We start from the raw sequence: 121896 nt of genomic DNA, 5'->3' as shown, positions 1-121896 counted from the left end.
ACACTATCAGTATGTGCTTAAAATTGTTTGGTAAATATTTCTAAATCATAAAGAAATTAATATTTAGAGACGATATCTGGTCTAAGCATTTTATCTCCAATCCAAACTTCACATTCTAAAGCACCCCTACTTATTTTGACTATACCACTGCGATCCCAGTAAGTCTAAAGGAAGGGCATCTAATCAAATTAGTACTGCTATCAGTTTCTCATATTAACATATTCACAAAAAAATTGTTGGATGTGTTTCAATTTATGGGAAACCAGTCTTCAAAATTAAGGAAAAAATCTGGCAGATGACAGAATTTCAGCATGCAACAAGAACAGCCAACTGGAATGCAGACCAGAAATACAATCACAGATGTATAAGAGTAAGAAGAAATAAGTTTGGAGCTATTTTTCTTCTATCAAGATAAATAAAATATTGCAAGTATTTTGTACCACATTACTCAGTACTACCACTGGAATGGTAATGAATGAATAAAACCAGAAAAGAGGTTTATAGAATCCCAATTAAAATCCAATATTAATCAAAAATAGTGGAAATAAAAAGCTGTCATGTAGAACATCTACATGCAAGGGCCACTCCGCTTGCCCAGGCAGGAGGTAATATCAGTGTAGGTGAGGATAGCCACCTACCATGCATGCCATCATAACTCAAGCAAGTTGATTTCATGGCTAAGAGAAATAACTTAAAACTACTGCATCAAGGGAAAATCTGCAATTTTGTTAAGACCCTTTGACATAACCAGTGTATGCTTTGCAACTCCAACAGACACTTCCCTCTACACATTTGGTCTGCACCAAATAGGGAAGATGAGATAATATTCTGAATCCAGCAATGCATATGCAACCCACAAACAACTGAACCGAGTAGTAAAAAGCAGGTGACTGGAAAACATGGAACCAAGGCTTACAGTGTATCAAGAAATGTCCTTACACTTAGAAAATTATAATGCACTCCAAAATCCATTTGTTCAGGCAATCCATGTACAACAGAAGGCACTGTTATCCATAAGAATCTATCAATTCTGCACAGCAAAAACCTGAGAAGTGCAATTCAATCAGATGCAGCCTGGCTCCTCCCAGTCATTCGGTTTCCTTGAGGACAAATGTTTCCTTTCCATCCATCAAATTATAAAAACACCACAAGAATTTGTACATTACAGTAGCTGGTTAGAAAGAGCATTCTGGTGGGGGAAGCACACTGCTATTTTCCAGGAAACCTTCAGCAGCATTAAATTACCCTCCCCTATCACTCAGAAGTCACCATGATTTCAAGAAAATGTAATGATGAGACCCTTCCCATTGACCTTTGCAGCTGATCCTTCAGTTGCCACCGGTAGTACTTCCAGCAAAGTTAAATGCTGTGATCAGTCCTTTGTTGTCAAATGTGTAGCCACTTTGTTGTTCTATTGTCTTAGCCTCTAGAATTGAAAGAAGGGAAAGGATGTGAAAAATAGCCTATTGAAAATGCTTTTGTCAGAGACAATACAGCTCAGCTAGGAATACACAGTTGTAGAAAAAACTCTCAATTGAGTCAAAATATCATTCCCTAAATGCAGTGACACTAACAAATTACACTCAGATTTTCTTCAAATGCATACATGCACACACCACTACAAACGAGAAATAAGCTTAAAAATTAATCCTCTATAGAATCAGTTCATGTGATACTATTCTGCATGTTTTTTGATTAAATATGAATTTATTTTCCATGATGCAAGCTTTCTAAGCATCTAAAACCTTACACTGACTGTGACGGTAATGTAAGCAGTTAAAAAGTCACAAAACTGTTAAACACATAATAATCTATAGAAATTTTCATCAATTGCCTGGCTGACAGCTAGATATTGCCTTAATTTCCTCTTCATTTCAAATGTCAGATTGTGTAAAGCTAGTTCATACCCCGTTCAAATAGCAGCACATGGCAGAGAAGGCAATTAATTAGAAGCAAAAGTATTCTGAGTAACACATACTTCCAGGCAAGGAATAATGTAAGTGTGATATCCCACCCATGCTTCTCAGGAAGTTTTACTTGGCACATTTACAACAACAGAGATTTCTTCTCTCTGTTGTTACAGATTAGATGCAGTTCCAGCATCTCTGCAACATAAAATGGCCCCAGAAAAGTGCCTCACCTGCAGCATTTCGCCGGTGTTCTGCTAATGTATAAATTTCCTGCAGCTGTTTCTTCTGATCCTCACTCAATGGTGCTGTCAGTGAATGGTACCAGGCTGCATCTCGGCTCTGCACAGCTGTTAGAACAGGAACGAAGGAAAAGTGATTATCAGGTTAAATAGCAAGTTAATTTCAGAAAAACAAAATGAAACACATGGAATCCCTGGTTGGTTTTAAAACAGAATTTGCACTGCAAAATGGGTTCAGTATTCCTGTCAGTTTTCTTAGCACAGAATACCCACTGTAATAAAAGCAATCCATTTTGGGGAACTTAATTATATCACTCTGTTTTCTAAAACAAAAAGTTAACCATGTATCCATTATTTATGGACAATGATGAAGTAAATCTTTAAATTTAAAACTCATACCAAAACTAAAAGCAACAGGATTAGTCAAACAGGAAAGGCAGAAAATAATTTATCCATTATGATTTTAACATCTAGATCGTGACAAGTATTTCTATATTTAGGAGTCCCTCTAGTGACCAAGTCCCATTTATTTAGGCTGTGATTGAAATGTTCTGAAAGAGAACATGAAGAGAATTAATCTCTGGCTGTATTTGCTGCCGTTTGTTTTCGTGGCACTTGTAAGCAAAAAAATCTTAGGACTAACATTAGAAAGTAAAATAACATTTTCCAGTTTCACTAATCTGAACTATTACTCCTAAAAAAAAAAGGATGATCATAAGCATCTCCAAATTATTTCATCATGTTATGTCATTCTGCCAACTAGCAAACACATACTTAAAAGTGCTTGTGTAAAAAACTGGTATTCATCAACTCCATTTTCAAGGTCAAGAGGTGTGCTGAATCCTTCAAGAGCAGTCTCTTCCAATGCATCTTCATCCCAGTCGTCATCATCATCATCTTCATCCTCTTCCTCTCCTCCTCCACCACCTCCTCCTCCACCACCATGGTTCTCTTGCATTGCCTGGCTCACTTCATTTGCTTCATCCTCATCACTTGGTATCTCTTCTGCAAAAGCATTGATGTATTTTGTCAAGCGAAGTTAAAAAAGTATGAGGAAACAATAACTGAGTGAAGAACAATTAGGTTTTGGCTGGAAAAGGGATCCTTTGTTATCACCCTTCCCCCAAAGTCTTGAAGAATTGGAAAAATGAAGCTGTTAATGTTTCCTACATTCAAGGTCAGTTAAACTTTCGTTTCTAAGCACACCTGGTGAATGTGAAACTGCCATATTCTTCTTCTTTCATTTATGTAGTCATAGTGCAATTACAGGATCCAAAAATTTTTATGAAATGTGTCTTTATCAAAGTGTTTCATCACTGTGCTTTTTAAATTATCACAGAATCATAGAACGGTTTGGGTTGGAAACTACCTTATGATAATCTAGTTCCAATCCCCCTGCCATGGGCAAGGACACAATGCTGCTCAAGGTCCCATCCAGCATGGCCTTGAACACTGCCAAGGATGGAGCATACACCACTTCTTTGGACAACCTGTTCTAGTGCCTCACCACTCTCACAGTAAAGAGCTTCTTCCTTATATCTAACCTCAACTTCCCCTGTTTAAGTTTAAACCCATCACCTCTCGTCCTATCGCTACAGTTCCTGATGAAGAGTCCCTCTCCAGCATCCTTGTAGGCCACCTTCAGATACTGGAAGGCTGCTATGAGGTCTTCACGCAGCCTTCTCTTCTCCAGGCTGAACAACCCCAAATTTCTCAGCTTTTTTTTTTCATATGGGAGGTGCTCCAGCCCCCTGATCATCCCTGCGGTCCTCCTCTGGACTTGCTCTAAAAGAGCTCAATGTCCTTACATTTGAGGACCCCAGAACTGTACACAGTACTCTAAGTGGGGTCTCATGAGAGCAAAGTAGAGGGGCAAATGAACAAATAGAGACTTGCACAGACTTCACAAATTGACACAAAACAAAGATAAAACCAGAAGCAGGCCAAATTCCTGCTCACTGTTCTTCAGAGTGTTCTCTTATTTGAACAAACTTAAAATTGCATCTTTTGCTTAGCTTTACCTTCAGATCCATTTATGAAACAACTATTACATCCTGAATTAAATGCAACCCCAACATGCAATTCTAAACACTGCTATTTCTTACCCAAGGTAAACTATTCTGGATTTATAATCCAGACAAAAAAAAATCCCCCTCCAATTCTAAACCTTCAGGTCTTCTTGTATTAACAGTTTAGAAAGAAAAAAGATGAGCATCTGCAACAAGCAGGAACAGAATCACAGGGATTTGAAAATTACTGCGCTGTTTCCATGCCATATTCCTATGCATTGAGAACTCAGTAATTCCATTACAGAGCAATTGTGTGAAATTTGAGTGGATTACATAATCTGCTTACATCCAGTCTAATTTTTAGACCTCAAACCATCTATCTCATGTTCCAAATCAAATACAGCCACACATATCTGCCTGCAATGCTGTGTAAAATTCACTCCTCACAATTCCCTCCACAAGGTATTCTTTGATGTTTTTTTTTTTTTCTGGCAGACACAGCAGCAAAAGTCTACTCCAGGAACCCCAGCTGTCTCAAACCCTACTTTACAAATCACTTTCCATTTGGACAAAGACGACTTGCTGGGATTTCCTTTGAAGTGCAACCAAATGGGTCTTTCAACTAGTTGGGTACTAGGAACAGCTTCTTTCCAAGACGCAAGAATATAACCAGTGCAGTTCAGGCAAACTCCTGCTGCCTATGTGAGAAGACAGAGCGCATTCACAACCTAGAAGAGTGGACTTGCAGGTTTCACTGTTACTCTTCAATAAATACTACCCTTTCATTCAGTGTTAGCTGTTACACACTGAAACCTTTTTGGGAGGAAAAATCAATTCCTAAGATGACCCTTCAAGAACCCAGTAAACTGAGCTATTTTCAGCAGACTAGTAAGTCTTAAAAATGAACTCCAATTCCTTACCCCCTTTAAATTAAATCCAGACAAAATCCACAATGTGAAAAGGGGAGATTTTACCATTATCTTCTGCAACGTGTTTTTCATCTTTAGCATGATCCTCATGTTCAGTGAGTTCTCGTGAGGCGCAAACTTGTTTTAAGCCCAGGAAGAGGAGGAGGATTGAAGGGACAATCTGGGCAGCCACAGCATCCACTGCAGGTGGTCGGTTCTGCAATTCCATTAGGATGCTCAGTCCTATTATGCACATCTTTCTGTCATGGAGTCTGAAACAACATACACTTGTTACATAACAGATTTTCACTGCAAGGATACATACAGAACATTAAAGGCCTGGTGTTTGGCATGGCAGAAGACAACGTCACAGACACTATGTTACACATACATGTATGTGTCCAAAGCTCCTAAATACATTATTTCTTTGCTCTATTTCCAAGTTGCCCACTGGAAAATACTTGTCCAATAGCAACTAAATACCTTTGAAGCACCAGTCAAATTCCTGGAACAACTGCTTCTGATTGCCAAATGTAAAGTTTGCAATGCTAAATAAATACTGTTTAATAATTATGTAGAATACCTTCTCTTTAATATAGCATTTGATACAGATTATCATCATTAAATAGGATGGAAAATTAATTTGCTTTGGCTTCAATAGCAGTACTGTTGCAAGGACTGAAATTAGCAAAAGGATTATTAATGAAGAGTAATGATAAGCAAGAATCTACTGAATTGCAGGGTTCATTTATGGAGAGCTGTATTTAAATGTATTTATTAACAGTCCACCAGAATGGCTGTATTATACATCCAGTTTCCACACTAACTTGAGACATATTGCTAACTCCACTGAAAGTAAGGAAATAATTCCACTGTATCAAGAATACAGTACACTCAAAAAGGGAACTTGACAATGAATAGACCTTCAGTAAGAAAAGTAAACTATAGATAACTGAAGGGAAAGAAAATCATGACATTAGTAGCAGAAAGATCTTTATGTGACCACAGCCAGGAAACTAGGCAAGAACCTATATGCTACTAGAAATAAGAATTGATTTTCACTTCCAGAAATACAAGTTATTTCAAACAAGACAGGGAAAAATTCTCTAACTGCCTCTGCAGGTACTCTTTGGTTCTCTTTTACTGGAAACACCAGTAGTATTCGATTCTTCTCTAACATTATGGTATTTTGCTATTGAGGGCTTGAGAGAAACTTGGTTTGTTTGAACTATTCAATTTGATGCTGAAAGCTTCTGTGCACGCCTTCTGCGAGACACATAGTTCCAGCAAAAAGTTTTAGCAAGAAGTGTCAGCAAGACCTACAGAAACCAAGCAAACCTCCAGAGCTGGCAGAAAACGGCTATCCTCCAGACTCTGGGTAGATACTTCTATTAATGAATCAGTTTTACTTTGGGCCAAAGAGAATACAACAAGTTGAGAGAGATGAAACTAAGAACATGTGCACCAGAGGCTGTAACAAAGCTTACAGTGGAATAGCCAGGTTAAAAATTCAATCCACCATTTCAAAAATTGCTATAGAAATACAATTTATAAAGTGCTTACAATTTCATTACCAAAGATCCCATACAACATGCTACTGAACTATAATATTCTCCAAGTAATACAAGTGATCATGTATTACAGCTTTCTGAACTTTACATGTGCTTAAACAAGGCTGGGGATCTGAAAGGGATTTCATTACATCTCCCACATTGTTCATCCTGTTAGGGCTTAGTGAAGTAACTCCATTCTCAGAGTAGTTGACAACAACAATGAATTACATATGACCACGTGTAACATTATGATCACAGATGACCTTCCAAGAAAAACAAAGTCAACTAGCATATCACATGACACACTTTGTCATGTTGGGTTTGGTTGCTCCATTACACGTGTTGAAAAATGTACATAAGTAGGTGAAGAGCGTCCTTACATCACTGCTAACTGCAATACTTTCTTTACAGAAGGAATGGGGCTCAAAAGAGGGCATACAAATCAACCAAGGAAACAGAGTCAGGAGAACAGAGTCTGCTTACTCCTGTCAGTTTATTTATGTCGAAAACAAGCTCATCACCATTTGCTCTCATGCCAACACTGTGAAGACCAAAATCCAAGCTAAAGATTATGCCACCTGTGAATGAAGCATAGCTTTTTTGGGACAGTTGTCCTTCAAGTACAAAAAGGAAGAACTTTCTCTACCTCCTCTCTCTGCCAGCACCTTTATCCAAGTTTGACAAAAACTCTGTAATCTATGCACAAGACTTCCATCCCGCATCTTGACACTGGGAAGCCATGAAATTTCTTCAAGCCCCAAATGTGTAACGAAGCAATTTCTGTGTACATGCACCAGAGTAGTTAATGACACTTGGCACTACCTTTCATAATACATTTGAAAAAGCTATCATTACACAATGCCAACTGCAAAATGCAACACAGTAAAATGGAAAAAACAAAAACAAAAACAAACAAAAAACAAAAACAAAAACAAAACAAAAACCAACCAACCAAACAAAAAACCAACCAAAAAAAAAAAAAAAACCAAAAAAAACCCCAAACAAACAAAAAAACAACAAACAAAACAACCCAAATAAATCTTAGTAATTAGTGGCTTAGCTACGTACTAAATTGTCTCTTCTGGACAGCAAACAAAAGTTTTGCAAGAATTAAGCACTGCTGTTTAAAAGAGAGTCATCATTAGGAAGCAGCCCGAATGGCTGAAAAATACAGCCTATTTGTCATGCTCCATTTTCAAGCTTCTAAACAGGAAAGTCATAAGAATGAACAGATCTTCAGTATATACATGTTATTAGATGGCCCAGAAGTACAGCAGAAATCCAGGCATCAAGCCACCTTTAGTGAACCTGAGACAGAAAGAGACTTTATTTCTTCCACCTGCCAGCAGAGACAAACAGCAGGATAAGCATCTGCCCTGCCTTAAGTTCAACATTCTACTTCACCCCAGTTGTATCAAGTACTCACAGGACTGAGCAAGCAAAACAGTTTTATGTATTTACATATTTTTGTAATGGCAAAGGACGGTTTCAGGACCATTCCTTTGCTATCAAATGGCTTATTATTTCAGCACCCTTCCTTCTACACAAGGGAGCCTAGATACGATTTCCCTCAGTGCTTTGTCCTTCAAGATTTATACTTACTTGCACAGCAGCACATAAAAGTCCTCCCTAACAATCACAAACTCTGCTTGCTCCCTCAATGGTGTATCAAGCCTGGAGTGCTAAACATGCAACATATGGCAGTGCAATGTCCGACTCCTAGGATTTTCAACAAGCTGTGTGTGGTCTTCACATTCTGCAGGACCTTTTCTTGCTAATACACTTCTTTCCAAGACAGGACAAAAAGGTCTAAGAATCTTTTGTATTTTAAACCACACTGAAAGTATTTCAAAGTGAAAATACTAAGCCTTTTTTTTTACTGGTTTGCTGTGCTCCTTTATGCAAGGATCAATTTGCTTTCTATTACAGCAACCCAGCTCCTGGACAAACTGCAAATAATTGGCCATTTCTTTCTTGCTGCAAAGTTGGAACCAAACCTGTTTTCCTATGTAAGAATGGGATTTTATATACAGCTGAGAAAACCAGGATTTCTAACTATTTAAATTCCTATCAAATAAATGCCCCTATTCACCTTCTAAAAAAAATAAAAATGCTACTGAGGGTTTTTTGAAGCAAGTTAGATTTTCTTTTCACCCTGGATTTCACAGAAGAATTTTTAGTATGAGAGTAAATATAAGTCATGCAGAAGTCTCACCCAAATTTCAGCTGTTAAGGAAAGGGTGAAAGGCAGTAAGGAACAAATGTTTCTATAAAAGGCTTTTCAGTTTAAAGTTTTTGTAGAAAACATTTGAAAATAAATAAATATAACATGCTCTGGCACATGGGCATTATGGGCACACATTCATAGATCTATGATATCTACAATGACATACTGGATTTATGCACAGTCTTACAATGAGTTCTCAGCTCTCCTTGCCAGGATCATAATATTCCAAATTTCTATTCAGTTCTAAATAGTTTCCTTATTTTCAATAACATGGAAGAACAGTTACTTATCCTACCACAGCTGCTTCCCTCCCCAAGATGTATTATTTCCATGGATTCTATCTCATGCCTTCACAAGCACAGTGCAAGAAATACTGCATTCTTTTGGCAAACACTGTTGGCTCCAGTCTGAGAGCATGCAGACACGGACAACCCTACTGCTGGCACGGCAAGATCTATGGGTACTAAGACTTCATAGGAGCAGAAGGAGAGCAGAGGAGTGTGAGATATGTGGACAAAGCATCCTGAAGAGCCACTGTTACCAGTAAGCTACAGCTTTCCTGCATGGCTGACAAAGAAATGGCAGTAAGATTCACTGGCCCTTCACAGCTGGAAGGTAGATCTATTTCAATCTTCTGCAATTTCTCTAGGCTCTGTGAGTCTTACAACTGATTTGAAAACCCCTGGCACTGCAGGGAAATAAAATTCTTGTTATTCAGCTCAGGGTGAGCGCAGGGAATGGAATGGAACAGTCTTGTTACTCAGCTCAGAGTGAGAGCAGGGAATGGAATGTAATGGGGAGGCATGGAGTGGAGTGGAATGAGGTGGGATGGAGTAGAATGGAATGGACTACACTAGACTAGAATAGAAATGGAATACATTATGCTGTGGGATCCCTACATCTCTGCATGACAAGTGATGTCACAGGTCTAAGGTGTCCACCCAGGAGAGTAGCTCTCTGCAGTGCAGGTCCCAGATTCATCCAGGAGACGGGACAGGCACAGCTACAACATGGCTCAGGCAGGGACTGATGGCCCCAGGCTGAACTGAGACACCCCCTGGGCCCTTGGCAGGAGACAGAGGGGTAGGGAACACCCTCTTGGTAATGTTTCCTCATCTCAAGTCTACCATGTCATCAATACATGTCATACATTGGGAAATACCCAGTGATACTACACACCTCCTCTTCTGTTCTGGGGCCTCCAGAGATTCAGACATTGGGAAGAAATTCTTCACTACGAGGGTGGTGAGGCTCTGGCACAGGCTGCCCAGAGAAGCTGTGGCTGCCCCATCCCTGGCAATGTTCAAGGCCAGGTTGGATGGGGCCTTGAGCAACCTGGTCTAGAGGAAGGTGTCCTTGCCCACACCAGGGGGTTGGATCTCGATGAGCTTTAAGGTCCCTTCCAAACTGTTCCATGATTCTATGATTTATTTCACTGCTGGTAACAACAGATCAAAGAGACATCAGTTTGATGGGTGGACCACTCGGTGGATAAAGAACTGGCTGGATGGCCGCACGCAAAGAGTTGTGGTCAATGGCTCGATGTCCACCTGGAGACCGGTAACAAGTGGTGTCCCTCAGGGATCGGTGTTGGGACTGGTCTTGTTCAACATCTTTGTCAGCGACATGGACAGTGGGATTGAGTGCGCCCTCAGCAAGTTTGCTGGTGACACCAAGCTGTGTGGTTTGGTTGATATGCCGGAGGGAAGGGATGCCATCCAGAGGGACCTCGACACGCTTGTGAGGTGGGCTGATGCCAACCTTATGAAGTTTAACCATGCCAAGTGCAAGGTCCTACACCTGGGTCGGAGCAATCCCAGGCACAGCTACAGGTTGGACAGAGAAGAGATTCAGAGCAGCCCTGCAGAGAAGGACTTGGGGGTGTTGGTCAATGAGAAAATGAACATGAGCTGGCAGTGTGCGCTCGCAGCCCAGAAAGCCAACTGTATCCTGGGCTGCATCAAAAGGAGCGTGACCAGCAGGTCGAAGGAGGGGATCCTGCCCCTCTACTCTGCTCTCGTGAGACCTCACTTGCAGTATTGTGTGCAGTTCTGGTGTCCTCAACATAAAAAGGACATGGAACTGTTGGAACAAGTCCAGAGGAGGGCCACGAGGATGATCAGGGGACTGGAGCACCTCCCATATGGAGACAGGCTGAGAAAGTTGGGGCTGTTCAGCCTGGAGAAGAGAAGGCTGCGTGGAGACCTCATAGCGGCCTTCCAGTGTCTGAAGGGGGCCTACAAGGATGCTGGGGAGGGACTCTTCATCAGGGACTGTAGTGACAGGACAAGGGGTAACGGGTTCAAACTTAAACAGGGGAAGTTTAGATTGGATAGAAGGAAGAAATTCTTTACTGAGAGGGTGCTGAGGCACTGGAATGGGTTGCCCAGGGAGGTTGTGAATGCTCCATCCTTGGTGGTGTTCAAGGCCAGGTTGGATGACGCCTTGGGTGACATGGTTTAGTGTGGGGTGTCCCTGCCCATGGCAGGGGGGTTGGAACTAGATGATCTCAAGGTCCTTTCCAACCCTAACTATTCTATGATTCTATGAGTCTATGCATCTTAATCTTCTGCTGCCATTCAAGTGCAGAGTATGAGCAGAATCTAGCATCATGATCTCCATATTTCATTTTCATTGGCTTTGTCAACTTTTGTCTCAGCTCTGAAGAAGACTTTAGTTGAACAGTAGTTGCCGTAGCTGATTCTTTTTGAAAAGCAACAGAAAAGAACTGAAAGTTATGCTGTAGCTCATAGGAGTAATTGAGGTTAGAGCCTAGTCAGATCTGCAGCATTCTTCCCCTCTGAATTTGACTAATTTCTCACTGAATGCTCCAGGATGAACTGTTTAAGGCTATTAATCTCTTTCACTTTTTATTTCTTTTTTAAAAGGTATGACAAGTTTACCATCTGTAGAGAACATCTTCTTTCCTACTGTCTCTGTATGAGTTCAGCATGTAGTAGAAAAAAAATGACAGAACAAAGAGCTGAATCTCAAGAACTTCACTTCAGCCATAAAAAACAAAACAAAATCAGTTCATGGAAATCCTTTTCTGAAGTGGGTAGATATAAAAATAATTCAGTAATTAACAATAACATTACCATGAGATGTGGGAGAGAGAAACCTAAAGGTGCCATTTTTCAGCCATTGGCACTCCAAAAAGAAATGGGCCCTTTATGCCTTCTTTGTCACCAATTCAAGTAACCCCTCTAAGTGATAAGATGTGTATTTATGTTAAGAGACAGGATGTACTGTAGACATGTTGTACACACAGCAGGTAGAAGTCGTCACAATGCTTGTGATAATATGAACCATCTGGTTTGTTTTTTTCCCCAGACTGCTACGGTAATACCTTCAAACACAGACACAAATGGGGAAGCTGCACAAAACCTGTATACCACAAATTTCTCTTGTATCTCCAAGTGGTTTTCATTCCAGTAAAACAGAATTAACATGCAGACCCGAAATATGCTGCAATTCTACAAATTACTGAGCTTCCATCCTCATCCCACTAAATTGTACTTAGGACAGAGGAGGGATGAAAACAATTTTTACTGTGTACGTGGTATGTGTTTCCAAAATATTGCAAAGGACACGCTGAAAGCAAGCCTGGATATACCAGTTAGTCACTGATTGATTTGGAATCACCATTTTATTACAGTTATGAAAAAGGTGATGCAGTGCTCTAATGCACCATACAGCTCTAAATTCAAGACAGACACTGAGGCAATAGCGCAGCTGTATCAAGATGGCATATAATTCTGTTCAGGGAAGATTAACTTGCATAAGAATTGGTATTTTGGGAGAAAAAGCTATATTGGGAGAAAAGCTACTTGGATGACTGAGGAGTGGAGAAACCCTCTTAGAAGAAGCTCTCTAGGGACTTGTTTAGAATTGAAAAGACAAAACCGTACCCATAAAAAACAGGTAGGAAAAGACTGACAATCTAAAATAAGGTACGCATCTATGGGTAAGAAGCTGCCTGTCTCGGGCCATTCTCATTCACAGCATGATTGCTAACATGCTGACACTTCACTTAGTCTGTTGGCATAGACTGTGCACAGAGAAGACTCATGCTAAGCCTATCCGTACACCTGCAGTCAGATGTCAGCCTCCATTGAGAAAATGTAACTCATAGCAGGAAGATGAGAGGTAGCTGTTAACTACATCTGACTGCCTGCTTTGCCCTTAAGTGGATTTGAATCTCACAGTTAGACACCACATCTCAGCTGAGAGGCAAGCACTAACTTTCAAGCACTGGACTTCACATCCACAAAGCATCAAATGCATGCTTAGCTATGTGATGACAGGCTTTGTCCACCTTCATTTACTTGACAAATGTTCAGCTCCTGTCCAAGTGCACACTCATGCAGTGTACACAAATGTTTGAGGAAGGCTGGAATGAAGTCTTAAGTTCAGGAGCATGCTAAACAGTTAGTACATCAGCAGCATAATGATAAATATGCAAGTTTATCATGAACAACTCGCAGGGATTAAAATAAGGATGTGGGATTCATTGGACAGAATGATGTTTTTTAACATTAAGTGGAGCAGTTGAAAATACTTTATAAAATATAGAACAGAAAATATGTATACAGTGTTTCAGGAAAAAAAGCATCTCACTGAAATCCTGCTGGTCAGCTCCGAATATTACTCTCAATGCATGCTGGTCCACCCCTTGGAGCAGCAGATAGTTTGTGACTAAGGAACTTAAAAGAATTCTGAAATATTCTAGGTATTGTACCCTTGTATCCTCACAACACGGAAAATTCAGCATGTGGCTCAACAGACCTGGAAAAGCTACATGGACATAGGTCACCTTCACCGGCATCACAGCAGTCAGATCTGGGGTGGATTACTTAGACTAGCCAGTGAATGAAAACTCTTTCATCAACACAACTAGGGACATATACAGAAGCAAACAAAAAAATTCAAACCCATAGACTTTTAAAAGAAGACAACACAGTACTTGCCCAAGAAAACAGTCTGTGTCATTCATCCACTGGTTTATGAACTGTGCAGTGATGGGCTCAGGATTGTGTGGAAATCTGATGTTCTCTAAGGTGTGCAGAAGTAGGTCAGGATTGTAGTAGAGAGCAGCTATGGCAACCTGAAGACACATGGTACGAAGCTCACTTGTTTTAACTCCTCTAGTTAATCGATCCAGAACAGCCTCCACAAAGAGTGGAATACACTGGGCATAGAAATATAAAGAAGAAAAGAAAAATAAAACAGGCATTGCACATGTTGCCAGATTATAAAAAAGTTTAAGATACTTTTATCTGAATTGATCTCCAGAGTTTGCTGAAGTGCAGATGTAACCTACCTCCTTTCCAACCTACCTACCTACCTGCCTCCTTTCCAACCCTAACTATTCTATGATTCTACGATTTTCAGGTCATGCCCACTAATCTGTAACGTAAAAACCATTCTATTCACTTCCTAGTATAAAAGCATTTTAAGCCTCTGATTACATCCTTATACATCTTCCCCAAAACAGCTATTCTCTGAGCTAAAAATTGCCAGTGTTATTCTCAGCACAGAAAATAATATTTGGGGCCATTTGGTGTAATTTTTTCTAGTGTGCATAAAAGGTTTAGAAAAGAACTCAAAAGATATTCTCATCTTTCAATAAAGATATCCAACAATTTCAAAACTAACAGGCATAAAAATATTACCTAAACCTGCAAGAAAAGAAGTTTTTCCTAAGAAAAGTGATGTTACATTTCTTACAGAAATTTGAAATGAGTTCATTCAGATAAAAGCAAGTATGCACAAATTTCTACACAATGAAATGAATATCTATATTTCAATGTGCAAGTTTATGCTTTATAATAACTTGGGAAGCATTATGAATGTTTTAGTTTATGAGTTTCAGTTCAGTGTGCAACCATTTTAATTCACAGAGTTGTGGAGTTCAATTAATCCTTCTACCACATACTTATTTCAATGCAAATGCTTACAGTTCACTTTAATCCCTTCCAGATTTCCTTTAAAAATAAAATCTTTCAGGGAACATTTTTATCTTCAGTGACTTCAGATTTAAATTAGTGAAGTTATATTGGCTTCAGTGAAATTAACTGAAAATTTATTACCGAAGTCCACAGATTCCACTGTGGCAACATCAAATAACGTATGTTAAAGAAATTGAGGCTGGAGTATTATGTAAAACATGAGACCAGAATTTAGCCCTTAATAGGAAAAAGACTGCATACTAAAAGTGAGCTAAGAAACTCTGAACAACTTACTATGTTTTGTGATTATGTTTTTCCCAGCAATTACAATCCAGCCACACAAAAAATTCATTTCCAAATGCACTGAGAAATTCAAAATATTAAAAAGGAACAAGTTCAAATTGCTTGGAGAAACAATTTCAGTAGTTGGATATGTATAGTTAACCTCACAGCCACAATTATTTAACAATGTGTGTTTTGAATCAAAAAGGAAATCCTATTAGGAAAAAGCAAAAAAAGATCATCCTGCACATCATACTCTACCCTTATCATTCAGTCTGTATTCATATGCTCCATCCCTGGTGGTGCTCAAGGCCAGGATGGACAGAGTCTGGGGTGACATGGTTTAGTGCGAGGTATCCCTGCCCATGGCAGGGTGGTTGGAACTAGATGATCTTAAGGTCCTTTCCAACCCTAACTATTCTATGATTTTCAGGTCATGTCCACTAATCTGTAATGTAAAAAAAATCCCAAACGAACAAATAAAACAACCAACCTTACAAACTCCCCTGAGTTAATTTAATTCTTTCTGCATTTCTCCCCATTTCTACACTTCACATTTACCTCAAACTCTCCCAATTCCAAGTGCTTTTTCAGGAATTATACACACATCATTGGAAACTAGTAAAAGAGAAAAACTGTTCAATATGTATCACCTGGTCAATACCCCGTCCTTTGCATTGAAGAACAATTACTTCTAGGAGTTTGGCTGCATGGCACTCTGCATCTTCTCCTGCATCTCCTGTTAATACCTAACAACCAGGATAACAATTTATTTTATCCACATGAATCACTGATAACTTTGAAATCAAGTGTGCTCCTGTACCTGTACGCATCAAAACCCCTCTACATAGCATATACATATCTATTCATGTTATATTTTGTGAAGGAATTAAGACACATAAAAAATCATCTCTATAGGACATAAATAAGGTTAAGTGGCTAAAGACGAATTTAAAAAATTCGAAGAAACTGCTATAGTTCTTTATGAATGTTAGTAATTTTTTATATATCATAGCTCTCCATTTTTTAAAGGAAATGCTACTGGTAAGAAACATTTATGTTTTCCACATTCTGCTTCCATTTTTTTACTTCAGTTCTAATAGATACTGGCAGATTAGCATGCTGGCAAAGTGAAGTCCTATCTCTAGGCTAGTTTCTGATTAAAAAGAAGACATATTCAATCACTGTATGTGTATGCACATACATGTGAAACTGACTGCTTCTTTTCAGTACATTCCAACCCTATGGTCAGTGTTAATCAAGCCTGACAAAGAAGAAGAATTCTGAAACACACTGAATTTCCCTAAGTTTCTTAAAAGTAAGATGGTAGCTATATGCCTAACACTCTATAATGCCTAAAATCAGAGAAAGCCTGCAGTGTGATCTCCTACTTTCAGATGAGAGAATCAGCATAGAAGAGAAACATAAATGTAAGAGGAACTTCAAATGAGTTCACACCTTAGCTGACAACTAGAGAAATCCAATTGCAGATACACAACCCAAGGAAATCAGGCTTCATTAATTCCTCTACTTACCAAAATAGCTGTTCATAAAAGAGAGTCAAGACGAACAGCAACTTTCTCCCACACAGATTTGTACATGTAATTTATTTAAAAGCATGTCACTTAACAAGTGTGAAAGTGCTATGTGTACTCGGAACTGAGCCGAGACCAAATTTCATTTTGTTCTGAAATTACTGCCAACCACCTGACAGTTCAGGTCACTCTGCTAATCTGATCATTAAGCACCAATGATAAGCTCCATACCAAGAATGAGAAGCCTTACCTTTTTGCACATAGCATAAATGATTTCTAAATGCTTTGGGTTAGACAGTAAAGTATTAGTGTCAATGGTCACATAATTATGCAAGAGAGGCATCATATCTGCAAAACAGGGAGAGCAAAAGAGAAAAACATTATAAGCTAATCCATCCAATTGCAAACCAGTGAGGCTGCAGTCCTGTAATGGAATTCATTAGCTCAGATTCTGGGATATGGGTGGAAATTTGAAATTCAAACTCTGCAAAAGTCTCTTTTGAAGCATTCTTCATAAACTGCACCATGCCTTGTCAGAAAAGGAAACAGAATTTTAATTAATTAATTTGTAGTTTCACATTAACTTTGTGTATTTCAGCTTGCTTTGAGTTCAGGACCTCCTATAATAACTGATCACACTAACAGATTTGAACACTTTTCTCCTACTTAAATATGCTCCTGTTATACTCCCACACTAAACAGACGGTCAGGTCATGACTCAAATACATGATCATTTTAAACCAAAACACTAAAAGGAAAAGACCCTTACTAAGGTGGGTTTCAGAAAGTAATTCCCAAGCAGTAGAAACATCCACAGAAGTGATCATACCTGCAAAGTACTCAAAGCAATCCTGCTGGAAAACTTCATATAGGACACCCAAAAGCTGCCACATTTGAGGTGAAATCATCTGGCATGTCAAGCTGTAGGCCAAGGAGAGAATTTCTTCATAAAACTCTGGAAAGGAAAAACAATTTGAAGTAGGGTGCTTTGAAAAAACAAAATTAGCTTGCTAATACCTTGAAAACTGAAACCACGCCCTGAGTCATATAACAACTAGAAGACAGCAATTAGTAACTAAATCAATATGTAGAAAAATAATACAAACTGGAAAAGACTCACTTAGATGAGCCTTATGCTGGCTATAGTTACAATGATATGCATAGTTTTGCATTACAAATACACACCAGAAAAATACCAGCACAAAGACATTGCTTCTAAACAATTTACTGAAAAATATTTTCTTCCTTCAACTTTTGTTTTTTCTTAAAAGGCCTTATCCCCAAACTGTGTAACTCTTTAGTCAAGGGTACTGATAAAGCAGTAATTTAATTGCAGCCCATGTCCATAAAATACAAATGTAATTGCAGATATTGCCCTTTAACACAGCTAGCCAGAACTATAATCAGAACTGCATCTTTTACTTTTAAGTCTGACCTTCAAAACACAATAACTAGCCTGACTAATGTATCAGGAGAAACAAATCATAACTGAAAATTAACAACCTTTTTTCTTTAAAGAAGCACACATACAAACGATGTTTCAGGAAGACAGTACTGTTTGTAGTAATAAATTTAAGATTTTTTTAATGTAAAAATAAGTAATGTTTTTCCTAAAAATTATCTCTAAAACATACCTATAACGTGTTTCTGCAAAACAAGGCCAATAATCTGTAAACAAATGCTCTCGAGCTGTTGAGTTATCTGAAATAAGAACATAAAGAAGTTTATTTAAAAACTTAGAAATACAGGCATTTAATCAATGCATTTGACTAGTTCAGTTTGACAAGTTCTTCAAAGCAAAAAGCTTTTATCATTTAAATGCTGCGTTAATGATTGGAATATGAAATAAGGTCTCACTGATGTAAGTAATCATTTTCAATAAACAGTATTGCTTTAAAACTTGTCACAGGATTTTTCTTTTTATTAAAAAAAAAATAAAAATCTTATTTTATGGTTGTTCCACAGATCCTATCAAAAACTGTATCTGTTGTCCTGTCTGGATATGAAGTTAACACTGTACTCAAAGTGTTTGAGATAAATCCTCTGTCCAAAAAATTTGAAGTAGAACAGGAAGAAAGGAAGAGATGCTTTCGCCTAATGTCTATGGACAGAGTAGGCTCAGTATGAGGAGGCACATAGAACCATAGAATAGTTAGGGCTGGAAAGGACCTTAAGATCATCTAGTTCCAACCCCCCTGCCATGGGCAGGGACACCCCACACTAAACCATGTCACCCAAGGCTCTGTCCAACCTGGCCTTGAACACCACCAAGGATGGAGCATTCACAGCCTCCCTGGGAAACTCATTCTAGTGCCTCACCACCCTCTCAGTAAAGAACTTCTCCCTTATATCCAATTTAAACTTCCCCTGTTTAAGTTTGAACTCGTTACCCCTTGTCCTGTCACTACAGTCCCTGATGAATAGTCCCTCCCCAGCATCCTTGTAGGCTCCCTTCAGATACTGGAAGGCTGCTATGAGGTCTCCACGCAGCCTTCTCTTCTCCAAGCTGAACAGCCCCAACTTCCTCAGCCTATCTTCATACGGGAGGTGTTCCAGTCCTTCATGCAGAAATCCAGAGCATACAACTGTGTAGAAGTCAGGATTCAGCCTTGCCATGTTAGACAGAGAGACTACATTTATGAATTAAACTAAATTAGAAATATATGGCTACACTATAAATCTAATTAAAGCCAGCAAATACAGACATTTCATGCTATTACCACAGGTAATTACAGACATAATCTTGCAGGGAAAAATTAAGGGATTAAGTGTGTGACCACAGATTCATCCTCTTACCTTCAAGTCACCTTTGAGTGACTGGAGTTTTCATCCTCTAAACCCTCTCCATACATAGGAGAGAGTTTTCAGCCTCATATGTCATTTCTATATAATTTATATCACTTTTAAAATTATTTAAGATGCTAAGATGAAGAGCACTCTGCACAGTATTTTAGTCTGTGCTTCACACAACAGAAAAAAGCTTCCAAGTTTATACCAAAACTACCCCAACCCTAAAGCTCTTCCTAGGCTAAAGCCTGAAGATCCACTTCAGACTATCATTCCTAATGCTCAGCTTAGCTACCAGATTTCACTTTAAAAAGATGCAAGGGGTTCTTGTAAAGAAATGAAAGATATTTTGAAATCCAATGGAACATAATGGTCTTATAAGAAAATAATTAGTATTTTAATGAATCTATTTTCAAAATAAGCTTCATAAAAAGATTTCACCCTTGCAATGAAGCATTTTCATCGTAAAACAAGGAAGCAAAACAAACTAGGACAAAGAACTTTGATGCTAACTGAGTTACTGACTGACTTTGCCTCCTTGATCAGTCACTGAACTCATTCCTATCTCAGTCAGCTCAGGTGGTATGAGCAGAAAGAATCTTTCTTCCCTGAATATGTGAAACACAGACTTACATTGCACTACAATTGGGAGACCAATTCCTAGAAATTCTATCCAAGAAATTGCTGAGTAAACAACAAAATATGCGTCACCATTGTAAAAAATTAGCCTTGTGCAAGATATTTCTTCCTAAAAATCTATTTCAACAGTCTGTAATACAAATATCCAATTAAGTATTACCAAAATAAGAGCTAAGGATTTTACCCTCAGGATAAAAATTCCCATCAAAGTTGAGAGTTCAACAATTAAAAAAATCATAAAAGTAAACTGGGCTTTAAATTCAAATTTGTCAGAGTTCACTTGGTACTAATTCACCATGCTGCTACAGAAAAATGCACATTCATATCAACTCAAGAGATGCAACATACATAGAAGCACTTGTTAAAATGAATGAAAGGCATAAGGGAACAGCAGGAGAAAAAACACATAAAAAAATCTCACCTCCTTGTGATCTTCCACAACTGTCAGGATTGTGTCAATTGTGTGCAAGATGCCCATGGCCATAACTGTTTTGTCCTCTACTTCTTCATATTCCTCACTCTGAAGGACTTTACCAAATATTTCAGCCTGTGAAAAAAAACAACTAACTCAACCAACTTGATATTCAAGAGCAAGCTCACATTTCTAATTTGTCATGCAAAACTAAGACAGCTAATGCAACAGCAGCAATGCCTTATCTGTAAGAGCTGTCAGCACTGAAAAATACATCCCTTACTTTTGAAAGGAAAATGCAGAAAATTAAAATCTCCTCCTTTTTGAGAGGTCTGGCTATGATGTATCATTTGAAACATCAAATAGGTAAAAGACTAGCTCATTAAAACCAGTGCTAAAATTGGTATCTTTAAAAACCTACAGGTTGTAAAGATACTTCATACTGAAATGAATACAGTGAATACTAAAGGTGGATCTTTATAAAGATTACTTTAAACAGTGTGCAATTCATACAAAGTTCATTACATGTTTACTAAACTAGGCATGTTCTTCTGACTGGACTATTATTTTACCATTGCCTCTTACCAGGTGCTGAGTCATGTCAACGGCGATAGTAGCTACTTCCTGACTGTATTCACAGATCATCTTCTGGATTACATTAGTAAGATCGTCATTTTCTGTCTCTCTAACAATGTGCAAGAGCTCTTGCATAACTGGCCTTACGTAAGGCTTCACATATTCCTTGGCTAAAAAAATCAAAAAAAACCCCAGGTGAAATCAACTGTCCATAAACAAACACCCAGTATCTCAAAACTATTATGGAACTGACTACTCTTGAACAACATAAGTTAATTCACTAAAAAAAACCCCAAAGCCAAAAAAATTACTCAAGGCACGTTTGCGGCCCATAACTAGCAAACCAACAAAGTAAATAAACTGTATATTTACCACATTCAATACTAAAACACCATCTACAACTAAAATCCACTGTTTTGGGGGAACACATGCCACCCTTCTTTCTTAAAGATACAAGTTATTTCTTTTCACTAAAGAAAAACAAAGACAGATGCTATTTACTTTATTCAAAGAAATTTGTTGATTCCAACTTTTTTTGTGTAGAGATCCCCCGTAAAAACTTGAAGTCAGAATTCTGGGATGTATACAGTAACTAATGGGCAAGTGAAGCAGTCTAAACATGATGAAATGTTCTGAAATCTACATCTTTCAAGTGGCAGAAATGTCTAGATAAATCCACACCAACCTCCTCATCAGTGTATGCAATTAATGAATCACTCTGGCATACCTTGCTCTTGGTTGCTTATTAAAGTCTGAAGAGCTATGGCTGCTTCTACTTTGACAGGCATTTCCTTATCTTCAATCAGGCTCTTCTTTGCCAACTCTACTGCATTCCTCAAGTTTAGCTCATTGTGAAATTCCAAAGCACTGAATGAATGAAGTACCCAACAGGACTGCATGATGGGGAAAAAAAAAGCAAGTTTAGGGACTACTACAATTTTTAGCATTTTTTAACTGATACAAAACCAATGCTAATTATCTCAACTTGCACATATTGCTTTTTTTTTTAATTAATTATAATGTATTCCTACAGTAAATATAACAGTTTTTGCACTCAAGCAGTTCATAGAATCATAGAATGGTTTGGGTTAGAAGGGGCCTTAAAGTTCATCCAGTTCCAACCCCTCTGCCATGGGCAGGAACACCTTCCACTAAACCAGGTTGCTCAAAGTCCCTGCAAGTCCAACCTGGCCTTGTACACTTACAATCCTTTATCTTCCTTTCTCAAATCCTATAAATACACTATGGGTGTAACTGGCATTCCTAATTCTGGTCCTTCTGGGAAAAAAACCCAACAAACAAAACAGAACAGGAATTAAAGAAAATTAAATGTTTGTTTATGACTGATAGGACCAATTGGGGATTTTCTTCAAGCTACACTCAAAAACTGACATTACCTACTCTGTGGAAGTCCAACCTATTCTTCACAGTCATCCAACCGATCTAGTTTTTGAGATCTACTAAAGAAAAATAGTCACAAAAGGGCCACAATCAAAGAAGTAAACAATAATATGAGAAATTTTCCATCAATTAATTTAACTGACAAACCATTTTTAAATCAAAATGCTGAAAAACTACTGCACAAGGCTTTACTTGAAATTTTAGTATGTATTTGCTTTATTCCTTTCATTAACATTCAGAATGAAGTCAAACTGCAAAGGAAAGAATCATGACAAATACTGAAATAGCGATGAAACTTGTGAACTTACTCTAGCTCTGAGGTACCCCAGGTTGGACATGAAGAGTGGAAATACATGATTCTGTAACATCAGCTCCATTTGATCCTTGAAGACACTCTTCTGTTGATGTAAATAAAAATTAATTTTGGAGACCATTCATTTTACATACTTCATTCTAGCCAATATTCCATTTCAACTACCAATTATGGGAAATACAATGACTTGTCTATGTAGTAAAGGTATTCTCTCACAAAAAGATTTGGATCTTGTACCTTGAACTGAACAAACCTCATAAGCATAGCAAGTTCAAAGCCAGATAAGTGAACTGTACATACAATATTCAACTCTACATAACTCATTACAATACTGTAAACTGGAGTTTCCATTTTCTTTAAGGCAATTGATTCCAGCTGATTTTTCTTAAAAATTAATAAGGATCAATGACCTAGTACTTCCATTCTTTCTACAAAGGAGTACATACATACCTGAAGAAAAATATAAGCTTAGTATGAAAGAGATCTGAGTTTCAAATTACCTACTATCAGCATCAAAACTAATTATTTTTACAAACTACAACAATAATTCACATCTTTTTTTGTTTATTAATGGACTAAAATAAGTCCTTTGTGATAGAAAGCTGGAGGATAATCAATGAAAATAATCTTTTATTACTCAAACCTTGGCAAATCCCAAGATATTCACAGGAAGCCAGGAACACCAGCATGGAGACCTGGGACTTTCTTAGCACCTCTAGCCCCAGGATACTAGAAAGTATGTATGCTGGGGACTGTGTAACCATCTAAAGGAATGATTCAGTGGCTGAGATAGGAAAAAAGGGTGAAAAGGGACATTTAACATGCAAAATTTATCTTGGATGATCACACTTTTACTTCACCAATGCATAAATCATTTTTTCACACACTAATTTCCCATCCTTCAGAGCGGTGGATGAAGAACTGGACAGAGAAAAAAAACACGGAAAAGGGAAAAGAGATTTCCTTTGTGCACACAGGTCAGATTTTCATACATTAAACCGGAGCCACTACAAGGAACCACGTGGCTAAGGCAGAGTCCTTGTGTTTTACGGAGCTCCTTACAATCTTATCTCACCAGCTAGAAAGCACTTATAAATCAAGTCTTTTATGAAGAAACGAATAATGGGATTTTTCAATCAGCCAAATCCCAAACACAAGAAATTCAGAGCTGAAAAACATCTGCAACGTTTGGGGTTTTTATAAAGTATATATAAAATATATACTCTCTTATAAAGTATAACTTCATGTTTCAAGACTGAAAATTTCAAGTAAGAGCAGTATACTGGAATAAATTCCTTTTTTTTTTTGCCTTCAGGACAGAGATAAATGGGTTTAGAAACCCCTAACCAATATGAAAGGCTCCTCATAACACAAACAATGTCCTCCTATAATAATGTCCACTGTTATACTCCAGCCTGAAGGAGGGCATTTACAATCCAATGTAATCTACAAAATATCTGCAAAAGTTACTGATGTTTCTGGATTTCAGATCAGATTGTAGATAGGTACGTTGGTAACAAATAGATGGCAAATGTTGCTTGTAACATGAAAGCACATCCTGCACAGACGGACAACTCACATAAAATATAATAAAATACTTTTAAAAGGACGTCTCCAGCACAAGGCTGCCATTCTCATGATAAAAGGGATAACTTTTTGACAGTTATCATGGAGATAGAGCATACTTTAGACTCCACCTTCTACAAAAGCATAACGGAAACTGTAATCAATATTACATCAGAGAACAACAGTGTAGATTAGATGTATATTCAAATACCAGACAAATACTCAAAATTCTGAAGATACTGTATAAAAATTAGAGGAAGGTGAGAAACTCTGTGCTCTGTCCTGTTACTTTCAAAACTCCCAAATGGCAGACAAAATAAGAGTTAAAGCCACATACTGTAGGGTAAGAAAGCTGGCAAGCTAGACGAAACATTCCTGCAACATGTTAAATAAACGTTTTTCTAGAACCAGAAGCCCACAATAGTGCAGGCTGTTGGGCAGTTTGCTAAAGAATCATAGAAAATGTTATTAATGGAATGCACGTTTGCATTTTTAACGCCCTTTCATTTTACTTGTAAAGTAGGGGAGTAAACAAGCAGTGCTTTGGAGAAACTTGAGAAGAAAAGTATGCCTATAAAATGGGAATATAAAAACCAGGAATGATAATATTTATAAAGAAACAAACCCTCAGATTCTTACCACACAGTGCAATCTCTCTACAGACCTTATAAACATGGCTAAGGGCTAGCCACACTTTTTAAGCTAAGACTTTTTTATTGGAAAAGGCAGTTAAAAATAAGAATTAAGAGCCTTTTTCACTTCTTTACCCACATACCTTCAATAAAATATCTGCTAGGGATCCTATAACATGCAAAGCTCCATCTTTTTTCCTTGGATCAATGTTTGGCTCTGTCAGAATCTGGTAGCAATATGCCATCATTTTTGGTAGTACCTATGCAACACAGAGAACATACAATCTTGTTTTGTCAATTTTAATAGCATTGTTTAAGTTAAAAAATTCAAGTAGAAATTTCACCTTGGCCAAAGCAACTGTGAGGTACTATGTGTAGCATCTTTCCACAGCTAAAATTTAGCAGGTTCCTTTTTCAACTTTTCAGCCCAGCTTGTCAGAACTATATTAATCTCCTTGAAATTTCACATTAGCAACATTACATAGGTATTTTTGTTGTTGTCTTGTGGTAAATCAAGAAAGGTGATGAAAAGGCAAGTACCACACCCATTTTATTGTCTCACACAGATACATATATATATATACACATATACATGTGTGTACATATATGTATGAATATATACATATTCAAGAACAGCCTGCACTCAAACCTCGTAAACTTATTTTAAATCTATTGATTTTGGCAGTAATTTCTGAATTTGACTAGACATTGAAAGGCTTCTTGGCAAAACAAATTGTTTAACGTCATTTCCACACCCATTATATGCCTTTCAGATACTATCACATTTTGACAGTCTCAGTGCAAATTATGAAAATGAGAAGATCAGTGGGCAAGGACTGTTTTGACAATAAAGAAGAAGAAAGATCATAGGCTATTCTACCTGACAAAAAACTATGCTCTTCTCTAAAAATCTACTTGGAAAAAGAGCTCCATGTTTACTGGATGTTAAAACGGTATCCAGAGAAAAGTTTACAGTTTTAGTAAACTGGAATATGCTTTCCAGGGCTTGGCAATCTTCTGCACAGATTAATGTAAGTATAGAAAGATCTACAGGAAAGTTATATCCTCATTTAAAGAGTAACTATGAAACTGCTTTAATTCTTGATAATTTCATTGTTGTCAACAGGGTTTAAAATAACATCAGTGAAAACTAACAAGGATCAAGTTCACTTTCCCCCTGCTACAGTTTGGGAAGCTCAGAACATCCATGACAGAGGCTGCTTGTAAACTTGGGAAAATACCAGTACATCTATTCCAACTCAGTTCGTATCTGGCTGCAAGAGGAATCCACTTATTTATAAATACACACATATTTTAATTCACCCAATATTGATAGCACTCAGCCAGGAAAACATTTGACTATGTATGAGCAAGTAGATTTTTCAAGACTAGCTTCCTGGAGCATCTTCAGCTTTAAGGGAAAATTACATCATTAAGGAAACTTCAAATAAATAAAAAGCACTAATTCCATACCTCTTTTCTCTTCTTCGCAGCAGTATAAAGGAGATTCTGTGCTGCTGTTGTAGTAGATGCATAATCCTCAAATACATCTAGAAAATTTAAAAAAAAAAATCCATTTCTGAATGACAGAATAAAACTTTTATACACCATCTTGTCTGTGGGATATCACAAAATCAAGGTGAATATGTAACTTTAAAACTATTGACAGAGTTGTATTCACAGTTAAAGAGTCAGATCCAAGCTTATGTCACATAGCTTATGAAAGCATTTACTTCTTGCCTTCCTGATCTTCTGACCACTCATCATTCCCTTTATTAAGGATGTGTTATTTATTGATTAATTCTTTGAGACAATGTATTTAAGGGATGAAAAGTCCTGGGGTTTTTTTTGTATTAAAACTTCTATAGGAAAACCAACACTACATTTCAGTACCATCTGCATACCATACGTACACATTTTTGGCTTGATTTTATTAAAAACTCATGGGAAACTTTTTGTTTGTAAAAACTACTTGGCTATGGGGTAGTTCTAAATGTACTGAGAGTTTAAGCTTTTTAGCTTTATTCATAACACGTAAACCTCCTTTAATCATATTGAAAATATCACTTGTATCTTGAAAAAAAGTAGTCTGTGCTGCCAAACATGTTCTAATGCAAACATCCCTACACAAACTGAATTAAAGAAAAAGATCTAAAAAACCATAATCTTAAATTGTGGCTAAAATTACACACTAACGTTTCCTGACAGCCTGAAGATAAAACATGATTAAGAAATACGACCAAACTACAAATTCTGTTCCAAACCCAAATGTGTATCACTATACTTCAACTCAATGTAATTTCATGCTTATTTCTTTTCTTTATCCTTCACCATATTTAACTGTCTCACTACATATAAAAATAGGATTCACTACTTACACAGCATGAACCTAATTCACATACTAAAAATGAGCAATGTATTTGTACCCCAGTGATCAACACTATATTGTGATTAATTTTTTGCATGACAACTCTCCAAGGGTTTTTCTTATTATTCTATGAACATTTAAATTCTGTTTTCACATGTATTAATCCCAAATCAACTAATTAAAAATTCCCAAATGCTACATATCTCTGTAGTGCCTGGCGTAAGGAATTTTTCCAGCCACAGCTGCTATATTTTTAATATACCTTTCTCTTTCTCAATGACATGAGTCTTTTAATAAAAGTAGTTATTCATAATATGGTCTTATGTGATATTACTTGTACTGTGTCTTTTGGAAGAATATGTATTTATAATCATCTTACAATTTAGCAATAATAATTGGGAAAAACTCTGAAGATATTAACAATTTTCAGTAAGGAAGAGCAAGTCAGGCCTCTTCTGGTCAAAGCAAGAGCTGCAAGAGATTTTGAAACTGGCATTAAAAAGAGAGCAAGCTAGTCTACTGGGCTGCACTGAGCACATGTGAAGTAGGAAGAATTGTTAAAACAATCATTTAAAGCTACCAGCCAAATGGCCAAAACTCACTTGATCTGCTGTTTTCTCTTAACTCAGATTAACTGAGATTTAAGAAACTAAATTTTCTTCCTCCAGTTCAGGACACTTGTGAAGACAGAGACATTACAGTGGCCATGCTGTTAACTGGGACTACAGTGCACAGTTACAATGAAAGCAAAAAAATAAACACAAACATTTACCGAATTTCATGCGGATATATTCATATGGATCCTCTTGCCAGAGCTCTTCGTCCTCATCTTTGTAGCACATTAGAGAGAATATCACTTCTTCTGTTATACTCTAATATTAGAGAAGTCAAATACACATAAGTACACACAAAATCAAATTCCAGTACAGGTTCCCTCCACTATGCACTGATTTATTAGACTTACTTTCCTGAAGAGTCAAATTCTTTTAACCAGTGTTAATTTTGGCCAACAGAATTAAGCTTACAATATACTTTTCTTTTGCAACAGTCCCAGACAGCAGTAATTATATAATCTACTTTATAAAGTGACTCACACAAAATATACTTCAGGACACAGTCTATGAACAGCAGAACACGGCATTCGGCAGAAGGATCTCACCAATGCAACACTTGATATGAGAATGGACTTCAAAGTCCTTCTTTGTAAGAGTCATTGGATTAACTAACTAGAACAGAGGAACTTACGATTTGAAAAAAATAAAAGCGTAACGATAACATTTCACTTGGTTTTAGTTCACGTATAAAACAAAGAGTTAAGTTTCTCACAGTTCATGTTCTCTTTGCCCACTATCTCTTCACTACAATCACAGAATCACAGAATGGTTTGGGTTGGATGGAGCATCCTGTTTCAACCCCCCTGCTGTGGGCAGAGACATCTTCCACTAGCCCTGGTTGCTCAAAGTCCCATCCAACCGGGCCTTGAACATTTCCAAGGACAGGGCACCCACAGCTTCTCTGTGCTGTGTCTCACCATCCCCATAGTGAAGAATTTCTCCCTATATCTAATCAATTGTGACTTTCCAAATTTGTAGACAATTCAAAACACTAGTAAGTAATAAAAGACAGAACATTATGACTGTCTGGAAAACTTCCAAAATAAAAATACGGAACAGAATCTTTAGCTGAGTTAACAATATCTGAAATAAAATGTAGTCATAATACTGAAAAAAACCAACCACATTCATACAGAAATGTTATTTTTTGCCCAGATCATTTGCTGTATGAACCCTTCTCTAAAACTGCAAAACTGCTGGTGATGTTCTGCTGTTTTTATAATCTGTAATGACATGCAGTGTTTATGACTGGGTTTTATACACTGACCTGTATGTGTGGCTTCATTTGCTTCCATGTTACAGAGTGAATAACCCCTTGGTTCAGGTAATTTAATGTTTGCTGAAGAACACGTGGCGCAACATAGTCTTTTTGCCTGTATTGGTCTAAGATTCTTAAGAGAACCTAAAGAAATGACAAATTAATATTTCTAAATGAAGTTTCTTTCTCACACAGAGACATGCAGTGAACCTCTTTAGTAAATGCACATGGACAGATTAATTAGTTTTATAGCAGAGGCTCTATGGTTAGTTATCACTGTAATGCCCTGATCCAAAAATCAGAAAACATTTAAATATGTTTATACATATATTATATATAATATATATTAAAGTATATATATTATCTATATTAGATCCTGTAACATTACGAATATTGCAGGATCTAATCCTGCAAGCATTTACGTACATGTCTACCTTTACTACTACCCCCACCATGTGATCACTTGTCATAGTAAACCAAAGATATACTTCAATATTCACAGGCTCTCAATTTACGCAGGCCTCAGCAAAACTTGGAATAGGTTAGGAAAAGGTACAGTGAGATTTTCAAACTGGTTGGCTGCTAAATTTGTTAGCAGTGTCTGTGTTCATTTTTTAAGGACAAGCCCCTAAAGAAGACAAATTACTTTGGAAGAACAGAGGTAAGAATAGAAATATTAACTAGAAAAATAGGTTAGTGCCTAAATCTGTGAATCAGAAGAGATGCAAAACCCTTCAACTCCCTTTTGTAATCATCATCTAGTACCACCCAGCATGCTATCCTAAATTCTGTCACAGAAAGCTCCCTTAGTATACAGGCTTGCTCTACTAAGAAAAATCTACAGAACAAAGCCACTAACCTGCATTAATGGCAAACGAACCACGCTAATAAGTGTAAAGAACTGACATGTACACAAATAACAATAAAAATCAAGGGCAATGTATAACAAAATATCAAGTTGTATTTTCAGAAAAACAATTCTGCTTCATAATTCTTCACAACATTATAATAGATCTTATTTTGGATACAACTCCTTCATTATGAGTACCAAGTCTGATCTTAAGTCTTTTATACGATACGCTCCTTGGGCAAGAATTATCTATAGCTCATATAGATTCTAGCATGATGCCAGCACTTTACAACTGATAAATAAGTAATGAAGGCTTAGTAATGTAATATTCACAATAGAATTCTTATTAACTCTGCAAGAAAACATGACAAATCAGCATTTAAGAGCCAGAAATAGAAGAAACATGCAGATGGTCCAGTCCATTTATCTTGAAAGCCAAACTGCTCCCTCTGCTACATAGTGTGATCTCTTAACAGACAAACCTTAAGTATTTCAAATGACAACTGCTCATGGGATCTTATATTTTCACTTAGAAGTTAAACACTGAAAGGAGTTTAGAATAGACGTTAAACTATATAATTTAATGCTTACAGACCTACCACAACCATTCCTCTCCCTGGTTCTTAATATTTATATATTTACACAGAATTAATACACTGGTGGATAAACTATCCTATTGTCAAACTGGATGGAGAAAAGTAATTTTGTTTTGCAGACAATTCTCGTATTTTGAAATTTAGTTTAAATCTGACTTGAAGTTATAACAATCGCCTGGCACCCCACATCGAATTTAAATCATAAGAAGCCTAAAGACACCCTGTCAGGGATTTTTAAACTGACAGCATGCTAAGCAGCCACCTATTCTGGAAATATACATTATCCAAACACTTGTCACTTGAAAAATTCTGTTCCCAGGTGTTTTTCAAGATTTACAGGTCAAAGGGAGGCAAGAGCACAGATCACAAGAAGGAGAGTGTACTGCAGTCTCCTGACTTCTTAGAAGCCTGTTTGGAATATGTAATCCAAAAGCCTGAACACTCAAGAGTTTTAGCTGAGAACTATGCTTGTAGTCATATAGTATATGGTAGGCTGCATAAGAAACAGGAGGAGCTGTGCCAAAAACATCCAAGCTTAGGAGCCAGCAGCCAGGGCTTTCAGGCACCAAATTACTACATCCGTTCCACCAAACCAGGGAGATGCTGAAAGCTCACAGCTGGAGGGGTACACAGCTGAGCTGACAGAAAACCACAGAAAATTCTGACACGAATTGCCTCTCTTCTATGCAACTCTATCAGAACTGAGCTGTCTCCACAACACCATGCTACTCACAAATAATTAGCATTCCTCAACAAAAATTTCCTTGCAAAGTGTGAGTTTATGCTGTATCTTCATAAAATATGTTTGCCAAGTATAAAACCACTTTCATTGCTGTTCTCCAGATACCTTCTAATCTGCTTCATCTTCCTGAAAGAAAACAGTATCATTGGATTACTGTGCCTAAGTTGTTCACAGCAAAAGCACTTCCTAAAGACTGGCCTGAAAATGTACCCTTCTATGATATGAGGGCTCTGCATCAATAGTTTTGCCTCTCAGCTGTATCTAGAATGTTCATACATGATAATACCGTTTCACCAGCACTCACCTTTCCTGAGAATTTTCCTGCAAGGTTGTTTGAATTGCTGAAAACTTGCATTATGTACCTCAGCTGTATGGCACTGAGTTCTAAAGAACCTCTCAATAACTAAAAGGAAGACCTGCCTGACTCAGTTCATTTTTGTTTCATGAATGAACTTCGATACGAGCACACTGTTGAAAAGCAATACATTTCTTCAGTGAAAATTATTTAATTCAGGAACAGATGAACTGTACTTACCTGTTGTATGCCCACAGCGTAGGTTTTTAAAAAAAACTCTGAGAATTCAAAGTATTCTTTGGTCACATTCCCAGGACTTCCATACCTTTAAAAAGAGGATGCAGATATTTACATTTTGAGAATTCTATTGTGTCAGGAAAACACAGTAATTTCTAAAACAAGGGGACCCTGCATAGTCTTCCATCCCCAAAGGAATCCTCTCATTCAGATTCCTTCTAAGCCATTATTTCCCATATAATTCCCCGCTTCCCTTTTCTTAAGATTACGATAATGTACGATACTGTAGTCAAGTAAATATAGCCACCTTTTTGTCACAAGCTCTGTAACTTTCATATTTATGGATTCCTTTTCAAATCTTCCCCTGCCTTTATGTTTGAGAATATAAGCACTTGTAGCTGAATGCAGTAAAAAAAAAAAATCAGTAAATTTTAAAAGATGTACTTCTTCCATAGGGCTAGTTTCTTGCCATCTTAAAGTTAATTCATTTCACTAAGAGCTCAGACCAGTGGCTATGCCAGTACAAGCCAGAAGACAGCAGCAGGAATACGTCTTCCATGACCATGAGCTGTTAAATCAAATCAACTGTCCTGTTTAATTGCACCTCAAGTAACATTACATATTGGTAACCCAAATTTAGTTTCTAATCAGTTTGTTAGTTTGTTACCTTTCAAAAAGACGAGCTACAATATGCAATGCCCACTTCTTGCATTTCCACCACACCAGCTCCGGTCTATCATCTTCATCAATTTGCAAAGTCTCCTATAAATAAACACATTTTAAATTACCTGTGTGTATTGTTGAGATCAATGATGCTTTAAATGTTCCTTGTTGAGTAAACTACTACAAATGCACAGCCCCAACGGAAAACTTTGGTTCTATTAACAGTTATGTGACATTCAGAAACTTTCAAATATCTTTATTAGTCAATATAACTGTGCAATATCAACATAATATGTGCAATACCTGCACAATCCCTGTACTTTGATTTTCATAATTAGATGATCTTAAGGTCCTTTCCAACCCTAACTATTCTACAATTCTAAGATAAATACTCATATTTACAACCAGAAACTCTTAGATATACTTGAATACTACACAGTGGCAAGCATGATACTAACTCTTTAAAATATATACACCCTAACCATATTCTAACGCAAAAGTTATTAAAAGAATGTTACGGTTGTGAAAGAAATACATAAAATACTGAGGAAATGCCAGTTAATGTTGTACATACACAAACGAGAATTTAATTGCTACTTTTGTTCTTCAAGAAATGTGAAGGATGGGTGAAAGAAAAAGAGGAACAGAGACAAATGACGGGTTTGCGATGAACTTTCGTTTCTTGTTAGAGAGAGACTGGCTAAAATATTTGGAAACTTGCAGACGTCCCAGACTGGAGTTTCCATGGTGTCACTACCTTGGAGAATGAAATTCGGACAGCTTACATGATCTTCCTGGCTTTCTGCCAGAAAGACCATTTATTCCAAGGATAAGAATCTTAAACAGATGACCTTTTAAAAAAAGAACACTCAAAAAATCTTCACACTGACTGTTCCACAAACGGCAATGCACAATTATTGTCTTTGCAAAACTAAAACTTACCGGAGGTACATTTCTATCAATGATAGTACGGAAGATCTCCATCCACTGAGTCATAGTCTGGTTATTCACCAACTGAAGCGGCAATGCATACTGAAATAAGAATAAAAACCACAGTCATCAAATACTGATTTTACCTCAAAAAGGTAGATGTTTCTACAGTAGTTACAATCTGAGGAAAATGAGGCTTTAAGCAAAATTAAAACTAATTAGGTTAGATATTAATACTACTCTAACTGCATCCCTCTTGGTACAATTTACACAGGAGTTTCTGAGCAGACACTATTTGAGGAAAGTTCCTTAGTCTGAGAACTTGCTGACTCTTTGGTTTTTCCTCTTCTTCACAATTCCCCAGCTAACTTTCAGGGACCACAGCAGTGTTGGTATTACAGAGTTTGGGTAAACCAGTAGCATTTCAGGAAGTAAAATATATTCTTAATTACTCCAAAGCTACTATCTAGTAAATCTTACTTCTCTATAAAATCTAAAGCGAAGTGACAGTATTCAAGCAAGCTATTGAAAAGTAAAATAGGATTTGGGGATCTTTTTAATCCTCCCCCCATCTAATAACAAACTATTTTAGCTTTTTAACCTCTAGTAAGAATTCTTCTGCTGCCCCTTATGTAAAATCTTGTTTTGTTTCTCATTCTCTAAAAGTGCTTCCTGAACAAATACATCCCTGTAAAAGCCAAACTCATCTATGTAAAATGTATGTGCTTCAGTAAATAATTTCTGCAAGATCAGAAGATAATGAGAAACGCCACCTACTGAAGCACACTATTTGACAATTATAGTACAATACCCATTACTGACACTTTCAGAGCCCAACAAGCACAGTCTAGACACCCATACAGTTTATATCAGGTTATGTGTGACTGTACAGAACACGAACATTTATCCAGTAAGCTTACAAATAGGATGTGCAAAAGTACTAGATTCATTCAAAATTTAATCTGGGGGATCATGTGACCTGTTTTTAAGCAGAAAGAATCTATGAAGAACATATTTTTATAAAAGCTGTTTATTGTACGTGACTTTTCCCAGTGAAATCGATATTCTTATTCAATCACACCCATGAGTGTACTGAAAGGGGTCGTTGTGCCCAGCAAAGTAAAAGTTTCAGTTTTCCTCTACACAGATGCCAACCTGAACAAGAGCATAGAAGATTTTCAAGATTTGTTTCTGAAGCAGTACAGAGTAATGGGAGTTATCAGGTAAAAGCTGGATCATCTGCTGCTGAATCCGAGGCAAAAATATTTGCATTGCTGCTATGAGAGGATCTCGCTCCTCTGCTTTTTTGTATCTGCAAAGGAAACAAAAATGTTGGTCCAGGATCTAGACACTGGAGATTCTAATGCCTATTCCTCACCAGCAATTTAACTCCTGTACCCTAAAACCCCAAAATTAAATAAATAATATCCAAGCACTCATTCTCCCCTCTTCTAACCCCCATCTCAACAACTTGTGCAAATTCACTAACCTATAAATAGAGAAATTAAAACCAACAAATGTTACCTTATATAGAATGTAGCTATAGGAAGGGAGACCTAACATTGTTTACTATTGATTTGTCAGCTCACAGGAGCAAGGACTTGAAAGTCTCTGACATTCATACCAGTGACAAACCCCAGCTGGGCGCTGAACAAACAGAAATGAACAGCCATTGAAAGGGAAAGACAATTCCTTTGTCTGGAAAAGAGTCTCTCTTTCTCCATTTACATTTCTTTTGTGCAGTTTATACATATATTTCTAACAATGGACTTATTTTTTTTTTTAAATTAGTGAGAATGCTCACTACATTTGTCCTAATCTATGCTCTGTGGATTTAGACTATCAGGAGGATGCTATAGGTAACAAAATGCAGTAAGAGTATATGACGATGACAGCACTGTATTCATGACATAAAAGTAGAAAATAATTTGCATTCATATATCCAGCATTTGGGGAATCGTCAAACAAAAGAAGTTAAGAAATTTTTCACAGATGAGTTAAATCAGATCAAAAGTAAAAAGCCTCAAGACAACAGTCAGTAAATTCATACAGATTACTGCTGGCGTCTCTGCTTTCAATTCACTGGTGATATAAAGGTGACAAATAGTTTTCATTTATTTTCAGGAAAGAAAGCATAGCACAATTATTAATTCCTATTTTCTATCTGAATTCCTTGTAGAACTGCCAGCATTCTCAAGAATGCCATTCTCATCAATCACCTGAGACTGAAAGTGCTGCCACCTCATCTCCTGATGGACATCAACTTACTCGTAAGTCTTCACCAGCTGATACAGGCACAGGAGGCTCCCAAGCCAACTCCCACTGTTTTGAGACTGCAAGTAGTAGCCTATCTTGTCTACCACAGCTGTCCAGTGGCCAGGAAAGTCATGTTTAATGATAGCACGGAGGCACATTGTCAGCTGGGCTCTATGGCAGGAGGGAACAAGAAATGTAAGTAAATAAGATCACAGCACAGTGTTTAATATTAAAGAACAGATCCCAAATCTTGGTTTATTGGCCACAATATGCGTATTACATCATAAGCATCATATGCATTTTAACAGCACTGAAAGTGTTCTGAGAAGTGGCAGAGGAAAAGAAAGGGGGAAAAAAAAATCCCAGGGGATTCAACTTCAAGGAAGAAACTAATTTTAGGACATTTCAGCTACTTTTCTCCCTTTTCCACACTCATCAGGCAATATCTGAAAACAATTAATTGCTCATGAGACCAGCTAGCTTTGTACTTTGAAAATGAATGTTTACACTTCTACACACTTAAGAGGCTGAAACTAACCACAAAATCATAAATTTGTACATTTTTATTAAACAGTATTGGCCTGTGTTATGACCCAAACCAGAGGTTCCTCACAAAATTACAGTCTTCCTGGGATCTACTAGAAACAGCACTTTCTCCACTTCCAAAGCATATGGCAGAGCCCAATTAGGTAAAAATATCTCACCATTCCTCTCCTTCCATGCACTTTTAGTCGCCACTCACAATGGTGATGCAAGATGGGATTGCTAATTGACTAAAGTGAGGTGTGATTCAAAAAGCTGAGCAGCACTGAACTAGAAACTGTAAATAAATACTCTTGGCTCTGCTAAAGTATTAAAAAAAGGTCTGCAGAAAATATTGGTTCTTCTATATTTAGTTTTCCTTCGGTATCCTCTTGCAGTTCATTACATAAGGAGCCACTATTAAAAAGTAGTTCAATAAGGGGTCCTCCACCTACCGATCTTTTTAGCTTTGTACTAACTTATTTTCCCCCCTCAAGTCTTTGGAATTTGTGCTTGTTGCTGGTTTGGTTCCTCCCCCCCTTATTCTCACAAGCAAACAATGAAAAATAACAGGATTAGAACTTCAGACCAGTTCCAGTAAAGTTTCTTTGACTTTCTGAACCTCTGACAAATCTACAAATTTAGCCAGTATTTAGAAACCCTGCACTTCATTACAGATGATTGTTCCAGTGTTTTCAACAATCCTTTTAGGTGCAGATTGCCACTGCAACATCAGAGCATTCTGAATATCAGGTTATGAAACTATGGCTGAACTAGTTTGCAAAAAACTCTTCAAACTTCCATTATTTTGTGTTCTTTTGTATGAACCTAGCCTTGGTATTTATGACATGATAGCAGGAGAAACTACATACCTTTATTACCCTATCACAAAACAACACAAGCTTCCCCATCTCATAGCACAACCTTGGCAAGGAGCACCTATCTCTTTCAGTGGAGATACTAACAATCTGCGTCACAGTGTATCACAGTATCACAGTATGTTAGAGATTGGAAGGGACCTCAAAGGATCATCTAGTCCAATCCCCCTGCCGGAGCAGGAACACCTAGATAAGGTTACACAGGAATGTGTCCAGGTGGGTTTTGAATGTCTCCCGAGAAGGAGACTCCACAACCCCCCTGGGCAGCCTGTTCCAGTGTTCCGTCACCCTCACTGAGAAGAAGTTTCTTCTCAAGTTTAAGTGGAACCTCTTGTGTCCCAGTTTGTACCCATTACCCCTTGTCCTATCATTGTTTGCCACTGAGAAGAGCCTGGCTCCATCCTCGTGACACTCCCCCTTTATATATTTATATACACTAATAAGGTCACCCCTCAGTCTCCTCTTCTCCAAACTATAGAGACCCAGCTCCCTCAGCCTTTCCTCATAAGGGAGATGCTCCACTCCCTTGTGTTGGGAAAGATTAACTGGAAATTATGATTTAGTTCATTTTCTTGTCTCAGTATAGGACCATTTATGTCCTAAGCATTCCTGGCAGGTGTTAGTCTAATTTATTCATAAAGACCTCTAGTGACAGCAACGCTATAGCAGTCTAATGTACTCTAGCTCTTCGTTATTTTTTAAAAGTGCTTTCTCTAATCCCAATTTCAATCTGTAGTGAATCACCCCTTCTGGATATGACCACTGACAAAAAAATGAGTCTGGTGGGGAGCAGGAGGAGAGAAGAGGAAGATTTTCTTCTGTTTTTTGAAGACGAACATCTATACAGTACAGCCTAATCCCATCCTGTCAGCCTCACTGTAGAGTGGTGAACAAGTACCGGTTGTAGTATGTCTATGAATCTTAACTATTCTTCCATTAAAAAGAGAACAGCATTTCTTTGTTCTTCGAATATCTTAAGCCCAAGAATGCTAATTCATATGTAAATACCAAGACTACATATACAAATAGCAAAAGTAATAGAGAAAAGGGCTACTAGAAAAAAACAGATCTTGGGCAGTATTTCTCTGAATGGTTAATTCTATATTGCAGATAGCCCTTTCTGCCCTCATCAGCCAAACAGACAGGCTGTCACTACAGTAAGTGTTACATGACACTTCAAACACCACCATAAGAGGACAAATCACATCACAAGGCTCTTAGCCGGGTTACTCCATTTCTGAAAAACAAGTGCACATAAATAAGTTAAAATTTATTATTACATTTTCAAAACAAGTACTTGATTCATCTCCAAAGAAATTGAGATTCTCACATGAACTACATGTGGAACGGTAGGTCTGAAAACCTGAGCTACTGAAATACTTCCACACAATGTAAGGTACCTCACTAAGTCAGGAGAGCGAATTATTCCTTCTACAATGTTATCACGAATCTGCTGACGATCATTTTCATGAATGTTGAATGGGAATACTGCTTCTCCAGGAGGTGGTTCACGGTCTGGCCAATACTGTGTCACCATGTTCTTCAGGTAAATGGCAGCTAAGTATAAACATTGTGGAAATAAAAGTTTAATTGTAACACATCTCCACATTCCTCTGTGCTCAACTTTACTACAAGTTGAAAGTAGAACAAAGAGTTGAAAAGACATCTGAAAACCATTGCATGAGTGGTTAACAATTCTAGGCACTAAGCACAGCTGAAGCAGAACACCATTTTCTTTATAATTCCATACAAGATCAGGCTCAAGTGCCTGGTTCTAAGCAGAACAGGACAGTATTCAGTCAGCTTCTATCAGGATACATTCTCTATTACAGCAATCTTCTATTGCATCATTCCAAATAAGCAAACAAAAATCTACTTTTCTGCATTTTTAGTCATCCCTAATTCAAGCTCAGTAAGTGAAGTTTAGGAAGCTCAGGTAAACAAACCATTGTGCATGCAGAAGGGACATTCGCTTGGGGGAATGCTCAGTATGAAACTGGCATGTGGCCTACCTTCTATTCAGACCAAAATGTTTGTTGTGAATTCCCTAAGCTTTATCTCACTACTAGGATTTCCCATAATCCCTTAGAATTGTTCCCTTCTGTCTCACATGAACAACCATGAAAAATAAAGTTAATCTTCAACAGAAAATAAAGCAGCATTTATGCTTCAGTACTAAAATGCCTGTAGGCATTCTTTATGAAAACGTAGTAAATATGGTGTAAGACATTAAATGAATGTTTTTTAATAAACTCTCATACCTGCACTAGTTGGGCTGATTACTAGCTGGGGTTTTAAAGTCTATATAGGGTATCCTTGGGTACAATCATTTTTCTTGGTGATGACAAATTACTAAGTATGAAAACATGTAGTTCGTAAAACATTTTATAGGAATAAGAGGAAAAACAGTTCTTTGTTGACGACGTGACAGAATTTTCAAACGAGAAATAGGTCCAGAAAGACCAGCCCAATTTTAATTTACTTTAACCATAGATCCTGTTGCTATATAAATTCTTGGCTTTCAAAAAATTCCCAGGGAAATCTGTTAGCTTACAAACGTAATTTAAACATGTTTTCCTATTTTTTACCCCTACTCTGTAAGAAATGAAAAATAAACCAAAAATTTAGAAATGATGTTCTACCTACTTGGTGGGTTTTTCTGAATGATACTGAAATGAGAGCTTAATTTACACGAATTACCTTATGGAGTCTAGATTAAGCATCAAACTTTACTAGAGAATGGTTTAACAATGCCATTCAAAGTTGGATTATCTTTGAAAAAATAAATGCCAGCATGACAAACAGCACATGTCAGCATGCCCCAATGCACTGAGGGGATTAATAGGATCTGTTAAAAAAAACCCAGCAGTGCTTCTATGGGAAATGCTGTTCCATAGGATAAAAACAGCTGTGAGCAAAACAGTGTTCATCAATTTCTGAAAAAACTGAGTATTTTCTGTATCTGTCAAAAATATTGTATAGGATTAGTTAAAATAGATTATGAGAACTTAGAATCTGATCTTACTCAGATGTATACCCTGAAGTTAACTGCATCACCATACCTGGACTTACACACACTGCTGGGCAATCTTTCTAGGCATGCTCAGGCTATAAATTTATAACTCAGCAGCGATGTGACCTTCCTTCAAATCTACTTTTGTGAGCAGGCACCATAGATACTGACTAAGCATACAGGGCTACCCCTGACCTAGAGAACTATGGGATGGGGATTTTTTATTATTAGAAGCTTTCCTTATTCCAGGAAAATGGATACACGTATAAAAATGAGATCCACTTTTTTTTTTTTTTTAAATTCCTACTTGTCTTGGCATCACTACTTCTATACCACCAGGAAAATAAAGACCTAAGGCTCCCTTGGGTACTTAGTTTTGAGCAGAAATCATTCTCCTATCAAGTATCACAGCAATCCAGCAGGGATCACTACAAACACAGGGATGCCAAACCAGGGCTATACGATATGCCCCTGGTTTTAACTGACCCTCATGTTAGATCCTTTTCATTTCCACATTTATGACAAATGTGAACTTACTTGCATTGCAACAGTGGGGTACATTGTTGAAATAACATACAGACTGACTGTCTACTGAAAGAAAAGGAAACAAGGAATTCATCTCACCTGCCTGACGCACTGGAAATTCGACTTGATCTGATACTATGATTTGCAGTAGACTTGGAGCAAAATTGATGATCTTGTAGGACTGAAATACATAAAAAACAGCTAGCAAATCACTATGTTTGAAGAAGACTGTATTATCAAAAGCTAAATAACAAATACATTTTGCAGGTTTTTTTGACTCTCCTCATGAAGTACGAAAGGTTTTAGCACTTGGATTTACCCGGATCTGCAGCAAATCAAATAATTACTTGTGAAAGCTGAGTGTATAACGGCCCATGGGTAGAATACATAATGTGACAAGGCTCTCCATTACAGATTAGTGGTAATTAATATTTAAATAGTGGTACTCAATATTTAAATAATTCTGAATATGCATAATGAGAAGCGCTACAGATCTGTCTTTGAATTATTTACCTTAGCCTCATAAATCAAATGGATATTGACATGCTTCATCAATACATACCATTTATTTGCAAAACGGATTGTGGTGTAATAGAGATGCTGAATTTTGAAGAGATTAAGAAAACCATTTAAAATTATATTCAACTGTAAAGAGCATCAACATTAACCAGATATTATACACTCACTAATGAACTAGAAGTATAGTGCATCTTAACAGAAAAAAAAGAACTGGGAAAATACAGTGGAATAACCATTTTTAATTAAAACCAAGTGCACACAGATAACATTTCAAACCCCACAGCCTTCCTGGGAACTTTTCAAACGCTCCATCAGCCATGCAGCTGAGGAATGTCAAAGAGAAAATAATGCTCACTGAACTTCTGAGCAAGGCATGCCAGATTGAAAAGATGTGAAAATCTGATAGCATTATTCTGCTGTCATTCAACAGGGGTCCTCCAACGTGAAGAATCATTGACTCAGCATGGTGCAGTAACTACTAAGCCTTGGCAACATCAGTAGTTACTAGTAGGTCAGATCTTTCATCACTTAGATGTATGTGCTTTATGTCCAAAGAGAGATGTTCCTTCGGGCTAGATAGCACAAGTTCGCTTTATTTTACCTTTTATAGTATTTCTTTCCAACTGCTTTGCCTGGCAGTTCTGTGGTTGTTTCCAGAGCTGTGCTTTAAGTACAAATATACTACATCCTCCCGTAAACTTTGCCTCGTTCAAAAGCTGTGAAATAAAGAGGAGCGTTCTGCTCTTCATGTACCCAGTTCCTTGAGCTAGCATTTCCATAATGAGGTAGAATTACATTGCTTTCATGATGCCTAAGTGCAACAGCTGCATCACAACACTATCATTCAATAATTTTACCAAATCAGTTAACTTTCTGGCCCTCATTTTACTCATTATAATGATAGTGTAATTCTAACCTACTCTGTGCTCAGAGACTCATTTGGTGTTTATAGAGTAATCTGAGATCTCACATAAAAGCAGTAACGGCAAATCAAAAGCATACTCTCCTATAATTCCCTTCTCTATAAACTTTCATTATCCATAAGAAATGCTCCAAACAAAGTAAAAGCTGTAAGAGACAACACAGGAACACCATTTATCTACAAACATGCAGAAATACCAGCTGTCAACGTCAACTGGTTGAAGCGTACTCAATTCCAAAGATCACCCTTTAATCAAGTGTCCTGGAGTGCAAAGTTTGTCCTTCAGTCACTACTGGACAGATATCTACAATGTTGGTGGGTTCTGATGGGGGTTGCAGTAGGCTGCAGCATCCTCCAGCACTCAACACCCAACTCCAGGGAGATAGGGGAGCCACAAGGAATCCCAGCAGCACAGAAAACCAAAAACCTGCATGAACTGAAATCATTCTTTTCATTCTGAACAGTGCCAATACGTTTTTCTCAAACCCAATCTACTACTATGAACACATTAAGAATGCAACATTTTGTGAAGTTGTTTTGCTATTGTTGTTTTCCTGCAGTAGTCCTACCAGCATGACATTTAGAGTGGACACGGTGATAAAGGTAAAAATTGTTTCCCTTTCTCTGCACAAACAGCTTTTACTAAATCCACATTAAAGTCAGTGCTACTCCAGGAAGGTTTACTGGTACCACTTGTGCTGGCATACAACTGCTATCCCTGAAGTTTTGCCAGGATATATACAAACACGGCTATTTGGCCCATGCAGCAAATCTTTTCAGCAAGTGCCTGGAGTGACAAAAGACATGTTATGTAGAAGGTACGCGCAGCGTCTCAGAGGGGGCCCCAGCTCTACCAGCACACTGCTATGAGGTTCCTTTACACTTTACATGCCAACATTCCTAAAGGGCCGACAGACACAGAGTATCAAGCTCCCATTAAATCCTCCTACTCCATACTATTGTCATTACCATAATTCACATTTGTACATAGCTTCATTTTCTGACTGTTACCAGAAACACAAACACTGTAGAGATCAACAGAGACTCTGTGCCCCCGATTTGGTTGTATTTGTGAAGCTCACTTGCGCAACAACAAACCCGCTCAGGAAAACTACATGCTGCTTGCAATTTTTAGAACAGAGGACTTTTTAAAAAGCTGTATGCAGCAACATTTTTTGTATACCAGCACATTCTCGGTTTAACTGTCTCACAATGCTAACTGTGATCTTGGGATGTATTCTTTCCCTGCCTTGTGTGGGAAACCATGTAACAGGCTCCTGGGAACCAGTAAGTAAAGCTGTACTTATCACACAAGCAGGTGCAGAGCAATTGTCAGGTGTGCACTGTGTAAGTGGGAAGAGACAAGGAAGAGATCTTGGTGCTGGATGAGTTCAGCAAGACAGCTATTTACATCATAAGAGCTGCACCTGAACTTTTACAAAAGGAGAGCAGGACTACTGCCAGTCCCATGGAAGGGATGGAAAGCTATCTGCTGACTTTGAAGAGCCATGCCCACGAGCCACAGGGAGGCACCAGATGGCTGAAAAAGACCTTCAGCACAACTCCCAGAATACATCACACTGCTTTGTGCACCTTGAGAAAAATTACATTTGCCTCATATTCACACCGTTGTGGAAGGTGCTGACCCACAGTGGCATATGTTTATTTTGAAGGAGAAAGTAAAAGTTTTTAACTATAAACTTTCACTGAGTATTTACAAAGAGCGATCATTTTAAAGCTGTGTAAAATACATACTGAATCACACGTCAGAGCGTTTATACTAAAAAAAACCCCAAACTCACTCATTTAATTTCCACTGGGATTAAGAGGATGGGATACAGTAACATGCAAAGCTAGTAGCTAAACTGGGAGAGGCACACAGCACTGGTAAGATGCAGTTTGGTAAATTTACAGCAACGGAGAAGAGATGCATATGTCCCCATGCATCTTGTGCCATCTGTGTCTGCTGTCTCAGGATCTGTGCATTGCAGCTGTACAGGTTTTTGCACTCTGTCCACACACCTTTGGCCTAACATATACTTTCTTGCCTCAGCACCACAGCTCCAGTCTTTGAAACATCAGACAGCACATCATGTTTTGCCTATTTCCTCTTCTATTTGATTAGGTATAGAAAAGATGACACCCAAAGAAAGCCTCATATGGGCCACGGAAAAACAGCAGGATGAACACCATCACATGAAAAGGACTAGAATACAACAAGAGAGAAGCAAGAAAAATATACAAAAATTCCCCCCAAAAGATCTTACTGAAGCAAATACTCTTCACACCTAACATTCAGATTTGGATCCCAGGTTATCCTGTATTATATACTACTAAACTCATTTCAGGAAGTATTATTTCCATCTTGCTTGCCGCCACATTTAAATCCCACAGCAAGCAGCTGCTCCATAATCTTATTTGTCTGTAACCTTCTCACTGCACTGATGACAACCACAGTGGCTGAGTGCAGAACAGCACTGGATGGTGCTCTTTCCCCTGCAGAACAATGGGACAATCTAGGACAATGCAGACAGAAAACTGAAGCCTTCCCTCAGGTTCTGCAAGTGAAGACCAGACCATCCTTCTACATCAGCAGTAAACACCTCTTCTTCTCTGTACCTCCTAACCCAAGCATGGCATGTAAAAATTGCTGAAAAATCAAGGCACTACATTTTTGCTTGCAAAGACAGACAAAAGAAATTTGTGCCTTGAATATATATGCCTGGTTGGATGAGGCCTTGGGTGGCATGGTTTAGTGTGAGGTGTCCCTGCCCATGGCAGGGGGGTTGGAACTAGGTGATCTTAAGCTCCTTTCCAGCCCTAACTATTCTATGATTCTATGCAATTAACTATTTACTAAGATTATTTTAAGGTTTACACACATTTGATCTGAATGCTCAACTACCTGCTTTAGTAAGTTTTATTTTCTGTTTGCTGTGCACTGGAAATGTGTTACTTACAAATTCCATCAGTATTTCACACTCGGGAATATTTTTGCAGTTGTTAAGAGTATTTTCTCTCTTGTTTTTCACACTGTCAGTCACAGACAGTTGTTAAAACAAACTACAACTTCAAAAGACACTTTCTTCTTTCCCTGCCTACACAAAGGCATTTTGTGGAGGGAAAAGCAAAATGGGGAGGAGAAAACACATAGTGTTTTCATACACGGTGAAAATAAGCATATGAAAGAACCTACCTGAGCTTCTTTCCTTTGTGGGCTCTGCTGCCAAATTCACCCAGTCTCAAATAAACTCCTTTCCACAGAGCTTCTAATCATGTAAGTCGACTTCCTCATCAAACTTGTCTTCAGTACAAATACCCAAACACCTAAGATTCCTTCCTCTAGGTTATGAATGAGGTGCTCACTGTCACCTTCAGAGTGGTCTTAAGATCCCCATCCACTACGGCAGCCAGCTCAACAAAGATGTGGTAGATACGGAAGCCCCTATCTTTATTCTGGACTCCTTTGCTTTTAGGCAACCTCCTCATACTTTTTTCTCTTCTTCCAGAACTGTTACCCTGCTCCTGACAAAGCCAAATTCTGCAACTTCTCAATATTCACACAAACAGCTGGAATCATCATATTTCCCCCTTTGTTACAAGCCAAAGAAACGTACTATAGCAGGCTGAGCCACTGAAGATCAATGCATTAAAATTGTGGGGGGAGCACGAGAGAGAGGAGTATGGAAAGATGTGTACACTTAGAAAATCAACAGGCTAAAAGGGAAATGACACAGCAGTTATATGATAGATTACTGACCTGGCAGGAAATTACTGCTCTAGTTTATCAAGAATCACATTTCAGGCAATCCCCACACATCCACCTGTGTTCAGGTCACAGAGACTGAAGGTTGTTGACGACTCATAAGTAGAATGCATCATCCAAGGAGAAAGATCAGAAAAATCCTACAAAGAACTGAGTGATCCTTAGAACTGCACCATCAAAAATGGAATGGGGTAAGGAGACAAAGAATACAGTCATGCACTCGAAGATAACAGGAACTTCTCCTAAAAGCTTGAGGCTTCTTCGTGACAAATAACCATACAATAAAAGGAGACCTCAGTATATTAAATTATGAGAAATATGTAGATGCTGGATACAAATAAGATAATAGTCGTTTTAGAAGGTATCAAATGAGGTATTAGTGACACTGAACATGAAACTTTCTGGAATGCCACAAACAGATGACCAGATTGCACAAGAAAGATTAATTCAAATGGAAACAAACACAAAGAAAAGCTGTGCCCTCCTATTATTAGATTTCATAAATTCAGTTGTAGTATAAGGCAAAGGAAATACAGCCTGTTGAGGCAAGGAAAACAGGCCAGTAGAGATCAGCCTTTGACAAATATGTCAGAGAGAGCATCAAGAAATCTATACTAGTTAAGAAGTAAGATTGGCACAAATGGATATAAATGGACCATAAATTAATTTTGTCTGGAAACCAGAGCTTGCTTCTAGCTGCAGGAAGAATTAAATTCACAAACATCTTTCCAATAGATATAATAATGGAAGAAAAAAATGAATCCTGACTCCATCTCTGAATGCAGTTATATGATAATCCAGAAGGTAGACAACAGCTTGATTGATTTAGCTCTATCTTTACACATGTGCAAAAGAGAAAGAAGCATACAGAAGAGAAAGAGGCATTTTCAACATGCTGGGACTTTTTACAGGTAGGGAAGCTTTCCTTCATTTTAACACTATTCCCCACACTCTATGCTGTAAGCAAATTACAGAGTCAGGATCATTACAATATTGTTCTAAAGGACTCTGTTTTGGTACAGGCAATGAGGTGCCTACAGAGAGGTGCTGTATTGGTGGGCTAGTCAGATTTACACTCTCTGGGAAGCTCCTGTCACCACCTGGATTCAAACTTGAAAGCAAATGTACACTGCAGACAGGCAAACACAAGAGAAGTTTTACCTCAATACCCATTAGCATGTGTGTATCAGGAGCAGCATCAGTTTAACTATAGCACAGAATAAAGGTGACCCCTGTTTTGTTTGGCCAAGTGTTATATTACCATTTCAACTACTTATTGTTGGAGGGTTTTCTGGTTGGTTGGTGGATTGGCTTCTTTGCTAGAACAAGATAAATGCCAAAAAAGCATCTGGATTCCAGTACTTGCAGGAGCACAGTGATATGTCAACACTATCATTAGATACATGAGAGCCTGACATGTCGCTTTGAAGTCTTGCTTCAAAAGTACTGAAAGGCTTCAAGATGTCAAAGGCCCACGTTAAGCAACATTCCTCAGGAGCACTTTTGTTCCTCATCTGAAGAGTTATGTCAAACCCAGCACTGCATCAGTACATTGTATTAGATACATCATGCTTCATTTAGTAACAGAAAGCCTACACAATAAAAGGTATGTCTTAGTTTCAAGACTCATTCCTTACAGTAGTTAGAGAAGAGAAAATGTGCCAGCTATTTCAAATAACAATCTGTATCTCAACCTGATCTCAATAAATGTACTTGTGTACTTGTCCTCTGGAATCTAAAACCTGCATCTTTTATGAGAACTGCATTACCCATCACTTGAGCCTAAAACACTTAACAGATCTCAATCTTGCTTTCAAAACTTTTCCCGAGCTTCTTACTGAAGACAGAACAACAGTGTAAGGAGCAGGACCCAGGAATCCAGACAGCTGCCTCTTTGTTCTCAGCCTGCCAAACACGCAGCAGTTTATTATTGTAGTTCCGACTCCTGTGCAACAGGCTGCTGACAAATATTTATAATTTCCCTCTCAGTCCTTCATAGTAGGAATAAAAATAGATACTGATGAGATTTTTTAAGTAACTGTGCCAAATAAATAAATAAAAAGTTTGTATTTTTATCTAACTATCCCCTAGAGCCTTCTCAATGTCCAACATTTAATCCACTGATTTACTAACGGAATTTGCCAACTGCTAAAGCAAGGATTAGCTCTGCCTAATTCAGAATGACTTTTAAACTACCTAAATAGAAAATTAAGCCAGAAGAGCAATTCTGAAATAGCAGTAATACCTGATAGCCAATTCTGATTGACCATTTTTCTAAGACGCCAACAGAGTCAAAAAATCCAAGTCCTCCAACGGAACTGATCTATGCCACTAAAGCATAGATGCAAAGGATTTAGCACTGTGCAAGGGAACTTTCTCCTTTTTCAAATGTCCAAATTCATAGAAGCAAAGAATGTTTTGGCTTAGAAGGGACCTTAAAGCTTATTTGGCTCCAACCCCCTGCCATGGGCAGGGACACCTTCCACTGGACCAGGTTGCTCCAAGCCCCATCCAACCTGGCCTTGAACACTGCCAGGGATGGGACAGCACATCTTCTCTGGGCAACCTGTGCCAGCGCCTCACCACCCTCATAGTTACGAGTTTCTGTCTAATGCCTAATCTAAATCTCCCTTCTGTCAGTTTAAAAACATTCCCCCTTGTCCTGTCACTACATGCCCTTGCAAAGAGTCCCTCTCCAGACTTTTTGCAGGCCCCGTTTAGGTACTGGAAGGCTGTTAAAGAATTGACAATGTGCTCATAGTTTTGATTCAGTGCTTACTGCTTGTACAAACAGCGGGATGCTGTGACAAAGACTGCCAATAGAATCCCAACGTGCCTATCTCAAAGTTTTACTCCGCGCGCGGCTGAACGGGACAAAATCCCCGGGAGCCACCGCTCTCAACTATCTGGAAAAGCAGGACCGAGATTCGAGGAGCACGCCGCCCCGGCACCATGCCTCCCAGAACCGAGCACCGCAATCAGCGCCCAGGCCAGCCGAGGGTTACACTGCCGCACTCCATCCGGTACACCGTGCTCCCAGGGTCACGAAACTACGGACACAACGGAGCGAGGGCACCGCACAGCCTCCGGGCTCCCAGGACCGGGGCTCCCGGAGCCGGCAGATCCCACCCCGGGGGTCCCGCGCTGCCTCCCGCCGCCAGGCCCGAGCGCCCGGGGCAGCCGCTGACAGCCGGCGGGGAAGTGCCCGCTCCGGCGGGTGATGCCCCCCCCGCCGCTGAGCCCTGCGCAGCGGACGGTCCCGCCGGGGAGGAGGGGGCGCAATCCGCCCCTGCCGGCGGGGCCGGGCGACCCCGTGCTCTGCGGCGGCCCCATGCCGCGGCGGGGCGGGGGCGGGGCAGGCCGGCGGCTGGTAGTGGCCGGGGCGTCCGCCCCCCTCACCTGATTGAGCTCGTTCTCGGCGGCGATGCGCAGCTTCGGGTCTATGGTGCCCTTCAGAGCCTGGATGATCCTGTTGGGATCCATCTTCCCGCTCCGTCGCTGCCAAGCAGCGCGTCCCCAGGGGCAAGAGGCGGAGGAGGGAGATGAGCCGCCGCTAGCGCTGCCGCCCCCCCGTGCCACAATCACAGGCTCGTGTCCCCCACCCCCCCCCGGTCCCTCTCCGGAGCCATTCACCGGTTTGCGACAGCTGGGTATCGGGAAACGGGCACTGCTTTACGGCCGCAGCGCCTCCTTCTAGCTTCGTGCGGAGGTCGGCGAGAGGCGGCTTCCATGTTGTTGTACGGATGAAAGTCACCCGGAATGGCACGTTGGAGGCGGGGTTAGGGAGCGATAGCCATGCCGTGGCTATCTGGGGGCGGCCATGTCGGCGTACGGAATGCAGGCTAAGGAGCAGGCCCGGGCAGCCGCGGCAAGACGGGGCGGCTCGGCCAACCCCAGTACTGTTCCCATGGCACGGCTGCCGCTGCTGCAGTGGTGTTGCGGAGCCTTCATCGCTGCTTGGTGGCCTCTCCATACCTTGCAGCGAGTGGCAGCACTGACTGAGGTACACCAGCCCCACGGTTTGGGCTGCTCAGCCCACGGGATGCTTCCAGACCCTTTGCACTAATCCATCTTTGCCAGCACATACTTGCACTGCACTTAAAGTAAAATCCTCGTTTTCCTTAACAGTTTACTCCTTTTTTCTAGTAGGTTTCCAGCTTGAATACCAGGCTCAAATGTGTATTTGCTACCTGGAGAGTTGTTTGCATGAGGATTAAAGTGAGAACACAAAGACTGAATGGAGGTGAGGTCAATTCCATTACTCACACAATTATCGAGAATGGTTTGGGTTGAAAAGGATCTTAAGATCATCTAGTTCCAGCCCCCTGCCATGGGCAGAGGTGCCTCACACCAGACCGTGTTGCCCAAGGCTTTGTCCAACCTGACCTTAAACCCTGCCAGCGATGGAGCATTCTTAGCTTCCTTGGGCAACCCATTCCAATGCCTCACCACCCTTACAGTAAAAGATTTCCTCCTTATATCTAACCTGAACTTCCCCTGTTTTAATTTGAACTTCTTGGGTAATCAGGAATACACAAACACTACTTCCAACTGTAAACATTTGCCCTACTGTGATTCTCCACCCCTGTTCTCCTGTTTTCACCCTTAAGCCATAGAACATGCAGCTGATCCAAAGGAAGTATTAAATATCCGTGCAGGTGTAAGATAACTGTCAGAAGTGCAGTTCACAGACCAAAAGCATGCCAGAAAAACCTCATGACTAGTACAATCTTAGGGAGCTAAATCGTTTGGTTACTTCTGCAAGTAATGTTTTACATTACATTTACAAACAAGAAACATGTTATTAACTGGTAGAAAGAACAGAAAGACTATTTGCTGTGTTTTGGAAGAGTCAAACACAAGAGCAATTACAAGATCATCCCATTATAGAGATGCCTTAGAAATACTATTAGTATGTCATTTGTTCATTGTGATTACAGTGTAAAATGTCATTTGTCATTACTGCTCAATTAAGAAAGCAGCAGGACTTCCCTCAACTTATGTATTTCTTACCTATGCTGAAGAATACTTTTCTGAACAATGCTGAATGCACAGCATTTACGTATCATTTATAGTAGGGATACCCTTCTCTACCCAAGGGAACTATATAGCAACATTTGCCACATCTTTACTGCCAGTAAATAAGTTCCTAGATAAAGGGGGCCTACAGGAATTCTGGAGAGGCACTTTTTACAAGAGCATGCGGTGACAGGACAAGGGGAAATGGCTTTAAACTGACAGAGGGGACATTTAGATTAGACATTAGGAAGAAATTCTTCACCATGAGGGTGGTGAGGCCCTGGCACAGGTTGCCCAGAGGAGCTGTGGCTGCCCCATCCCTGGCAGTGTTCAAGGCCAGGTTGGACGGGGCTTGGAGCAACCTGGTCTAGTGGAAGGTGTCCCTGCCCATGGCGGGGGTTGGATCTGCATGGTCTTTAAGATCCCTTTCAACCCAAACCATTCTATGAAGTTATTTACAAGGAAAATGTTAAAAGCAGCTAATACTATTAAAAAAAAAAAAAATCTCCCTTAATAATTTTGTTTATAATTTAAAAAATAATCTGGCTGTCAAAATGAATTACATTTACCTGGCCTTTGGAGACTGTGTACTTTCTTGTGGTTTTCATCACTTTGAAGTGGTGCAGAACACCTGATCATTATCATTCAGGAAATTCCATTCTCCAGTAATGCAGCTCTACAGCATTTAGCAGGAAATTGGAAGTATTTTCATCCATCTTTTCATTTCTTCTCAGAAGCAGGTGAGAGTACGTTCAGTAATCATAAAACATAAACAGAAAACAGTGTGAGTGGGAAAAGTATATGTTGTTAACTGTGATAATTCTTTGTCATTTTCCCATTTTGGTTAAGATAGAAAATAAACCAGACCAGTGAAAACTGGCCATTTTAAAGATCTTGGAGCACATATCATACGAAACCCATATTACTTCAAGGATTTGTAGTGTTGTATCTCCACTTACTTTTCCCAAATTAACATGCTGTGGGCAGTTTAAAAGCAGCTCTGGTTTATTCTGTTTCTGTGTATTCATCTCTGGTAGGTGAACTGAAATGTTATTAAATGTATTTGTTAAAGGACTTCAGTCTTGTGGGGCTGGTGATGTAAAACATCGCAATGAAGAACCAAATATGCTTAAAGGCTATTTTAACATCTCCCTAAAATGTTTTTAATAGTTTTATTGCACTTACCATTTGTATTTAAAACAGCACTTTTAAGACACAAGTCACTACAAAAAAAAAGATTTTACACCAAAGAGCTAGCAAGGATGATCTGCAGCAGATAAATGTATAGCAGGCCTCCAGGTACAAGACTTCATAGCTAAAAAAGGACATGGAACTGTTGGAACAAGTCCAGAGGAGGGCCACGAGGATGATCAGGGAACTGGAGCACCTCCCATATGAAGACAGGCTGAGAAAGTTGGGGCTGTTCAGCCTGGAGAAGAGGAGGCTGCGTGGAGATCTCAGAGCAGCCTTCCAGTATCTGAAGGGGGCTTGTAAGCTTGCTGGGCAAGGGACTCTTCATTAGGGACTGTAGTGATAGGACAAGGGGTAATGGTTTAAAACTTAAACAGCAAAAGTTTAGATTGGATATAAGGAAGAAATTCTTTACTGTAAGGGTGGTGAGGCACTGGAATGGGTTGCCCAGGAAAGTTGTGAATGCTCCATCCCTGGCGGTGTTCAAGGCCAGGTTGGATGAGGCCTTGGGTGACATGGTTTAGTGTGGGGTGTCCCTGCCCATGGCAGGGGGGTTGGAAATAGATGATCTCAAGGTCCTTTCCAACCCTAACTATTCTATGATTCTATGATTCTAAAATTCCAAAGCTGTCTCCCCTACTGACTGTTTTGTTGGAGCAGCTATAGATAACTTGGAGCAGTCAGGAAGGAAACATTATGTAAACTGATCCAGAAAAAGAGACCAGTGATATTGTCTGCACCACCACTGCAGCCTGCAGGATGGAGGCTTCCTTAGCTGCAGGAAGTCAGCCATGACAATTCTGGTGCATTCATGGTCTCTTCTCACTTCCCATAACCTGAAAGAAACACAAAAGTAAATTCCATTAGTATTTTGAAAGCTTTAAGAAGCCCTTTCTTGAACCCTTGAGTAGGCAGCTAAGACCCATAGAGCCACTCACTCCCCCCACAGTAGTGAATCAGAAGAGTAAGGGTGAGAGAACTCATATGATGAGATAAAGACAGTTTAATAGGTAAAGCAAAAGCTATGCACTAAAGCAAAGCAAGGAAGCAGGCAGGTATTCATCCATCCACAGCTAAGTAGGGCTCCATCAGACTTGACAGCTACTTGGCGTATCAGATGCCATAGCCTGAACGTCCCCTTTCCCTTCTTCACCCAGCTTGTATTGCTGAGTACTAAGTTATATCGTCACTATGGTTAGCTGTCCCCTCCCAACAACTTGTGCAACCCCAGCCTGCTTGCTAGAAAGGCCATGTAAGAGGCAGAAAAGGCCTTGACTCTGGGTAAGCACTGCTCAGCAGTAACTAAAACATCCTTGTGTTATAAAAACTGTTCTGCTAACAAAACCAAAACACAGCCCCATACCTACTAGTCTGATGAAAATTAACTCTTATTGCAGTCAAAACCAGCACACCCTCCCATTTCAGGGTAGTTCCAGCATTTCACTGAACTCAAGAAGAAAATGTGGAAACCCACTCCAAATCAAAATGCAGGGTTAGTTAGATGAGCTTTACAGCTCATCTTCAGCAGGCTGCACAAGGTAATTGAACTGGAACTTACGTGGTATCTGATGTGCATAGCTAAGACAGCAACAGGATGTTAGAAGAGCTATGATGCCTCTTCATATATTTTAATTAGATTTGATTATCATCCTTAAAGCACATTAGCTAGTGCAACAATTCAAGCAACTTCATGTAATGACTACTAAGGAAAAAAGTATTGGCAGACAATACTTACATGAAGTCTATAGCAGTGGTACATCAAGTATTTTCAAATTGTGAAATGGTTTGCCCAGAAATAGAATAGGGATCTAGATCTTTCATCTAAACATACTGCGGTAGGGTGAAACTGCGTCAGTAAATAATGCACTAGAATACTTTGAAGTACTTTGAGAAGCATTCAAAATCAAGTATTAATCTGAAGCATGAAGAATGAAGTATGAGGGATCAATAGGCTAGTACTTATCACTATCTGAATTCACAGGAAATGATGTTTTTAGGTATTTTGAAGATCAGAACAGCAATTTTCAACTAGTGGATTTTGGCCAGCTCCTAGTGTGGAAGAAAAAAAAAAAGGTGCTTTGCTTGGTCTTTTGCAGTATTTTGTAAACATAGCCTTTGCATTTAAAAAGTTCAGTACTAGTCATTTGAGTCACATCTAGTCTGAAAACTTTTTTGTGACAGTACCTCTTTAATAGTACTTACATTTGGTTTTGTGACAAAAGTTAGCTAGAGTTGTGTTCATGGCTCTGACCAGAAACACAGTAAAAGTTCTAGCTAAGAAGGTAATGTGAGAAATGTATAGGATAACATTGAACATATTTTTAGCTACTCTAGAAGAAAATTATCCAAGTTGTATATATTTTTAATAACAAGTATCAGGAAAAAGACGTTTTAAGTAGCTGTACTATAGAGATAATTGCAATTCAGACTGGTAAAGCCTATAAACTATGAAGTTTTTTAAAGCTATCCATTACATGATTTATGATCAAGTTTACTAATAAGGAATGATATAATGGTAAGACTTCACATCTGTGGCAGCATGTACTCCTTTAATTAAGCATTAAAAAAATCCATCTTGTACAGATGAAATCAAGATGTTTAGCTCAGATATCTTAAATATATGCAAGCTAAGGTACATAAAAACTTTGCTAGACCTATCAGTAAGAAATACGATTAGTCCCAAACAAATGGTAACATGGATCCACTAAGCAGTTGCCGTGGTTTAAGCCCAGACAGTAACTCAGAACCGCTCAGCCCTTCCCCTTCTCTCTGGGTGGGATGAGGAGAAGAATCAAAGGAATGTAAATCCCACTGGCTGAGATAAGAACAGTCCAATAACTAAAGCATAATGTAAAACTACTACTAATAATAAGGGAAATACAGTGAGAAAAATATAAAACTAAAAGGGGAAAAGGAAAACAAACACAAGAGATGCTCAATACAATTGCTCACCACCTGCTGACTGATAACCAGCCTAACCCAAGCAGCAATCTGGACCTTCGGGGTAACTCCCCCCAGTTTAAATACTGGTCATGACATGCTGTGGTATGGAATACCCCTTTGGCTAGTTTGGGTCAGGTGTCCTGGTCTCTGCTTCCTCCCAGCTTCACCTCATCCCTGGCAGAGCATAAGACTGAAAAAGGCCTTGATCAGGATGAGCACTGCTCAGGAGTAACTAAAACATCAGTGTGTTATCAGCATTGTTCTTAGACTAAAGTCAAAATGCAGCATTGCACCAGATACAAAGAGAAAGTTAACTACTATAGCTGAACCCAGGACAGCAGCTTTCCAGATCTGATTGAACCAGAGCATTAGAAAGCAGCATGCATATTATGTATTCACAGTAATCACATCTGAGGTTGCTGAAGGCTGAGCTTATTAGCAGCATTTGTAAGTACCAGTAACTTGTTCTTAAAACATATGAAATCTATCACTTACATATGAAGCAAGTAAGGATAAGCTGCATGCTAAACGAAGCAGCCTGCACTAAGGCCATCTAAGTGCTATATGCACAACAGAGTTCATGTATTTACTAGTCTCTATATAGACTGGGAGAGGTGTGACTGGGGCAGTGCTCTACAAATAAAACAATATAGGAGTTGTAGGTCTGTTAGAAGAGCAATAAACTTTTTGTCCACAGCTACAAAGCTACTGAAGGCTTAGTTATCCTAGCACTCAGGCCTATCTACCATATGAATATACCAAGGATAGTTAACACTGTAAGAAAAGAGTGCTAGTGAAACTCCTGCCACTTATCCCCTACTGGGATTGTTCTTGAAATAAGCCTCTGCATAGGCTGAAGAATTACCATGTTTAAAAGCATCAAAATACAGCCTTAGTATTCAATAGTTAAGGCTCGACATTTTTGTCTGTAGTGGGAAAAAACAAGGTTCCCTGAAGCTTAAGCTTCTCAGAACTTGACAAAGTAATTAAATCAAGACAAAGTATGATTACCCTCCAAGTCGATAAGAGAAAGAAATCTAAGCTTGGAATAAACCCAAGATCTTTATGCCAGTAACTTTATTAAGTCATGCCAGACAACATGTTTTGTGGCATCTGCAGGGGAGAACCATTTAAATTTGGAAGTTGCAAAACCAGTTACCATGAAACAGAAGCTTTATATCAGGTCTGAAGTCTACCCCATGCAGGTTTTTGCTTTTATCTCAATAAGCAGATAGCTGAACTGTTTTTACATTGCATAGTTCTGTTTCATCTTCAGATATGCCAGTCACACTTTTGCACTCATTACAGCACTCAGATGAAGTGCTTCCTAGTGTTAAAACAAACTAGGAAGCTTTTAGAAGTAAAAAGAGCCAGTGACCTACCTATCCAATGAACTTTTTACTAGTTTATCTTGCATTTTAAACATTGAAATGCTTTGCACTAGTTGACATGACAAGGACATATCATGGCTTGAGAGTTTACTAGGCCAAAGAAATTGCTGAAGTTTGGTCACAGAGCCTGTTAGCTGTAAGAAAGGAATTTCATAAATGCTTCCTAGCATTTGTATTAAGGTTTGATTTGAAACGTAAGCAGCACACTTCAACTACAAATACCAAGTTCCTCAGCAGTTCTCCAAAAGAACTACATTACAATCCAAGTGTCATGAGGGAGGGAAACAATACACCTGTGTACTTCACAAGGATCAATTTTAACTTTAAAATATATTGCATCTAAGCATGAGCCAGCCCTTCAGTGACTGTTTCAAGGTTTAATAGTTTTAACTAATCGCTGCTGAAAGACAGGTGATGTGACAAAGCTAGATTTTGACAGGATATGCGCTTAAAATAAGTAGTCCTAATGAAAGATGTAGAATTTCACTAGCTTCTTGAACTTTCAGTTAAAAGCAAGCAGGTATGGAACAATCTTGAACTCACTTTGATCAAGGACACACTTTTAAGAATGTCATCAAGCAAGAACTAAACAAACAAGTAATCCCACTTAAACTACACAGTTTATCCTGAATTATTGATAGCCTGAAGACCAGCTCTATGTAATATGCACGTATGCAGCACATCAGGAATAAGCTCAGTTTGATATATTTAATAAAGACCACTGGCAATATTAATACTAAAATGCATATTAACTTGTTTTATTGAGGCACAACAAGGCATTGTGAATAGCCCATACTTGAGGCAATCAATAGTGTAGTAAGCTGGACATTAATACAGTTTAGGGTAAGTGCAAACAATATACATTCACAGCTTTACTAGCAAGGCTACATCACAACTGATAAAGTGCCAAATTAGTGCTGATTCAGTACCCCAACTTCATGATTTCACCTTGCACAACAGGACCATCATTTCCCCCCAGTAATGGAACCACATATCTTCTATAAAGTCAGAAGTGCAAAGCTAGTCCCACCCCCCTCCACCAAGGTGTTTGGAGCAGCTCTTTTGTAAACATCACACTGGATTTTAGTCCTGATAAAGGAGGTATCCTGAAAAGGTGGAATATTTCCAGCTACTTCCATAGATGGCTCCCCGATGCAGACGCAACCAGATTTGGTCTCCTTGGAAAAGCTGCAGGACTGCATGATTACTAGCTGTTTCATGATCAGGAGCCCCATCATTTGCATATGCGGACACTAGGACCTCTTCATTCTTCATGAGATTCACATACAGGGGAACATTTACAGCCAGTTTCAGCATGTGGAAGATGAAGACATATGTACCATTCACAGGACAGTTGAACCTACCAAGCTGGATATCAAAAGTTTCTCCAAGGTTGTTCAGCAACAGATCAAACACAATTGGCTGGTCTAGAGTTCCAGGAGCTAGGTTAGATGTTCTAGCGGCGGAGAAAGCAACTCTCATCTGCTGCGGGAGAGGATAGACATGCACTGGTAGTATGGTGGCAGCTTGGCTTGTCACTGGCATGTCAACAGGGGTGATGCTGCGGGAGTCTCCCTGCCCAGAGTCCCCACTGTTAAAGGTTTCATTGTCTCGTTCTGGACTGCTCACCTGAGAGGAATCACTCCACCCTGCTGTTAAAAAACATCATCAGCAATGACAAGTAAGTATTGTAACAGAAGGATATCCTGAAACCTGCAGGTATAGTCCTAAGCAGCAAATGTATGGGCTTTGCAACAGATTTTCTTTCAGCTACAGCAAGTTGTCCAAGGACCCCAGTGAGAACAAAACTTTGAAGCTGGTTTACATTCACCACACTTACATGCAGCAAGATGGGCCATAATTTAACTATGAACAGTTATTTTTCATACTTTTAAGTAGAGAGGGCAGTAGCTTGCAATAGTTTTATCTTCAGTATTTCCACATACATATATCAGCATAAAAAAAGTGTACGCTAACTTCTGAGAGGAGATGAAATGTAATTTCTGAAAAGCCTTACAAATTACCAAGAGCCAAGCAGTCATTTAGTCACCTTCAAGACCTGAATTTGCACTTCAGGTTACCTCAGTACTGCTGTTCCGGAACTGCATCCTAGGTCCTATCAACTTATGATGCTAGGATATTTTAAGTCTGAAGAACTAGAATTGCTTTTAAGTTTTCTGCACCCCAACTCCCCCAAAAAAGCTGTTTATCTTTTTCAAATATCCAAGTTAAAAAGGGTCTAAAATGAAAAGATTAATAGATCTGAGAAATGTTAAGCAAGCACACTCAAGCTGCAGATCATTGTTATTTCCACCAGCAAGGAACACCATAAGATACCAAATAAAGCCAAACTTGCTATACCCTAACAATAACAAGTATGGCTGTCAACTGTTAACTCACCACAGTCTCACATTTCTGTTAATTTTCTTCTGAAGTTTATTCTGCAAGTCCTCCTTCAGACTGAGTTGACCTGCTTTATCCTAAAATTTCCCCTGATATGCCAGAATTCCATTTATTCTTCAAAGTAGTAATCTACAACTACTATTCATCTCATTTTTCACCTATAGCATCCTAAGTCCCAGCTTTTTCCAGCACACACAGTAGGATTACATCATCTTGCTCACAGCTTTTTCAAGATACATGCTATTCATGCTTGAGCCCTTGAGTCCTATGTGTTTCTTTAGGCTTTGTACTCTAGCATGGAAATACAGAGTAAAGCTCTGTTCCCAAACAAATCATTTTTCATAGAAAAAGTTATCTTACAAGGTTTCTGTGATCTGATAGCTTCCTCAGAAGCAGGGGAGACCGTGCAATTAATGGAAGAAGCCATATGCAACATTGGAACCACCCTCTGCATTTTCCTCATCAGTTTGTGAAGAAAGTTCAGAAAGGTACCATTATATTAGAACTTTGACATATAAAGGCACCCAAGTTGAGAATAGTAGCATTAAATTTGCTGCTATGCAGTGCTGTTTCAGAACAGTACTTAAGCTTCCATGTAGCTTGGTTAATTTACACACACCTTAATCTGTTTTATCAGTGATAGTACACCATTTTCCTCACTATTCACAATAACACTCCATCTGCTATGCCCAAGCATATACATGTGCCACTGGGAACCCGATGTTAGCCTTACCTCTTGAATTTGCACGAGGACCACTAGTTATCCCACCTCGTTTATAGCACTGCTGGTAATTAACATCCTAAAAGGGAACAGAAATATTAGGAAGATGGCTATAAGCAAACCTGAAAACAAGTGGTGTTAACAAATACAGTATTTTTTCGTTTACACGATTAATTCAAGCTCTAGAACAGACAATCATGGAGGTCAGAATTAAGATGTAGATAAACAGCTTTACTTAAGGAAAATTTAAATTTCATACAAGCTGTTGTAAAGAGCTATTTCAATGCCCTTTCCAGCAAGTTAGCTTCTGAACTATACACAGTTCAGTTCAAGCAGTATGTTAAGTCTCAGGTCTGTTAGAAGTCCATGAGTCAGTACAGAAGAATGTATTTCGTTTCAAAGCTGAAGGCTCTCCTTTCACCAGAACCCTTTGCATCCTTATACATATATTGTTTCTTTGGAATTTTTGCCCAACCATATTCTCATACCATTATTTTATATTACAGAAGCACTCAGCACCAACTTTAAAGTCCACAGTAAAGTGACTCACATCACATCTTATTTGCTATATGTTTTCATTTCAGAGACTCCCTCCAGACTAAAATCAACATGTGATAGAGATGAAATCTGTCTGAACTGACTTATTTCAACTGCTGTCTACTGTTTCAAAAAGTTTTGTCCAGGAAACAAAACTAACCTTTATCTTGTAAAGAACAGTTCACCTGTGAAGATAATGAAAACCTACAGTAGAAGACTCAGCTCCTGTACAGTGCTCAAAAGGCTAGTAGAAACAAAGTCATTACTTACCCTCTGAGAATAGGGCATTCCAGCATAGTCTCTACCAGGAAACTGCAGCTGGCCATAGTTGCCATTAGTTATTGAAGGTGAGCCTCTGTAAGCATCAAAACCTGTTCAAATAAAGTTGATTATCTGATATTCCTCATTTGGTTTACAGTACAAGTCCAAAATACAACTAGAGCTCCCTTTTGGGAATAACTGTGTATTAAGATATGCAACTACACCTATTCCTATTCAGAATTAAAGAAAGCATTTCATTAGCTACTCAGGACTATCGTATAAAAATTGCATGCTTAGAAGTATTAACATCAGACCATAACAACTGCTTGTTTGATACTAATGGGACTTCAAGGAATAGCTGAAAAACTCACTAGATCCAGAAACAGGATTTAACACAGAATTAAGAAATATTTTCTTTTGCTATTACAGATGCTTACCTATTATGGTTATACATTTAGGTGCTACTATTTAACCTCTTTAGCTATCAGACTAACTAGCAAAGAGGAGCTGCAAGCCATTTAGTACCAGACACTATAAAACCCTCAACTGCTGTCAAGTTAGAACTGTATAACTCATTGCCTGGTACATGTTGTTACCAGGTATTGAGCAGTCTCAGCCAAGTAACTGAAACAGCTATGACAGACTAAGTGCCCTTCCAAAGTGGAACAGGCCACAGCTACCAACAGTCTTAAGTTAGTATCTGCTTAAAGTCAGCTGAAACTTTCTGGAGTACTTCAGCTAGCAGCAAGATAGCAACTGACTTGCAGAGACAAAAAAAACCTCTGAAATCTCTTCAGTTTGTTACTAATCCAGAAAGGGTCTCCACTAGTGGGAGCCTCACCTGCATCCCAGTTTCTGCTGGTAACATTAAAGCCAGCAGTGCTAAGCAAGGAGTACCTTGTTTTGGGCAAATACTACAAGTGCTATCTGAGAGAATATATGCCCACAATGTTAGCAAGACATGCCAAGAGAAAGAATAAAAGGGGGAAAAAAGTTCAGAATAGTAAATGAAATAGCAAGCAAAATCTATATAGTTAAATAATTTTAAAACCTGTTAGTGAAAGTTTCTACTTTCATAACTCAAAAGGCTATGAAATTGCTCTGTCATGTCATGTTAGATCATGTTCTAGTGTTACTACATTAGAGTTTTAAGGTGGTAGCAAATACAGACATACCTTTGTACCCACCAGGGGAACGATATGAACTAGCCAGTGACCTTCCACCTCTAGCAGATCCTCTGACAGACCCGCGACTGTTAAGGTAAGGCTGAGGCGGTCTGGGAATAACATTAGTCTGTGCTGGATAAAAGGCAAGGCTACCATTGCTAACAGGAACTGCTCCATCAGGTTGATAATTCGCTGCTTAAAACAGAAGGCACAAAAGAATTCAAAGCTTTTGTAACTCTTAGAAGTTACCACACCTGGAGGCAACAGCAGCCTTAGGAGGTTCAGAGACCCGTTAAGCTGCTCAGAATATCCTGTTTTCCTCCCCCTGCATTACTTCAAGTAAGAGGGCATCCTCCCATTTTCTTCTGTGGAGTACAAAGCTTGTTGAAGTATACTGTAAAACAGCCCAGGCTGTCCGTGTAAGCCTCTAATGCATTCAAGATTCAGTTGCATAGGTCAGAACAAGCTTGCTGGCAGCATCAAGAAAATAACCAAGCCACAATAAAAATCAAGTAACACCCAGTTAAGAGCTTTCACATAGAACCAACACTGTTCTACAAGTGATGAGTTTTAGAAATCCAGACCCCTATTTGTCAACTTTCTTTCATCCTGGAAAATATTTGAGACTTAGGATCTTGTTTAATTTCAAATTTAGTGTCAGCGGTATAAGTTCTCCTGTTACAGGATCTCACTGTCAAGCAGGTCTGTTTTGTATTGAATAAGGCAGCAGAAGACCCCACCTATCAGAAATTTAGTCTTCCTTAGGTCAAACTGAAAACCTGCCCCAACTTCATTTAGCATTCAGCAACACCAGCACTGTCTATCACCAGAGACCAAATTAATGGTTCCAAATAAGAGTATTTCATCACTGCTTCAATTCCTAGCTAACAATGGTGTGACTGGCAAGTATCAACACATCCTTGAATTTCCAACCTATCGGGAAATTCAGGCATGTAAGTGACATTGTCCATACAGCTACTACAGAAACTAGTTTGAAGCAGCCTTTCATCCTGCTAGCAGTTTTGAAATTAAGTTTACACACCATACCATCAACTAAATTAGGCTGATGTAACCCTAATGTTAACAGGTGCTATAAAAGTGTTAAAGAATTTCACCCAGTTATAACTCACAGCACATGTTAATGAGTTAAAATACTAGAACTTAAATGCCTTTTAAAGCTACTTGAAATAGATACACATACAGTTCTCACCTGAAGACAGAGATTCTTGTGAAAGAGAGGTTTGTTCTGCAACATGAGAAGATTGCAACTGGCATTGAGGAGGAGTCTGTGTACTTGCTGTAGAGAAACTCTGGTTATATCCTGCTGAATATGAAGAATCCTCCTTAATTTCCTGGTCTTTACGTGGAGGCAGTGGTGCATTCACTTTAAATACCTACAACATATTTCAAGGAAAATACTTAACACTACCAGCTAAAGTCTTTGCCTAGCACCACCACCCTGTTATGCTGTACCTAAAATTCATACCCCCAGGTCAGTTTCTAGAACACCTGTTTCTTAGAAATAAATCAAGGAGACTACTTCAACCCATCCTTTTCCCCTCTCAGTGAACTTCTGAAGGTTACTCCTGTTCATGTAGCTACTACCCAAGAAACAGCTTGACTGAGCATAGCTATCATATTTGAACAGAAGAGCTACCATACAGTAAGCTACTTTCTATGAGAAATCCACTATTAAATTCACTGGCTATCCATCCTACAGCCTTTGAAATGAAGCTGGGATAGCCTATATCAAGATAGATGTTCACATTTGGGAAAAATTTGTCTTTATATATGTCTTGGAACCCGATATAACACTACTATCCACTCTATTAGACAGCCTTCACCCCTTTGGTAAAATGAGCCTCAACTTTCCTCTTGTTTTAAGTTCTCTCTGAGTAAACATGTAACCTAATTTTTGTAATTCAAATTTCAATGTTATAGACTGGGCAGAAGGGTGGCACAAGGATGCTGTTAGTTAAATCTAATCAACCAGAGTTCACTCACTCCAGTGCCTCTACTGCTTTGTAGCCAATAACCCAAAGTTACCAGAATTGACATTGTCAAAAGCAACTAGTACCAAGATCAAGTAGGAAAGAAGTCTGTTTCAAGTAAAAGCATCTAAATTTTACATAAAGAGTTGTCACCAGTACTGATACTGAAGCCTAGAGGTGCATCTGACCATTTCCCAAGACTATATCTGTAGACAGACCAGGGCAAAAGTATAGGTAGATGCAAGGAACAGCTTCACAGCTTGACAATTCTTGTCATTTGCAGAAGCCTCTAAAATTAAAATGGAAATGAACACTTCTTACAAGGTCAAGAAACCAAGTACTGCCTCTAAGAGGAAGACAGCACAGAAATCCCTCATGATACTCAAGTGTTAAGTTTTGAACCATAACAAATTGATTTTTTTTAATTTACCAGATGAAGTGATCAAAGTGAACAGAAGCAATCCTGTTTTGAGAAGAGGATACTGTGCAGCAAGGCTGTCAACTCCCACATCCTGAAGTATTTGTAGCAAGTGGTCTACTTTTCCCTACAGTGAGGGTTACAGGTGGAATTCTAGTAACAGACTAGGGCTACAAGTAAGATCTGCCTTTAGGCTTCCATAAGCACAATAGAAGCAATAGGATGTTCAGACACCTGATGACATGTAATCAGATGCTTCCATTACTGTCACTGTACTACCATTATTGGCAAGGAACCACCTACCTCCTGGCTATCTACTGAAATCCAATGGCTGTGGTTTCCTGTCAGTTGTGAGAATCTAAGCAACACAGGGAAGAAGAAAGTACTGCACAGTTAAAGACTACTATGACTAGAACAGGAATTAACATCCTGGCAGTTAGTGACAGATGTTCACCAGTTTGACCCAAAAATCCCAAGAGAAACATTCAATATCTGACAACTCTAAAAAATCCACAGCATTAATTCAAGTATACTTTCAGTGGTACCATTAAGATCAAAAGCACTCCAAACACAGACACTAGGTAGAGATATAATCTGAATGACTGAGACCTACTCCATACTTACATCATGACAGATGCTTATCTTACAAACTGGGTCCCCAGAAAGACTCTGGATTCCTTGATCACAGAAAGCTGCTATTTCTCCACTTTCATGAAAAATCACCACCTAGCAACTTAGCATAATTTAAATAGAACTGCCTTGGAAAAAAAACACCTTTCTACCATCACTTCCCTTATTTATGTGTATCTGATTCTGTACCTTTAAGGAAGGTTCTACTTGAATCTCTTACACAAATGCCAAAAACCAAGGAGAAAGTCATGGTATGATTTTCTACAGACCACACCAGAGTGTCACATATTTTAGTTAGATCTTGTGCTTTAAAAGACTATTAGCTATCTTCTTCCACCAAATCCTACTATGTATGTCAGTACTGCCAGATGCAGATCATCCAGCAAGTTGTGGAACTGCACTGTAACATTTGTTGAAATAGAGGATGCCTTTGGAGACTTACTTGTTTTTAAACTTGCTTTGGGCAAGAACATTAAATAAAGGTCTCTAGCATCTTGAGAAGGTACCAGAGTAACAAAGACCAAGTACAGGGAAGGGAACATTAACAACTAAACAGAGACCTTTCCTGTGAGTCCCTCTAAGCTTGCACTGCAGATTACCAGGCACTAGCAACATTAGTGATGTTCAACATTAGTAATGATGTATGGCCTGAAAAAAACCCCAGTATCTGTTTGCAAAAAACACTACATACAGTCTGTGTGGACTATTCCCCAGACATCTATATTGACTCCTTGTTAACAAGATAGGATAATGAGTTACAGTGTATCAAGGACATATTCTGCATGAGTTGAGTGGTCCAAGTTTTATCGCACTGAAGCAAACAGTTTAAAATGCAGCAAGACAGGTTCAGGCTTCAGAAACCTCTTCATCCTAACAGCTATACTTGAAGATTTCCTCTTTCCTCTGCAGTCTATTATTTAAAAATCTGTGCTTAAAAACAGTTTAAGTACAGTCAACTTTACTTTGGGGCATAGCTATAAATCCATTGATTTCAGGTCTGACTTCTCCCTCTTAGCTCCTTGAGGCTACTAATATATCCTGCTATTTGATATGGGGACTATACAGAGCAAAACCAGGATGTGCCCTTGTATCAAAATGATCTATGAAGTTCCATACTCTATCAATAGGATCCAGTTCCCCAGTATCGGGACTAAGTTACCAGCATTACTGTAAATCATTCTGCACACTTACAGTCTGCATAGCCTGAAAGGGAGCTGCTGTTATTGTGACAGAACTGCTGCTTGCTGGAGGAGGCTGAAAGCTTTGCGCTGGTGGTACTGGTGTCATGGAAGTGCTTGAAGTAGGCAATGGTGACTGTGGCTCACTTGGGAGGGGAACAGTGGCCTGAGGGAAGAATAAATGTAATGAAAGGTCACTTGATAGTTATCAGGCAGTATCAGAGCATTTAATTTGTTCTAAAGCCTAGACTGACAGAAGTCAGCAGTTTCTACAGGATGACATTTGGACATAGTAAAGCTACAAAATAGTTTTTGCTTACAATTCCAAATCTTGCTGTGCATCCTCAGCAAACAGTACTTCTATTGCAGTCTCTGCTGATTAAGTGAAATGTGCCTATGAGCTGCTATACATACCATTCAGTGTAATAATTTCACAAAAGAGATATTAGGGTTTTTTTCCTCACCACTAAGGAAACAGAATGCCTTCTGTTCCATTCATTGGAAGATGATTTTCTGGCTGACATTAAAAGTGACTCCTCTGTTCCAAAGGAACTCACGAAGTTTAGGGGGTTTCATTATTTTCCCCTCTCAGTGTTTCAGATTACAACAATGCTGAGTTGTCCAGATCAAGTATTAACCAGCATTAAGCCTCATCTGTGCAGACAGCAAAGTGAAGTGTTAATTTAGAATACCAGTATTTATAGGAATCAGAAGCCAAAGAAATGCAAGGCTCCAGACATTTCAGCAACCAATATATTTACCTTACCCCCTGTATTTGTGATAGCTTACCTGGGCAATTTCAATCTTTTTGGGTATAAGGGGCTCAGAAATACATGAACTTGTCTGATACAGTGGCTGGGAAGTATATTTCTCAGTCTCTTGAGAAAGCGATGCTGATGCCTAGAAGAAGCCATACATGCACCCGCTATTACAAAAAGTACTGCAGAAAGCACAAACTTCTGTTAGAGCTATAAAATACCAGTGCCTAAGTTGAAACAAGTGGATTTTGAAAGACCATGACAAAAATTAGGTCCAAAGTAGATCTACTAAATAGTCATCTTAACCAAAACCTTCAAGTAATTAGCATTAGAGACTCAGATTGATTACCCTTCTTACAGAAGAGGTTGTACAACTAGCCCAACAAAAAACAGGTAATTTTAAGAACTGTAGATTGCTTCAACCAGTTATTACACTGAAGTCTGATACACATCTGTCTCCTTGAATTAAACAAAGACATATCTAATGTTAAGCTTCTGGTAAGCTCTGCTGAACAAGGCTTCAGAGCCAAACTTTGTCTGCTTTTGCAAAACCTGCATGTTCTAGTTAGTCCACACTATAATTCTAAGTTTAAGAGTTGCTTACACTTAGATGCACAGCTGAGGGCTAAAGACTACCAGCTCCATTCTCACTATGCATACCATCACAGGTGCATCAGAACTGGTATGCACTCACATGCCAGAAGAGTGCACCATCACCATGAAGTGTATTCCCTGGTTAAGCTTTGTTTGGTCTCAGCGAATCTACTGCTTTCTATGAGAAGGACTGGAAAAGACACCACACTCTAAGCCCAAGGGACTAGAGGTGCTGGGCACAAGCAACCTTAATTCCAAACAATACATTTGCAGATAAACTAGGAGCATTCTACTAAATCAGATGCTCTGCATTATAGCACAGCACAAGTCTTCTGGATGCATATTAAACAGTAAAATTACTTAATCCTTGTCAGCACAAGAAGTCTTCTGACACTGTCTAAATGAGAGAAGGTGTCAAGAACCAGGCCTAAATTCAAGGGGCAACAAGACTAATAGTCACATCAAGACTGTTATATTTGCCTATATAGTATTATTAAGGAATAGAGTAAATGCTACATGCACAGCATACTGATGACATGCACATCAGCAAAAATATTTTAGAAGCATTAAGATTCCCCCATTATAATCTACACACACTGTATTAGAGATTTCTAACAGGAAAAGCCAGCTGTGTTTCTGAAGACAGCATCACACTAAGCAAGAGGTCTTTAAGACAGTGATCTGCATAAACTAAAACATTATTTGTGCCTCTAACAATATCTGAATGCTAGTTGAAGACTTAACTGCACATACAGTTAATGCAAAATCTAAGGTCTTGGCTGAACATTAGCAAGTCAGTGTTTTTTCAGTTACTGCTCAAAAGAACATATCTCAGCCTTACGCAGACGTCTGCTATTTCATGACAATACCCCAACTTATGCATCCTCTGTCTTATTAGAGTATTCTACACTGTAACCAAAGCCAATATTCATGCTGCTCGTATGTTCCCACAAAAATATGCATCACTCTAGCCTGCATTTCTTCATCTCACACCCTTCCCATTTCAAGAGGCAGACTGTTCACTTTGCATTCATGTGGATTAGGAAAACTTTCCCAACCATCTTTAGGTATTCCAGAAAGTAGGCTATACTGTTGCTGTTACTTCCATTCCGTCCCTCCATGTTGTTCCAGGAGAGGTGCCACCACAGCTTTTGTTAGGGCTAGCTATCACAGATTTTTGAATGCCAGTGAAGCCCAGGGTGTACTACCTGTGGTGTCTGTGGTGTCACCAAGTCTTCTGTTTCAGAGCCAGAAAGAGTCTGATCAGCAGATGCTAGGGAAGTATTTGAACCATGCAGTGCAATGGATGAAGCAGCAGCCTTGCAAGAAAAGAAAAGAGATGAAGTTTTAAAATATTGTCTTAAACATCTGGTTTCACTGAAACTCACACTCTGGGCATTTTCAAGTAAGCCTCAGAATGAGGCAGGAGCTGAAGTGCTTTGAACAGCAATCTAAGTTTCTCAGGAATTCTTGTTCATGGCAAGGAAACCTATTTAAAAGCCGAAGTAGCAATGCATTCAAGTACTTTAAGTGATTTTAAGGTTCACATAACCATGGCTGCCAAAGCTTGACACACTATCTTTGGCATAAGCGGAGACCTCAAAGATGAATACATGTACTACATAACAAAGCAGCAGCATGTTCTTTGGCACACAACTATCAGCTACAACTTGAATCTATAGGTTAAATATTCAAACTATTTCAGCATGTCCTCAACACACTTTTTACTTCAAGAAATTTCAAACATTTGTTGCTGCTTTTCAAGCAGAAGAGCAGCCAACTCTGTCAGCATTTGAGTGATCCTAGATTTGTAAGCTACTAAGTTCCCTGAAATTTGCTACAAAACTACTGACAACAAGAAAAGCTACTGAAGTACTAAGTCTGTTCTAGTGCATAACCTCTGTCATCCCATGGCTACAGTTTTGCCTCTTCAGGACAGTCCTTACTTCAACTTACTTGAAGGGGCTGTTGAAGAAAGTCACTCTGACTTGGCAGTTTCTGGTCTTTTGAAGCTGTAAAAAAAGAATGCATTAAGCAACACTTGCTTTTAAATTCAAACACTACATAGAGTTTCAGTGCACAGTTCTACATTTTGAAAGCATTTGGTGTATGAAAATGCACACTATTTCAAGTGTGTGCACTGCAAATATTTAGAATTAGCATTAGTAAATTACACCCCATTGAAAACCTTCTTTTTTGTAAAAGGGAAAAGAGTATTCAACGATAAAATTTCTTCTACCACAAAATAGATACCCACTTACTATATTAGAAAGGTGTAATAAACTGGCTAATTTGGTTTCACAGCCAAAGAGCCACCCAAACAGTTTCTTAACAAGTTCCCATTTTCCAAGTGTAGCCAGAAAACTGCTCTTTGTCCTGAACTCATTCACAGCTTGTGTTTATATACACCACATCTAGACAAGTTGTCAGCATGTCAATTCTGCTGGTAGGTTCAGATGCACATGCCAATCAGTGATTATACAAACATTCCATTTCCAGGCAGATACACCAACTTAAGCCACCTCCAGCAACTAATAAGCAGGTAAGTGGTATGAGCTGCCTCTTTTTTCTAAAATCAGACATTAGTATTGTTTTATAACTAGACAAGCTGTCTTCACCAGGCCTACTGATCTAGAGCCCAACCAAATCCTGTTAGTGTTTGCAGGAATCTCACATACAATTCACACTTAAAGTATTGCCTACCTGCGGGACTACTTGCTGGAGTAACTGAAGGTGGTTGGGATGAACCAATGGCACTTGGTGAAGCTTTATCAAAATCCAGAATGGACTCCTTTTGCGAAAAGATCATCAGTTGAGAGAAAAAAAAAGATTAAACCCTAGATATAAATGAAACATTCTCATTTGACAAGTTGCTGTTAGCTAATTAGAGCTACATTCAATTCAGTGCAAACACACATTGGCAGCACTGTTTTCCCTAACCCAGTAGGAATTGGAGCTGTGTGCTACAACAGCAGAGAGAAAAAAAAAAACAAAAACAAAAACAAAAAAAACCAAAAACCCACATACTTGCATGAAGTTGTAAGTCCCTTGTATCTGAGTCATCAGATCCTGAAGTTTTTCCCTTCTCAACACTGGATCTTTTGGAAGAGTTGAAGTAGAGCAAAATTCTGCAGCTGGCTGATGTACAGGTTTAGGCACCTAATAAAAAGAGAATACATTAAATCTAATACTGGAAGCGAGACAAGGTATCTTATCCAATATACTTCCAGAGCAATCTGTAAGTGTCAGAAAACATGCGCCAAGGAATTCTGTGCTGTCATTGATATTCCCTGAATCAAGTTTTCACTTCATTAAATAACAGCAGCTTACAGTTGCCACAACATTAATTCACCTCATTCAGCTTCACACAGTCAAGCGTACAAGATGACAATAAGTTGCCTACATTTAGTGCATCATTAGGAAACCCACATATCCAGGTTGAAGGCCAGAACAAGCTTAAAAATCAAAGCTGCATCACTCAAGGTTAAAACATACTCCCCCTCCCAGGAAAACCCACACCAATAAGTGCAGATCTTTAGGATGGCATTTCCAGACATTCTGAAGAAAGTGCACCCAACAGATACATTGCAAGCAGGTTACTCAGAATTAGACCAAGGTGCTTCCACTAACAAGCTAGATACTCTTAATGCACCAGCTCCTACAGGAAGTATTATGTTAAACTTTTCAAAGTCTAGCATGAAAAGTACACCTGTACTCCCACATGAGAGTCTGATTTTGTGGCTAAATATTTACTTCTGCAGGAACTTAATACTCTTTGATTGTTTCAGATGGTCCCTTAACAGTTCATCACAACTTGTTCTCACTTCATATTAAGAAGAGAGAAGTGTTTTGTCAGAGAATAAGCAAGTTTAAGGTATCAGAAAAATCATGACAGTAAGCTCTTTACATAGCAGAAGCCTTCTTATTTTCAGGGTGACAATAATAACAGACTGTCTAGATAGCCTAACATGTCTTTCGAAGTGGTAGGCTTGTTACAAGTATTTTAAACCCATTATTTTTAGTGATTCTCTAAAGCTTTGCTTCTCTTACATTTGTCTCTGCAGCTAGAGGGAGGCAATTCTGAAGACATTAAACAGCTGCATTATTTCAGCTGGCCAAAATGTTGAGACACACAGGAACATATGAAATCCTTTACTTTCCTAGAAATAAAAGTCTGTCTTTCCAATAGGAGATGACAATATATACTATATAGCAGTTGAGTATTTGTATGAATTCACTAGAAGACTGCCATTATATGACAGAAGGGTATGTGTCGTGACATTCATCACAAACCCAACGCAAACTGACAGAGTACTCTTCGTCCAATTTTAGGACAACAAACCCCAAACTACTCTTTCATGTCTTCAGCAGTTATCTGGAACTAACCCCTAGCATTTGCAGAATTTCCAGTAACATGGACATGGAAGAAGCATGTCTATGTTTAGTGAGCTTCACAAAGCATAATCCATGTGCATGCAGCACATTAACTGTGGAGGACTCCATTTCTAATACTTGTGGCCCACACAATAGCCACTTGTTAAGCTGTGGGAAGTTTTACTTTTTCCTAGAGCTAAGAGCGCATCTTTGTACTGCTGTCTTAGACTTGCTGATGCACATGCATTATGACATATAGTTTTCATTAATGAAGAAACACTAAAGCCATTAAGGATCTAACTGCAGGACAAGAGATACAGTTGAATAAAGTTAAATCTCAGCAAGTTATAGATTAAGTTACTAGGAATCAATCTTCCTGTACATCACTTTATTAGCCCTCATTTACAAGCAGACTTAATCTTAAAACACTTGCTGTCATGGTAAATTCATTATGGGTTTAAATGTTCTACTACTTTTTTCCTCTTCACTGCAGTTTACTAAGACCCAAGTACACTCACAAGCTGGTTCTGTAGTTTTGCAAACTGATAAGTTTTTCACTGTTAAGTCACCTAACCAGGTCAAGTCTGGCAGTGTCTACAGTCATTATGATTGTCCGCTAGTTAGGTAAATTAGACTTGTACATTAAGCACAATTAAAAACAGCCTTAACAGGATGGAAGCAGCAGAAATTGCGGTTTCACTTGTGATTGCAAATATGATACAGTCTTCTGTATGCTTTTACAATTTGTTAAGAGTCTTCACCTCCTTCCCCATCTCATATGCTTGTACATTATCCTGGTGGCATTCTTCCAACTCAAAGAGCAAGCATACAAGGTTACATGTATGATATTAGGGCTTTAAGCCGAGATTAAAACACTGAGACTGTCTAGTCTGTAGAAGTTACCTTTCAGTTTCTGCATATATTAAATACACCAGCCCAAAGTAGCTATACTGAAGTTACCTCAATTTGCTATTTTGCTTTTACTTAGGTGTTTGAAGCTAGAGTAATCAAGTGCAATACAAGAACATGCACAAAAAGTATCAGGAAGTTAAAGTATTTCAGATTTTATGCCTTTGTACTAGATGCTTTGAGAAAGAGCAGGTACTTGGTATCCTTAAGGCAGTTTTAAGCTAAGTTTTCTTTCTAGCCTACAGTTAGATGTTTCTGGGAGTCAATACAAGATGGTGGCAGATTCTGAGTGTAGTAACCTGTTATAGTCCAGCTCACATCAACCTTACATCCTGAGATCACTTAACATCAGCAGTTCAAGCAACATTCAAGTCAGTTTCACACAGCACTGGAAAGTTTAGGGTCTAATTTGTCATAACAATATGTTTCTGAATCATAGAATAGTTAGGGTTGGAAAGGACCTTGAGATCATCTAGTTCCAACCCCCCTGCCATGCCTAACTTCACTTCTTATACATTCAGCAACAACTGTTTCTGTCTAGAGAACTGACTAAAAATGGAGTTGAAATACTGAGAATTTGTTTTAGGACCTGGTAAGTCATTTGCAAACCAATATAAAGACACAGTGACCACTCTGGAATTTCACCAGTCAGACTGCCAATATACTAAGCACTCCCGTTAAAGCTTGAATTTTTAGAGACTGAAGGTCTACTTCTGCGCAACACCAACATACATTTCAAGTGCCCAACATGCCAGTAAAGCTTAACTCTGATACCACAATTCTTTCTCAAGTTTGTTAGCTGTGGAGTACCAAGAGAGTTGGGATGGTGATACCAAACTGTAATTTCAACAGTGAGCACTAGCTTTACCATGTAGATACACAATCAACATTTGCTTCCTACTTGGAGTAGCATTCACATTAAATACAATTTCAATGGCACTGGATAACAGCACAAGCCAAACTTTCACTTTCACATAGCAAGACACAAATTCAGCTCTAATCAAGTTCAATGGTCCACACATTGCACAAACATTTAAATAATGTAACAGCTTAACAGGCCTGCACATTAGCTCAACTTCCTAATGTAACTTAAGTACTGCACTTCATGGTAACTAAGCATATTTCAAGATCTCAAAACCTAGTAGTTTATTAAAAAACCTCATGGCTCTAAGTTATTTCAGGGGGTAAGGAAAGGTTAATTTCAGCTCCAGAGGCCAGCAGCAATGACACAGGCCTTTTATCTACCACATCTAGATCCCTGCACAAGGTCATTTATAGCTTGTCCTTGGGAGCAAAATGGATCCAGCTATAGCACTGCATTGCCTCTTCTTTCTTCATATAAGCAAAGGCAAGAGAAATTTCCTTATTCAAATTTCAGTATTATTGTTAATTGTGCTTTATATGTACCTGAGAAGCCAAAGACATATTAATTTTTTAAAAATTGGATATGGAACCTAGCTAGGTTGACAGTACCTAGGTTGCTTTCTCTTCAGTCAATATACTTTTGATACTGGATTTGTCAGTAACTACTAAGCAAAAACAAAGCCAGCTGGTATTTCACTAAGGTCTATGTAAATCAAAGTTTGAATGCTTAAAATATGCTTTGTTTACTTAATTCAGCAACTCATCTTAAGCAATCTCACATTCCAACATTTCATTTAGTTTAGTTTGGCTGACATGCACACCTGCACATTACAAAGATTCTTAGGCAGTTCACAAGTTTCTCCAGCTGACTGGAGAAACTCCTTTTTTCTTACTGCATCAAAGTGTTGTTTACCACTTAAGCCATCCATCTGCCCATCCTATATAAAAACTACGAGTTCACGCAAGCAACTTGCATTTAAGCTTTAAGGTTATCTGACACCAGAAAATCCAAGGCATCTTAAAGTGCTTGAAATTATTCCAATACTTCAGATTGTTTCAGTAATACTATGCATAGTTGGGTGCACACCACCTCCTTGTGCTCAGATTTACTCAGTGAGGCCACCAGGTTTTATACCTGTACCACCAGTGAACAGATTCTACTCAGCTCAAGTGTAAAGACGAATCAAACACCTTAATCCCATTTTGTTACCCAGTGCTGCATGTTACATACTCTCTTAATCTCGGGTTCAACCTTCAGTTTGTGGTCCCGCTTCTAGGCACAAGAACATCCATTTTCCAGTTATGTCAAGTTTACTGACAAGATATAAACTTAATCATTTGCTATGAGTAATATGGAATGAACAGATTTCTGCTTTATTGTAGAAACAAGACAGTAGTGGCGACAACACTGTACACAAGATTGCTTTTCTTCCTGAAGTCTTACTCTAGCTTGAACAGTGCTCTTAATGATAGAACATGGAAAACAGAGTTCAGTTATTTGTTTTTAGAGTTAAAATTGTTACTACCTGAGCACAGGTGAAAAAGAAGATAACATAAGCAGATGCTAGCAGCCTGCTCAGCTGTAAGCACTGCAGCAGCTTTCATTTTACATTTCTGAAACTATAGCTATTGTTAGACACCCCAGGACAGCAGTATGGTTTATGCATTCATCTGGAAATACATACATAAGCCCCTACACAGTCGCTATTCCTTGATCTAGATCTGTCTTGAATCAGCAGCTATTTTAATCAAAAGCCTAAAAAGAATTACTGAAGTGCTATTTGCATGCAGCCACACACAATTTGATTCCTGGCTGAGTCATACTTGCTTTGTACTGGTAAGGGTGAACAGAGCCAGTAACTAGGGATGAACTAAGTTACGTCTTTCATCTTATGCATAAAGCAGTTATTCAAGGCTCAAACACAGCAATACTGTGTTGATGTAAGAAGTAAAGCAAACCATCTTGTATTCAAATACAAGCTTTAACTGCCAGAATTGTTTTCCTCAAGAATTTAACAGGAGTAAATAAAGGCCTATAAAATGCACCTTGTAAAGCCTCTGCTAACAGGTAGCTTTAGTCCAATACACTAGTGTCAAAAGCTTATGACAGGTAATACTACATATGCCAACTCACTTCTTTGGGTTCCATATCAAACTTCTTTGGCCCCATCTGCTCCTTTGGCCCAATACTTGCAGCTCCCCAGGACTTCAGAGGGTTCTGTAACTGCTGTGACGGCACTTGCTGCTGCCTGTCAGCTTTTTCCCAAGCCTCTGGAGTCTCCTGCTTCTTTTGTTCTGGCTCCTCCCTAACATGTGCAGCCCAAGCCTTCACAGGCTCCTGCTTCTTTTGCTCTGGCTCTTGCCTAGCAGGCATTTCCCATGATTTCACAGGTTCTGGCTTCTTTTGTTCTGGTTGCTCCCTAGTTTGGGTTACCCAAGGTTTTAGAGATTCCTGCTTTTGTTCTGGTTCTTCCTTAACTTTGGTTACCCAAGATTTTAGGGACTCCTGCTTTTTCTGTTCCTGCTCTTCCCTAGCTTTTACTACCCACAGCTTAGGTGATTCCTGTTTCTTCTGGTCCTGCTCTTCCCTAGCCTTTGCTACCCAAGGCCTGGGGGACTCCTGCTCCTCTCGGACACGTGCTACCCAGACTTTTGGAGCTTCCTGCTTCTTCTGTTCTTCCTCCTCAACACGGGTCTCCCAGGGCTTTGCAGACTCACGCTTCTGTCCCTCTTCTTTCACACGAATTTCCCAAGGCTTTGGAGAATCTGGTCTTTTTGGTTCTTGCTGCCTAACACGAGCTTCCCAAGGCTTTAAGGTCTCTTGTTTCTGCTTCTGCTCCTGCTCTTCAGTATCAACAAGCATTTCCCAGGACTTCGGAGGTTCTTGCTTTCTAGCATACCCAGCTTCCCAAGATTTTGGCTCTTCTGGCTTCTTCTTGACAGAGTATTCTGCTTCAGGCAAATAACGCCTGTTGAGAAACTATATAGACCAGAGAAACTTAATGGCTCCCAAGAAAACATTTTGCTACTACAGTTCAGGTAAGTTAGGTCACCCAGCTAACTGAAAACTTCTGACTAAAAGCAGAGCCCACACAGTTTAAGTATCAGCTGTAGAAACTACAAGGCCAGCCACGCCTTCATCCTACAGCACTGCAGACTAGCTTTGTTTGGCAGGCAAGAGAAGCATGAAAGAGTCCTGGGCAGCACAAGTGATACATACTTGAGCTGAGTAAATCTATTATCCTCAATGCTAACTGGTGTTCCTAGGCAGTGACAATATCAGGTTCAATTGTGATTTTTATGAACATAGCATTTTAGATGCTTAAGAGGAGAGCTGTGTTATTAGCAGACATTCTGCTAAGAACAGCAGCACCATCTCCCACACAGTCTTTGACCCAAGTAACTAAGTATAAGCCTTATAAGTATAGTACCTCTGGACTTCTACAATTGGACAGGCTACATTTGCTATCAGTAATTCTTAGTTCAGTGAAGGCATCCTGAAGTTTTCCCTAGTTACCACTTTGTCATAAACAGGAAGTAAATATATGAAGAATGTACACGGCTCACTGGCTGAGACTTCCTGACAAGTCACCAGAATAAGCCTTTAGAGTCAGGTAACAAGTGTTACCAGGTCATAAAAACTTGTTCAGGGGTGCACCCTCTAATGGGATACATGTGAAATAATGATCCAGCATTTCAAGAACCAGTATTCCCTGTTACAAAAGTACACCCCACATTTTGAAGTTTAATGGGTTTTGTGCTATTCCCAGTTGAAGTTTGAGTACTAAACTTCAACTTACCTGTTGAAACATGTCTATATATGTTCAACATGCATAGACAGATGTGTTTCGATGACTTAATGGTTGTTGAAACACATCTACACACCCCTGTGCACACAAGTCTGTTAAGACCCTTACTTTTCTGAGAAATCAGAACAAGATCTGTATCATTTCCAACCCCACCCGTACCAAGCTTACTACAATAAGCTTAGCTTTTTGAGACAGCTTTAGTATGTGTGCATTTTTTCTATCCTGTAGCACACTAAGTATCAGTTTGTTTCCACTCTAAAGGCTGATACTTTGGTTTATTCAGGAAAGCAGAGTATTAAAGTACTATACTACTTCATGTAATCCTGGCCCATTTATCCCAGAATACCCCACAGAAACCATAAATTTGGGTTTAGAAATAGAAATGCAACCAAACCAATGCTTCCTACGTAAAGCAATACCCAAGTTACTGTTCAGACACCCTTAAGTTTAAAAAACAAGCTGCAGAAATGCTGTTATATTTCTGATAAATCATATACTAAAGGAAAGCAATTAGCAGTGGAATATCTTACCTCCTGTGGCTGTATTTCAGACTTCATAAGCTCCACAATGGATTCTAGAGAAAGGATGTTAATTTGTTTCAACTTATCAAATACAGAAAGGCAGAACAAGCAGTAGCAAGTCTATAATTCTACTCAAGTAGTAGTGGCAATTGCTAAAGCTCAGCTTGTCATTCAACATGGTATTTTTAGACAAGCTTTTATTTTCTGTTTTAAATTTGTGGAGTTAAGAAACATTTTGTAGTATTTGTAATTTGGTTACTGTAATATGTAGCATTTTCTAAACTAGACAATTCTCACACCTTGAACATGAAGACTTGCTCAGATGACAAAAACACCTTATTACTATGAATTAATTGTTTTTCCCCTACAATATTTGTCAGAATAGGGCTGAAAGCCTTGCAGGTTCTATTTTATCTGTTACATTGCAAGTAAGCCACTGCACAGGATTAGATGTAGTCTCAAGCCATGCAAAGTCAGTGCTCAGTTCAAGCTTATCCCAACACAATGACACAGAAATTGAACCCTGTAATATTCCACCTGGTTCTTTGACAGGCTCTCCTTTTGACATGTGTCTTGTTCTCTCAGATTTTCTATTTACTTCTTCCATTTCTTTTACTGGCACAGTGGTGCGAGGCGTCGGAATACTTTCAAAGTAGCGAGAGTCCAGAAGTTTGGACAGCAGGTCCTTCATGTGTTTATCTGAAGAGTGAAAATTCATGCAGTTAAGATATTAGAATTTGAAATTAAGGAATATTCAGGTCAGAACTCTTTACTCCCTCCCTTTACGTAAATTGCAACTTTTCCAAGTTCACACATCTTACTGAGTTATTGCAATGAAGTGTTCTAGTAAAGGAAAGTATTTATTAAACTACTTTATATATTACAGCTGAAAGCATTTTCGTAAGTCAGAGGAAAGACCGCAACTTGCGTTTAAATGCACACAAGGTCAACACTGAGCTAACCTAGTCTCCCACATGCTTAGAAAGGGATTTATTTACCCTTTGTTTACCCTGTAGGTTAGCCAGCACTGATACTAAAAGCATGCTGTTCAGACTGCAGCAAAGGTAAAGCTAAACAAACTCACTATGCAACTGCCGTACAACACCCTCTTCCCAGTGATAAGATGTGAAGTCTCAGACTGAAAAGTTAAGAACTGCAGAAACAAGGAGGGGGTGGGAAGCAAGAGACTGTTCCAGACTGAACTTAACCCTCTGAAGTTTTGGAGTATGCAGTTAAGTTTTTCTGTTCCAAGAACTGTCTAGTTTTCCCCTTTAGCAAAAAAGACAGCAACATAGAAAGTAAGGCCCTAGAAGTCATACTAGAAATTCTTTCAGAGGAGACAGAGACACAGCAGGAAAAACAGGAAAAATATTCAGTGAGAGATCACTCCTACCAGCAACAACCACATGAACAAGAATTGTAGCTTGAATTTAATGTGGATATAGTAAATTGTCTTCCAAGGCAGTGGATGCTAGTAAGAAGTCATAATTGCTTTATCTCAAGTTTAGGTTGTGCAAGATTGACACTAAAGGGGCAGAGATACTGATGAAAAGTCACAAAAGTTTAGGTTATAGCCAAAAAGCTACAAAAGTTTGGAGTTCAAAATAACTGGGCTATCAATTTATGTTAACAGACACAAAGTTAAAGTTACCAGCCTGTAACAATACAAGGCTAGCTTGCAGTTTGTCCAGAACTACATGAAAAGAGTTAACACAATCTTCAGCTCAGCTATCTGCATGTAGAAATTAGATAGGGTACACTAGTGCTCTGGTCCAACAGCTTCAACGACACTGTCACTTACAAATAAAAGATACTGCCATACAGCCATTACAAGATTGGAGTAGATGGGACAAGCAAGGTCTGTTTGCAATAGGAAAGACTTTCTTCACATTTCTTTTGCATGTTCTAAATAGGAACATAAAATGTATATGCTGGTTTACAACCATGGTTGTTGAAACTAAGCCACAGATGGAATAAAACATGTAGAGTCCCACAGATTGTTGTGCTTAAAAAATGAGGACACTCGCAGCAGGTCAAAGTAAGACTTCACTGTACATGGTTAGCTAACACAGCAAGTTCCACTAATGACTATCCTTCCTCAGTGTGGTATCCTGCACTGTAGTCAAACAACATGTATGAGCCTGGAATTCCTATAAGATAACCTTCAGTGCTATGGGACCTTCTGCCTGGGGCCAATGAAGCTCTGTAAAACACATCAGTTTACTCAGTTAAGCATTTCACAGCTGGGAACAGTGTTCCAATCTTAAGCCATTTGCACATAACTATCCAAAAATGTTCCCACTGCTGGTTCTGTAAGGTATTCATGCATCAGCTTTTGAATTACTACCATCATTATTCCACAAGAAGGTGCTAGTACGTTGGAGGAAGAGTAAGCCTTTACCTGGAAAAAAAAAGCATGCTGTATTGTTGTTGAGCTGTACTTAAACAGAACTTGAAGCAACCAGTTTACCCTTGGACAACCAAGTGAACACATAGCAGTTGGAAGTGCTTAATTTAGTAGCCTTCCATGTTTCAAGATGTTTTAATTAGCATGCTCATTTCAGGTTTCTAGGTTACTTCTCTAGATGAGACACTCACATGTTGTTCCAACCACAGGTTTCTCACTTCCTTCTAGAAGGTCCCAGAAGTAGAGTGATGATTGTTCCATCTGGTCTTCAACACTAAAACAAATGACAGTTCTACTAGGCAGAATCACAGCCAAGATCAAGTGTTGCAGTATTCCAGCACCCCTCCTTCAAGGACACTGACTAATGTTTAGCCTTCCCACTGAAGGGAACCCTAAATCCATTATCCATTACTGATTTATCTCTACCTGTACATGATTTAACCTAGCAAATGTAAGTAGTGAATAAAGACACATTAAAGAGCCTAGCACTATCCCACAAGACCATAAAGCTGACATTCATTCCAAGTCAGGACTCCTAGACATGGAAGCAATTGCTTTTTAACCAGCTGATCACCTTGTTCATTGGATACACATGTGCAGGGGTAGTCAACAGCTCCTGCCCTCTGCTAGTTACTGAGGGGCTTTGACATAGGTCCATGATTCACCCCACCCCCTCCAGACAATAGATTTGGAAATCTACCATGATGAAATTTAGAATCCCAAAGGAAAGGATCATGCTTCTTGTGGAAATGTAATACAGAGAAAGCTAGATATAAAGTTTTTTCATCAGGATAAGAGACTCCTATTGTGTAGCTTTTTATAAGCAGCTGTTCTTTAGAAGTTACCTTAAGAGCAAAGATTTAGACAGTTTAGTATATGGCAAGTGATTTTTAGGAAGTCATGTTTGAATATGGAAGTACTCTTATCCATTGAATGTTTCAACCTGCCACCTAATAACTACTTTTCCATATTTAAGTACATTTCTTACTACACTATCTTCAAAACAGATAGGCTAAGCATAAGCCATTGTAATACAAACATGGTATCAAATTAGTACTGACATTACACCTGTTGACAGCTTGTTACCTCAAAATGTATGACATTTATTGTAGAGGTATCAAAAATCTGTTAAATTTTTAAAACTTCAATGATTGGAAGGTAATAGCAAGACAGCCCTCAGGAGTACCACCTTTCCTTGGAATAAAGCAGCACATCTGGATCACCATGTGAATGGAACATAGTTCTGCATTTACTGCACTTTCAGTCCATGAACAGTGAGACCTCAAGAAAGCAGCACACCACCAGCCTCCCTGCTTACGAGGGTATTGGACTATCCCCCCCTCAACCCCACAACAAGATGTGAGATGGCAGCACTTGTATGCAGCTTGCACAACTGAGGCTGTAATTCCTGCAGCTTTCCTCTAATGCTCAGTGAGGTCAATCTGCTACATTTTTAGTCTCAGACTAAAGCAAGTGTACTGAACAGAATTTTAATGTCCCAAAACATAGTATTTCAAGACAGTGTCAAACAGAGGACATTTACTGTAACGAATGAAGCATACCAATTAGACAAAAATCTCAACCTTACCTCAAGTTTTCATTTCTTTCTGGACATGTCAGTTTTGCAAATCTTATGAGGTAGTCTAGTTCTTTAGAAGGCAAGTATATTGCACCATTCACACCACCTTTGAAATCTTTCTGAACATGCTCTTGAGTGAAGTTTTGCAGCACATACTGGACTTGAAGTATTGTACGCAGTTTCTTCTTCTCAGCTTCAAGCTTCAATAGACTCTCTCTTCGCTGAGCCTTCCTCTGGGCTTTCAGCAGCTATTTCAGTACATGAATTCAACAGTTAAACACAATTAAGTAACAGGATTCTAGGCTGAAACACAGTAAGCTCTAGTATTGATCATCTTACATTGATCAAACTATTAATTTTGGTTAGATAACAGAAGCTCCTAACTTCTCTTCAGATACCCAAGGGTTCAAGCTCCTCCCCTGGAAAAGCTCCCCATTTATTTACTAATTCCCTACAAATGTAGTTTTTAGTCAAACTGGATACTGGTAGCTTCACTTGTAATACGCCTTTCTGATATTTAGATCTTGATTAGAGCTGCTAGTTACTTTATTGTAAAAGCTTTCACAACCAAATATGAGGAATTGATACCAACACAAATCCAAGCCTAATTGACCACATGAATTTAGTAATGCAGAAGTTCCCAAATTTCTTCTATGAGACAACTGCCTCTTCACTTTTGAACACTCCAATTTAAATGATGCAGCAGCATCCTACAGTAGCTCTTATTTCTGATGACAGAGGACAGAAGCACTCAGGAAATAAGCAACAAGTCACAGAACATACACAACCCTCATGCATTTGAGAAGTTTATCATGTACTAACAGAATTACACAGCAGAAGCTGAGTAACTGAAAGATTTAAAATACCTCATTAAAGGGTATCTTAAGTTTCTTTGCAAGATGTGTGAAAACTTAGTTTTTCTAGAATGCAGTGTAAAATCTGTAAGGATGTTGTTGCCAGAATGTTCACTAGTGTTCCAGTAATGGGTACTGCCTGTAGAATCCATACAGGCAGAAGTAAAGCCAAAGCAAAAAAAAAAAAAATAGGTTGGTCTTTAAACATACCTTAAGTGCAAGGACAAACATGACCTGGATTACTAAAAACACCTACAGAAAGATACACTTGGTAACAATCCTTAATTTCTAATATTTTATGGGCAGCTTCACAGAGAAAAGCAGTAAGAAGCAATCCAAGTTTCTACATTCAACACAGTAGTTTGTGTTCAACATAAAATGTCTGAGTGAACCCAAAGCAGCAACACTGCTGGAAAGGCTCTTAAATCTCTGCTCACATAATGCTTTAAGAGACTTACAGCGCTACCTGGGATTACTACATACACAAGAAAAGCCTCTTAAGCAAAACTTTTTTTGTCTCTCTAAACACCAAAACGTTTACCATTTTACCAGTCCTTCAGCATCCTGTAAAAGGCAAAGAAATAATGCCAGAGCAGTGACTAATTATGTTCAGAGTCCATAAAACCACCATGGATCAAATCTTTTAAGAATAGTACTTGCTTGAGCTAAGAAACCAGTTTCTTCAAATATTAAAACATCTGCTTACATAAAAATAATGTATTTAGTGCTTTACACCCTGAATAACGACATAAATAAAGTACTAAATCTGCTACTTGCCATAATTAGAGACAACTACAGCACAGTAAGTGGCAAACTCCACAAGCTTCAGTAAAATTTTACTGAGAGCTGTACTTCCCAGTGATTTAATCCCAGCACTTTCCCCCCACTGGAAACATCAAAATACTGTCTGGAAGGGATCTTGGGATGTCATCCAGCTCAGCCTCCAAAACAAAGGTTACATTGAATCAAGACCAGTTTGCTTAGAGCTTGTGCAGTCAGATCTTGAAGAGATACATGGACAGATTTTAACACTTCTCTAGGCAGCATGCTCTAGTGCTTGGTTATCCTCAGTGACAATTCTCCTCTTATCTAGTTGGAGCCTACTATTTTAATTTATGATTACTCCTTCTACCACATCTCAGCAAAAACCCTGGCTCTACCCTTTCAGTAATCAATTTAGTAGTTGAAGGCCAATACTGCATCTCCTGCCAAGCCTTCACCAGGCCAAACAAGCCCAGTTCTTCCAGTCTCTCCTCACAGGTCCCATTTTCCAGGCCCTAGCCATTTGGAGACCCACCACGGGACGCACTGAAGTTTATCTATAGCCTTTGTGTACCAACTGACCAGAAAAAGACACCTGGTTATCAATACCATATAATCAGTTCTCTTTAATCTACTGGTCCTCAGTCTAGTCTAGCTTTCACTGCTCCAGGGGTATACTTAATTTACTTTGCCTTCAGCCCGTAAGGACCTGCATGTCCCTTCCAGCAGAGATGCTCCCCCACCAGTCTGTACCTACACAGCAGGTAAGTCCACCTCCAGCACAAGGTACCAGCAGTACCAGTTAATGGTTTCAAGCTTAACTGCAGTCATCTCAAACACAGCCAAGTTCCAATGACCCAATTTACTTCAGCACAAGTTCTTACACAAATACACAGTGAATAACTATTGTGGAGGTCAGTGGTACACAAAACTGTCAACATTTACTCTGCTCTATTCACTACTCCAGAAAGCTTAAGCACATCATTCCCCCAAGTCCCAAGATAGAAACTTCCAAGTATTGAAGTACTCTGCATATTGATATGTAAGCGTAGCCATTAGAAGAGTAGCACAAGCTTTGCAGTTACTTTCTTACAATATAGGAAAGAGCATTTTAAACTTACATCTTGGCTAAGTCCTGAAAAAGTCTTCTGAAGCTCCTTAGCAAATTCCAAGTTGTGTACTACTTCATCATATTTCTCTACGGCCTCCTACAAAGGAATAAGTAAAAATTCGTCAGGCTTAAGAGTAAGTACAAGGAGATTCAGATGCAACTAGTAAATTACCATTGAGAACTAGTCACTCAGCATATATTTCCCTAAAATTGTAACTTTTTAAAGATCCTATATCTGTAAATGGTATTTTAAGTTTAGTCATGAATATCATTCTACCATGACTCTGAGATGCAGCCTAAAGCCAGCTCGCACCACTACACATCCTACAAGTTTGTCTGTATTAGACTTTCCGGGCAACATCTTGTTCAATACTTGGTATACTTATGTTGAAACAGGAAAGCCTGGATACCAGTTACTTCAATTTTCCTTTTGTTCCCATAGGTCTCAGCAGTCGGAGGTAAACAACTACTTAAAAATCAGACGCTGATACAAAAGCCTAGAAGGAATACAGGACACTTACAAGTTCAGCACTGATCTTTTACCCTCATGCTTACCTGAATGCCTTTACAGATAATTTGTACAAACTTCAGAAAGAACATGGAAGCTAAGCCATATGCTGAGAAAAAAAGTCCTTCAAATCTAGTTTCCACAATTAAAACAATGTTCCTGCCTTCACTAATGGCTTTAAACAATATTTTACTAGCCAGTCTTCAAAAAAACTGAAGTGGATTATTAATAAGCCCTTTGATATACCCTGGTTTTTATGAGTTCTTCCCCACTAAGAAGTTGATTTACTTTTATAAGTCTCATTGAAGGCTGTGAAGACAGCAAAATGCTGTAGTTCAGACATGCTGCCCATATCCTCATACCATAAGCATGCTTGGGAAATACATTTAATTTCAGTTGCTCACATGTGCATGTGTTTTATGCTCATGATAGCAGAAGTTTCCTGGAATAGGCTCATGGGTCTACTATAAAGCTCTTTCAAAGTAGTGTTACTGTTGAAAAGCATTTCATCAGTGCAACAACAAAAGCTTGATCTACTGTCCCAGTCAGACTTGGGATATCTGCAAATTCCATATGTGTTCCTAAGCAACCAGAAAACAACCTACATACTCATTTGTTCAATCAGTTTCACTGATTCACCTGTATTCACTTATTTGTAGTATACTAAAATATTACTAGGCCTAAACACTACTCAACACAGTGAGGTGCATGAGTTAAAGCACTCAGCTGGCAGTTTAAGCTGCCCTCAGCAAGTTAATCAATATAAGAACTAATTAGCAAGTTCACACTCAGGAGAGTAACTTCTAAGACCCTAATACCCACAAATGGAGGAATATTCACAATTTAACACCAACAACTTCTAAGACAGATGGCAGTAATTGTGCTTTTAACAATGCAAATCCCAGAGTAAAACTCTCTACCTGAAAACATCAGGAATAGTTACCATGACTCTCATGACAAGCTGTAACTCAGCCCAGAGGAAAGCAATAGCTTTCTTGTGTCACACCTGTTATTAACATTCATTAACAGCACACTGGAGGAACAGTACCAAGGAAAGCCTGCTCAGAATATTGCCAGTGAGAGCATTTAACTTGCTGGAAGCTGTTCATTTCTGAAACAGATGTTTCCTGAAGTAAGACTAGCACACACAGTAGCTCTGGCAGGCATGCACACACCATAAGTAATTAGTTTAATACAAACTGCTTACAAAAGTTCATCATCAGATGGGCACTTCCTCTGTGCAAGGAACATTATGAATATAGGTGACATCAAGTTACACTAGAGGTTCACTGTATTACAAGCAGTTAGGTTTCTTCAGGCAAGTGTCCAAGCTATTAAGCTCCTTCTGCTCTAGCTCAAATCACCAGGTCTTGGTATTTATACCTACATTGGGAATTTGCATCTGAAAGGTGCAAGTGCAGTATTTCCATATCTTAAGCACTAAAACAGGGGTCTTGACTAGATTAGTAAGTACTGAGTTGACACATACTTCTACAATAATCATTCCAACAGTCTGACTACCACTGGTCAGTTTACTAGCAGGACTGAACCATTTTAGAAGGCTGGGATATCCAGCTCAGCTGAAAATACTGAAAGCCAGTAACCAAGTTACTTGCCATTTTCCAAAATCAGCACTGCTGGATGCATTTGCAAGAATGATTTCTACAGAATCCTTCACCTCTAGTTCCCCACATCATAATATCACTTTCACCTAACATCTTTTCACAGTCCAGGGTGTATACCAAGCAACTAGTCAAATTCAGAAGTAACTTTAAAACATGTTCAAGATTAATCAAACTTACACAGAATACTATTCAACAGTCACACTGTTAGCGACAGAAAACAGATCATAGCTAATACCTATGATAACACAAAAGGCTCTTGCCCACCTGATTCCAGATTGAGTTTAGAGAAAATAAAAAGTCATCATCCTACATTATTATTATAATTTCCCCTCTTATCACACTTACATCTAGCTCATTTGGAAATCACTCAGGGTAAGGAAACAGTATTTGTGCTCTCATCCTGCTGCACTGTGATATAGCTAGCAGCCAATCAAATTATTTTTCCAACTGGTTCACAAGGAGGATCAGCACCGGGCGAAAACAGGCTGGGAAGCAGCCACATGGAAAGACACCTGGAAGTTTGGGTTGATGGCAATTCGAATTATGTCAACAGTAAGCCCTAGCAGCCCAAAGGGCCAACCGTGTCCTGGAGCATATCAAATACAGCATAGCAAGCTGGTTGAGCGAGGTGATTGTCCACTCTTTACTGGTGCAGCCCCACCTCAAGTATTATGTGTAGTTTTGGGCACCTCAATACAAGAAGGACAAACTGTTAGAGGGTGTCCAGAGAAGGGCAACCAACATGGTGAAAGGCTTAGAGGGCAAGACTTACAAGGAGCAGCTGAGGTCACATTGTCTGTTCAGCTTGGAGAAGAGAAGGTTAAGGGGTGACCCAATTGCATCCTACAACTGCCTGAAAGGTGGCAGTGGAGGGGGAACTGCTGATCTCCTCTCCTCGGTGACCAGCAATAGGACACAACGAAATAAAATGAAGCTGCCTCAGAGGAAGTTCATGGTGAACATTAGGAAAAGGTTCTCCACTGAAAGCATGGTTGGTCACCAGAACAGGCTCATCACAGCACCAAGCCCATCAGTGTTCAAGGAGCACCTAGACAACACTTACTCATACTACTTAGTGTTAGGTAGTCCTGCAAGGAGTTGGACTCACGATCCTTATGGGTCTCCTTCCAAGTTAAGATATTCTATGATTTATGACTAGAGCAATAAACCCTTCAGATTATGTGACACTGCTACTCAGATATGCTTAAGTAATAGCTTTCATGTTACAGAAACTTTGTTTCAGTTCTAGAATCCATTCTAGTCCAAGACAGAAAAAAGCCAGAACTCCTGTTTAACATTAGGGAAGTTTGCACCAGCTCTACAAAGTGGATCACATTTGTTTAGTGATCTGGCATCCTGGCATTCCAAACTCTAGCAACGCTACATACACAACATTGCTCTAACAGCATTTGAGAGTGCCAGTGACTCACAGCTGTCTAACAGCAACACTAGAAAAACAAGAGAATATTCTAAACTGCATCAGTAACCCATAGCCAGATTCTTGTATTAGGGAAACCTTTAGAAATTATGCAAGTTAGACCAGCATCTTCCTTCCACCAACAAGAACTGTTTGTCAGTTATATTTTAACAGCTACTTGTAATCAACAGCATTGTGCAGCCAACTGGCAACTTCAAGTAACACCTATTAATGAAGATATCATGAAGATTAATTAGCTACTCCAGAAGCCTTGATGTTCAGGTTCAAACATAGCAATGCCACAAAAATAAGCTGCATGTGGACACCCCTCAAGAAAGGTGCAGGAACACTGAAGCTGAAAGTCTACAGAGCAAAAATAAATAAGTACCTTCTGTAATCTCCATCTTGTGTGCTGAGGTCAAAGCTGAAGACAAAGCTTGTGGGCTCAACATTCAACTTAATTACCCATACTTCATCCATTTGGTTTTGTGAAAAATACCACTGCAAGCATGCAGGCATTACTTCTGCGAAACACCACCACCTCCTTCAGCAGCCTATCCTTCAGACATGGCTGAAGGTTTTGAGGGCATCCATTCCTGCACTTACCAACTGATCTTGATTGAGAGCTTCTCCCTTCTTCAGGCGATCTTTGTAGTCTTCTAACTTAAGCTGCAGGAAAATACAAAATACATTTTTTTTTTTTAATACCAACTTGTCTAATGCAGAGTATGGCATGCAAGTTACATTTTCTGTACTGCATACTGCAACAGAATAAGCATTTTACTATTTGCTCACTTTCAGGAGAAAGCAACACACAAATTTCTGCTGTGCCTTTGATTCAGCAATCTGTCTCCAGGACTGTCTACTTCCCCTTCTTATCTTTGATCTTTCACCTCTTACTTGCTATCTTTGTTTCATTTAAGAAATAGTAATGCATTGACCCTAGATCCAAACACATAGTATCCTTATTTTAAAGGATGCTTGTTTAGCTTTTCAATTCCATGCTAGAATTCAGTTATCTTATCCTTGAATAATCCTACTTGAATTTCCAGAGCATGCCTTTCAAAATCTTGCTTGAGTTATGTCATCAAGATTTTACAGCACTATTTCCTAAGAAAGTAGACAATGTTTTCAGGTAAGATTTATTTCTAATATACTGAAAGTCTAAAAAAGCTGAGGTAAACTAAACAAAACTATTAGGTATTATTCTTTACACACACAGGGAGAAGAAAGGGGAATTCATGGCCATGAAGTTAAATACTATTTCATTTGTGTAACAGCCCACAGTTTTATTGACACAGTACCTATAGAAGCCTAGGAGTAGGACTACTTTGTGCTCATTTTAGTAAGTCACACTTTCATTTGCTGGTGATGCCCTTTGTAATCCATGTGAAAAATCAAAGATACTTGAGAAATTCACAACAATAAGCTTTCCTGGACAGAATCAGAATACCATGCAAAGCTGGTTAATCCCACAAAGAAAGCATGCTTATCTGACATTATTCAAAATTACAGGATGATGCATGACATGAGACAGCAATAATACTGCATCTCCTGCAGGAGGATCAAGTCCCAGCCACATGGCCAGAAGTCTTATCTATGGTGAGCCTCTCCTCACCCTAAGACATAGCATACAAAGCTTTTTAGACTTTTAGAGAAGCACAAAATATTCACTGAATTGTTTTGCTTACAAACCTGATCCAGTAATAAAAGAAACAGCACCATTATTTCTTTTCATCTTGCAAAAAATAGCATTTTTCAAATTAAAAACCATGCACATAGCCTTCAATCACCTGCCAATTAACTGAAAAGTCTCAATGCAAAAGCCTGACTAGTTATAGCCACAATATTTTAGGGGTATCATTATCTCAGTTCTTAACACTGTGCTACATTCTCCCCCCCCATATTTATGCAAAGTGAAGGGCAATACATATCTAATATAATTTGACACTTGCATGAGTCAGAGGAAACACTGTTCTAATCTTCAATTTACATACATTTCTACATCATATTAGATGCATGCAAGTAATAGAAGAAATATGAAGATTTCATACAGAACTGCAAACTGCCTCCAAAACAGTTCCAAGTTAGTTCTGAACTAATTCAGCCTATTAGAGAAGCATCCCCAGTTTTGAGCAGCATTCAGTTACTTTTGGTAACTATTGTGCACGCACTGTAAAGCCAGCAGCTGGGAGCAGGTCTCTAGTTAGCTCTATTCTCAGTTCTCAGAAACAAACGCTATGCTCCCACAATGTCAAACACAAGGAGCCCATTTCAGAACAATAAGGTTAGAAAACACCATTCTTATACAGAGGTTACAAATGCTAACAAAAACCCACCAGCAAATCCAAGCTTGGGTCATGCCAGAAGTTATTTTTAAAATCAATGATTGCTTTCTATATACACACACAACCTTATTCCAGCTATTATAAAACAGGCACCGAGTTTTAAAATTCACAGCTTAACCACATGCCATGCCAAAGAAAAACAAGTTACCTTCTTTTTCTCAATGTTCCTGATCTTGTGCTTGAGGCAGATAAGCCCATTATCAATGTAAGTCTCATATGCCTGAGAAGGAGAGGCTGCCGAGTTCAGCGCAGACTGCAGGGGGCTGGAGGGAGACTGGCTCTCCCCAGACGGGTTCACCTGCTGCTTGGCCGCCTTCATGCTCCTTTCCTCCACCTCCTCTGACCGGCCTGAAGGTGATGGGTGACGGAAAGGGGCTTGGGAAAGCTGCACCATTGAAATGGATGGAGCTGCAAAGAAACTCCTTTTATTTAGCTCTCTCTCATTCCTCCCCCCCCCCCACTTCCCCCTCTTTTTAAAATTACATCTTTTCCTATCACATATTCCAAAAATGTAGCCACAAAACAGCCTCGGTAAGAATTTATCACCACCTTTCAGTCTTCCCCCTCCCTTTTCAAAATATCCGTAGCAGGAATTTCAAAGCAAGGCAAACTTTGTATTGTTCAAGTCTCCCCACCCATCCAGACACGAGAAATCCTTTACATCGGCAGAATTTGCCAGCACAGGGGATGATTCCAGAAAGCCAATATAGTGTCCATATAAAACCAGGCAGGTTTCCTGCACACATCACCCACCAGGGAAAAAACTGCAAGCAAGCAACTGCAAATCATGCTGCCAGCCTCGCATCCAGGCTGCAGCCTGAATGAAGATTTAGAAGTGGCATGCCTGAAGATATAGCTCCTCTTCCTCTCACCCCCATGAAATCAGTTTTACCCCCTCATGACCTTTGCAGCAATCCAACCGAAGAATTAAACTAAAAAGACTTCAATTGAAAAAGACAAAAACAAATCACTTTATAAAGCAAGTAACGCGCTCAGATACAACAGCTTTGTTCTTCCTGAAGAACTGGGCTCTGCCTACATCAAAAGATGGGCCCGTGCCACGGCAAGGCACCAGCTCTGATGGGAGGGGCTGGGCTTTAACCTTGAATACAGAGTTTCTGTAAGAGATGCTCCGCCACCCTCATCTCCAACTACTTACTTACACCAGCTCCTGAAAAGCAATGACACCACATTTCTGCCTGCAGGCAGGCCTGCGGCACACCTCCCCGGCGGGCACCGAGCCGGGGGAAACCGGCATCGCCCCGGGACGCCCGCTCAGCCTCCGCCGGCGGGGCAGGGAGCTGCCGCGGCACCCCGCCGGTCCCGAAGCCCACCGAAGGGAGAGCCCGGGGGCAGCCCTTCATCACGCCCTTGCCAGGGACAGTGAGGAAGCGCCTCCCAGGAAGAGATGCCGAACCCCTGCCCCGCCGCCGCTCCCCGAGCAAGAGGAAGGAGACGACGAGAACAGAACAGAGAGAAGCAGCGGCGGCAGGCTCCCTGCCGCCAGCTCCAGCATCGCCATCGACGGACCCCGCACCGCCTCGCACCCGCCTCCCCACTCACCTCGCTGCCCGCACACGCTCAGACCCGCCCCGTCGCCCGCCCCCCGCCTAATATAGCGGCGGCGGAAGGGCGGAGCGGGGCCCGCCGCCGCGGTCACCGCCCGCCTCCCAATCGGCGGCACCGCCTCACCTGCCCATCTGCCTTCCCGCGCCGTGAGCGGCAGCCGGGGCGGGGAGTCTCCGTGTGGAGAGCCCGGCGGCCCGCCCCTCGGCTCGGGGGTACCTGGGTTTGCGGGGTCAAGCTGCCGGGCAAGGCCTGGTGCTGGGTTATCATTTTCATACGGAAGGGATGCATGGAGGGACGCGACGCCGTGCTTCGCGCTGTCTGTGAGGGGAGGTTCACCCGGATCCCCAGGGAAGCCATGTATCACACCAGCCCCTCAGAACAGTCAGCCAAGGACAGGCTGGCTTGTCTCTCCAGGCAGCTCTGAGAAAAGTGTCTTGTCACCCCACTGCAAGGAGATCCTGGCTTGCTCCACCATGCAGGGTCCAGTCACACCCTTCACTAGCATTCCGTGACCACTGGGTTTGGATGGCTGTGGGACAGTAAGAAATGTTGGTTCATGCCTGTTTAAACCAGCTGAAGGACTCCTCTGGGCCACTATGGAGCCCTCTGAGGACCCTGACCAGACTCCTTGTCCTCTTCATAACCAAAAATGTGTGTGTCCTCTATACTACAACTCAGTCATGTGAACAGTTGATAGCTAGTAAAAACACTGAAGTCCACTGAACATACACAATGAAATGATCGCAGACTTCTGTTAACCTCTAAGAACATCATCAGCACCACACAAAGGTATCAATGGTCAGAAAACTAGAGAAAGCAGATCTTCCAAGACCAGAGGACTAAGTGGGAGCTATGTTTTCCCTGTTTCTCTTTTTATGTCTAAAGTAATGGCGTAATAGGCTAAATATGTCTAATATATGATACAGCAGCTTCAGAGAGATGCTGAAGGTTGTGAAAGTTATGAAAACAGAGACATGAAAATAGAGGCTGCGTGGAGACCTCATAGCAGCCTTCCAGTATCTGAAGGGGGCCTACAAGGATCCTGGAGAGGGACTCTTCATCAGGGACTGTAGTGATAGGACAAGGGCTAAAACTTAAACAGGGGAAGTTCAGGTTAAGTACAAGGAAGAAGTTCCTCACTGTGAGGGTGGTGGGGCCCTGGCACAGGTTGTCCAGGGAAGCTGTGGCTGCCCCATCCCTGGCAGCGTTCAAGGACAGGTTGGGCGGGCTTTGAACAATCTGGTCTAGTGGAAGGTGTCCCTGCCCATGGCAGGGGTTTGGAATTGGGTGATCTTTAAGGTCCCTTCCAACCCAAACCATTCTGTGATTCTGTGATTTTGAAAGAGGCAAAAATTAGTCGGTATGGAAGGATTGCAAAGAGGTTTTACGGATTACCAAAGGTGCTTATATAGTGCACAGCATGGATGAGAGATTGGGAGAGGAAAGGCTCACACCAAAGTAAGATTGTGTTTAACAGTAAACCCAAGCAAATGATAAGTGAGTCAAACAACGGGAAGGATTCAGAGTAGCGCAGAATCAGGTTCAGCCATATGGAACCACCTGTAGCATCCAAAATCTTGCCACTTCTCCCAGCTTAATCACAAGTCTCAAATACGCTATTTTTCTTAAAGCCCTAGCTCCTAGAATGAGGTCACTTTGTGAGGTATGGTTTTCATGACAGAGAATAAATGATAATGAATTTGAAACTGCTTGTGTCTAGGACAAGCTACATATACTGCAAGTCTTTCCAGTAGATTTCTGTTCTTTGTGTGGTTTTGTTCAAAGCTAGCACTAATGGACTAGATCCTTGCAAAGTAATTACAAAATGAATGATCAATTAATGCATATATTAATAATAAGTCATAATTAATATGCAGATGCCTGGGGCTATTCTATAAATCATAATTACATCTTGAAAGCTACTTTATATGTGCTTTTACAATTAGAAAATTGTATAAAAGAGGAAAAAATTGAAAGAGTCATATAAGCCAAATCTGTATTTAAAATCAAAATATATTTGAAGTTCCTTTTAAAACAAATACAGAATAACTATTTGAGACTGATGCTATATAATTCTATAGTATATAAATATAACCAAAGTTAGAAAATGCCAGGATTAAGTGCAGCCTAAAATAATGAGTTTAATGCCATTTTGCAGATCCTTCATGAGATAATCTTTAAGTAGATGATCATAGGTTATCACAGTCTAGCCAGACATTGATCACGGCCATGGAGTCCTAGACACTCTGCATTCTCAACCCGGAGACCTGAGCTTTTTACTCCAGGATCAGAAGGGGATTGCACTCTAACGGCTGAAGAAAAACACGCTGTTAATTTTTCCCATGTTTTACTGATTCTGCTTATCCCCTTCAGCTGGGACTGCCCTGATTTTTCCCAGTCCCAGCAGTTTATCCCACTCATTTTCCTTGTATGCCTGTCCCTCCAGGCTTGGTCTTTCTGCCCCAGTCTGCATGTTGTCAGAATCACAGGCTCCTGCGAGAAGCAGTGTCTCCTTTGCCTAATCACTTCCATTTTTCCACACCTGACTCTTCATGCAGCCTACCAAAACCCTTCCTCATCCTAGGGACATCCGGTGCCAGACTGCCTCCCCCCAAGCAGCCATGGCAAAGAATGAGACCAGGTTCCCACTTTCATTCCCTGCCATCCCTTTTATTATTGTATTGAAACTCCAAAAAGTAAATGGCTGTGTAGAATAAGATCAGCTGCTTGTTAACTGTAGGAGAGAAAGACATACAAGTAAACGTGTAGCAAAAATTATACAGTGATGGACTAGGGAAGCCTGCTTCACTTGTGGAACATCTCTCAGGAAAGAAGGCTGAGGAATTCTGTAACCAACAAAGGATGAATACCTTAGATCTCACAAAGAGGAATGTTAGAATGACACCCAATTGATTGGAAGAACCTGGAGGATCTTAGGAAATACATTGCTGCAGGGCTGTGCTATGCTGCAAGGAATTTTTTCACATATATACCCTGTGGCTATGTGTCCGCTCTTCAGAACCAAAGCCAACGAGCCTGGTGAAAGGGTGTTTCACTCAGTGCCCAGCATTGCCTTACACAAGCTGCTGCACGCTACATAACCAACTTTTGCAGATGCTTTTTAAAGATACAGTTCTCCCTTTACACTCCAGGTCCTTGTTTTATGTGTTTTCTTCACAGGATCCCAGTTTCCATGTCATAGAATCATAGAATAGTTAGGGTTGGAAAGGACCTTAAGATCATCTAGTTCCAACCCTTTTCTCCTTCTTTTTTACCTCCACGCTCCATCCTGCCTAGCAGAGTGGTTCATATTCCTGCTCTTCTCATTACCAAAAGTGCCAGGCACCCCTTTCAGTTCCCAAACTGTTTCAGTCTCCTCACTCAGTCCTTACCTTGCCAGAATTCATGATTCTGTTAACTCCTTTCCTTTCCTCTCATTTTGTTTCTCCCCCCAGCCCCAGCTTTCTACCTTTTCATCAGATATTTTATGATTTACATGATTTTCAAGGGAGAGGGAGCCGTAAAAGTAAGCAGAAATAGTTACTGTGCTTGGAACAGCAATTACAAACTTAGTCAAATTTCACCTGTGCAGCTCCAGGCCAAAGAGAGCGTGTATAATTAAAGCCCACGTTAACACCTGTAAAGATCTGCAACGGAACTGAGTTAACCTCCCTGGCAGAAGGCTTTTGGAGAATACACAAGTTCAGCTGGAAGAAGTCTCTGTGGAGTATGTGCCAGCTGCCTGCATATAGGCATATTGCATAAAAGCCACTACTTGACAGCAAAGTTGAAATTCCTGTTCCCAGGCTGCGGGCTTCTGGAACTTCAGTGAAACCATGGAAGGAACCCCGTCAACTGCTTGTCTTTTTTAGTCGCATACTTGAAAATGGCTAACCCAGTAGGTCTCAATTCAGTTTGAGGCACACATCTGGAATGGAAGAGTTCATCTGGAACAGAAAAAGCTGTTAAAGCAAAAGCAAATTTTAACAAAATAAATTGGAAAGTGCTGGACAACCTTAGTAATAAGAGGTACCAGCTGAGAAGAAGATGTGCTCCAAGCAGTAGCACCTGCTTCTCTTAGTTTCTCTGTCCTCACTTAGAACCTCTTCAAACCTCAGTTGCAAAAAGGGAAATACTGCAGAGCAGGCATTCAAAAAGGATTCCTTCCGTGTGTGTGCACAGTGAAAATTTCAAAAGAAATCAACCAATTTCCAAGGGTGAGATTAAAGGGAATGTTTGCCCAGAAATGCTTTGCAATAGGGACTGGCACATGACAGTGCATTTGTGATTTCTGTCAGAAGCACTTCTTTTATTGATCTCATGAAAAGAGTTTGCCTACTCATATGTCTTGGAAGTTGAAACTCACACCTGTGCTTGTTCAGCTTTTTTGACAGCTGAAGTCTGTCCAGAGTTGATGTGCAGACAGCATGCAGACTGTAAGGCTTTGAATGGCCACGGCACTCTGCTGTGAGGACTGCCCTCATTTTCAGTTTATGAATCATGCTTCAGCATTTTCTGTGTTTCTGCTACTGAGCACATGGGCAAGAAGATGCTTAACTCAGATGCAAAGAACATAAAAGGGACATATGTATGGGACATGAGTAGTCTGATAGACTACTGGGGAAACCTTGGAAATTTGGTGTTAAAATATGAGTAGGCTTGTAAAATTTGGCACTGAAAAGTTAGAAAATAGTAGAAGTAAATTTTCCTTTAAAATCAGTATTAATTCAGCTCATTTTACGTCTGTCAGTGTTTTGACAAGTTAACATATTTAGAGTGTTATTTTCTCCATGAAACCACTCCTTTCCACCTCTTTCATTTGGTGCTTGGCACGGATGTGGCCTTAGAACAAAACTGGATTGTGCATTAAAACAGTCGATAAGTTCAGGACTTGCACCTTGCAGGATTTAGAAGATTTATAGTGAATGAGCAAAATAACTGCAGGAAAAGATGATTTTATGGATAATACAAGCGAACACTGATTTTAAGCTAAACTTAACCCTATTTCTGCTACAGACTTCTGAAGAACTTTGCATGGATATGATCTTCCTTTTCTAGATGGCTTAGGATCTGATTCTAGAGCATTCACAACTGCAATAAGCAAAACCAGGGTGGATTCTTTCAACACAATATAGTCCTTTGTATACAAAGTATTCTGGAGAACGAGACATTATATGTCTGAGATTACACACTCAAAGTTAGTAGCATCTGTGACTTTTGCCATAGGGGAGTTAATCCTGCCTTCACCACTCACAGGAATCCTGAGAAAAAGCTGCCCAGTGTATTTTCCCCATTCAAAACCAGTGCTGTTTTCAAAACAGACCTGTATTATTTAGTTGGTAGTCTGTAGAAAAATGTTTTCTTTCCTAAATATAAAAGGCAGTTCTGTGATGGGAAGAGTTTATTTTGAATAGGAACTGTAGAACTGCACATGCTCACCATTCTGCACAGGCATTAACTACAGGGTTACTGTGAGCTAGTTGTGCTGCCTTCATCTGCTCCTCTGGCAGAGCCCAGACAGCCCAGTGCTTCTGCGCTTCCCAAGAAATAGCTGTAAATTGCTCAGTGATCCTGTCCTTCCATAGCAGCCCTGAAGAGCCCTTCGATGCTGCAGGCCTCCATTAAAATGTTATTCCGTTATGTTGTATTTCTCTGTTAAAGCACTTTTTTGGTTGTCGTTTTCGTTTCCATTAAAGTAGCTTTGCAATTATTTTTTTAAATCCTTCTCAAACATCTGGGGTCCTTTTTCAGCTTTCTGAATTCTTACATGAACATGTTTTGTTCTCACAGAATTGTTCACTTGTCCACTGACTCAGCTGCAGGATCATTAATCGCTAATGACTCCAGCCTCAGGCTAGCAGAGTGTCTCCTGGCATCTTACAAGCTTGGATCTCTGGCTGGCTGTGCCCTTATGATCATGGTGCATGGCTCAAAGATGTTTAAGTCATATAGGTCTTAAAAATATAACAGCCTGACTTGGTTGTTTCTTTATGCAGTTGGTCATCTTAGGTACAGTTATGCAGTAATCATAGTAATGACTTGGACAGCTTTCATGCCTTTCATCTTATGACCAATAATCCTAACTCCTCTAGAGGAGCTAATGGATTTTTATGATTCCCAGGGAAATACTAATGACAGATTTATTTCGTTCTTATTGCCACCTAAACACACCTTTGATTTCAGGCTTTTCAGGTGGATCTGTAGAAAATCTTTCACTTGTATTTCTCTTTGAATCTTACTATGTCACAGCTGCATTCGGAGACTCAAACTTAATTTTAAAGTCTGATTTCAGACCGTCACAGACTATCCCTGCAATCTGATACTTTCTCTGCATCATTACCCAGTATGTTGCGAGGAAAGAAAAAAATAGGCCCCACTTTCTGTCTTTTTCTCAGTAGAAAGAAAGGATGAGCTGCAGACAGATTGACATTCCTGAAATGTGTCTGTGACCTGAACTCAGGACTCAATTTCTGTGGCTTCTTTTTTTTCCTTTTTATTTTTTTTTCATCTTGTGCAGGTTCTGAGCAATTCCATATGCAAAATGTTATCCACCTGTATGTAACTGAAGAAAAAGAGGGGGAGAATTTGGCAACTTCTGAAAGCACCGTTATGAGATTCAGTGACATTTACGTGAAATAATATGGTATTTATGTGGGGAAGATGTTAACATAAGTTTAAATGTGTGTTAATGTGTGGTAAATAAAAATAATAGAGAAGAAAACAATGAAGCAGAGACCCAAAGCAGCCCTCTGATAGCTTTATTAAAGTGGAGAGGTGTTTTCTAAAAATGTACATGCATATGCTTAATTTTACAGTGTCCATTTTATAGAATCAAAGAATGGTTTGGGTTGGAAAGGACCTTGAGATCCTAGTTCCACCCCCTGCCTTGGGTAGGGATGCCTCACTCTAGACCTCACAAAATAAAACAATACTGATAACATGAATGTAAATAAACATGAGTTTAAGTATTTACAGGATAGGGCCTCTGTTTCTTGAAGACCTCCAATGATTCCATGTAGAATTCAAAATATGAAAACCAATTTTGATCGTAGTCCTTAATTTTCCTACCTTTTCATAAAATTCAGGCTCTTTATTAATTTGCATTCTAAAAAGATCGTATATTTCTATTGCAACCATGATTTTCTTAGACTCACCAGCAAATAAATTGCTCATCCGTATATTTTTAAAAATAGCAGTTGATTTTTATCAGGAATAGGAGTATTGTTGATGATTTACAACAGGGCTGAAACCACCCCAACAATTTCATAATTGTTGAAGCCTATAAATTATTTCTTTTGCTCAGGACCCATATTAAACATGTACATAAACCCATCTTTAACTTTGAACATTTGCCTGTTCCGACTGACTTCAGTAAGACAACATACTCTACAAGTTTCTTTTTTATTAAAAATTCATATTGAAAAGCACGGGGGTTTTCTTTGTATTTGCTGGTTTTCCTGCTCATAGGAACTGTGATCTTAATGGGTTGGTTTGTCTTCTTAAAAAGGAGCAGTAAGTGCTTCATTGAGGTAAAGATCTTGACAGCTTTCCAGAACAGTATTTGCATGCTAATGGAAAAGTGACAGGAAAGAACTTTACTTAAGGTGTTGATGAATAATTGTTTATTCTCTGTATTATTCATATAATTCAGGTACATATGTATTATTCTGTGTTATGAGTATTGCTCAACTCAGAGATCCTGCTTTAATAAAAGAGAGGGAAACAAAACCCTGCTCTTTCTGCAGCACTTCGAACACGCAGAAATGTAGCTATGAAAAAGCAGTGAATAACATCATCAAAAGCACACTGCTGCTATACCCCCTAGAGCCAATGGAATATGGGGAACATTTTCTGGTAAAAAAACCAACAAAACCAGCTCTGAAGCTTGACAGAATATAGGAGAATACTTTCAATCTTCCTGTTTTTCAACCAAGTCTACACTAGCACAACTGAAGACAAAAACCTGTGAAATAATCACAGCCTTCAGTCAAGGGCAATAGAGTGATTTCAGATCCTCAGAAAAGCAGATCAGTATTATACTCCTGCAGCATTCCCACTGTTGATAAGAAAACAAAGAGCCAGGGGAGAGGCCGGGAGGGAGAGAGAGATTTAGTGACCATCCTACAGCTTGGAAGGAAAACTATAACAAACACAAGAAAGTGCAACTTTGAAATCTTCTCTTACTGTAAGGCTGGAAGGCAGCACGAACAGATGTGGTTATCTTCATGTTTCAGTGATAAATAAATATGCATTTGTTTCACAGACTAGAATGACCTAGATTGAACCTCTACATCAACAGCATGATGCACAGAATCGTTAACACAAATTAAAAACCATTGGTTTTGAATGCTGCCTTGTCTTACATGTCTGGGTTACAGCCACACTGTCTTTGCCACTAGCACATCAGCAAGAGCACAAATCCTGAGCCACGCTGGACGCCTGGATCATGGCCATAGCTTCTCAGGCCCTCAGAGACTGATGGAACCACTTGAGTTATTCAGTGCTATGTGTAGGGTTGTGAGCTCATGAACGCGAGCCTGTTTTGCTCTTGAGTTTCCATCCCAAGATAGCTGGTTGCACGCACCAAGATAGAGGCTGGGCACAAAGGCTATGTGACTGGTGAGTGGATCAGATCTCAGATGCAGAACCAGGAACCAGCCTGGCTTAACACCCCTCAAGTGCCCCGGGGTAGGTAGGACTCTGGGTAGCCTTAGACCAAGTAGACAACTCTGTAGCTAAAAGCCTCCACTTCCAGAAATGCTAAGACCCTACAGCCAGCTCCAAAATCCGTGATAACCAGAAATGCTCAGCCGCTCTCAAAATAAAACCAAAAGCCCTGGGTCTGTAAATATTTTTTCACAGGTTTATCTCAAAGTACGTAGGTAATCCTGCAGAACAGCATCCAGCCTTCACTGAAGCCATGGGCTTCTCAGAGGTGTTTTGCTCCTCACTCCCACTGTATTCAGTGGAGGCCTAAATGTGACTCATGTGTTCACATGCAGGAAAAAAAATCCAAACAACTGAACATTTGGATATATTTTACGGCAGACATTTTAAATGACACCCCCCCCCCCCATTCCTCATTTACATGAGGAATTACTATGAGGAATTTACATGAGTGATTACTATGTTGCCAGGCCAGCAAAGCACAGACTTCAATACACAAGAAATTAATTGAGTCCGATTTAAACACCTTTTTTTTTTTTTTGATAAATTTTTAGTTTCTTTCGACATTTTGGAAGTGTACTGGTTAGCTACCGAATGCTGTGTTAGACTCATGTTAATCGTTCCAGCAAATCCTGTAAGTGCAGCATTCAGACAGAGCTCAGTTAGCTTTATCCAGCACCTTTTATGGGAATTTCATGGTTGTCTGGAAGTTTCCCACCCTGGGAGAGAATGCTTGTGGTGATGAGTAGCATCCTGACAAGGGAGGGAAGCTAAACTATTTTTTAATCACCTGTTGATTAGTTTCATCATGTTTCCTTTTTATTCATCCTCCAAATATTCCATTGTCCTTAGGGGTATCACCTGTGGCCAACATTTTTTCCTTGAGCTGCTGCTTTCCAATAGCCCTGGGCTACCTGCTTCCCTTCTTTGTCAGACAATTAGGCGATATGAAGTGTGTAGCATGTAGTCTGCAGCTGAAATGTTGCGAAGGAAAGAGTGTCTTGAACTCATTATTTGGAGAGGTGCGTAGTAATGAACTATTTGTGATGCTGTTGGAATAACATACGAAATAAATTAAGTGGAATTGACTTTGCCATTTTGCATATGGTAATGGAGAGTTTAAGAGCAATGTCTTAAAAGATTAGGAAGTTGATTGAAATTATTATACATTTATTTTCTACCTCATACATTAATAAGAGAGCTGTGACAGTGATTTCTAAATAGATAATAGAGAGCAGTGACCTAGCACACATGCTTTAAAACCATGATCTGAAAATTTCCCACTTGGTTGCATAGTCATGAGGCCTGTCACTTGCACATTTAATTTCCTTTGAATCATTTTAGCCCAGTGAATGATTATAATTACTAAATGAATGTACTGAAGACTGAATCATTCTTTATTTTTATTGCTATGTAGATACTAAGGCAGGCAGAAGTGATGATGAATGTATGGGGGGTTGTGTAAAAACCAATGTTTTATTTATTTTGTTGGGCAGAAGTTTTCAACTAACTTGAAATTTTAAATGAATTTAGAGCTTACAACAGATGGCAGAAAGACAGTCCTAAACCCAGAAATATCATTTTCCCTTGGGTTGGGTTGCTCACAACAACCCATGTATTTAAAAGGGCTGTGGCGGAGAGTATGCAGTAGTGGCCAGCTAATATCCACAATTAAGTTGTATGTTTGGGGGTTTTGTTATTAAAAAAAAAAAAAAAAAACAAAAAAACAAACCAACAAAACACAAGCTTTTAGAAAACGCGAAATAAAAAACGAATTTTGAAATTAGGTAGAAGTTGCAAGGGTTCCAGAGGATCTCAAGGACTGGATAATCCTTTACTCTTTAATCTCACACTACTGCACTTACTGACAAGCCGTTTTACTTATGTTGATTTTAAGATATTTCCATAAATATTTTTAAGTTCTGTGCTAGACAGCTCTAATTCTGCAGATACTGAGAACTGGATATGTGGTCTGATCCATCCCCCAAATGGCTTCACATTGAGGCTATGATGTGTTTCCAGATGTAAGTCCTAAATTTAGTAGCTTTAAAGTTACTTCTTGTAACAAGCGAAACACTGGAAAAGACAAAGCAGAAGTAGCAGTACAGCACCAATCAGTCCTATGGTTTACCAAGCCAGAGCTGGGATAGTAGGACCTTCTGTGTGTGTGCTACCATCACTGGCTTTCTCCCTCCCACATCCTCCTCCCTCAATAGCCCCACCTCCATCAGATAAACCATGACAAGTAGCTTGTAACAAGCTTGTAATGACTTCCTAGAGAGCAACATCTCAAACAATTCACCTGTTCCCCAATGCACATGCACCTAAGCCCTAAAAAAGTTGTAAAAGTAAAAATACATAGTTACAGCTTACAACCCACCAAGTATGTGCTTTCTGTGTTATGGTGGGCTTCGTCTGCATGGATATTGTTTACAGAAGTGATTAAGACAAACTGAAATAACTCATTTTTGTAAACAGCAAGAATGCCCTTTCAGTAGGAAATGTGATATTGTTGTAACTCTATTGTATTTTAGATACAGTGTCCTAACCCTTGAATAACTCGTGCTCTTTGACATAGATGCAATCAAGGACAAGGGAACAAATGAGGAAAGGAAAGCAGTTTGAAGTCAGGGGGCAGCTCTAAAGTCAGTCAGGGCCCTGAGTAAACTCCCCATCCTGTACACATATGCGTATGACTTACACTGTTGCTGCACTGCAACAGTGGGCCCTGTGCACAGAAATACTGGTGTACCATCTGTCAATTTTACATGGACATTTACAGCCACTTTAAAGGCCATTTATGTTGTCAGCACAGGGTATTGTGACCTGAGTGTAAACAGCAATCAGATTCTTGGTCTTTCTTAACTTTTGAAATAGCTACTCATCTTCAAAGACTATGAAATGAGAGAAGAATGTGAAGCAGGAAGAAGCAATTTTCACGTCATTCCAATTTAGACAAGAGCAGAGGCGACAGTATAATTTTTGAACTCTCTTTTCACTAGGTTTGGCCAATAATCTGCTAGTAACTGACCAAGCCATTCTAAACAAGGAGGCAGGTAATAATTTACACAATTTCAAATCCTGTCTCTGTTTTCATTAAAGAATATAGAGCTGAGAAGGGACCCATCCTGGGTCATGGAATTGATTCCCCTGCCGCCACAGGCAGCCAGAAAGCCTAATCCCTCATATAAACACTGTCCTTTTATTTTGGCCAGCTCATGGATGTATAATCTCCAGGTTAGAAATTTAAGAGAAATCTACCTCATGGTTCACAGCTTGTAAACATTGCTGCTTTTAACCTAATTGAAGCAATGTGGGAAACAATAAAGAACTAATGTGGAAGGAAGAGTCTTGACTTTCCTGAGATTTCTGTATTAGAGAATCAAATCTAATATAACTACACCTTAGACTGCCAGAATTATCTTCTAAACTCCATGGCAGAAATTTCACCTCCGTAACTTCTCCCTTGCCCCTCAAAACCTACAAAAGTCTGAATTACACTTTCCTGTGTGGATATTAAATTATTCCTATTTAGTTTGAGTTTCTCTTCTGTTTTCCCTGCAGGTAAAAATGTGTCTGAGGTCACTGCAGATGGGTATTTTGCTCAAGGGAGGACATGTGGGAAGCGAGCTATCTCCATGCTGTTACACCAGCAGATCTCTGCTTGGCTGCGTGCCTTCTCCTCAACCCCATGCTGTCACCAGGCAGCCATCTGCAGCTCACCAGCTTCCCATCTAAGCCTCAGAGCCACGCATCGTGTTGCACAGAGCACTATTCGCACAGGCACAAACAATAGCCGAGGGTTAGCTTGTATAAACAATGAGAGGTGATGCAGAGGGGATGGGCTCTTCACTCGCACGCCTTCAAAAGAGGAGAAAGTGCCTGCCCAGCAAACAGCCTGTCTCACATGGAAAGCTGGTAAAACAGATGAGGCGAAGCTCCGGCTTCCTGTCTGCTGACAGAGGACTTCCAGAAGCAAAAGAGGCAACAGATGGTTACTGTATGCTAACAACACTGAAAATCTGTTCAGGTCACGATATTCCTCAGCTCTCCTTTTATTCCACACTGCCACGTAGCTCCACATTCTCTGACCTTTCCTAAAAGGCACATTCCTCACCTGCAATAGGAACCCGCTTTATACTAGTGCCATTGCTTACATTTAGACAAATCATCTTTCACTTCACTCTGCTGGGGCCCAGGGTGATGGCTGCCCTTCCGGGACCCATCTGAAGCTGCCAGTCTTGAGGTGTACACAGCCCAAAGGAAACCAGCTCAGAACCCGGTGCCCCAGGATCAGAGGGCCAGACCACAGGAGAAGAGATGACAAAGAAGGGACTGACATGTGCAATCAGTGTTGCTGGTAATTTCTTAGAGGGATCCTTTTCTAGACAACATCCCATAACCGTCTCTCTAACCTCTCCCCAAATCAGTATCATCTCTTTTAAACGTGTTCCCTGTGCTGTTCCTCAAACCCTTGTGATGCTTGAGAAATAGACATCAGAGCACAGAAAACTGCAATTACGGCTTTTTATGTCCTCTTCCAATTTATAGGTTTTCAAATTACTCTACATCCAACAGATTTACTTCATTTGTCATAAAAAGGTAGATGCTATCCATCTTAGTAAGAGTGGCGTTCCTGTTAAAAAATTACGCCTTTCTGTTTGAAGAGGCCATTTTAGAAATTAACACCCCTGGGAGGTGTTCAGTTTCTGACAAGTGACTGTGAGTCAGGAAGGAAGATTGTGAGGTTTGTATCTTATCACTCAAGCCAGTTTTGTGGTTGGGTGTAAGAGGCAGTTAGAAAGTAAAGAGTTAGCTCTTGACTGGTTTCAGTACAGCTTTATTTTTGGACACAGAATGAAAAGTGATGTATACAAATGTCTGTCCATCAGACCACTGAAGTGAATTTGAAAGAGACCTCATGCTGGAGAGGAACATCAGGGTGGCCTCTGTTTGGGGACCTTGTGCACCACCAGAAGAATCCCAGTCTGGTGCTGCGGGGATTTTTTGCAGGGACTCGCTAGATCTTCCCAAGGCAATGAGCCTTTTGTAGTTCTCAAACTGGATTTGCTATAGCCTGGACATTCCCTTGCTGCTCCTCAAACTGGGCATTTCCTATTTCTCCATGAGGTGAGACCCTGAGAACATACTGCAATGAGCACAGAAGGTGTTCTCTAGCCAACTCCACTAATTTAGGCACTTTCAAAGTATTTTTTGCTGAGGCAAAAATGAGTGGGAATGGTGGATGCCCCATCCCTGGAGACATTCAAGGCCAGGCTGGATGTGGGTCTGGGCAACCTGATCTAGTTGAAGACGTCCCTGCTCCCTGCACGAGGATCAGACTAGATGAGCTTTGAAGGCCCCTTCCAACCCAAACTTTTCCATGATTCAGGATGGCCCTAACTGATGCCGTACAGAGGTTTTTCAAAATGTATCTGAGGGGTGGATTTCTGGACACCCTTAAAATGTTCCCAAGCTGAGATTTTTGGTGCATTTCCTAGAATTGCCTTCTTCAGATAATGGTGCCTAAGCTGAGACAGCTAGAAATGAAGTCTAGTGTTACAAGGAAATGTGCATGTTGTAGTGCTCTGCCTTTAAACAAATTCATTTCATCCTCAGTTTATTTACAGTGCAGCTAAACACACTCATCATAATCCTTGTTCTCTTGGGATACTACAAATACTTCACTATTGGAGCTTTTGAGGGAGGCAAATAGAAATATTTGCCAGGAAATGTTTATCTGTGGCTGTGAGCAAGCGTGCAAACCCGGCTTGGCAATGGATTTTCACCTCACTGCAAACATTTTTAGTTGTTTATTTCATTTCATTTCATTTGGAAACCTACAGAGCGTGCATATTATAATTTCACACAACTACTCTGTACTTTCAAGTGCAGAGACTGTAGAAAAAGCAAATTAGAATTAGAATATGTAAGGAAGATTTTGAGGGCTTTGCTTTAACTGGAAATTCGATTGACTGAAGTGCTGATAGTCCAACCTTAAGCCCCCAGTGTCAGCAAGGAGGTGAACTTTATGGCAGAGTTTTACAACCTGAAAATAAGAGTTTATGTGAAAACACGCAAGAGGTCCTTCACAAAAGTGTTGCTACCAGGCAACTAATATAATAATATATAATATTATATACATTATTATATATGCTGCTATAATAATACTGAGGTTTTTGTGTTCCTACTTTTCGCCTCACTGCTAGTTAGACATCAAAGTGCAAGGTGGGGAGGGCACAGGGAACAGTGCTTGAAGTGTTTCAGCTGGTTTGCTCTTCTTGGTTCTTAAGCGGTCATTTACAGGAAAACAAGCAATAGCCAAGCAAAGGGCCTGTGGAGGTGTGAAGTCTGGAGTTTTACTTTCTTTCTCCACAGTGGAGAAACAGCCTATCGTTAAACACCCCTTCCTAAAAGGTGTTTAATGACAGGCATCTCCACTTCCATAAAAAACACTAACACCACCTCCCAAAAGTGTTTTTAAGCTTGTCTCATTCTGCCCCAAACTGCCTTCTAGAAGTGGGAAGGTGGCAGGGAGAGAAAGAGAGGGAGTGAGGAGAAGCTGCTCCATATCACCACACAGGCCAGCTCAAGTTATCCAGACAAAATACCCAGCCGCTTCCTTCCCTGCCACGTAAGCTTTCCATGATAATTTCAACAGACTGGAAGCACTGTCCCTTCCCTCCTCGCCACAGCCTGGTTCTTAAGCTGTAGAAGGATGAAGGACAGGCAAGACCAAGCCAGCATGCTCAAGAAGGCATGGTGATTCCCTGACCTGCTTACCACTACTGCAAACACCTGCACATCAGTTAGAGCATACAACACTGAGCCTGATTGAACAGTCAACATCTTGTGGTGTCCAGACTTATGCTGGCTAACTGGGATCAGCCCTTGATCTGTGCCAAGCACCACTGAGGCTCACCATGCTTTCTGCTCCCTCTGCACCTCTTCTCAAGAGCCTTGGAGCCATTATGTTGCTTACCTGAAGAGCCACATAAGGACCATTATTAAAACAGAATACAAACAACAATTAAACTAGGACCTGAACAGTTGCTTTATGCTCCTGATGTCAGGCAAAATCTCTGAGGCAACAAAAAAGCACCTCCCAGAGCCTTGAAGCTGCTGTCAGAGCACCTTAATAGCCACCACAGGTCTATGTGAAACTCTGGAAGTATTACCTACAGGCACAGTGGAGCCCTCCTGGGCCAGGCTGGTACTCTCGGCCATACAAGTGCTCTGAAACTCCCTGTGGACAAAGAGGCTCAGAAGCTCTCTCTTCCTTGGCCTCTTGCCCTTGCTCCTTGTGTGCCCAGAGCTCTGTTCGGCTGCTCCTCTTCAGAAATGGGCACCACATCCAGCTTTCTTTCCCCAAGTACCCTCCTTTTAAGCACATCATGCACTCACATGCTTTTCTGAACCCAGTCAGCAAGGCAGAGCTATGAACAACCAGCTTTCTGCAACTACAACCCATACAGCCAGCTGGATGGGTCTAGTGGAAGGTGTCCCTGCCCATGGCAGGGAGTTGAACAGAATGATCTTTAAGGTCTCTTCCAATCCAAACCGGTCTATGGGTCTATGATCTTCCAACCGATGCGCTTGGTTAGCTTCAGGCTGCACCTCTTCGCCGAGATGGAAAGCAACGGAAGACCCAGCCCCGTGTGCACTGATCCTGCCTCCACACACGACCGAGGAGGAGGGTTTTGTCCCCTTTCTGTGGCAGGCCGGGTCAGTGCGGAGCGCTGCCTCGAACACCGGTGACTCGGGCTCCTGTCCGCCCCTGAGCGGGTCACGGGAAGCTCCACCCACCGGGCTGAGCAGGGGCCTGCCGGGGCACGCCGCGACCGCCATGGGGTCTGACACCGGCTGCACCCGCCGCTGAACACCGAGCACCCAGTGCCACCGGGCGGGGCAGCGCCACCTCGCGGCCGCCCGCAGCCTGAGGGGGGCAGCCGGAGGAGGGCAGCCTGAGGGACCCGCCGGCTCGGCCGCCGCACTGCGGACCGACCCCACCTGCGGACCGAGTAAAACACGCGGCTGCTCAGCCTCCTGGCCTTGGGCACCGAGGCCTTTAAACCTCCTCATAAGCGGCCGTATCTTCGCCGGTATCATCCCGCACGTTGTCGAGGTCAGCGATAAGAGCCACCTGCACCACGTCCCTCTGCAGCCGCCAAAGTGCCCGATTCCCACACCTCAGGTTTCCAAGAGGTCGTACCCACGACAACCCCATTTCCCGTCCATTTCCAGCTCTCCCTGTCCTGTGTTGGGCTTCAGCAGGGACCTGGGGCCAGGTTCTTGCTGAGCTGCTTGAAGTGGTGTCTGTGGTGAAGCCTGCAGCCAATGGGCAGGGTAGAGGCTGAGCAGGATTATCAGCAGTCCTTTGCCATGCCCAGGGTGGAAGGTTTAGGGCAGCCAGCAGTCTGTCCCTTCCCAGTCAATATTATACCGGGCAGGAGGCTATGGCAAAACATCAGCATCTCCTACAGTGATAACCTTGCCCTCAGACACATTAGAAAATATCCTCCAAATAACGCTCACTAATAAATACAAATGAAAAACAGAACCTAAATCCTTTGCGATAAATGGCATAACTGTTCTTACCCTCATCTAGACAACCTAAAAATCACATTATGTGCCACAAGAACCATTTAGAAGGAGCTTCCCTTTTTCTTACATCACAGAACTGTTTGGGTTGGAAAGGACCTTAAAGCTCATCCAGTTCCAATCCCCTGCCATGGGCAGGGACACCTTCCACTAGACCAGGCTGCTCCAAGCCCCATCCAACCTGTCCTTGAACACTGCCAGGGATGGGGCAGCCGCAGCTTCTCTGGGCAAACTGTGCCAGTGCCTCACCACCCTCATAGTGAAGAATATTTCCTAGTATATAAATCTCCCCTCTGTCAGTTTAAAGCCATCCCCCTTGTCCTGTCACTACAGGCCCTTGTAAAAAGTCCTCCAGCTTTCCTGTAGGTCACCCTTTAAGTATTGGTCTGCCGGGAACCTTCTCTTCTCCAGGTATTGAAGGCCCCAGAGCTGAATGCAGCACTGCAGATGGTGCCTCACGAGAGCAGAGGAAGAGAATCCCCTCCCTTGACCTGCTGGCCAGGCTCCTCTGTTTGATGCAGCCCAGCACTGTATTTATATGAGTTTGGAAGAGTTGGAACTGTTCAGTCCCTGGGGCTGGTTGGCACCCAGCAATCTGCTCAGAAAAGGAGGTGAGAGGCTCAGTGCTGTAGAAGTCACAGAGAAAGAAAAATCACTCTTCATGCAGCACCATACAAAAGCAGAGAACCTGTCATTGCCTCTTACAGCAGCACTGGGTGCTCAGCACAAGCGCTGGAAACCATGGAGCTGCTCCCTGTCCATTGGTGAGCTCCAACAAAATACCTTCTTGTCACATGCCTTGTTCTTCTCATCTTTCAAGTATCATACAATCCCCTGTAAAGCACCTTTACAATACTTGCACTGCCAGGCATTTTAGCACATCACACTTGCCGTTGTGGCAGCTGATTCAGGTGAAGCAGTTTGCCACTGGATTTCATTTCACATTGCTCTGAACATGGGCAAGTCCTGCCACCCCAGTGTTTCCACAGGAGCTTCCTCCTCCACAGGTGGGGTACTTCCACAGCTGTACCCCTCCATTAGGTTACCTGCCCCTCTGCGCATCAACACTGATGTTCTCAGCACCCAGAGGTTTCCCAGACAGTACCTGTAGTCACTGGCATGCAGCAGCAGTGTAGAAGAGATGGAAAAGGAATTCATTATGTGAAAAAGGGTGGAAGTTTTAAAGAGTGGGATACACATGGGTTCACCTGCTTTAAACTGCTTTTTGGTGCAACTGCTTCTCTTCAGTAACTCTACAAAGGTCTTCATTTTAGGTGGATGTAATCCCACCCAAGGCATGTTAGGCATCTACAGCAGATAATGTAACTATAACCAAAATAGATGTTATTGTACCAAAACCACATGGCCTTGCGGTCTATGCAGAGCTTTCCCCAGTATAATTTCTATATGAATCTCTGGATATCATTGTGGTCGATTTGTAAGAAAACCACCATGAAATCAGCAGGAATAAATCAGTGTCTCCACCAAAGTCCAAAATAATCCCTTGAACAAGCTTAAGGCTGCAATGTTTTCCCCATTATCAGGGAACAGCCTCATCTTCTAAACGCAGTTACTCACTGCCACCTCCTGCCAGAGACCTTGCTCCCACCAGTCTGCTGGAGCCTATCCAGCTGACTACGCCTGTCATGGGAAGGAGCACTCAAGGCTCCAGCGGAGCGGCCCTTGTCTGTTCCATTGACTCAGCTGGATCTGGAAAGGGACCTTTCCAAATGCTGTCAGCACCAACCCTTGAACACCATTGCTTGAGCTGGCCTTTGCTGAGGGCCGATGAGCTAGACAGAGAGCGTGGCTCCCGGGAACACGGAATGTAAGCACCACCCATTCCCAGTAAAGGAATGCCTGACACATGCAGTGCCAAGGGAAAGCTCTGTGATGCTGCCCCAAGATAGCTGTCTATCTTAGTAAACACCATCTCCTTCCCTTCCTCTGCTCCTCTTTCCAAATTAAATAGGAAGAGAATTCCCCCTCCTGCCCCCTCAAAAACAGTCTTGTTCAAACAGAAACACAGGTTGCCTGAGCTGGTTCAAACACCTAGTCTCATTAATGGAACAAAGCTGAAATAAACAGAGAAATGGTTTTATTTTCTAAATAAGTCTAAATTTATTCATTAACCTAGTAAAAAAAAGTTTGGATTACAAGTGTCTGAACAGTATAAAAGTACAAAACAGGTTCCATAGATTTCTAATACATTAATACAAAGTGCATGACTACATACAGTTCATGTTTGCATTACTACTAGGAATAGAAGAGGTGGGAGGGAGTAGGGGAAGCAGTTGGTGATTGAAACCTAGCAATAAATAAATAAATACAGAAGAGATGATCCATATCAGAGCACATCCTACCACCAACACTGCAGCCTTAGGTGTATGGAATTACTGATGCTGAAAAGTCAAATTGAAATGAAAGCAGGTGTCTGCAAAAACAGCTAGAACTCTTGCTCAAACCCTTAATAAACACAACCAACCCAGTTAAGCCATTGTTCAAGCAAATAGCCATTATACCTATGGTTGGACTTGATGGTATATTAAAGGTATTTTCCAACCTGAATGGTTCTATTTGTTTGCAGATGAAAGCAAGGCAGGCAGCTTTGTCCTCCCTTCAGAATCTCAGGGAGCTTAGGAAAAGCAAAGTAAGACCAATGAAAGCTGTAGGGCTGTGATATGTCAAAACCCTGCTTCCGCTAGTTGTTCTTTCTCTCCTGAGGTTGGCTTACCCAATGGAAAGAGAGGGAAAATTAAGGAAGACAAAAGCTTTGAAGGTAGAGGCTTCTCGTTAAACCAGCACATCTTTCCCTACCTATGTTTTAATTTTCTAATCATTCCCATTTCGGGAAGCGAGACTACATGGAAATCCAGTCCTAAGCCCTACCCACCACAGTATTATGCTGATGACTCTCGCAGAAAGGGAAACTTGTAACAATCCATCGTAGAATATTCCAAGAGATTAACAGTAAGGAAAATCCCCCCTCCCCCCAAAACAGAAGCAAACAAACAGAAAAGCAGAATTCCCAGCTTACACAAATTAAACCTTCATAAAAAGAACATGAAGCAAATGGGAACTAAATCTGCAGCACGCTCTTCAGGAAGCTGCTTCACCCCTACAGGCAAAGTGGAGTTTGAAGGTGTGTCACAATGGTTTGCGCACAACTTTGTCTGGGAATCATGTAAGAAATACTACGTTTTGATCACGTATGCAAACAGAGCTGCCTCAATTCAGCACAGCACCATTCTTAACACAACTTTTCATACTCGGTATGCACAAAAGAATTGATCTGTTTAAACAAACAAACAAACAAAAAAACAAACCCCAAACCCGAACATGGAGAAGCACTGCAGGGGAAGGGTTCCAAAACAGCAATCATGAATCCAGACCCCAAGCTGCATTCAGATTGTGGACCAGAGCCTGATTTGCTTATCAAGGTGTTTGGCTCTTGTGTCAGGTCCCAAACCAGCAGAAAGTCTGATCTGTGGTCACATTTCAGCTGCACTGGGCCAGCAGATAGCAGTTACTAAGGTTTGGCCATCACTTATACCAAACTTGGGCATCAAGATGTTTTCTTGGTCCACCTCTAATCACCAGTCAGTTAAAACATGAAGCCCAGGGTGTCTGCCACTGGGTTAAACCAAAGTAGCCTCCCATCTCACTATGTTTAGGCCTTGGGTAAATCTCCCTCCCACCCCTTCTTGAAGAGCCCTTTATGTTGGGGGCCTTCTCAGATAGCTACCACTTGTAGTAGAGATGCCTGCAGTTTGCCAGTCTGTCACATAGGAGGAATGAAATAATTGTCTTTGTTATGTCAGTAGTATAGGGTGAGATCTCCACACCTTTAAAAATATATATTTATATAGCTAGAGAGGTGACATATTTCTATGTATTAGTTCATCTCATTGACTCATTCATGTCTAAGAATGAAATATTTTCTTGGGGATTTAAGGGAGGTTACCAACCAACTAAAAAAAAAAAAAAATGCCTTACAACCACTGCTTCTGTCAATACAGGAACACAAACTACATATACTTTCAATATACAAAACCCCACCCTCAAATTCACTGGTGAAGTGAGTAGAGGGGGAAGAAGGGGAGAAAAGATTCGACAACCTTGCAGCAGCATTCAGCTTTGCTAAGTGTTCCATAGAATCTTAAATATTATATACAGTCTTTCTGAAAGGATATAAACTGGCTTCAGAGTTTGTGGAATTGTAGCACTAAAACCCAAAAAAGTTCTAGGGAATAGTCTTTTGGCAGCATAGCAGGTGTCCAAAGTCAACAGTCACTTTTCTAGTATTTTTCCAGAGAAAAAGAGGATCTGGATAACCTTCCGCAGCTATCCAAGGAAGTCACCACTCCTCCTGGGTGGAGATTGCTGGAGACTGCGGTCCTTCTTGTTCTGGCTTTTCAGTGGCAGACTTTTTATTGCTACAGCACGGTTTGAAGAGATGAGTGTCTATGAGAACTTCCCCAAAACGCCCTTTGTAAATAATTCCACAGCAGACTTTTTGCCTGGAAGAAATGGCAGGGAAAGACACAGATAGTTTGTGTGTGTGTGTTTAGAATATAGAGAATTTACAGAAATGCAAAAAACAAAAACAAAAACAAAAAACCACATCAGTCTGACCCAAAACATAACTTTTCTGAGCCTCCGGCTCAGGGATAGGAGGGGAAAAGCTACTCAGAGAGAAGCAAGTCTGTGTATAATTCCACAACACTGCTTTAAGAAAAATAAAAACCAACAAAATAATCCAAATCCAAACCCATGTCTGTAGAAAACTACATCTCCCATTTTGCTTCCCAGGGAAGTTTCACATACCCAGCTATCTGCGCTGAACTAACCTTGACTACAATGCACTTGCAAACATGATTTGAGAGGAAGCAGCAAAGTCACAACAATTTCAATAAAACAGTAACTGAACAAGGGCTTAATGTGTCACAACAAGCAGTAAAAGATAACAAGCTCATCAGCTCACAGAAAATCTTGTGGTTTTTCTACCTCTTAAGTGCAACTGTATTAGTATTTAGAGAACTGGAGGGAGATGGGGAAAATGCCTTAAACACATGGCATTTCTTTCCATGGACAGACAGACATTATATAATAATCTGCAACTTAAAATATATCCTTAAAACCAATGAAGTTCAGCAGAATCAAGCACTATTTATGTCAACTGCTATCTGCACAAAGCGCACATTCTGTTGCTTTTTACCTTTTCCAATACGTGAGATCTAAAAAGGAGAAAACTGGTGTTCTGCTGGACCCAGCGCTCATCTCTGTGTCAGAACCATCATCAGATTGGTTACTGTAACAGGGTGACTGCGCTGGAGAGGCACTGGAGGTGGTGCTGTGGGCATCGGAATCTGCAGGGAAAAGAATAAATACAAGAATCAGGACATGCACCCAGTGACTTACCCTCTTCCTGACTTTTAACAGGTCACATGTAGATAAGGAATAGAGAGACAGACTTTTTTTAATTAACAAGAAAAACCTAACAACAACAACAACAACAACCCATTTTTCACCTGTCCCTGCCAGTTTCAATAGAGACTATCAGCTTTTGGGAGACAGAGTTCACAACCCGTACGCAAGGGAAAAAGAGGTTCAGGATGAGGATTCAGTTCCTGGCTCTCAAACATAGCTTCTCCTGGCCTTCCTTTGGAAAAGATCCTACTCTTGCTCTGGAATCACTTGAAGATCCTTGAAGAGGATGAGGATCTGTGCTTCAGACCTAGCACTTTCTCACTGTAAATCTCCTTTCTTACCCATTCAGTTGCAAAGCTCTTTTCATTAATGCAACAGGTTGAGCTTTTGCTGGATCTAGACTACGAACTACGGACTCTGTGCAAACACACACCTCAACAGAAGGTCTACTTGCCTACCTTTATAGTTATTATCTCTAGTACCTAGAGGAACACAATTAGATCAACTACAGCACACTGAATGAGGAGATACAAGCTCTTCGGGTCAGGACCTTTACTGATTCTTTAGAGCACTCTTCCTTCAGGCCAGGTAGGATAATTGAAAGAGAGAGAAGACCAAGTCAGTAACAGGTAAGGAGCTAGAAGGTTTGCTTTAGAGGAAAAACCTGAAGTACTAACATGTATTTAGAGCATAACTGGCAGATGGCTTTGCTGGAAAGCTACGAATCCAAATCTATTTGAAGAATCTAAGAGCTGGTGGAGAAAGGCAGAGGAAGGTGTAAGGAAACTATAGAGCAGAAACAAGGCATGAATTTAAAGCTGGATGGAAAAACCAGGGTTAAATAGAAAGCCTTGGTTGAAAACATGTATAGAAGAAAATGGCTGATAGAACTAGGAACAGAACACTGCTTCTTGGGAAAAGAGCTGAAATGAACATAGTGCATTACTCAGAGCAGGGGGAAACCTCTTCCAACCCAAGAAGTTCTTTCTAGAGACACATCATTTAACCGTGGGGCATAAGCTTATTGCCTACAATTGCCTGCATTTTCAAGCCAGGCTTCCCATTCCCCCCACTGCTTCCCCACTTCTGTCTCACAGCCCACACTGCACACCAGCTCTTCCTCCTCATTCCACCCCACCTTCCTGAGCCCTTGGAGTACAAGAGAGTGTGAGAACAGTGAGTGTCCAAATGTGTAAGCATACAACTGAATTTAGGTGGTGATTCAGCCAGTTAACAGTAAGCTACGCTAGGGGAAGCTAAAGTTTATTGCCAAAATCCATTTGGATCCACTTACTGTGCCGCTTGAATTCCTTCTGCAGTTTGCTGATTTGATTGCTCTTTATTCTGCTTCCAGAGAGTGTTTTCATTTTCTTTGGTTTCAATGTTGTTTTAAGACTGGGTCCAGCCCTGGCATCTACCACCTAGAACATAGAAAATGCATGCATAATACTTCTGCATCATGTCCAGATATTGCCCTAATCAAAACACATGCACTGACCTAGCTGAAGGTGTTAAAAACCAATTTAGTTAAACCAAAGCAGCTCTGTGCACTGACACTCATGTGTTTTGCTTATATCTGCTTTGCAAGAGGCTGAGTCTGTAGGAAAATGCAGTAAACTAGCTTAAAAAGCACATTCAGTTCAACTTTAGCCTTTTTCCTATTTCTGCAAATTTCAGTTTAGTTAGACAACATTTGTTTAAGCCAATACACGTTCAGTTAAGAGTGTCTACCAAGCATTTGCCCTGGAAATCATCAATTTAACTTCTGAATAAAAGCAGTGGTAGTAATAACCATAGTTCTGGTTCCCATTCCCATCAAGGTTTCTTGAATAAAGATTATAACATACACAAAGAATTCTGATCATCTTCCCAGCCTTAGGCCCAAACTGAATTAGCTGTATCGAAACAGAATATATGAGTGGCAATAGCTGCAAGATATTAGTCATTGTAATTATCTGACTAAATGACATTGATTTACGGGTTGCTTAAGCAAGTCACCTTGCTTGTTCAAACTATTTAAAAAAAGCAACCAATTTTGGATAGAGGCCAAATCTGAAATGTTTTGAGTGTCATAATAGACTTTTGGACCAAGTTATGAGCTTGTGAAAACAAGGAATTACACGGTAAGTTAGTCTGTGACTCCATCCCAGGCTTGCATAATCACCATCTGCACATAAACCAAAACCAGGTAAGAGCCATGTAACAGGAAAAACTCCAGAAATGACTTAGAGATGCTGAGGGTAGGAGAAGAAACAGGAAACACCAAATTCTCACTAGCACCTCCCCTCTCTAACAGGATGGACTAAAGCACATACTAGTTAGTTTTGGGGTGGAGAAGAAATAAATGACTAACATGATTCCAGTTTTTTTTGGATCCTGCTGGCAATTTTTTCCATCTTTTCACCAAAAGAACACAGGCATTGCAAATGTCTCCTGAGCGGGCCTCGTGGAGCCTGGTAAAGGAGAAAAGCAAAAACCACTTAACAACAGTTAATAAACGCATACCTCTGCCTGCTAACAGCAAGAAGCATAAAAATTGCTGGACAAGAAGGGTTCTCATGTTCTGGTTTTTGGGCATGACAATTCATTTGGGGTACTCAAAACACCAAAGTTTAAAGACCAAGCCTCACTTTCAAAGCACTCTTGCATACAGAAATGAAAACTGTTGTAATCTGCTTCCAGAGGGGCACTAAAAACAAGTCCCACCACCCTTTAAAAACATTCCACACCAAATCCAAAAAACAACCCCAAAAATATCACCCCCAGAAAACACCCACTCAACAGTTCCAGTGGGTTTGTTGGTTGGCTTGGAGAAGGAGGGAGGAGGAATAATCATATTCCTTGAATGTACATTTGGAAACAGACTTCAGAGATCCAACAAAAGCTTATTCAGCTCTTAACTTTCTCACAGAGCCTCAAGGATGAGTAACAAATACCACCTAACACACTCCCGCATAAGCGTAGGATAAGGTTTCAGAAGCAGCAGTCACTGGAATGACAGCAATACTTGCTCCCTTTAACAAGCTTTTTCCAGAAACCATTTCTACTGCTAATCCATGCTAAAAGGAATATGAAGGGGATACATAGAATTTTTCGGCTATTTAAATGGGAAGACTTTGAAGCATTTATAGATGAATGGGGCAGGCTCAGATAAGCCATTATTTGCTCAGTGTTAAGACTGCATTTTTACCTTGGCAAACATATTTCAGATAGCACAAGACCAAAGGCCCTGGTATATTGCAAGCTTCTTTGTTAAAGTTAACAACAACAAAAAAAAGCAATGAGTCTTCACACAATCTTTCCACTGCCAAGGACAGGAGCAAAGAAACATGATAAGGAAAATTGTCAGCACTGGTTTTATATACAAAATCCATGGTAAACACAAAGCACTATAAAGCTGCACATGAAAGGAGCGTTTCTTGAAAAAGGGTGGGAGACAGAAATATTTCTAAAGACTGCAAAGTTTTACACACAAAGTTAAGCACTTGAGACAGAGAAGCAATACTGGTATGCATATATAGTTTTTAATACAGTGCATGAAAGTTCTTCTTGGGCTTAAGATTTTGATGAGAGGTAATGCAACAAGAGTGGAAAGAAAAAGCAGAAAATAGCTATTGACAATACTGACTTCTTCCAGGGGAAATGGTTTCATGGAAAATTACAGCGTAAATAGGAGAAATTCTTACACTTCAGGGGAAAAAAGAAATTAATAAACGAAGTAAAAAATAATCACAAGCTATCACAGAAGAATTTGCTTTGCTGACATTCAGGGACACAAATTTATACAGAATTTCAAAGTTCTCAGAAGGTATGTCAAATAAGTTTAAATACTTTCTGTTATTTTACCAGCTGCTGTGACCCATAGTCCCAGCAGCTGATAAAAGAAATCACTGGTATTTATAGTTTTGCTTACTGATGCTTTCAAGTAACATCATATGCAACATTAGCTAATTGGAAAGTTAATTACCAGATGCTCACTTCCAATGGGAATTTTAATATCATGTTGATATGCTCTATTTGAACAAAGACAGTGACACTTGAAACAGGGTACTCTGCATAAATCCTGCTGGAACTGCTAAATATTTACTCATCAAGTTTTGCCTAACACCCTTCAATCTTCAGAGCCACAGAAAATCTCCATGTACCTGTGTTGTTTACCACTTTGTGTGAGAATTTACACCTCCTCTAAGGAACAAGTGCAAAATGCACAGTCTGAGAGAGGTCTAAATATAAGTCCCTGCATGTGCTGCAAGGTGGGAGAGGCACGAGACTGACCCTTCACTGTTAGGAACTATAGCAGCTCACCACTGGCAGCAACAGTAAAATCAACAACCAAATGATACCGTACACAGCAGCAGATCCAGCCCCTCCTGGCCTGCCCAGGAAAGTTGTGAAGAGGTTGAAGCCAGACTTTCCCAGTTATGCATCTCTGCTAACCTAACCCTTCAGTGTTCCAGAGCAATAGGGACAGCATGTGAGGTTCACGGCTTGGAGACTGACACCATAACTGACCATGATGTTGACTAAAGAAATAATCTTACCCAAAACAATTCTGGAAATCCTTTTCATAACGCTTGCTGTCAGTGAAACGAGAACTTGAAGACTTAGCTCTGCAAATACAGCAGCCCTCTATACTCCGGTACATCTTCGGTTTGTGAAAGCCAAACATCTTTTCCTCCCAGCTGTAGCCTGCAAAAACAAAAAGGAGCTAGTGTTACTTATCACTGAAAGAAAAACCTTGGCAGTTCACTGGACAAAACAAAAGTAAATTATTATTTGGGATGGGAAATTGCCAGATTAGGCCATAGCTTTATCCCGCACTGCCTTAATATAGCAGATGTACCTGGAATGTACTGTCTTATTAAAGAAAAAAAAATTAACAACAGCTGGAGTGTTAAGCAATACCCAGCAAGACTCATGACAAGCTCATCACTGCACAATTTTACTCTAAGGGCACATCTATAACAGCACAACCCAGAGGTGTGAGTGCAGCTGACTTGGCTAATGAAAGCCCTATATACATGGTAAAACAGGCTGCAGGACAGGCCGTGTGAACCTGCCCAAGCCCTGGGTCACTGGAACTTCCTCATCATCACCACCGGTGTTTGCTGGAAACAGCCCTGCCAAACTTTGTCGAAAGTGAGTAGGAGTAACTTTAAATGAGCTGCAGCCATACCTCCAGGCTGCAGACATACCTGAAAAGCCGCTCTAAAAACAGCAGGGTGGAGTCCCACCCAGCCCTTGGTGGCCACGTCTGCGCTGCAGGACCCAGGAGCACTTCTCCATTCTCAGGCTGGGCTGTGCGTCCCAGCTCCATGTCAGCACAGGCTCAGTTCTTGCCCTCCCACCTTCCCTGCCCTGCTTTCCATGGGAAGGAAACCTAGCTAGAAAAGGGTTGGGAAGCAGGACGCTGGGGCACATTTCAGCATGCACCTACCACAAATCCCAGCCACCACCAGTGATGCCGGAGTAAAGAGTACTCCCATTTACAGGGAAGTTGTTTTTTCTTAACCACCAGCTCTGCAAAGTCAGCCACAAAGCCAAAAGCCATGCTCCTCTTACAGGTCTGCCTATCCTTTTTGGTACCTGGGCTGGGATTTGCCATCAGAGCAGTAACAGTGAAGGTCTTCCAGGCCAAAACCTTGAATGCTGGCTAAAATTGAACTTACTGCAGCCATCATGACAAAGACCCCTTCAACACATGATTCTACAATTCTGTGTCCCCAGCACCAAATTGCTTCTCCCCGGGCATCAGTTACTCCCCAGCGCAGACAGTCTGACATGGCATGAGAAGCTGTCAGAGCAAACAGAGCTCCCACAGCACTTCAAAACCCAAGCAAAGCTAGTGCTTTCCTGGCACTGAGCCTGGACACACAGCAAGTCCTCACATGCCACACAGCATCTGACTCATAACACAGACAGGGACCATTCTAAGATGTCTCTTAGACCATGGTGCAAGGTCTGCCTCAATCATCCACTGCAGGGAGCAAATGGCCATCTCAGCCATTTATCACACTAATGCTCAGAGAGGGGACAGGTCACCTGCTAAAGCAAGCTCTGTGAGAATTAGGTTCCCGCTGCTGAGAACTTCTGCTTTTAAAAAGAAGCAAAATTAGATGAAGCCACACAAATAACACAAGGTTTCTCCCTCTTCCTTTAACAAAAGGCCAAGTTGTTATGTTCTCATAAAAGCTAACAGAAAGCCACCTCTCCTCCCCTCAAATACTACTGAAAAACCCCGTAGGTCAGGCAGGACTTTCTGGAAGGCAGCATCTCCATCACTTGTAGGTAAGTCTTGTGAGAGGGAGCTCCTAGCTATTCTTAGTCCCAGGGACCTTGAAGTGCCAGCAACCCAACTTGGGTTATGTGGTACATGTATCCTCCACTGCAGGAACACAAGGGATGCAATTCTAATATCCCCCAGAAGGACACAGAAAATTAATCAGAAATCTTCAGTCTACAGCCCCAAGACTTGCCACATCGTTACAGAGGAAGAAAAATATTGAAAAGCAGGTTCAATTGAGGTCAAAACCATGCTTTCACAAAACAACTGTAGCTATCACTGTGCTTACCCTACTGACAGACAGAGACAGGGTGTGAGGGGAAGAAGATCCCGCATATTTCTGTGGCACCACAGCAAAAGCTAGTGAACAACCCAGGCCTAGTCACTGTCCTCCAAAAGTGAAAGTACACTCCAAAGAGGAAGATCAAAGCATGACAGTACTGCAAAATAAACATACAAGGTTCCCAGGCTCCTGAGAACAGAAAACCAAAGATTTCATTTAAATTAAATATGGTTGGTTACTACTCTCACACAAGATCCATGAAGGAACCCATATCCACCTGAAAGCGTACATGTTTACATTTCCATCTAGCATGTAGTTATACAATAATACTTGGAGCCCACTTAAGGCTGTGTCTCCTTGCCATTACCACTGCACAGACACATAGGAAAGGCACAAATCAACTCTCCAAATAGCTTGTCTTGACCAAACCCCTCACAGAGCCTGCTGACAGCAAGGGACATACACAAGCTCATCACTGAGATCCTCCAGGCTTAGGAGAGACAGAGGGAATTGATCTTTCCCTCCCTCCTGTCCCAACTCACGCTATTTGCCAGAGGCTTGAAGTGCTGTATTCCTTTCTCCTTTGTGCACATTTGCAGCGCAAGTAGCTCACCTAGGGCTAGGTTTTCCCAGGAACGACTTGTGCAAATATCCAGCAAAGTTATCCCGAATGTTGCCAGACTTCTTAGGAGATGCTGAATGGGCTTGTTGAGGGATGGAGACTCTTAACTACTCTCTACTTCTGTTTGTATATGTTTTCAGGGACATGTAGCAAATTAATACACAGGCAAATCAGCTAAGTATCCCTGGACTGTTAAGATAAATAAACAACAGAACGTCTAGGCAAATAATTAAGAGAATGTATTTTGTTTCTTAGCAT

General features: G+C 40.2%; 3 protein-coding genes across 6 annotated transcripts in view; all 3 read right to left on the bottom strand.

Annotated features, from left to right (window-relative positions):
• Positions 1 to 369: 369 nt before the first annotated feature.
• IPO8 (importin 8) lies at positions 370 to 49407 on the bottom strand. 3 transcript variants are annotated; one of them, XM_080623864.1, is made up of 25 exons: positions 49294 to 49407; positions 40787 to 40868; positions 38550 to 38706; positions 35762 to 35920; positions 34649 to 34805; positions 33506 to 33595; positions 32568 to 32662; positions 31904 to 31988; positions 29190 to 29324; positions 28081 to 28180; positions 26414 to 26490; positions 25084 to 25200; positions 22738 to 22827; positions 21756 to 21921; positions 21038 to 21198; positions 20462 to 20587; positions 18249 to 18315; positions 17444 to 17569; positions 16865 to 16962; positions 15733 to 15828; positions 13817 to 14037; positions 5133 to 5338; positions 2924 to 3154; positions 2141 to 2257; positions 370 to 1426 (listed from the first exon to the last, which is right to left on the bottom strand). In XM_080623864.1, exons 1-25 carry the CDS (start codon positions 49375 to 49377, stop codon positions 1329 to 1331), a joined length of 3141 nt encoding a protein of 1046 aa, XP_080479990.1. In that variant the 5' UTR covers positions 49378 to 49407; the 3' UTR covers positions 370 to 1328. The 3 variants fall into 3 exon arrangements, with proteins under 3 accessions (XP_080479990.1, XP_080479991.1, XP_080479992.1); XM_080623865.1 differs by having other exon boundaries at positions 22738 to 22824; XM_080623866.1 differs by lacking the exons at positions 370 to 1426; positions 2141 to 2257 and having other exon boundaries at positions 3104 to 3154; positions 5079 to 5338.
• An 8114-nt stretch (positions 49408 to 57521) lies between these two features.
• On the bottom strand, positions 57522 to 90583 carry CAPRIN2 (caprin family member 2; the record flags this gene model as incomplete). Its single annotated transcript, XM_080627670.1, has 20 exons — positions 90332 to 90583; positions 88442 to 88504; positions 84296 to 84382; positions 81568 to 81806; positions 80171 to 80253; positions 78110 to 78271; positions 77582 to 77625; positions 75377 to 76222; positions 74474 to 74515; positions 70123 to 70254; positions 69799 to 69886; positions 69052 to 69107; positions 68304 to 68414; positions 66533 to 66643; positions 65757 to 65909; positions 62737 to 62920; positions 61536 to 61721; positions 60370 to 60470; positions 59575 to 59641; positions 57522 to 58090 (listed from the first exon to the last, which is right to left on the bottom strand). The coding sequence occupies exons 1-20, from the start codon at positions 90575 to 90577 to the stop codon at positions 57522 to 57524; spliced, it is 3570 nt and encodes a 1189-aa protein (XP_080483796.1). The 5' UTR covers positions 90578 to 90583.
• Positions 90584 to 111178: 20595 nt separating this feature from the next.
• SINHCAF (SIN3-HDAC complex associated factor) overlaps positions 111179 to 121896 on the bottom strand; it is an 18244-nt gene continuing 7526 nt past the window's right edge. For both annotated transcript variants that reach the window (XM_080638973.1, XM_080638974.1), the window contains exons 2-6: positions 118992 to 119139; positions 116804 to 116903; positions 115745 to 115871; positions 114239 to 114389; positions 111179 to 113540 (exon numbers count right to left, since the gene is read on the bottom strand). In XM_080638973.1, the coding sequence (XP_080495099.1) occupies positions 113378 to 113540; positions 114239 to 114389; positions 115745 to 115871; positions 116804 to 116903; positions 118992 to 119139 (689 nt within the window). In that variant the 3' untranslated portion in view covers positions 111179 to 113377. The remainder of the gene's footprint in view (positions 113541 to 114238; positions 114390 to 115744; positions 115872 to 116803; positions 116904 to 118991; positions 119140 to 121896) is intronic.

The sequence above is a fragment of the Psittacula echo genome, assembly GCF_963264785.1.
Source record: "Psittacula echo genome assembly, chromosome: 1".
NCBI classification, from domain to species: domain Eukaryota; kingdom Metazoa; phylum Chordata; class Aves; order Psittaciformes; family Psittacidae; genus Psittacula; species Psittacula echo.
This window is presented reverse-complemented; position numbering and strand designations above follow the sequence as displayed.

Bases quoted from the DNA above. Each gene is read 5' to 3' on its own strand.
- IPO8 (XM_080623864.1), bottom strand. From the start codon at position 49,377: ATGGATCCCAACAGGATCATCCAGGCTCTGAAGGGCACCATAGACCCG. The intron at 40,869-49,293 runs GTGAGGGGGGCG...TATGTATTTCAG, and splicing joins CCGAGAACGAGCTCAATCAG to TCCTACAAGATCATCAATTT. The intron at 22,828-25,083 runs GTATGTGGGTAA...TTACATCAACAG, and splicing joins TAGCAGATATTTTATTGAAG to AAGAGTGTCTTCAAGGATCA.